The sequence below is a fragment of the Lutra lutra genome, chromosome 10, assembly GCF_902655055.1.
Source record: "Lutra lutra chromosome 10, mLutLut1.2, whole genome shotgun sequence".
Lineage (NCBI taxonomy): Eukaryota > Metazoa > Chordata > Mammalia > Carnivora > Mustelidae > Lutra > Lutra lutra.
The window spans coordinates 7,139,088-7,283,266 of NC_062287.1; the positions used below are offsets into that span (position 1 = coordinate 7,139,088).

General features: G+C 43.5%; 2 protein-coding genes across 4 annotated transcripts; both read left to right on the forward strand.

Moving 5' to 3' along the window:
* The first annotated feature begins 727 nt into the window (after window positions 1–727).
* Window positions 728–1,240, forward strand: LOC125079930 (60S ribosomal protein L23). Its single transcript, XM_047693668.1, has one exon. It carries the CDS (start codon window positions 764–766, stop codon window positions 1,184–1,186), a length of 423 nt encoding a protein of 140 aa, XP_047549624.1. The 5' UTR covers window positions 728–763; the 3' UTR covers window positions 1,187–1,240.
* Window positions 1,241–35,303: 34,063 nt separating this feature from the next.
* On the forward strand, window positions 35,304–114,219 carry ZC3H12C (zinc finger CCCH-type containing 12C). Of its 3 annotated transcripts, none has more exons than XM_047692242.1 (6): window positions 35,304–35,422; window positions 71,316–72,064; window positions 99,271–99,410; window positions 104,389–104,623; window positions 106,523–106,629; window positions 107,240–114,219. In XM_047692242.1, the coding sequence occupies exons 1-6, from the start codon at window positions 35,399–35,401 to the stop codon at window positions 108,634–108,636; spliced, it is 2,652 nt and encodes an 883-aa protein (XP_047548198.1). In that variant the 5' UTR covers window positions 35,304–35,398; the 3' UTR covers window positions 108,637–114,219. The 3 variants fall into 3 exon arrangements, with proteins under 3 accessions (XP_047548198.1, XP_047548199.1, XP_047548200.1); XM_047692243.1 differs by lacking the exon at window positions 35,304–35,422 and adding an exon at window positions 35,519–35,628; XM_047692244.1 differs by lacking the exon at window positions 35,304–35,422 and adding an exon at window positions 37,704–37,768.
* The last annotated feature ends 29,960 nt before the right edge of the window (window positions 114,220–144,179 follow it).

A 144,179-nucleotide genomic window follows, 5' to 3' on the forward strand; every position in this document is an offset into this window, starting at 1 on the left:
AGGATTCTGGGATCAACCCCTCTTCCCTCTCCCCTGAGTCAGGCTCCCTGCTCAGTGGAGAGTCTGCTTCTCCCTCTGCCCCTCCCTGCACTATTGTGTACTCACTCCTGCTTTCTCATTCCCTCTCAAATAAATAAATATTTAAAAATAATAATAATAATATTCCAAAAAAAGAAATCAGATGTACAAATTATGGAAAAGAAAAGACAAACTTCCCATTTGCAAATGATTGTCTAATGAAAAAACTAGAGAGAATCAGCTGAAAACCCATTAGAACTAACAGGAATTTTAGTAAGAGGGTCAGACATAAGATCAATACATAAAAAACCAATTTCATTTCTAATTCCTTAGTAATTTTAAACCATAATGAAAAACCATTCCATTCATAGTAGAATCAAAACTACAAAATAGCTACAAGGAAGCCTGTCAAGAAAAACAAACAAACAAACAAAAAAATAAAGAAATAGTAAGAAAGCAGGTTTGTTTTTTTTTTTTTTTTAATTAAAGACCAAGCTAAATACAAATATTGTTAAGTTTCTGGTTGGGAAAACTCAAAATCGAAAAAATATCCGCTTTTCCCAATTAATCCATAAATTAAGGTTAATGGATAAAGCTTCAACAAGAATTTCATGAATCTTAAGCTTAATGCTAAATTTAATATGATAGAGAAAATACATAATAGCCACGATTTTTTTAAAAAAAGAATTGTAATATCCCAGAATCCTTTGCACCTACTTCCTTTTTTCCTTTTCCGGCGTTCAAGATGTCGAAGCGAGGACGTGGTGGGTCCTCCGGTGCGAAATTCCGGATTTCCCTGGGTCTTCCGGTGGGCGCCGTGATCAACTGTGCTGACAACACAGGAGCCAAAAATCTGTATATCATCTCTGTGAAGGGGATCAAGGGACGATTGAACAGACTTCCCGCTGCGGGTGTGGGTGATATGGTGATGGCCACAGTGAAGAAAGGCAAACCAGAGCTCAGAAAGAAGGTACATCCAGCAGTGGTAATTCGACAACGAAAGTCATACCGGAGAAAAGATGGTGTGTTTCTCTATTTTGAAGATAATGCGGGGGTCATAGTAAACAATAAAGGTGAAATGAAAGGGTCTGCTATCACAGGACCAGTCGCAAAGGAGTGTGCAGACTTGTGGCCCAGGATTGCATCCAATGCTGGCAGCATTGCATGATTCTTTGGTGTAATTGTTTAAAAAAAAAATTAAAAATTATTTGCTCCCGAAAAAGAACATAAATAAATAAAAAATAAAAAAAGAATTGTAATTGGATAAGGCTGTTCCAGATATTCTCTGAAATACTTTGAAAAATCACAGCAAATGTAATAGCTAAAGGTAAAAAACAAATTCAAAACTTAGAATGAAAAAGAAAGTAAATCAGATTTGTAATCTTTTTATTTTTTTTTCAGATTTGTAATCTTAAAATTGAAAATGCCTTCTTAGGTTATAAAACACCAGAATTCAAAATGGGAAAGAATGATTGATTGAATTAAATAAAGCTTTAAAACTTCTTAACGATGAAATTAACTATAAAATAAGTAAAAAGATAACAGTGGTAGAAAAGAACATAAAACAAATAGGAAATTAATATCCAATCTACATACAAATCAAAGATTATAAAAGATAATTGGCAGAAGAACTATAAATGGCCAATGAAAACCCATCAAAAGTTGTCTGACCTCACTAGTAATCAAGGAAATAAATATTAATGTAATATATTTCTTCCATCGAGGTTAATAAGAATTTTAAAAATTCGTAATACCTCCTATAAGCAAGGAGGCAGGAAAGTAGGCACAGTTAGTAGATAAATTGGTAAACTCTTTAGAAGGTAACTGAACAGTACTTGATAAAGTTTTAAATGCATGTACCTTTTGTCCAGCTATTATATTTCTAAGAATTTAGTAATGGAGAAATTTTGTCCATGTGTACAAATAAATACGCATTAGAATCTTCATTCCAGACTACCCAAAACATTTAAAAATGGAACTACATATTAATAAGGGAATGGTTAAATAAACCACGCAACAGTCACATGGAAAACTCCTGCAACTATTACCAGAAAGAGGCAGACCAGATTTTCCGGCGTCCAAAATCTCACCCACGTAGTGCAGTTTGTAAAACAATGCATATAGAACGAGCCTATTTACACAGTAAAAAATATGTATGTTTATCATGTAAATGTTTAGAGGAACATGGGAGGATATGCTTCAAAATTTTATTTATTTTTTTAAGAGAAAGCATATTTTATTGAGTATATATATAGTGAGAGAGAGATACGGACAGAATATCTTGGAAGACTCAGAGGAAAAGAGCATGAGACTTGTCTTTACATGGGGACTCAGGGGTTTTATTGGTCTGGTGTCCTGTTAGGTATCCAGGAACTGGTCAGAACAAGGACAAGGCTTAGGTGTCCTTCATAAGTCATGCATTCCTTGAAGTCAATGGTCTTGGTGCCAGGGTGTTTGCAGCCAGTGGTCTTGGAGAACATTTATGATGCCCTCATTCCTTGGATGTTTATATTGTGCTGGAAGACTCCAAGGATATCATCCTCTCTTTGTCCCTTACAAGGAGGACACATGCTGTTTGCTTGACAAGGCATGTGTAGAGTGGGATGGGGGTGCAGACCCTCCCAAGAGTAGAAGCCACAGCAAGGAGAAAAAAAAAAAAAAAGGATTTTTTTAAAGGGTTCCTTCAGTTTCCCTGTCTTGTTCACTCCTATAGGATTTTTATCCTCCTTCTTCTTAAGGGGTGTTCGGAGGTTACTTCTGGGAAGGGTAACGGCAGCAAATAAGGATGGAGAGCTTTTATCATTTTGCTCTCTCTATTTTCTATTCTTGGAATCCGTGATGAAGTTATACCTCTTTTATTAGTTTGGATTGTTTGAAATGGCTGCTGTCCTTTCTGTTGTTTGTCCAACGGTTTTAGTTGTATAACCTCCGCACTGGAGACACAGGCCCTCCTGCCTTCTTCCTGACCCCGCAGTCCTGCCTACTGAGTGGGACAGTGATCTCCGCAATGTATTTCTATGTGGACACATCTTGACATTTTTGCACATGATTAATAAAAACTCCACATTTTACAGGCAGCTCTGAGAAGTGTGTTAGTCACTCTTTCTACACCTCCATTAGTAATTTTCTAAAATCACCCTGAGTTCTGTGGCAAATTACTGTAAAAACAATCACCCAGGCATCTTTTTTTTTTTTGCTTTTACCGAAACCCCATTAGCAATCTTATTTGAATAGACCGAGCCTTTTCCTGTAACCATTGCAAACAGTTTAAAATCAATCTACTTTTTTCTAAATAGAATATATAGTTGTCAAAAGCTTCATTTATTTTTCTTTAAAAAAACATGCTTTTTTATGAACCTTGCACTGATTTACTGAGAATATATAATCTTAGTTTTTAAAAGAAGGATCTCTTCCTAGTCTTTTCAAAGATGACAGGCATAATAATTCACTTTCTATAATTTTACCAGAATACATTTGAATAAGGTCTGTAGGTTAGATAATAGTACGAGATCAGTGTTGATTTCCTAATTTTGGTAATTGCTCTGTGGTTATGTGGTTGCAATGTTCTTGTTTTTAGGAAATATACACCAAAGTATTTAAAGGTAAAGGATCATTGTACCTTCAACTTACTCTAAAACGTGTCGGAGGGGAGAAATGATTCACGTGCACATAGAGAACTAAGTATGCAATAACTAACGAAGGCAGAGCGCTACCGTGTCAACAGGAAATTATATCAGGATGAAATTTTTTTTTTAAAAATCTATAGTTTTTCCCAGAGTGGTTCATGGACATAATGCTAATAGAGACTTTCCCGAGCCTCCATGTGCCCGGTGCTGGGGTGACCCTTTACAAGAACCGTTTCCACCCCCAGTCCCCATGAGGAGATCCATTATGCCCACGCACCCGTGCCCCACAGGGCCTCTGCCAACAGTTCAACATGCTTTCCTGTCTTCTGATCAGCCCCCGGTCCATGGCTTTAGGGGCTGTTCTCATCCTTCACCACCCTCTCCGGCGCCCCCCCAACACCGGCCACCACCCCCAGCGCATTAATTCATTCCTTTGTTCATTATGTAATGGTTCCCTCTCTCTTCTATGTATTTGGAATCACTTCCTCTTGTTAAAAACAAACAAACAAAAACCAGCTGCATGTCCAAAGTGATATCACTTAGGTTAAAACCCCAAGTCAGGAAATTAAGACTTAATACCTAACCTAACTGCAGGTTAAAAGCCCCCTCAACATACCTTTAACCAGTCAGCGCAGAATTTCCTGGGCAGCTCTAGGAAACTTACTGATAGACCCTCCCGCTCCCCTCAGGAGGGCAACCTTGCCTAAACAACACGTTCCTCGCCAATAAATTCCTTTCTTCTTCTCCTTCTCCTCCTTCTTCTTCTTCTTCTTCTTCTTCTTCTTCTTCTTCTTCTTCTTCTTCTTCTTCTTCTTCTTCTTCTTCTTCTTCTTCTTTCCTCCCCTTCTTCTTCTCTTCTTCTTCTTCTTCTTCTTCTTCTTCTTCTTCTTCTTCTTCTTCTTCTTCTTCTTCTTCTTCTTCTCCTTTCTTCTTCTCTTCTTCATCTTCTCCTCCTCCTCCTCCTCCTCCTCCTCCTCCTCCTCCTCCTCCTCCTCCTCCTCCTCCTCCTCCTCCTTCTTCTTCTTCTTCTTTTTCTTCTTCTTCTTTTTAAAGATTTTATTCATTTATTTGTTAGAGAGAGTTGTTAGAGAGAGAGAGCGAGCACAGGCAGAGTGGCAGGCAGAGGCAGAGGGAGAAGTAGGCTCCCTGCCAGGCAAGGAGCCCGATGTGGGACTCGATCGCAGGATGCTGGGATCATGACCTGAGCCGAAGGCAGCCGATTAACCAAAGGAGCCACCCAGGTGCCCTCTTCTTTTTTTTAATGCTTTCTCTCTGCCCTTAAAAACCATTCTCTTGTATAGCTCAGCAGACCTCCCCTCTACTTGCGGTGCGATCCTGCCCAGTTCATGAATCATTTAACAAAGCCAAGTAGAGCGTCAGGTCTATTCGATTGAATTTTATTTTGTGACACTCTCTAGTGACTCCCCTCAGGCCACGTGTGCTAGTAAAGTCCTTTCATCCTATTTTAAAGTCCGCTCTTGATTCAATGTCCTTCTTGGCTTTCACCTCAATCTCTGGTGTCCCTTCACACTCAGGCTTTGGGAAAAAATAAACCATGTCCTCCCCAACCCCCCACTTCCGGACCGAGTCTGCCTCCCACCGTGTGACTGATGTTTGCCAACCTTCCCGTAGAGGCTTCTAGGAAACAGAGGAAAGCTGAATTCAGACATGATAGGGATGGTGCCTGTGAGAAGGAGAAGACAGACTCCCTCCATGCTCCACAGAAACACACGATGAATGGAGTAAATGGCTCCTGGGCATCTGGGTGCAAAGTGCCCTTGTTAGGTGTGAGCTCCTGGGTGTTTGAGATTCTTGTTCATCATTGGCTTCCGGCTGTAAGTATAAATCTCACTACCAGAAACAGAATAAGTGCTAAAGTCAAGATTCTTGAGGTTGTAGCATGGTATCAAACAATCTTCCAAAAATAAAATAAAATAAAAAACAATCTTCCAGTTTCTTAGGTCAGATAAGATATGGCAACGAGGGATAAACAAGAAAAAACTGCAGGAGCCTTTGAGCTGTGATGCTCTTCTCATCCAAGGACAGTCTGACGTCCTCACGTAAAGAAGGCTTCACCCCCAGGACAGTTTGGGGCTTTGCTCATTCCTTTGGGCTCATGTAGGGTTCCCAGTGGACCCCAGTCCCGAGCTGAATGAGCCCCTCTTAGTTGTCTTCTCCTCTCAAGAGGGGGTTGTAAGTAGTCTCCTCCCCATCCCCTAGGGCCGTGTCTCCGCTCCCTGATGCCGGACACTTACCCCTAAGCAGAAACAGCTCGGAGCTGCGAGAACAGGGGGCAGCATTCAGCGCTGTTGAAGGAAAGCATGAATGAATGAATTGTATCTCTAGCAGCCCACGCATAGATGACATTCTATGAATATTTGTTGGATGAATTAATAAACTAAGTCCGACAAATAAAAAGCCAGGACAGAATTGCTGGCCTTTCGATGATAATCTCAAACTTTCCCCACTGCCCTCCCCAATCTACAACCCTCCCCCTCCCCGGACTCACCCCATCATTTGGAAATATGTGAGGGATCAGCTGAGACTGAAGACTGTAAAGTAACCACGTTTTCAACTAGGACCATTTCTGAGCCAAATGTACGTAAAAGCGGAGAACTGTCCCAGCCCCCGCAGAGTCTCTGGGGCAAGGCTGGTTGGGTGGCCCTGGACCACAAGATGGTACTATACACTTCTTAGTGTTTCATTTCATTTATCCATTCATTCAGCAAATAATTATTGAATAATCGTTGTGAGCTAGAGATTGCACTAGTCACTGGAGGCAGAGAATGGATGAGGCAACAGTGTCCCTGCTCTTATGGATTTACTTCTTCATTCATTGAAATGAAGTCAGTCAGAAAGGGAAGAGGTGGGTTGAGAGAAAACTAGATTGGGCCTTGTTGGCCATCTTGTAAGTTTTGCCCTTTCCTCTCTGACTGAGATGGAAATTCGTCAGGTGATTACTAACAAAGGTGACTCCCCCCGGCTGCTGAGCCAAGAACGGGCTGTGGGGCAGCAGGGAAAACGCACATACCTGTAGGATTTTGTAGGTGGTTGGGAACGCTCTAGTGGAAAGATAGGAGGGGATATTCAAAGGAAGAGAAGGGAACACTGCTAGAGAAATGTCCTTGAGTCGGCAAGAGGGGTGCCGTTCTCGTGCTCTAGTGAAGGGGCTGGGGGTGTCACTGGGGGTCATAAAAGAAGACGGAGCTTATGGGCATAGATCAACCCAAGGGAGTCGAACTGATGGCGGGAGCTTGTGTTCTCTTCCATTTGCCTCAGTTTCCCAACGAAGTCCAGGAAGTAAGACCACCAACTGAGAATGAAGGGGAAGGTATCACAAATGTGAGGAGAAAAGGATAATCCTGACATAAATGCATCTTTAAATAATCCCTTGAAAAACTCCTAAAACAATACACATCCTACTAAACTTTTGGCTATAGATGTGGTTCCAGGAAGAAAAAAAAAAAAAGACCAGAAAATATTTTTACACATACAGCATATGTAAAGCCATCTGAGTACAACAACATGGACAGACGAAGTGACATGATTTGGCACATTTCCATGAAGCAATGAAAACTGTAAGTCAATTCTCTAAATCCTATCGAGATTTGAATCAGGCAAACATCTCTTTATGACTGGAAGTCATTTAAATATAGGTCACTGCATTAAGAGTTAAGCACTGTGGGGTGAAACACGTGCCTGGAGTTGAGCAAGTGAGAAACACGGGCAAAGCGGCATCATTGTAGGGCTCTGTTTCCCGCCCCGCACTGAATTCCAACTGCCTTTCTCACTGGGGCCTGTGTTAGGCCTCCCCCAGAGACTGGGAACCTGGGATTCCCGGGATTTTTTCAACACTGTCTTCTCTGGTAATAGCTCAGCCCACAGTTCCACTCTAGAAGAAGAGCTGAGAATATACTCAGCATCACTACTAGAATTCACCAGCTGGGTGAGACAGCTTCCGGGAGCACCACACAAACCCTTAAGGTGAATTAAAAACCCCAATGCGACGTCTACTGGGTCTTTGCAAACCTGGAACATTTTAAAGCGTGATGCACTCTCCTGGTCTCTCGGGAGCCTGTCCTCCAGCTCAAGCTCAGACGACATCACTCACTTCCCAGGCTGGTTGTTGGTGCACCGGGCTGGGCGGCGTGCCGCTGCTGTCTGGAGTAGGTGAGCTCAGCTGCCCACAGCCCAGAGAGCATCTAACCAAGTGGAGAAGGGGCCGTGGGGGGAACCAGCAGGGCCAGGGGCCCGCAGGAGGCCAGACGTCTTTGTGCTTGGCCTTCAGCAGTCTGAGACTCACCTTGGATGTAAGTGACCTCATCTTGGAAACTTTGGAGGTGTGGAGATGTTAGCCCTAGCATTGGTATCTCTTATCCATTTTTACTTCCATTTTTAACTCTGGATTTTTCTTTTTATTTTTATAGTCTCTTGGCTTAACTGAATCCTTGTAACATGTTATGTTATTATATTTATCTTTGAAATATATTCTTGCCATTCATGGCTTTCTTTTACCTTAATCACATTTCGTCTCTTTTTCTTACTGTTTAATTTTCACATTTGAGTATTGTGAACAGTATTCAAAAGCCTATATTTTTCCTAGTTTTCTAGTCACTTTCAATTTTCTTACCCCTTTTTATAATAGCTGTATTTATTTATTTGTTCTTCTTCTTCTTTTTTTTTTTTTTTTTTGCTTTAACAATATTGCTGCTGATTACTTACCAATGTCCAGTGGCTCCCCTATTTCTTCCAATTTTAACAGCCCCTTCCCATCCCCCACCCCAGCCAGCTCCCAGCTAAAGCCTTTAAACCAGACAGTTCAGGAGATCCGACAGCCACAATCCCTTCCCTGGACCACAAGTTTCCTCTTCCAGCCATACACACTTGCACATTTCGAACGGGATATGTTTCTCAGGCTGTGTTGTAAGGTCATCTGTGATGTGGTCTCTGCTGCACAGATCAGTGGGCGGGAGCAGGAGAATCACGATGCAGAAAGAGGAGAGGGAGATGCCGGCTTTCTTTCAGAGACAAACCTGGACCCGCTGTCCCTGGACTTACTTTAACAAGGAGGTCTCGAAACTTGTAACATCTGTCCTAAGACGGAGCCACATACAGACCCACAAAACTCTCAACTGGCTATAACTAATGTAATTAATGTTTTCAAATTTTGATGTAAAAAAATTCCACTGGTGAGTAGGTCTTCTACCTCCGTATTGAAGTTTCCAGGAGTAATGAGCTCTGGCAGGAATTATCCCCATCAGGGTTTGGGTTTCGTTTTCGGTCTGGTGTTTCATAGGCATATAAATCTAGTTAGGTATGTATGTATATCAGATTCGGATGTTATTTTGCTTCAAATACAAATCACTTGGAGACCAGAATGTTACTAAGCAGCCTGGGGGTTCTATGCACCCCAGGGCCCCACAAGAATGCATGATCTGCTTCTTTCCTGGACTGAAAATGAGTCATTCTTTGACAAAGGAGGGTCTAAGGCAAGATGCTTACATGCCGGTGCTCAGTGCTCTCAAAGAAAGCAGGATGCCATCTCGATTAAATCCGACTTTCTAAACACAACCTGATTATCAGGGCCTAGACCATGTCCATGATTCCCCTAAACTAAGGGAAATTTCACCAATTAATTTTCCACTTACATGGCCTGGAGGATGTGTTGAATCAAGAGTCCCTCTCCCCCTACCCCTACACCATTAACGTTATCCATGTACTTCCTTTCCTTGTAAAACTTCATTTGGGACATAGAGCCTCAACCTTCTCATGGCAACAGGTAACTCCTGTCTCCTCGACTGCCTTGGTTTATACTGCTATGTTTCCTCTCCATTGGCTGGTTCAGGGTCAAGGGACCCCTGGATGCCTGCTCAATTTCCACTGGTCCCTGGTCTTCAGCTCAGTGGACTTTCCTTCATGCTCCGCCTTATGTTCCTCAGCAGTGATGAGCCAAGTCTCGCCAGGGCTGATTCCCATTCTTAGCCAGCCGTGAAAGATCTGTGCAGCCCTGAGCTTTGCGGCACTCAAGAGCATCTCCTGCAAGGTCAAGAGGTCCCCAGGAGCATTCCTACAAATGACGAGAGATTTCTCTCCTACAGTACGATAGGATGCTTTGTGTGTTTTAGAGTATTATGCCATTGACCAATCCAGATTCTAGGGGGAAAGAAATTCTCTCATTTGCAAGAACTGAAGCCTTCTTAATTCCTTCCTTACAGAGGAAAAGGTCAGAGAAAAGAGTCTATCTACTTTAAAGCCACGGTGAAGGGACAGTCATTCATCTCCCAGGATTGTATAGCAGCAACGGCTCATCCACACCTGGGTCTGCTCTCCCCTGAGATGAGCGTACGAGGCCTTAGTGTCTGTTCTGCAAAGATGCCCATGGATTGCTCCAGTCCTGGCCTCGACATGTGTGATGGTTATCTCTGAAGTCTGTCATGTCGATATTGGGTCCAGAGGATGGCCCGGGCCGGAAGGATTATTTTCACATGGCATGGGCTACTTCTCTACAGAGAGTTATTTTAACCTAAATGAAGAAATCCCCAGGTGCATAAATTTCACCAAAATATTGCAGAAGGGTAGTCTCCGGTAATGAGTTTAGTATAAATTTTTCACTTACTTCTCAAGTCTCTTGCATTTGGGAAGGTTGAAGGGAAAATGTCTAAAATATATGGCAGGTGAAATTTGAAATGTTACAGCCTTTTTTTTTTGGAAAACCATCTGGTAATATCTTTCCAAAAGGAAAATTAGGTATACTCTTCAGCTCATCGATTCCATTTCTAGGAGTCTACCCTTTGGAAATAAAAGTGCCAGTGTAAAAGGATGCCAAGAACTGAAAACAAAGTGGAAATCCACCAGTGAAGGCGAATGGCTGAATACAGTGTGGTGTGCTCGTGGAATACCACACAGCCACGAAAAAGCATGAAGGAGAGCCATACAGGATGATCTGGAAGGATCCCGTAAGAAATCTTGGAAGGAGAAAAGCCAGGAACACAAAAGACAAAAAACAGACAAAGAATGTATAGAATATAATTTGTCCCCATTAAAAAAAAAATACCCCCAAAATCCATATGTTATAGATACATAGATAGATAGGATATATCTATACAGAATTATATGAATGTTGATAAATATATAAATAGACATTCCCTAGGGATTAGCATGTGTCACTTGGAATGGTCAGTGATCAGAAATGGGATACTGAAGTCTAGATAGGGTGGGAGGATAAGTGTCCATGATAAAAGCAATATAGGATATGATACTGTTCATGTAAAATCATACATGTATTTTTAATTTTTATTTTATATATATAATCCTAAAATAACGCATAAAAACAATGATCACCAAAGATTAATGGTTATCTCAGAATAGTAGGATTTTAGATGAACTTGACTTCCCTTTTTTTTTTTTTTAATTTATTTGAGAGAGAGTATGTGTGTGACTGCGTACACATGCGCGTGCCTGCGGGGGGCAGAAGGAGAGGGAGAGAAGCAGACCCCCCACTGATAATGGAGCCAGGTGGGCTCAATCCCACAACCCTGAGATCCCAACAAGAGCTGAAACCAACTGACTGAGCCACCCGGGCACCCCTCCTTTTTTTTTTTTTTTTTTTTTTAAAGATCGAATTTTTAAGCAATCTCTACACCCCATGTGGGGCTTAAACTTACAAACTGAGATCAAGAATTTCATGGTCCCACCTGGTACCACCTGGTACCTCCCTTTTTTTTTGTTTTTATATGTTGCTTGAATTCTTTAGGGAGAGCGTGTGCTAGCTGCTTGTGTTTTATATAAATTTATTTATATATTATATCTGTGGAAGCAAAGACCCACCAAAGTAGAAAAGCAAAGCCTACTTATTCAGAGCTGGCTCCAGCAAGGGAGACAGCCACCATTACAAGCATTTTGGCAGAGCCCGAGGAGTGGAAAAGCTTTATGGTGGAAAGGAGGGAAGGCTTCAGGTGTGTCCTGATCGGAGGCTGTTGTTATGGGGGAAATGCAGGCTCAGCAGAGGGGGCCATCGTCCTGTGTGATTGGTTAAGAGTGAACATTTGGCTTTCTTTGGTTGGTGTTAAGTTGGAAAAAGGGGGAAAAAAAATCAAGGCAGCTGTTCGTTATTAATCAAGCTCCCCCCATTTTGGAGGGATAGGTCCAGAATTTATTGTTTCGTTTCGCGGATCATTTCTAGAGATAGCAGTCTGGCCTCCTGCGGGCCTGACTGACAGCAGGCTGGCCTCCAGGGCTGACTTGGTAGAGAAGCGGGTTGCTTCTTGGACAGGTTGCTGCAGGTTGTGGGTGAGTTCTATTTTTATACACGGTCTGGCCATTCATTGTCCATATATTCAGTCTCTCATATTTTATTTTATTTGTAAGTAAATATATTTTTACATCTTGACAAATATATTTTATAGTCTATAATTTGTATTTTATATAAAGTTGCCAATTTACATTTTACATAAAAATTAAGTTATTTAACTGAAAAACAGAACAAAGAAAAAAAATCTTTTTAAAGATTTTGTTTATTTCTTTGACAGAGAGAGAGATCACAAGTAGAGAGGAAAGCAGAGAGAGAGGGGGAAGCAGACTCCTGGTGAGCAGAGAGCCCGATGCGGGGCTCCATCCCAGGACCCTGGGATCATGACCCGAGCCGAAGGCAGAGGCTCAACCCACTGAGCCACCCAGACACCCCGAAAAAAATTTTTAATTAAGTAGGCTAATGAATTATGTAAAAGGAAACAAGTTCTGTCTTCTTAGCCCTTGCCATATGGGGTAATGGTTCCCAAACCTATTTGTGCACATTATTGCACCATTTAAAATAGGAGTTTAGGGGCTCCTGGATGGCTCAGTTGGTTAGGCATCTGGCTCTCGGTTTTGGCTCAGTTCATGATCTCAGGGTTGTGAGATGAAAGCCTGCTTCTGAGCAAGGAGCCTGCTTGGGATTCTCTCTCCCTTTCCCTCTGCCTCTTCTGTGCTCCCATCTGCACACACTGTCTCTCTGTCTCTTTTTCAATAATAATAATAATAGTGTATTATACTGAAATGGGAGAATGTTCCTATTTCTACAGGAATCTTGTTTTTAACTAGAAGACCTTCTATCTTTCAATAATAATAATAATAATAGTTTATTATACTGAAATGGGAGAATGTTCCTATTTCTACAGGAATCTTGTTTTTAACTAGAAGACCTTCTAAATCCCTGTTCCATTTGCCCTGCCTACCTCCTATTGCTGGACTGTTCACTGTGTCACCCTCTCTACGGGGTTTATGAAGACTGTCACAGAGAGAGAACCAGCCTGGCTTGGTTAGCAAGGTAAAAGGGAACACACCACGATGGGCTGAGCAGGCCTAGAAGCACCACGATCAACCCCCAGGGCCTTGCCCCAAGTCCTTTCACTGGGGAAGTTGAAGGTGAAAACCACCCATGATGTGGGGAGGCTGGGGCCAGGGAGCCAAAGGTTACTGCAGGGCTGCTGCGAGCTCCTTAGCAAACTTAGGGTCCCTGGAATGTGTCTTTTCTTTGCAACCTGAAGGAGTCAGCCTAACACAAATGGTCATTCAAGAACTACCTCATATTTAACTATATGTATAAAACTATATATATATATATACATATATGTATATATATATATGTATACACACACACACACACACATAAAATAAATATAATGAATCAAGATAGGAGACTCTATGCGTGGTTTGTATAACGAATTATACAGTCATATTACTGACAGTCTTCTACTGTATAGCTTTCAACAAAAGGAATTGGAAGCACAAAATTAAAGTCTGGAAGACCTATTTCTTACAGCTTTAGAAATCTGAAGTGACTTTGTAGGTTTCAAGTTCCGAAGGTTTCATATACGCTAAGCTCTTCTCACACTGAACCTGGTATTACAGTTCATCTGAACACGCCTCCTACATCGAGCTTTAGGGTGACTAGTCCTTGTCACAGAGCCATTTCGTTCCCGTGCCGCCACAGACAATGTTACACTCTCATCTCAAAAAAAAAAAAAAATCAGAGAGGAAACATTTAAGATTTGTGGACGGAATGCCTGCTGGAGCATAAGTTTGTATTGTTTCTCTTCTGGTTCTCCCTGAAGATCCCTCCTGAAGAAGGGGGAGGGGGGGCTTGAGATGTAGTGCAGCTGCCCTAGGACCAGGGTGGGTTGGCAGGGTTAGGTTAGGCCACCTTGAAAGGAAGATGTAAGGATGCAGGGGGGCCACACGTGCAGGGGAGACGTGGGTGGTTAGGGCGGCCAGCTGTAAAAGGGAGAGTAGAGCCCTGTTATCTGGAAAAGAGGGTGAGAGGAGGGAGGTGAGGTGACTGGAACTAAGAGAAGGGGAGGACAAAACTGTTGTGTCTGGGGATTGGATGCCTGGACCTCATTCCCGAGAAGGTCCTAATTCATCTGCATTACCCAGGAGAAACTCTGCGTGGGGCGTCTCGCATGAGCTGTAACGCGGTGGCAGGCTCTTCCCTGCAAAAAAAAAAAAAAAAAAAAAAGGAATATTAGATCCCCCAGGCATCACCAGGATGTGGCAGGAGAGGGCCCCCACTCGTGCACACCAAGATATTGGGTCCCATTCAGTCGACTCCACACCTCACTCTAGGGCCCAGAGAAACCACTGGATACCTGGCTGGCAAAGGTAAGGAGAGGTTGTCACGTCTGGATTTCAGAACCAGATAATGAATGGTTCACTAGAACACTCTATCCAGCGGGGAGAGCGCAGAGTGGGTACCTCCACTACTGCTGCTTACAACGTTCAGCGCCTCATCACTTCCCTCCTCTTGTGGAGTCAGGAAGTGGCTCTGGGCCAAATGCAGGAACTCTGGTCATGTGTGTTCACATGGTCGCACAAAATGAGGGTGGGCACAAGTGGTTTCCTGAAAAATCAGATGATAATCTCTAGTAGAATGCATTCTGGTCCCACGTTCCTAATTTGAAATTCCTTGAGATGATCTGGAGGTGTCCTGTCTTCTCTATAAGAAGAAGGCAAGTATCCTCCTTCATGCGATTAATGATGTTTTATTATGAACCAGAGGATGGATTCATGAACAGCTGGCCTTTGAGTTTATTGCCCGAAAGAGGGGCAAAAGCTAAAAACACGGACTTCAATAGTCTCCAAAATTAAACTCCAAAGTTTAACCTAAAATAATGACTTACCATTAATGTGATTTGTAATCTGGAGATACACTTTGCTGTTAATTTATCCTGGAAAACACCCCAGGAAAACAGCTGCCCATCTTCCTCTTCATCAACTGTGCCCCACTCTTGCTCTGTAGTGTGTCTTAACTGGACAAGTAGAACTGAGTTCCAACAAGTCTCCATGCTTCTGGTCTGTCTCATCCTGGCTACTTCCAGCGAACCCATTCTGCCCACAGAAATGTGTGAAAATATGTAGCTGTGCTTAAGAAATGTGTGAAAATATAAAAGTCCCACCACATAACAGTCCCACTGCAATACTGGCTTCCATTCTTGGAACTATGCGGGCTACCGCCTGTTCCCAGTATTCTAATCTGATACTCTTTACTCTTGTCTCTTCTGGGCCCCTGACCCCAGCCTTGATGACCTTCCATTCCAACTCAACCCCAGCATCTCTCCCAGACATACTCCTGGTTATTTGCCTTCCAGCATTCGCTACCTGGCACTTGGGTAAGAGATACTTCTAAACCCAACCCCTCCCCCCCAAACACACACCCGTCTTTAGGCAGCTATGCCAAGGGAAACTGGAAGGTTTCCAGTCTTATCTCCTTCTAAGCTATCCTCACTGAAGCCAGATTCATTTCTCTAAAATGAAATTTTTATAGTGTTTCTCCCCTGCTTAAAATTCTTCAATGGTTTGCCTGTGGCCTCCAGGATGAAGTCCAAACTCCCCGTGGCAAACATGGCAGACAAAATCCTTTTGGACATTGCTCTAACAACACTTTCCAGCCTCTTACTCTCACCAATTCTATACCCACTTTTCATCTTAACCATCATAACATATTTGCACTTGCCCCAGTGTACCATGATTTCCTGCCTCCCTCTATATCCCTCTTTCGAGAAAGTTCTTTCCTGCACTGTTTACCAAGTGACCTTGAATTTAGTCTTCAAATAGAAATGCTTCTTTTTCCCGAAGGCTTTTTATAATTTCTCAGAGCAGAGCTCACCATATCATTCTTGGAAGTCCTACAATGCTTTTTACTAACCTTAGTATATATCACCGTAATCATTTGCTTTTAATGTTTGTCTTCCCACTAAGTGGTCTTTGAAGTCTCTTGCATAGTATCTGACCTATATTAATTGCTGAGGGAAGGAACAAACAAACAAATGAATCAAGGAATGTTAGAATGCATCCAAAGCACATTCTTGGGAAAATTTTAGCGTTGCTTTTGGATGCCAAACTCTACAAGAGTTGGGCAATATGATTGATATTTTTTTTTTAATGGTGAAAGAGAAGAAGAAGGCTGTATTCTATAGTTTGAGCCTAGTGTTGTGAGAGTTTCTCCACGATCCTGGTGATTCCTGACCATTCTCCAGGAATTCTGATATGGAACAGGTTGCAGTGAAAAAGGAAGGAAGAAGAAAGAAATTTAAAGATAGCAGCTGATGGTTTTGCCAGGTTAAAAAATGGTCAGGAGGAGAGTGGGGTTAATTTTGCTTTGATAACATTTTCAAATGTGTGAGCTACCAGGTAAGAAACCATAACCAACCAATTTTGCACAAGTTGGGAGAGAAGGAAAATTTGCACCCAGTGATATGAGACTGTAAGTGATGCTGTAAGGAAACAGACAGGACTTCCGCTATGAAGAGCCGATGCCATGGGATTGTTACTAGTCGTTTAAAATTTTGTTAGCTGTTTTCTATCTGAATGGGTAAAAAATAAGATTTTAGGGGGCGTGGCATTAGAGAATAAATAGAGATTAAATAAATAAAACTGAGATCTGTCTTACAGCTGAGGTAGCTGATTAAATATACTTCTGATGGCTCTGCTGAATTTTTAACTTTTAAAAAAATTCTGAACAGTTGGATGGGGAGGAAGAACAAATTCTCCCCTATCTCATGTCTCACAGAGGTTGTACTCATGATTCTCTGACTCACTTCCATGTAGAGGAAGAAACGATCACCCAAGAGTGTACTAAACGAGCTCAGATATTAGTAATAGGATGACAGCCTGAACTCTGCTGCTTTTACTTGCAAAGCACGTATCGATCTCAGCCCGCCACAGAGACCACTGATGTATCAGGGCCTGGACGGAGAAGGCAATCTCAGCTCTGTCTACCTCCTAACTGGCTCCAGTCGAGAGCCCCTGGGGCAGTGGGATTATTTAGAAATGATCTAGGATGCACAGTCCTGCTGCTCTTCTGCGTGCTGTGTTAGATTGTGGAATCACAACAGACAAATGAGATGTTTATTAACAAAACCTGCAAGAAACAGTCATATTGAAGTCCCTATTTGATTTCCTATGGAAAAATCTCTGGGATCATTAATGATAATGATAACAGAATGTCTTGTGTGTAATATTTCTTTAAAATAAAGGAAAAAGAGGGGCACGTGGCTGGCTCAGCATGTGACTCCTGATCTCAGGGTAGTGAGTTCACCTTAGGTGGAGATTACTTTAAAAAATTACATTTTTAGGGGCCCCTGGGTGGCTCCGTTGGTTAAGTGTCCAACTTTTGATGTCATCTCAGGTCATGATCTCAGGGTTGTGAGATTGAGCCCTGCATTGGGCTCAACACCCGCCATGAAGCCCACCTAAGATGCTCTCTCTCTCTCCCCCTCTCTCTTCCCCTTCTCACCCACCCCTCTAAAAAAAAAGGTAAAAAAATTTATATCTTTAAAAATACATAAAATAAAGGAAAAATAAAAACAGGACTCAGACAATTTTAGCTACTCTGAGAGAGGTTGTGTAGGCTTCCTTCTTAACATCAAAATGGCAGCCCAGTGGCTGACTTCGTTGGGTCCTGTGCTCCCAGTTTATGATAAAAGCTCTATTGGGTCATTCCAAGTAATAACGTCCATTCTAGCCCTTGTGTGCTATCTCATGACTTGGAAGACACCTTCTCCATCTCTCCTGCTTTTCTGCTATTTTCTTTAAGCATAAGACTTCCCTAGTAGGAAATTCTCAATCCTATTCTTTTATTCCTTCATTCAACAAAATGTATAAAGATGTATTGAGAGCCCACTATGTGCCAAATATGTTATATATCAGAGATTGTGAATAAGACAGAAACAGTTGTGGAACTTACGAGCCAAGGTAGGAATCAAGTCAGACTAAGTTAACTTTAGCCCTTCGACAGCTCCACGGTTTCTCTGGCAAAAATTGCAAACTCTCTGGCCTTGCAGCAGTGGTCTCTCTGGGCTGAGGGACTCTACTGACATTACCAGACACGCAAACCCCAAGAAGCAGCAGGTGATGAGACGTTCCATTTGCAACCCCAGCTCCCCAGTTCATAAGGGCCTTTGAGGGAGATGCGGCTTAACGCGGGTGAAGGTTCTGCCAGAGGCTACTGACTTTTGAGAATGTTCTGATTCCCACACTACGATCCCCTCTTCTGTGCCCTGTGTTCCCTGCACACTCTGTTTAATTGACAGTAAACTACTCCAGTTCCCTGAACACACTATGTCAATTCTCCGACCTTTGCAAATGCTTCCGCTTACCCTTCCTCTGCCAACCTGTTCGTCTGCCATAGTCCTGTTATTCACACCATCCCTTAATGCTGCCTCCCTGATCCCTGCTGGCTTCCCTCCTTCCTTCCCCTTCCTTTCCTTTCCCAGAGCAATCCCTCCCTCTTCCGTCCTGGAGAGGTATTCGGCAATGGCTTACTAGTGAGTCTCTGAATTCTCATTAATCTGATTTATCTCTTGGCCCTACCACTTAGCAACTGCGATCTTGGACGATTTATTTAACCTTTCTGGGTCTCAGTTTCCTGATCTGTAAAAGGGGGCAATAATTGTCTCTATCTCATTGGGTCATTAAACAAGGTAAAGCAATCTAAGGACTTAGAACAGGTTCTGATGCACACGAGGCACGTCTGCCATGGATTAGGTCACATCGGGGAGCAGCTCTGTATTTCACGTTCACTTCACCCCCTCAAATGGCAGCATTTGAAGAGCAAGAACCATGTCTAATTTATCCCTGGGCCCAGCATACAGTGGATGCACAACACGTGGGGTTTCAGCTGCGCCTAATAGTGGTATATAACATATGAAAGTCACAATTCCTTGCAGTTCAGGGCAATTCAAAGGCAAGGGATTTTGAATGACTCACACAGTACTAACTGCAACTAGAGGGCCGCTTCCTCCTCTCCCTCCTCCCATGCTCTCTTTAAAATTGTCTTTCCCTTCGTGGCTTAACTTCAGTCATTCAGCAGTTGTCTACCAGGTGCCTACTCTGGGCAAAGCACCGTGCGAGGAGGAGACTTCTTAGTGAACACGAGGCAGTCCTAAGCCTCTGGGAAAGAGACCAGAGGACGAGCCCGTGCAGCCGAGTCCTGCAAAAGTGACTGTTAGAGAGCGTACACGTGCTAAGGGAAAACCTAAGGAAATGCAACTGTCTAATTTTTGAAGTCAGAGAAGTGAAATCTGGCTGAAGGTAGGAGAGTGGGGTCTTGGGGAGCTGTCCTCTGTACCCACTAAGTTAATAGCCGACCGGCAGCTGCCCCAGGCACGCTTCTCTTCTTATTACCGGCAGACTCTAGGGGGCTTTGGGGAGCTAAACGCTAGGGTCTGGAGGACCCCCAGCTTCCTCTGCAGTGTGACTTCCTAAAGACTCCACCCTTAGAAGTGAGTACGGTTGAAGGCAAGCACGAGCTGCCTGGGGCCGTCCTCCTCAAATTCACCCCAATAATTCCTGCTGTATTCAACTGCGTCTCTTCTCGGAAGGATCCAGATTTTTTTTTTTTTTTCAAAACACCTGCTAAAATTATACATGCATACATTTTTTGTTGTTGTTGTTATGGTCAGAAAGACTTTAATTCTCTTCGCATATCACCTGTGCTCTGCACCGCAAACATTCTGAGACAGTCTCTCCGTTTTCTCGTGAGTCAAACGTTTCATGGACACCTACTAGGGCGCCGACCGTGATTATTATGACTCCCCCCACCCGGGGTTGGCCTATCTTGACTTTTTAAATTTTTCGTTTCCTTTCTCGATTATTTTACACTCCATTTTCCCACACCTGTGGGTTTGTTTATGTAGTGAAGTGATTTGGGGGAAGTGTTAAATACACTGAAGAACGTGAAAGTCAACAGAATCCCTCATCAGAGCTCATCGCGGCTTCTGGCCATCGCTCCAGGGACTCCATTCTGGAACGTCCTGTCTGGTTAGCAAAGGGTGCTTTCTTCCCCTGAGTGTCACAGTAGGGCAGTTCTCTTTCATTCACACTTTTTCCTCCCTATGTGAACTACAGCACTCCCACCCACCCACCGTCTATTACCAACAGAATATAATTCTAGATGTTGAATTTGAGTTCATTGGTGAAGGTTATGAGTTCTGGAAGTGAGGCAGAACCGAGTTTGAATTTTCCAAACCATTAGCAGAGCTGTGTGACTTTGGAGAAGTTACTTAACATCTCTGGACCTAGTTTTCTCATCTGATTTGAGCTGTTGTCAAGATTAAGTGAGATTATGTGTGTGAATAGCTTAACTAAGCATTGTTCTAAGTGCTTTGTATGTAGCCACTTGTTCGCCTCCCTCGCAAGGTGCCCATCCCATAGGGATCTTAGGGGTAAATATCATGTCACCCTTTGATCGCAAGTTCTCCCAGCCCATGCCTCCCTTACATGCCACATTGTGTGCTCCCCAGGCAACAGAATAAAGGCAGCTTTCTTGCCGTGGCTGGCCTTGAGATGTTACAGCCGCGGACACCCAGCCCTCAAGCCCTTCTGAAGGGGCCTCCAACACGCTCAGCATGGCTGCTCGGCTGAAAGGGAGCCCGCCGCCCTCTGCACCAGCTGCAAACACATCGTGCATTCTAATCCAACAGAGCTGGCTTTGCTGACATTAAGGACGTGGTGCAATGCACAGCTCTTTAGTTTCCAAATGAATGAAAATGACACACTGAGAGCGAGGCTGCCCACAGCATCTCGCTGGAAAACAATAATGAGTCACAGGAAACACAGAGACTGAGTAAGCACCAACGAAAGGCCACTCAGCCCTTCATTAACATCACTTGGGAAAATATGGTCTCACTATGGAACAACCAAAAACATATGGACAGAAATCTCCCCGGCTTTTGAGGACAATCTAATTCCCATCTGGCTTATCAACCACCTTCCTTCCAAATTAGCTACTCTGAGCGTTGACAGAGGATGCACGGCAGCCACGGGTATAGAAATGTTAAGCTGTGGCATGCATCTGTGTCCGGATTGGCATTGCTAATCGATTGTGAAATAACTATTAGATACCATTAATAAGCGAGCTTATTGGGGCGCCTGGGTGGCTCAGTGGGTTGAGCCTCTGCCTTCGGCTCAGGTCATGATCTCATGGGATTGAGCTCTGCATTGGGCTCTCTGCTTGGCAGGGAGCCTGCCTCCCCCCCAACCCCCCTACCCCCGCCTGCCTCTCTGTCTACTTGTGATCTCTGCCTGTCAAATAAATAAATAAAATCTTTAAAAAAAAAAAAAAAAGAAGCGAGCTTATTATTTACAGCCTAGATGTTGGGCCACAAAAATACTCCACTGGTGATGGAGAGAGATTGAAGCTTCCTCCTGCATGTAAATACCATCAGAGGTCTGGGTAGAAATTAAAAATAAAAAATCTAAGCATATATCAAATATTTAACGTGCTACTCTTTTTTTGATTATTATTATTATTATTATTATTAGCAGCAGCAGCAGGTGGTGCACAAAAATATGACGCAAAAGCTTTCCTTCAACCTATTCACTATGTTTATGGGTGATCATTTATTCAGAATATTAACAATTATCTTTGCTCATCAAAAAAAAAAAAAACACATCTCATGGCAATGCTAGTAAATGTTCACAATTTTAAAGTAAAAAAGAATTCACTTGATATGCCACAGGGAAAAAAATTATATCAGCCCAAGGGATGAATCAGTATTACTTTCACTTTCTTGGGGGCTTCTTACAGGTTGCCAACCAGGAGATGTCTAGAAGATTGGGAGTTGTAAGCGAAAATATCTTGTATTAACTAAAATAGGGGTTTGGTCACCAAAATCAAGCATTCTCAGAAGACACACCTCATACACAGTTTTGATGTTTGTGGCCCACCAGCCTCTAAAGCTCTTTGCTGGGCTTGAAAAACCTTAAGAGCCAGAGCCCGGACTCTCACTGCTGAAGCCAAACATTCTAGGCACGGCCCCGCCCAGCCTCCTTTGCAGCTAGAGCACCAGCACGTGGTCTACACTTTGACTAGAGGTACTCATGTCAGATTGCAAACCAGCAGCTAGGGTCCAAGGAAAGAGAGACCTCATAGAGTTCATTCTGCCAAAAATAATAGAGCCAGAAGCTGCATTTTGTTTTCCAGAAGCACAGCCGTTCCAGTGGCCCTTTCTAGCGCCGAAATTGGGGTAGTGGGACAAGGTGTGGGGTCTGTACCCACAACAGAGACATCGCTACCTTCCTAGAATCCTTCCGCGGTGTGATGTTGGGCATGGCGCCTGGCTCTGCAGCCTCCACACCTGGTTTTTAAGCCCAACTAGAAATTATGTCAGATACCAAATGTTCTCTAATAAATTCTATCACAGAAGACCAAACTCCTGGCTATTTCATTTTACTTCCTTTTTAAAATATTGAACACATTCCTCCAGCTGTATCTCGTAGTTTGAGAAGACGCAGCAGCAACATTCTTCTAGATGAAGAGAGAAGAAAACACAGAAGCACAAGTACCCCTAGGCAGCTGGCAGCTTCGGGAACACATCTCCTGTCAGTCTGGGGCCTTCTCACTCTGCATTCCAGAAGGTACCTTCGAGGTGGCAATGACTGTGTGTTGTCATGTGACGAGTCAGCGTTTAACGGTTCCCTCTCTCCCATCCTAGGAGCCCTCACACCCACACTTGGGCTTCCAACCTGTTTCCCTCCTGCTTCCCTGAGTGGCCCATCTGAGAGTGCCTGACTGGGAGTCGTTCCCATCCACTGAGAAGAGCTTTGAAATCCGAGGTCAACTTTCTTGCTCCGTTGGGCTTTCCCTCCTTTTACCCATTCTCTTTCTCCTCCTCTGAGCTTGTTAGTCTGCTTCATTGAAGGGGAGTCTTGTCTAGCCCTTCCATACCATGTCCTCCTACATCTTAGCAGGTGAATGGCAGGAAACTGTGCTCATGTAGACTGTCCTTACTGGAGTTTGCCACACTATCCCTCGTTAGCGTCACGGAATTTCTTCTTCCTGTACCTTTGAAAGAAGAGAAAAATCTTTTGTAGGAATAATAGCTTTGTCCTACCCCCAGAGAGTTGTGCTACTGTAAGTGGTATCTTAACAAAGTTTTTAGCAAGGAACTTAACAGTTCAATTAAAACCATATCTCCTACCAGGGCACCTGGGTGGCTCAGTCAGTTAAGTGTCTGACTTCAGCTCAGGTCATGATTTCAGGGTCCTGAGATCAAGTCCTGTGTAGGGCCCTGTGCTCAGCGGGGAGTCTGCTTCTTCCTCTCCCTCTGCCCCTCCTCCTGCTCCTGCTGGCTTTGTCTCTCTCTCAAATAAATACATAAAATCTTTTAAAAAACAAAACAAAACCATGTCTCCTACTAAGCAAAAAGGTGAGTGGGGACCTGGGTGATCCGAGATGGTTACAGTTCACACAGAGCTTTCCAAAGCAAGCATCTCTGAAACTATAAGCACATCCACTTAACAAAGGAGAAGGTTAGCGTGAGAGAAATTGGCTGACTTGGCCAGAGCACAGAGCTGGTTCAAAGTGGGACTGGATTTCTGAGACTCTGAGACTCCAAACCTTGTTCTCTTTCTCAATATAGTTATATATCTCCACTGTCCGTGTCATCTGTGGTTCACGCCACATGTCTGGCCCAGAGCCACTTCCAAAGGAACTTGCTCCATCTTGACCCCTGCTGACAGGGCAAACCTGGGCCATCCCTCTCTGGCTTCTACTGACTGGACAGCAGCAGTCAGCTGACTGCAAAGGAAGCCAGTCCACAGGCTTGTCAGCAGCCCATAAGGTGGCCTGACATGAGAGTCTTGACTCAGCAGAGGTGACCTGAGTCAACCAGTTCCTAGCTCATTCTCATTCCCTCTAACCAGAAGATCCTAATTGACTCATCCCTTCTGTAGATAGTTGTGAATACTATTCATGAACTGATTGCCTGGAACAAACTTGTTCAACTTTCTATTTTACCACTTCCACGTAAACATGTTCTAATAGAACAGGGCATCACGTGTTTGGAAGTTCCCAATCTTAATCCCTGATAACTACTTTTGTTTTAGAAATTTTGTGCTGTGGATTCCTTGGCCCTTGACCAGTCTTGGTCCTCTCTCTCGTGTTTGGTCTCTTGCTGGGCCACATTTTGAGTTCTTCAGAGAAATTATCCTATTTAAGGCTCACAGCAGCCCCACAAGGGAAAAAGTATTCATATCTCCATTTTACAGTGGAATAATGCAAAGCACAGAGAGGTGGTGGTAGTTTGGAGCAGGGGGTGCTGGAGGAGAGAAGAGGGCAAAGTTACAGATATATTTTGAAAGTGGAACCAACCAGGCCTGACTGCTGAATTAGAGGTGGAAGTGAGGGAGGGGAAGGGTTAGGGGTGATGCCCAAGTAACAGTGAATTATGAAGCCATTTGTCCAGCCTAATGGTCCCCTCTGATTAGATGTTCCAGAAGCCCTTCCAGAAGAAAAGTTCACCATGTCTAACACTGAACTTTCTGACTTTTCTGCAAGACCTGCTCCCCTTTTAATATTTTCTTTTTCAAAGAGCGTCACCGTCATGATTATCGAGTGGGCGGAGGACCTTACAGAAAAGACTGCAAATGAGAGAAGCAGTTGAAACGACGGTCAGTGTCCTTCTCGGTATTCAAAGTGTCTTCAACTTATTCACACATTTGCTAGATTTCGAGCTGCATCGTTTGACCACAAGCCTCCCAGGGGCAGACACTGTGTCTGTATTTAGAGCTGACACTGCTTGAGTATTTGCCAAAGGCCAGGCTTTATGTTCATCCCATGCAGTTCTCCCAGCAGCCTTACGAGGCAGGGCCGAGGGCACCATGGCTGAGAGGCTGGGTTCAAATCCTGGTTCTGGCCCATCATTGGGGGGAAATTACTCAGCTTCTGTGTGCCTTGGTTATCACACGGGACTCTGGGAGAATAGAGAAAAGACAGGTCACCCAGGTAGACAAGAGCAAAGGAGGCTTTCTAGGATGAAATGAATTGCTGTGCGGAATCTTTGTTCACAAAGTATTAGGGGAAAGCTGTTGCCGGAGGAGAGAGCACTCTGCATGGAGGCCCAGGAACAAACCACAGCGCGGAACCTTCCGTAACTGCCAAGGCCATTTACCCAGAGCGAGGACGGGCGACAAACTCAAGTACCTACAAGAGCTAGGCAGGTGTGGCTGTAAGAGAAGCAGGCAGGGGGCGCGCCTGGGTGGCTCAGTGGGTTAAGCCGCTGCCTTCGGCTCAGGTCATGATCTCAGGGTCCTGGGATCGAGTCCCACATCGGGCTCTCTGCTCAGCAAGAAGCCTGCTTCCCTCTCTCTCTCTCTCTCTCTGCCTGCCTCTCCGTCTACTTGTGATCTCTCTCTGTCAAATAAATAAATAAAATCTTTAAAAAAAAAAAAAAAAAAAAAAGAGAAGCAGGCAGGGCTAAGATACAGGGAAGACATGCGGTCCGGGGCGACCTGGAGAGCAAGGGACTGTCTACCGGGGCCAGCCTCTGCTCCCGCTGCAAGGTCCTCACTCTCTCCCTCTACCCATGCAGCTCATCTCGCCTCAGGCCTCCTGTGCTTGCTATGGGCTCCATCTGGAATGTTCTCTGCACGGGCTGGCTCTCTGCATGAGCTGCATCTTTTCAGCTCAGATGCAGTTGAAAAGAAGGTTTCCCTTATCACAGCCCTCAGCCACCACAGACCTGCTTCTACTCCACTCTGATTTCTCCAGAGCACTGACTAGTATGTGAAATTATTTTGTTCGCTTATCTGTGCCTTTAATCTCCTTGTGTAGTTGTATGTTTTTAAATCTAAGCTCTGTTGGAGCAGGAAAATTTCCAGCACCTACAACCAGGGCTGACATAGGAAGATCCCCCAAAAGAGCCATTTATTCGTTTTTGAATCAACAAAGGTGCTTTTATTGTGCACCTACTCGGTGCCGGGTACGATGCGCTACAGAGACGGATTTGACCATCATCCGAACATGGGTAGTACTCAATGCCACAGGACCGGGTGAGAACACCCAGGGCATGTGTGTGGAGCCGAAATCTAGTGGGTCAGAGAGGAATTCTTGGTAGGAGTAGACAGAAAAGGTAGGAGGGAAGCAAGTATCACAGAAACCAAGGGAAAACAGAGCTCATGATATAAATTACACTCAATTAGATAATCGGCTTCTGCCTAATTATGATGTGCAACAGATACTTGGGATAGCTAAGGCTTCTTTCCTTCCTTTGTCTCATTTTTGTGCCTTTTGGAGACTTCTGAAGAAAGCCTCATCTACATATCTACCTTCTGTCTGGGTTTCTAGCGTCTATCTCTATAGTGAGATCATGTCTGTTCTCCTTCTACCTTATTCAAGTAAACTTTCCAGAGTTTTTGTCTTCAGATAAACAAATTTCCATTTAGACATGTATGTATGCAATCTAGAAATAGAGATCCATATCTATATGTAGAGATATCTCTGGTGTCTTATCGATCTATATCTGCATCTGCATCTGTATTCATATCTATCTCAGGTGATTATAAGTGCTAAAAAAAAAAAAAAAGCCGGGTCAGGGGATGGAGAGTGACCAGAGCATATATGCAGGGGGGCTCCGTGTGATGAGCCCCCGACAGTGTGCTGAGAGATAGCTTCTCCAATGAGGTGATATTTGAGCAGAAATCCAAAGGACATTAAGGAGCAAGACTTGTGGATATTTGGGGAAGAGTGTTCCGGCGGGGGGCGGGGGGCGGTGGTAACCAGAAGAGCCAGAAGGCCAGTGTGGCAGGTGGAGAATGGGCAGGGGAGAGTGGGAGGAGACAAGGGGTTGCAGGGTACAGAAGGGACTAAAGGAAGCGGCAGCAGCCTTCAGCTCAGGAATTTTTCAAGTCTGCTTTAGGAAGTAGGGGGACATCACAGCAGGGCCCAGAACACAACAGGTGCCCAAGAAGCACTTGCTCAATGAATAAATCCCTAAGGCGGACAGGGAATTATTTTGAGATCTGCGTCCTGGGGATCACAGCTCTTTGAATGAGTCCCTAATTCAGGCAAGTTTATCATTTGATTATATTTATCTAGTGTTTTATCTGGATTTCTTTTTTTCAAATGTGTGTCTTATATATCCTTTAAAATTTTGGTTTTTTAGGATATGGGCCATGTCTTTTCTTTTTTTTTTTAATGATCCAAAGTCCAGTGCTAGAACTCAACAAACAACATATTTGATTTAATTAAATCAAGAAAGGTAGTAGAATATAGATATAGAATAAAAAAATTTCAATTATAAGTGTTATCTCTGGGTGATAGGATAAGAGATTATTTGTATTTTTGAAACCTTACATTTTTACGTGTCCTAAGAACTTTCTACCATGAACACGTATTCTTGTGATTATTTAAAATAATACATTAGAATATTACAAGGGACTAGACGTTAAAGCCGGTGAAAACCACTTCCATTAACCCGTGTTCAAGATTCATGAAGCTGAAGTACTTTGACCCTCAATTTACCCATTGGCCAACTACATATATTATAAAGGAGCCCTGGAAGAAGCCAGCCCTCGCTTTTGTATATAAAGAACTGAAAACCAAGACAATACAAGTTATTGTATGGACCTGATCCTACAGAACTCTAAAATTTCTTACAAACATATTTTAGCAAAGTAAACACGGAAAGTGGTGACAATACATTTCATCAGGACAGTGTCTTCTAGTAAAAGACTTTATCCTTGCCAAAGTTTACTGAACGTTTTAAGTGCCTCGTGCAGCTATCCAAAATAAAATAATTCCTGAATTCCTCTAGCAAGTTCTCCATTAAAAAACAGAGACTGCCAAAGACAGATAATGCTCACTTTTTAAAACAGATGCTTACAAAGATGACCCAGAAGGCCTAGCCCTTCTCAGTAAACCAGGATTCTGTGAATAAAACTCAAAATCGAGAGAAACATTTCAGGGGAATAGTGATGTTGTTTCAAATAAGTTAATTTTTTTTTTTAAGATTTTACTTATTTATTTGAGAGAGAGCGTGCACGAGCAGGGGGAAGGAGCAGAAGGAGAGGGAGAAGCAGACTCCCCACTGAGCAGGGAACCCATTGGGACCCCGAGATCATGACCTGAGCTGAAGGCAGATGCTTAACCAACTGAGCCACCATAAGGTAAATATTTTGACCCAAATGAAGGGCCATGAGACACGGGAGTCAGTAAGTGGCCGATTTCTGTGCCAAGGTCTAGACTGACTCCACCTCTGCCTACACAGTTTAAATCTGTGTGCTCTGGACGGACCACAGGCTGGGTAAGACAGAAGACAGACAGTTTCTCTATGGTCAGAACTCACCTCCACCAAAGTGTTGATGGTGATCTGTGACCTACCAAAATCAGTAAAAGCCATCATATAGCTGCTTTATAGTTCTCTCTTAGCCTTGGTCCTAGCCCTGAGGCACTCTCTTAGGGGACCCGTGATGTGCTTAAGGTTCTCCGTGTAGCTGGACCCTTCATTTCTGGCTCCCGGGTGCTCTTGAACTGAAGATCCCTGGGATGTCTACATTCAGACAGAAGTAGCTGGCAGTGGAAATTTCCCCTGGACTTCCACTCTGAGGTTAGAAGTAAATACCTAGAACATGTGGGCTGGCCCTTTTCCCTGCATCCCTCTGCCCTTAGCCACGAGGCTCACTTACCTGTCCCCTCTCCTAGACTCTGAAGCCAGCCTAGACCCTAGATCAAGGTGCCTTTCCCACCCCAATCGCCCAGCTCCCACGGTACAGTGACTCAGCAGCAAACGTGCTGTGCTGAGAATCCTGTCCTTCTGGCAAGCTGCAGCCCTAATTACGGGGCTAGGCCTTCTCCTTTATTGTTATGCTCTTAGTTGTTTGTTTAGGGCAACTGTCTTGTTTTAATTTGTTTGTACATGGTTGTTTTTCTTTTTTCCTTCTTTTTCCCTTTATTATTTTTATTTTAAACCCAGCCCCTACCTTGTTCTGCTCCTTGCCTTGTCCTTCTAAGCATTTTTCTAACTCCCCACTTCTTCTGAGATCTGAACTCTGCTTGGCCCATGCTTTCAGAGACTAGAGGCCTGAACCTGGTTCCCCTGGCCAAGTGGTTACTGCCTTCTAACAGATCAGTGCGTTACAGGCAGCTATAGGCTGGAGAGTCATGGGCTGCCATGGTCCCCAGGATGTAGCCAACCCCAGGGCTTGCTACATGCTGGGCACGGAGCAACTGCCAGTGCCCCAGGGAACAGGGCAGAGCGCCTGCTTTCCTAGCGCTGACATTCTGATGTGGGAAAACACGATAAAACAAAGAAACCTAATTCTCAGTGATGGGTGTTATCAGCCCCGTGCCTCCTGCTGACTTTCTGTGAAGCCTACAGCCTACGCGAACCTGTCCTGTGTCTGCTCGTGAGAACTTCCCGGTACACTCCCTCCAGGTAAAGCAGTCCCATCAGAAATCCTCACAGAATCTGAGCTTGGAGACTTTGGCAACGAAGTTGTAAAAACACTGACTAATCCCTAGCTGCCGTTGGCTGGGAATCCTTTAGCAGTTTGGGGACTGCTCCTTCCACGTGACCGTAGGTATCTTTCCCTTGCCTGGGAAGCCCCAGAGTTGCACATGTGCAACTCACAGGACTCCCGCAACTTCCTCTTCCTTGTGGCCACGGTACCATTTCCAAAAATAGTATCTGCTTATGTATAATATCAAATAGGAAGGGGTGGATAGTCGTACACGTCACCAATAACCGTGGACTTTAAAAATGTGTTTTTGAATAAATAATTCAAGCACCCAATTTAAAAGTTGAAAAGCTGGGGTGCCTGGCTGGCTCAGGCAGTAGATCGTATGATTCTTGATCTCAGGGTTGTGGTTCAATCCCCACATCTGGTGTCGAACTTGCTTACAAAGAAAATCTAAAAATAAATAAATAAATAAAATTCAAAAGCTGTAAATGGCTATGGAACAAAAAGGGACCCTCTTTTGCACTCTTTCTTTCTGATAATCATCCAGTCCACCTTCCCAGGACAATGAGCATTACCAGTATCTTTTGTGTCCTTCCAGAGATAATACAGGGCACATTTAAGCCCATGCAGAGATCTTCTTTGTCTTTCACACAGCTGGTAGCATACTAGATTCACTGGTATTTACCTGACTTCTTCCAAAACAATTCCATAAACATAAAGCCACTTCACTCTCTTTAGTAGGTGAATTTGACATTCTAGTATAGAACTTGACATTCTAATATATGCAGATATTGCAATTTCTGTAGTTTCCTATTAAGAAATATTTAGCCTTATTCCTTCTTTTTTTTTTTTTTTGCCTTTGCAAATAACGCTGCAATTAATATTCTCCTGACAGTGCCTTTTCACATAGGATGCACTCTAACCTGAAAATTCCATAATTCCCTCTCCAGCTAGCTCAGTGATGTGCATTTGTAATTCTGTATACTGATTTCCTTTTAAAACAACAGATGCTCACAGAGGTGATGAGGATGTTTTTGGTGCATTTGAAATTCCATGTTAAAACAAAAAAAAAACTTTTACACTTCTGAGTGAGGTGAGCTGCTGGGAAACATATGGCCCTTGACAAAATAGCCAAGCAACACCTTAGGAACATTTTTAAAAATTCAACACTAAGTGTTCATCGTTCTCAAAATTCCTATGTTGACCCAATGTAGTAAATGAGGGCAGCCACGCTGTTTCAGGTAGAAAACCAAGCGCATGGCTGTATGACACAGCAGATTGAAAACCTTGCTGTTCTGCTCTCTGGTGGCCTCCGACAAATGCTAGGGGGAAAGAGAGTCGTGCTGCTAATATGGAATCTTGTGGTAACTCATCAAAAGGAAGCAGTCCTGGGATTGGCCAAGAGCACATATCTCGTGTCCCCTGGTTTCCTTTCCCTGTGAACTCAGCGTTAAAAAGCAGCTCTAAGCCGTGACTGAAGGACATGGGCAAGAATGTGTTGTATCCCTCCGTGTCTGTCTTACGCAGGTCATAGGCTTAGGAAATGGTTGTGTAGGGTCCTGCTCTTCAGAAAACTTGACATTTCCTAGATGGTTGGAATTAACCAAGACTCCTCTGGAAGACATAAAAGACACTGAATGAAAAATCACAGTAGTCATGTGGCTCCGGGCGTGAAGCTTGGCAACTGAAGAAAGTCCAGTGCTGGCCAAAGAGCTGGCGATGAAGCCCACAGAAGGGGCACTTGACTTTGTCTCAACTAAGGTAAGTGTTTTGGGAGAAATGGCCGAGGCAGGGGAAATAGTTCTCTCTCGTCCTTAAGTATGTCCTCTGGTACACACATTTTCAATGAGGAAACACACAAGGACGGCACTACAAGAGCTCTGGGTAGAATAGAAGCCGTTGCCACAGGGGTGTGCCGCTTTTGAATCTGAGGGTGACTTATGTGTCATCACTTTTGAGGTGTCCGGAGGTCTTCGAGAGGGTGGGTGGCCATTGGAAGGTGCCGGCTGAGGCAGCCAGGTGGGATGGGATGGCCGTCCGAAACTCTGGTCTTTTGAGGTTCAAATGTGAATGTAGGTGTGGAGCAGTCTACCTGGGAGCTATAGATTAAAAAGAAGTGCTGCTCTGGCACTCATTCTCTCCACTCTGCCCCCACCCCCGACCCCCTCCCCCCCCTCCCCTGCCCCCAGCCCCTAATCTGTTCTTTCCAAAGCATTTGCTTTGAACTAGTGAGGCTGTCCCAGGGCTTTGCCTACTATGAAGCCACAACCACTCAAATTCTTTAATTATGTGCAATTCAGAGTCACACTTCAAGGTCCAGCCTTGATTTTATAACTAAAATACAGATCAGCTGTCTCTCCAGAATGGTCACAGCCAACGTGCCGTATTTGCCCAATGCCTATTTTGAAGTTTTCTTGTCAGACATTCAGCCTTTGTTCCTCAGTTTCACCACCTGCAAAATGCAAAGTGGGAGCAGATGAAAATGATCTCAAAGTTTTCTCTCATCAGTCGTGCGTTCTCTGAACTCCTTGGAATTTCTTTCCTATTTATTCTCTTTTCCTTTTAAGTAAATATAACTTGGAGTCAAGAAAAGATGATTTCCCTACTGCTTGTTTGTCTCAGAGTCATAGAAGCATTTTATTTTTGTGAGATTTTCTTTCAATTCTGGTTTACTTAAGATGAACAACCACACTTGGTTATAATTATAATAGTGAGCATTTAAAGTTTTCGTACCCTCTCAATAACATAAAAGTCTCATTTACCCAACTCTTTGTCTTTTCTAGATAATACTATCAAACATTTCCACATGAATATCCCACTATTACCACAAAAACATGCCTAAAACCAAACTATTCTAAACATTTGTTCAAAAAAGTAGTTCCTCTCGCCCTAAACTTCCCCTTTTTTTCCAGTCAGCATTACTATAGGTTTCATATTCACACTTGCGAAGTTATTTTGGACTTTTCCCCTTTCTTAAGTCCATCTTCGTCAAGTGTATGCAATCACTCGGTGCTTTTCAGGTCATTATGTCTCACTAAACTGTCCCCTCCTCTCCTCCCTCGCTATTTACTTCAGTAGTTCACGCCTGTTCTGCCATATTGGACGTCAGACTCATTTCCCTGTTCCAGTCCTTCCCCTTGCAAAACCATCCAGTAACCATCACAATATTTATTTTCCTAAAGTAGGATGTTCTCCATGTCACTCTGCATTCAAAACCCTTCACAATTCCCCACTGTATACCTGCCACGCTGAGCTCACTCTCCCGTTCTCTCTCAGTCTCTCGGTCTCTGTCTCTCTCTCCCCATTTGCAGGTCTCTCTGTGATTTGGTCCTACTTGTCCCTGATCCCTATTTTCCACATTTTCCTGGCCCTCCGTCTTTATTTACGCTGTTCCATTGATAGGACCTTCCCCATCTTCTCTGTTAAAATACTACTCCTCTTCATTATCCAGCTTCATTTTTTTTGTTCTTTTTGAAGCCCACAGTCATCTGTGCCGTCTTCCCCACCACTTCAACTTAAGGCAACTCTTCTGTCCTCTGAAATTTCATTGCCTTTATCACCCATGGCACATATTTAACTCTCCTCAGTTCTCTTGTCTTCTTAGTTTTCTTTGAACTTTTGTATGTTTTTCTCTCCCCAACTACACAGTTAAGGTAACTAAGGGCAGTTATGGGACCGTGTTCACATAATGGGTCCTGATGCTAGAGCGAGACGATGTTCTCACCCTTGCACTGTTACTTACTGGCTGTAATCTTGGTCTGCATTTTCTCATCTGTGAAATGGAAATAGTGATAGTTATTCAATCCTTCGCAGGGGTTTTGTGGGCATCAGATGAAAGAGCACATGCCGAGTGCTTGGAATGGTAAGCATTCACAAAATGTTGGCAATTACAATAATTATCCATGTCTCCTAGCTCCAAAGTACCTAATCTAGTGGCTTGCTCTGTAACCACTCTTAATCAATACCGAATGGAATTCGTCTGAGTCAATGAGGGAACTAAGGTAGACTGTGTGGGTGATCTAGTGTGGACTAGGGGAACTCCTGGCATCACTAAAATCATGCCACAGATGCTGTCACTTATTGTCACCCAGCCAGACTCTTTTTAGGTTCCTGCCACTCCCTACTACTGCTCAAGAGACTTTCTGAGGGTTTGGCTCAGTGAACAAGGGATGATTTCCCAGAGCATCCCTCCCTTCCTGCCAATCGAAACTGACCTGGCTGCAGAGAGCAGGTTGCCAGACATACTAAAGGTCTTAAAGGTGATATGGGAAGAGTGGGCCAGAGAGCTCTCATGGCCCCCGAGGAAACCTACCAGGCTGCTAGTTCACTTAACAGGGCCCAAGACTGGCCTGCTGAAGTGGGAAGCAGGCTCAGCGAATGCACCCCTTCGTCTTGCAGCATGAGAATGCCCATGGGCACCAGCCAGCAGGACGCTCACCGTTGGGACCCTCTCATCAATAGCAAAAGGGCTGCAAATACTGGCCAAAGAAGTGGAGACATCTGTGCTGCTCAACTGAGCCATAAAGGCAGACTTTTTTTTTTTTTTAATTTTTTTAGACAGCTGGAAACTATAAAGCTTTAGCCCCAGTAAGCATTATGGATCTCACTACCATTAAGTAGCCCATGCAAATTCAACAGATCCAGGCTTGACCCATATATGTGCTATTGAAAACAATTCAGAGGTAAGAAATAATTGTATTAAAGGTGAAAAGTGCCATCGAAGGCATGAACTCTGGTGTAGTGAGACAAGTATTTTGGATGCACACAGACCTCTATTCTTCATATTCGAACTGTGTCATTTCAGCAAATTTTTCTAACCTCAATTTGCTGATGGATAAAGGGGATTATAACACCTAGCTCACATGGCTGTGGTGACACATACATGAGATAATGCATTTGAAACAGGCTACCTAGTCTGTGGCACATGCTAGGGGCACAAGCCACCTAAATTCCCTTCCCTTTCACTCCACGAGCAGATGCATCCCGCCCAAGACTAGGAGTGAGGCACCTGGTGAGAAGTCCACAGACAGGTGAATACGATTATTTGAGCATTACTGAGATGTTGACCTAAATGGTACCAGGTGTTGGACAATTGACAGAAGGAAGAAAAAAAAGGCTCTCCTCTTTCGGTGCTTTTCACACTTGCAACTCAGTGCAGAGGGCTGTCTCCTCCCAACCTCTGGAAAGAGATCTGGATTTATCCTGGGCTTAACCTCGATTTTGACATGTTGCCATTTCCAATAAGGCCAGTTTCCTTGCCGAAAGAAGTCCTTCCCCCGGGTGAAATCCCAACAGCTTCATTCGTGTAAGTTGCCTTATTGGTCTTCTAATGCGGGTGTGGTTTTTTCCTCACTACAGAATGTGGATAACAAGCAAACAGGCGCGGGAAACTCGCCCTAAGTAGGCACCTTCTCGGTTCCCTAGACTGGCGGGGGAATGGTCCGCCGTTCTTGCCGGGAGGACGAGGTGTTGCCGAGCGGAGAGGCGCCCTCCTGGACGGGGCTGGGGGAGCCGGGACCGGAGGCCGGGGACCCCCGCCCCCCGGGCCGGGCCGGGGAAGGGGTGCGAGGGGAGGAGGCGCGGGAGCCGCGGTGGAGCCCGACAGGTTCCAGCGGCTCCCCTCACCCCTCTCCACGCCTCCCGGGTTTTCCCCTTGGCTCGGGGTTTCCTGTTTCAGTTCTCGGTGATCTCCAGCAGCAGGTGCTGGTTTGCCAACCTCGGCTCCAGAGGAGGCGAAGGAGGAGAAGGGAAAGAGGGAAGGGGAGGAGGAAGCGGCGCAGCGGCTGCGGCTGCGGCTGCGGGCGGGCGGGCGGCCGAGGAGCGAGGCGGCAGGCGGGAGAGCCGGGTTCGCTGTCGCCCGCGGAGCAGCGGCGCGGGCGGCGGGCGAGCCGAGGCCGCGGCGGGCGGGCGGGCAGGCATGGGGGAGCCTCCCGCTCGCCCCGCGCCCTAGCGGCGGCCGCGGCGGCCCAGGGCGGAGGCGAGAGGCGGCCGCCCGCCGCAGGGCCCCGGGGCCGCCCCGGCTTCCAGGGCATGTTGTGATGGCCGCTCAGAGGAGACCGCAAGTAGGTTGAGCAACAATTCCGTGTGCGCGCGCGGCCGGGGCGCGAGTTGTGCAAGCCGGGGGAGGGGGCGCCGGGGCCGCGGCCCGCAGGGAGGGAGGGCGCGCGGGCGGGCGCGGCGCCGCGCGGGGAGGGCCGGGCCGGCCGCTGTCGCTGCGGCCGCTCGCCGCTTCCTCGCGGGGTCGGCCATGCCGGGTAGCGGCCCCCAGGTTTGTCCCTCGGGCGGCGGGGGCTGGGAGGGAGGCTGGCCGCGGCCGCGGAGCGGGGTGGGGGGGGGGCGCCCTGAGGGAGCCGCGGGAGGAGGGGGAGGGCGGCGGGGCCGGGAGGCCGCGCCCGAGCGCCGGGCGGAGAGGCCGGCGGACCGGAGCGGCGGCGCAGGGCGAGCTCCAGGCCCCGGGCGGGTCGGGGGGCCCCCCGCCCCCCGCCCCCGGAGGTCGAAGGAGGGGGGCCCGAGCGCCCGCGGCTCCCGGGGCTCGGGTGGGGCCGAGCGGAGAGCACGGCTCGCCGTGGCCGCGGGCAGAGCCGTCCTCGCCGGGCTCTCGGGCTGGGGGAGGCCGGCGACCCGGGCCCCGCGGCCTAGGGCAGCGGTCCACTCTCGCCCGCCCCGGGGCACGGCCGCCGAAGATGGAGGCGAACCCGGGCGCTCCGCACGGAAACGGACCCACAGCGCTGCTCCTGCGGCTCCGGACGCCGCGCGCTCGCGGGTGAGGCGTCCTCCCGCACCTGGGATCCGGCCCCAGCCATTAGCCTTTCATTCCGACCCCCGCGGAAAGCCCTCCGGCGTCCCGGTCCCTCCCGCGCCCCTCACCCCGCAGCCTCGCGCGCACTCCCGGTTCCACCTCGCGTTCGTGGTAGATGGGCTGCTGCTTCCCATGTTCAACCCCCCGCACGGACGTGTTCGGGATCGAACTTGGAGGAGCGACCCCCGCTCTCCTTCCCCAAACTGTCTGCCCCCTCACCCCTTAAAGCCCTTCAGAAACAGCCTTCGCTTCCAAGTGCTGATTACTCTGACTGGGAGGCTTGCCATTTGGGTAACCGTTAACAATACTGGTCTGTGCTCTGTGTTTGGTGATAAAGAGATGAAATACGAATCCAGATTTAGGGAAAGTTTTCCTATTGGTTGCAAGACTGTGTTGGAGTATCCCCAGGCCGGTGAGGCGCTTATTGATTCAGATTTTTTTTTTTTTTTTTAAACCATCTTCGAATAGTGACAGAGACGCTTGGAGCTGGTATATTTAGAAAATTGGTAAAGTTCATCAATTCTTTACTCGTTTCCTTGTTTAGTTTTTCTAGAGCGTATCATAAACGGAGAGCAGTGGCTAGGTCTCAAAACACTTTTGGGGCTTTTCCAGGAACCACAAGAAGTCAGCAATAGAGCGTACTACATATATGTATATAATTTGTGTGTGTGTGTGTGTGTGTGTGTGTATTTAATCTGTGTATGACTCCCATTTATTTAATCATAGATAAATGAATTTTAATAGCAGTTTCTTTAATTGGTGTCATCAAGTGTTCAGCTATAAACATAGCTTCACCAAATGTTTTTAAAATTATTTTACCATCTTACCTCCATTCACGTGTTTTCTTCCGATTTGGCATTCTTATTTTAAGTTACCCAAACCTGTCTATTTGAAGGTACCCTTAAATATCAGAATGATCTAGTAACCCTGTATCTATAATTCAAGATGGTTGAGTATTTCTAGTTTAAGGATGGGTTTTACTTTCAAAGTACGTTTAAATTCTACCTCAAGCGTCTATTTGGTCATCACTGAAGTACTCAAACGTTACAAGCAAAGTAAAATGAACTTTTTAACAAAACAAAAAGGCCATTATTTTTTAAAAGGCATTTGATAATGAACGTCTAATGAAACTAGTTTTATTATAAAGGAAAATATTGGAGAATAGGAAACAGAAACTTGGAATGTTTGTATGCAGATGGGAGTTTTTATTAGTCACTTCCTTTTACTACATACTTGTTTTAATTACAAGACTAATAAAAACATCCTATTTTCTGTCACTGGCTTCCCTAGAGCTATCTTCATGGATCACATTTGCCAAATTGGACCTTAGGTGCTTCATGGAAATTCTGTTTTTAAATTATCTTCCTCATTCTACAACTGGATTGCCTTGTTTTCATTCTAGCAGACTGGATGGTTTTTTACATTAATTTTAATTACTGTAACAGATATGAAAGTGTTACCATCATTTTATAACTCTTAGTACCATTTCTGTGCCCTTTTATATCTTCTTATACTCTTTTTGGGCTTTTTCATTGTTTTTGTAGATAAATTTGGAAGAATTTTCTCATGCTGATTTGATAGCAGTTTTAAAGAAACGAATATAAGATAAGTAGGAGACCTTTTTTATCTTTTTAGTTAGAATGGGGGATTGTAAAGTAATCTGTTGCTGCTCACTTGACACTGGTACACTTTTATTCCCTCAGCAGATAATTAATTTAGTATTGATCTAGGTGCTGCATAGGGCTCCTGACCTCTAAAAGAAGAGAGGTTATGAACAGATAGAACATAACGCTAGATGAAATATACTAAGTGGGACAAGCAAAGAATAAGAAATGCGGGGACTGTAGTAGGGAAGGCTGCATGCCAGGTCTGAAAGGTAAGATGCAAGTGGGTAGAGCTGAAGAGGAGTCATTTCCAAGTGAATAATGCTGTGAGTCAAGGAAAGCAGGGAGTGGGTGGGCCAGTGTGTCTGGAACATTAAGTAGGTGATAGAAGTAGTGAGGTATTGAAGTGGCAAAGATGGTTTCAGGTTATAGCTTTTATTGGAAGGAGACATATTAAGTGAGAAGGTCAGGGCATCACCAACATGGATTAAATCAGGTTTCCAAATCCAAACTGAAGTAAAATCACGTTAAAAATACTGAGATTCTGGGGTCTGATCTCAAATCTGCCAAACGCTGAGAAAACAAAAACAGATACTTGTGTTTTTAAGCACTAACAGTCCCTATGGACCTACAACCTAGAAAATCTCATGACTTCACAAAGCTAGGATTTTAAGATTCACCAAAAAACATGTTACAATTATTGCTGCTGTTTCACTAGTGGCAGTTCAGAGAAGTGAATTGAGAATATGATTTTGTACACTGTTTCATCCCAGAATATGTCTCCAGGAGCTCGAAAAAGAAAACTTTATAGGATACTTGAGCTATTTAAATGAGATAGCATGTGAAAAGTACACCCTGTCTGGCACATAGTAATTTTGATACTTGATGGCGTAAAGATGATTTTCAAATCTGTAATGTGGAGGTTATCAGTTCCCTGTCTTTGCTTCAGGTTTTTTAGTTGACACAATGATAGCTATTCTGTGCTGGACACCGAGATCCCAGGCACCATGCTTATGCACTGCTTTTGTTACCCTCGTTCTATAGATGAGGAAGCCCAGACACAAGAGTTTAATTTTAAGTTCCACATCTAGAAAATTGCAGAAGGGAGTTTGAACCTATGCTGTCTGACTTTAAAAACCATGCTCTTACCCCTTGGGCAGGTCTGCTGCCCTGTGATTCAGTTTTTACTCTGTTCCTTGAAAGTGTGTCCTTGTGTGTACCCATGTTGACACACATTGTTTGAAAATTAAGAGACGGGGGCATCTGGGTGGCTCAGTGGGTTAAAGCCTCTGCCTTCGGCTCAGGTCATGATCCCAGGGTCCTGGGATCGAGCCCCGCCTCGGGCTCTCTGCTCAGCAGGAAGCCTGCTTCCCTTCCTCTCTCTGCCTGCCTCTCTGTCTACTTGTAATATCTGTCTGTCAAATAAATAAAATCTTTAAAAAAAAAAATTAAGAGACGCATGATAATTAGCATGATGGGTCTGGAAGATAAGAGATATGTTAACCTTTTCTCTATAAAGTACTCCAGTGACAGGACAACATGAAATCCTGTCTGGCCAAATTGTTTGAAGGCAAGAACCTTGTCTTTCCAGCAGGTTGCTTAGGTCCTTAAAAGATAAGCCCAAAGGCAGTTTTGGTCTGGTATGGCATATGTTAAACAGCAGTGTAGTTCCACCAAAGAGAGCATTTTTTGGGGGGGGGGGGGGTGGATGGAAACCTCAAAGGTTTTTTATGAGTAGTGGGTTTTTAGTGATTTTTCCAGCACTTATCTCTGATTGTAGTAATGTAATGTACTTAATTGTGGAGAACTTAGAAAACGAAGAGAAATGTGAACAATTTTAAAATCCCCGTAACCCCAAGATAACTAGCAACATTTTGATGGGTTTCCCTCTTTGATTTTTCTATACATTGGCAAAGGATTGTTTCACTTGGCTTGCAATAGAAGATAATCCCCCATAAAGGATAGTTTACATGGTTCTATGTCACAACACAATAGTAATTCTTAATGCTCCATGAACTAGCCCACAAGCACATGTCTGAAAATAAAAAGTGTTCTGCCTTTAAGGTAATTATCAAATCCCTGAGGGTGGGTAGGGGAAAAGTAGAAAATCCCAGGTTGTCCTGTTTGCTTGGAACATTTTCTCCTATTCCGCTTTACCTTTTGCCTAGCCCACATCCCATAGTGGAGGCCTCAGCTCAGGCCTCACTTAGTTTACTCTTATACTTTTAAGATTTGTAACAGTAGATAACATTTTTTTTTTTAAAGATTTTATTTATTTATTTGACAGAGAGAGATCACAAGCAGGCAGAGAGGCAGGCAGAGAGAGAGGAGGAAGCAGGCTCCCTGCTGAGCAGAGAGCCCAATGCGGGGCTCGATCCCAGGACCTTGAGATCATGACCTGAGCCGAAGGCAGCGGCTTAACCCACTGAGCCACCCAGGCGCCCCAGTAGATAACATTTAATTGTGCCAGTCATTGTTCTGGGTGCCACACATGAATTAATGCATGTAATGCCTACCACTGCTTCCTTCATGGGAGTGTGTGCATAAAAAGATCTTTTTCTTGTATAATTAGAATGTTACTGTTTATAGAGCTTTGTATCCCCTCTTTCTATCCCCAATTAGCTTACACTAAGGATTTTCTCATGATATTAAAAATATTTCAGGGTGTGACACCTGGGTGGCTTAGTTGGTGGAGTGTCTAATTTTTTATTTCAGTTCAGATCATGATCTCATGGTCCTGAGATCAAGCTCTGGGTCCAGGTCTGCGATCAACGGGGAGCCTGCTTGAGGAGTCTCTCCCTCTGCCCCTCCCCCTGCTCGTATCCTCTCGCTCTCAAATCTTTGAAATGTTTTTTTCTTTAATTTTTTTTAACATTTTCTTCCTGAGAACATGTCACTTTATTTAATCATTATTCTATTTCAGTTAGACATCTGGGTCCCCCCCCCAATATTTTAATATCATAATACATTAGTTGAATATCCCAGTAAGAAAAAAAAGTTTTCTGCATATGTGTTCTTAGGATTCACGGACATCACCATCAAAGAGAATAAGCTTTAAGGCTTTTGATGGCCAAACAGCCTTCCAGAAAAGCCGTATAGATATGTACACTTATTAGCAAAGAGCAGGAGCTAATTTCATCCCACTTTGAATGTACTGTTGACTTTTTAAATTTCTGACAGTTTGTTAGATGAAGATTAATACCTAATTTTAATGCTCACTTCTTTTTTTCTACTTATAATTTAAATTGTTAAAGTAGTACAGGTGGATTTGATTAAGAAAAAGCAAACAGAGAATGAAAGCCGCCTGCAGCCTTACCCAGAAGTAACTAATGTAAATACTTGGACACACACTCTCCTATTTTTATTCCCATAGGTGTACTTCACAGAATTTTTACTTGGGTTTTTAAGTAAAATCACAAGTGTTTCATAGTCTCCCAGCTTCAGGCAAAATTATTTGCTTACTCCCTTCTGTTTTCAAAATACAATATATTTCCTCCCTAAGCCTTGACTATATGGTGGTGGTGAACTGTTTTCTTCTTTATTTTCTACCTTCTGTGTCTCCGCTCTCCATCTGTAAAACAGAAGATACTGCCTAGAGCATAGATTTGTCATAACAATTTACTGATAATACAAAATGTTGGTAAGAGTACCTTTACTATGCCTAGGATTTTTTTTTTTTTTTTTTAATCTTGTCTTAGGCTTTCTGAAGGCAGGGACTTGATGGTCTATATTGTTGTATCCCAAATCTTATACAACACTTGGCACATAGTAGACACTTCATGAATGTGTTTTTATTACTTAAAATGAACCTGCTGATATGGGTAGCATGAACAAAGCCTGTAGATGGCTAAGAGATGGTCACAGTAATTAATTCTGAGCAAATAACACAATTGGTACCCAAACTTTAAAAAGATTACCTAGAATGTATGATGTGATTTCTTTTTTTTTTTTTTTAAGATTTTATTTATTTATTTTGACAGAGTGAGAGGGAGAGAGAGCACAAGCAGGGGGAATGGGAGTGGGAGAAGGAGAAACAGGCTCCCTGCTGAGCCAGGAGCCCAATGCAGGGCTCGATCCAAGACCCCAGGATCATGACCTGAGCTGAAAGCCCACGCTTAATGGACTGAGCCACCCAGGCGCGCTAGAATGTATGAGGTGATTTCTAGAGGGGCCATACACATTTGCCTCCTAAGAATATAATTAACCTTGCCTACCCCACTTAGAAGGGAAAGGATATTATAGAAGTTAATTTTCTAGAACATTTATTTTTAAAATCTTTTTTTTTTAATTTAATTTTATTTTTTCAGTGTTCTGAGATTCATTGTTTATGCACTATACCCAGTGCTCCATTCAGTACGTGCCCTCCACAATACCCGCTACCAGGCTCACCTAACACCCCCCCCAAACCCCTCAGTTTTTCTCAGAGTCCACAGTCTTTCATGCTTCGTCTCCCTCTCTAATGTCCCCCAATTCACTTTTCCTTTACTTCTGCCAGTGTCTTCCATGTTACTCCTTATGCTCTACAAGTGAAACCATTTAATTGACTCTCTGCTTGATTTATTTCACTCAGCATCATCTCCTCCAGTCCCGTCCATGTTGATACAAAAGTTGGGTATTCATCCTTTCTGATGGCTGTGTAATATTCCATTGTGTATATGGACCAAATCTTCCTCATCCATTCGTCTGTTGAAGGGCATCTAGGCTCCTTCCACAGTTTGGCGGTTGTGGCCATTGCTGCTATGAAGACCGGGGTACATATGGCCCTTTAAAGTCTTTCAAGAGCAAAACACTGAGACTATTTTTTTTTCTTTGTTTCTCTTTTTGCTTTAAGTAGGCTCCATGCCTGACACAGGGCTTGAGCTCACAACTCTGACATTAAGAGTCACAGGCTCTACCTACTGATCCAGCCAGGCACCCCATTTTAACTATTTTAAATGGAAAATTTTGTATGTGAATTTTTAAATTTTTCTACCATTGAATAATATGCAGCTTATAATTTCAACTGATTGTGAAATACAATAATAGCTAACATTTATTGGGCACTAACTATGTCAGACACAGTATTAAGCACTTTATTTACAGTATCTGGTTTTGCAACAATTCTATATGATTTATACTGTTGTTTTGCTGTTTTCCATGTGATAGAACTGATGCCTAGAGATATTAACTAATTTGGCCAAGGTTATCAATTTCTGGTTTATCTTAAACTAAATGACAATACTTTTTTTTTTTTTTTAATAGATGACAAGGGGCAGCAGGACCTGATGACTTCTGTTGATTTAGATCAGTGACTTTTTTGGTCTTTTCTCCTTGGTGTTAGCTGTTCCTTGCTGATGTTGTCATTCCCTTCCAAGCTGCTGTGCCCTGCGAAACTGAAAGACAACAGCTCATATTATGCCTAAAATAAAAGTGTCTAGGCAGTGACTGATGGCCTATAGGATGCTCAGATGGTCTCATTTGGGGAACAGAGAGATGAGGCTGCACAGGGAGGGCGGGCAGGAGCTCTGCAAGCAGGTAGACGTGGATTCGCACCTCCGCTCTGCCCTTGCCTGTCTGTGACCTTAGGCAAGTCTCAGCTTCTCTTTGACTTCTCATCCGTCAAACACTGTGTACTTTGCAGAGTTGTTTTTACAGAATTGAGATAATGAGCATAGAAGTGCCTGGCACGTGGGAGGCACTGGGTGTTATTATAAAATGATTTAGCAGTATCCACTGATTTGATTGGACAGAGACTTTGTCTGTTTCGTTTTTCTGTCCACTTATTCAGATGCTCTAGATCGTGTCCTGAGTAACTGGGATTACCAGATCTAAAAATCCTATGAGATCAAGTTTACTGTTACTGCTTTTAATATGTCCATTTATATTTTAGATTTTTTCCAAAGGGCTTTCAAATCTATTACTTCATGTTTTTTAGGGTGAAGCTAAAATTAGTTTTTGTTCTTTGTTCTTAGTCATCTGTACTCATTTACTATTCAAAATTATGTGGGCTTATTTTTATCCTTATTCTGTGACTTAGTCTGTTTCAGATCTTGGCTTTTACTTTACAGCTCATTTTTATTGTGTACTTACAGGGAGCTGGTTTCCCGTGTAGCTGAGGCTTTCTCCTTGTTGTCGACTTAGACATTTTTTCGTCTTACCTTTGAGTTGTCATTTTTTTTTTTTTTAAAGATTTTATTTATTTATTTGACAGAGAGAGATCACAAGTAGACAGAGAGGCAGGCAGAGAGAGAGAGAGAGGGAAGCAGGCTCCCCGCTGAGCAGAGAGCCCGATGCGGGACTCGATCCCAGGACCCTGAGATCATGACCTGAGCCGAAGGCAGCGGCTTAACCCACTGAGCCACCCAGGCGCCCCTGAGTTGTCATTTTTGTTAATTGCCTCACTGGGATGGTGATCTTATGTATTAGATACTTTCTGGAATTTTGCTGTAATTTTAAATGACTAGTATAGATTTAAAAGGCTTAAAATGTGCAGTAAATTATCTATTTTGATAAAGTAGGTATCATTTCTGCTGTTGCTAAGATAGAAAAGTACCTTAAGCAACATAAAAGTCAGGGGCATAAAAGTATGTTAAAATTGGCAGGATCATGCATAGGAAAAAAACAGATTTTAAATAGGGGAAATGTTTTCTAAACTACATTTCTATTATTTTGACTACTTCATTTTATCTTTTAAAATTAAATTTTGAGTTTACTTACACATACTTTATCTCATTCTTAGAATCTGAAAAATATCTAAAATGATACTGAAAATCATCTATAATTCTCACCTAGAGATAGTTTTGGTATCAGTGTTTTTATTTTTAAAATCTTCTAGTCAATACAAACACATCCTTTAAAAAAATGTGTGTGCGTATGTAGTTTTGGTTATTTCTCTTCATTCAATATGTTTTCCTGTGTCATTAACTATCCTTTTAAATGCTTATTTTTAATTGGCCGCATGGTATTCTTCGTATTTAACCACTGCAGTTTAATGAAGTTCATATCGTTGACTAGAGTATAATGAGTGTTCTTTGTTGTTAAAAACAACAGTGTGATAAATGTCCACGTATATTCATGATTTTACACATTGATTCTATTTTTAACAAGTTCCTAGATATGATCTTGAAAAATGCTTGCTAGAAAAGCTATACCAATTTATATATTTTTTTAAAGATTTTATTTATTTATTTGACAGAGAGAGATCACAAATAGGCAAAGAGGCAGGTAGAGAGAGGGGGAGGAAGCAGGCTCCCCGCTGAGCAGGGAGCCCGATGTGGGGCTCAATCCCAGCACCCTGGGATCATGACCTGAGCCAAAGGCAGAGGCTTTAACCCACTGAGCCACCCAGATGCCCCCCAATTTATATTCTTATTGACACTGCAGGAATGAGTCCATTCTTTGAATCAGTCACTGTTTCCCCACGCAGCCTCGCTTTGTTAATTTGATAGACAAGAATGGGCTTAATAGTGCTAAGAAGCTCATTCTGTAGAATCAGACTAAGTCCGAGTTCCTTTTCTGACATTTACTGGCTACATCATCTTGGACAGTTTTCTTAAAATTCCCCTAAGCCTCAGTTTCTTTTTCTGTAAGATTGCGATAGTAGTGCCTGTAATCATGGTGCTATCATCTAATATGGTGTGGATATTAGCAGGTGATGTGTATTGACGCATAAAGTCCTTGAGAGATGCAAACTACCATTATTTATGATGAACGAGATTTCTCCATGTTATATTTTGTAATCTGGTGTAGCCAAATTTTACAGCTGGTATAAGGAAAAGTCACTCACTTTTAAGTAACCATCTACTACCTTCCTCTTTTATGCTCTGTTGAATGTAGGACTTAGTTCCAACACTTTTCAGCTGAGCCTTTGATCTTTAAAATGTATGATGGTGATGTAATAATGCATTTTCTTTTCAATATTTCAGTTTACTTTTTTTTCTTATTGCATTGGTTGAAGCTAGAGAACAGTGTTGATTAATAGTAGGCATTTGGGCTTATGTCTGATTTTAATGGAACTTCCTCTCTGGTATTTCACTCTTTGAATGTCATTAGCTATTGTTTTCATATATAGCTGCCCCATATGCGCGCACACACACATCCACACACACACATACACACATTTCTGAAAATATCTACAAAGTTAAATGTGAGAAACTTGAAAATAGATTTATATCTTACGGGAGGATTCCCTTAAAATTTTAAATCCCAAGTATCTTTTAGGCACATCTTCAAAAATATTTTTTTCAGTTTTTAATTTATATTCTCTTCCTTTTTAATTGAACACATAATCAGTTTAAACAAATCTTAAATTTCAGCAAGGCTAAACTATTACTGCTTTCAGTGTACTTAATGATTCTGTCCTTGTCTCAGTGATAGTTCAAGACCTACTCTTTTCACTATAGTCCACTGTTACATCATATTTGTAAAATATTAATAGAAGTAGGGCGCCTGGGTGGCTCAGCAGGTTAAGCCTCTGCCTTCAGCTCAGGTCATAATCTCAGGGTCCTGGGATCAAGTCCCGCATCAGACTCTCTGCTTGGCAGGGAGCCTGCTTCCTCCTCTCTCTCTCTCTGCCTGCCTCTCTGCCTACTTGTGATATCTCTCTCTTAAATAAATAAATAAAATCTTTTAAAAAATATTAATAAAAGTAAATGAAACAGTTTTTACCCCTGGAATAGAACCTTTTATTCAAATGAGATCTTGGGATTAGGGTCCCAGTGTCCTCCACATTCAGCCTCTTAGGCATTTTTTAGAGCAGTGTTTGAAAACTACTTCCCCTCAAAAAAGATTCAAATAATTTGTAAATCCCCCCAAAACAGTGCTACTATACCTGAAGTTTTCAGTGGTTAGCAGGAAAACCACCTTCTGAGGTCATGAGGTTTTTATTAAATAGATTTCGCACTGAAGTTCTAATTTAGCATGTCTAAAAAGATGACCAAGTATGGTAATATGTGCTAGGTGAAAATATGGTATTCACAGATTTAGGTAGACTCTTCTATCATTGGGTTACTGAAATTTTGGTCCTGGAGTCTCTCCTTTTTTTTACAGTCTTCCATCCATCCATTATTGTATTTTAAATGCCTTCATCTTGCCAATGATTACCACTGGCGCATGGTTCTCTTTCTCTTTTATGCAGCTGTCTTGGGACAGCTCCATTTGTATAGCTATTGGTATCTGAAATGAATGTTTTAGATAAAACAATTTTTATCCTTCCAAATCTTTCTTTCCAAGACTTCTTCACTTCATTAAGTGTTACTACTTACTACCTTCTTCTCAGCTGTCCAAACCAAAAATCTAGAAGTTCTTGACTACTCAGGTCCCTCTTTGCTCTTCCACAAGCAATCCAGTGCATGAGCCTTTCATCGATACATGCTATGAATGAACAAGGTTGTTCAGAGGCACCTGGGTGGCTCAGTTGGTTAATTGTCTGCCTTCAGCTCAGGTCACAATCTCAGGGTCTAGGATCGAGCCCCACATCGGGCTCCCTGCTCAGTAGGGAGTCTGCTTCTCCCTCTCCCTTTCCTCCTCCTGCGCCCCCACTCATTGGCTGTCTCTCTCTCTCAAATAAATCTTAAAAAAAAAAAAAAAGTTCAATATTAGAAATATCTATTATCATGGAATAAAACCACCTGTTAATGTGTATCATTACAATGTAAATATGCTGTGTAATTTACCTTTCTTATTTGTAGAGCTTCTGTGGATAGTATAAGTAGGATTAGGCATATATTTGGTTAGTTTTTGTGCCATCTTTGTTAGGTTTCATCAAACAATTATGCTGGCCTCTTAAACCACTGACATGTGTCCCATGTTTTCCAGTGCCCTAAAATAATCGAAGTGAAGCTGGATGCTTTGAGGTTTTGCTCGAATGCACCCATAGAAACTAGAGGTAGAGCATCCTTTCTCAGGAATGGAATAGAGGATATAAATCACCAAGTGTTCTTTCTTCCACAGTGTTAACACTTGTAACATTTTCTTAGGTCAGCTTTCATTATAGATTCCTAATTTATTCGCATGAAGATTTATGAGGAGAATCCTTTCCATTTCATTGAACTTTACTTTTGTCTTGTGAGGTAGATGCAGAACTCCCCACCTCTTGGTCACAGTTTTAGGACACTCGTCTTTCATTCGTGCATTCAGAACCAGCTCCATTTTATTAACTGGCTCTGCTTTTTCTTTGTTGCTTCCTCGTTTATTTATGTCTGCTTTAAATTTTATTCCTTTGTTCACCTTTTTTTGGTTTGCCTGCTCATTTTAACCTTTCCAATTTAAATCTTTAATTCCTTGATTTCTTGTTTTCTATTAAATACAGTTGTACGATTAATTTTTCCTTGCGTATCAGTTTGGCCACATCTCCTAGCTTACAATTTTACTTCTTATTTTTCTTTATACAGTTCTTTGGAAGAGAAGTTTAATTTAGATCATTGGTTTTTAAAATTTGTTTTTGGCTATCTGCTGCTATCTCCTCTCTGTTTATCATGGCCAGAGTATATTTCCATTCTCTAGGTTTCGGTTTTTACTAAAGGCCTCAAAAGCGGTGTTCTAATGCAATTGTCTGCCTGTATCTCAACTTTGAAGTCAGGCTGCCTGTGGTGAATTACTCTGAGTACTTGAGATAAGGGTCATTTTTATTATCATTGTTGTTGCTTAAATGCGTGTAAACCCCAGAGTCTGATGCCATCAGCATCTTACAAGCCAGTGAATGAGAGAAGTAAATCTAACGCTTTGGATTGTCAGGGCTTTCTGTCATCTTTGTGTGAAGATAGGATGGTGTTAACTTTCAGAATAAGCTGATCTCGCAGTTTGTTGCAGAAGTATTCGAATTCCTTCAATGGGTCCCCTCAGCTCCTGGATCTGCAGACCTCGGGCCAGGTGTGTCCCCCTCCTCTGAGAGTGTCAGGACGCCCTGGGGTTGGGGTCGGGCCAGTGGCCCTGGTTTCCCCGTGGTCCTCGCCGTGCTCTTCACCAGCAGAAGACGTGACAGGGAGCATCTTCTGAGTCCTCCCTACCGTCCCCCTCAAGATCGTGAAGCTTTGGAAATAAAAATCGACTGTTCTTTGCCGACCTATTTATGGGTGGGATGAATAAACTGGCCAAGAGGAAGAGTAGACTCATAGACATTACTCCACACTCTTGAACATGCGGGACAGTGGCACTTCGAGTGATTCCTGTGAGAAATTAACAAATGACCCTTGTTTGTGACGGAGAACAAAGTGCTTCAGATGACTGCTTTTGTAATTCCCGGGTGAGCTCCCGACTGCTCCGTGTTCTCGGGGGTCTTCCGGTGGCATTGAAGAGCGAGCCGCCCGTCGGGCCCCACGTCCACACGCCCTCCCCTTCGGAAAGAGGATGTCTGCAGGAAGCAAAGGACCGCTAACATCTGAAGCCACACCCTGTCCCCAGATCACCAAGATTTTCTGTCCTTAGAGACTAGATTCAGAGCACAGGGAGCATGTTTAAGGTATGATTTTGAAGAAACACTAGGAATCCGCTCCTAAGAGGTGATGTCACAGGCTGTGGCTCGGGTCGAGGTAGGATGTTTTGGAGCTGGCCTGGGTGGCTGGGCGGCAGGTGCCAGGCTGGCAGTGGCCGCTTAGCCTCGAGACAAGCCCGAGCCACGAGAGCACCTGAGTGAAGCCGTGGCAGGTGGAAGAGGTGCTCTGGAGCGCTGGGGTGACAGCCAGAATGCAGGCTGGGCAAGTGTGTTGCGGGGGGCTGCATCTCGGGCCTCCGCATTCCTCAGAACAACGGGCAGATCGGAAGTGAGTGAAGTTTCTGTGCATTTCGGTAGGTGTGAGCGCGAATTTGTTGATCGACACCTCAGCTAAGCAGGACGGTTCCGCGTGGATTTCCATTTGACCAAAATCCTGAGCTGGTTTCCTTCCACTGTGTGATAGCCGCTTCTCAGCTTTTTGTATGATCGCTGAAAAAATAATCAGTCCTGGAAATCAAATAAGATTAGTGATTTATCTTAGAAAGACTGGTTCCAAAGTCACCATAGCTTCGCTTTCCAGTAAGGTAGCTCTCTGTTTACCAAAGCAAGTGGGTTAGGAAACTCTCCTAAGAGTGAGAAACAGAGTAAGCTGATTCCATCCTCCGTGTACCCCCTTTTCTCCATGCATGTGCGCCTGCACGCACACACATGTGCGCACACACACACACACACACACCCATCCATCTCAGAGGAGGAAAGGTGCAGGGACAAAGGAGGACGACCACGGTGCAGCTAACACTCTTACATTGAATAGTCTTTCATCAGTTTCTTTATCTAGGTAGTCATTTGGTTTAACAAGCTGTCATTATAATAGTCATGCACCTTTACCCCTTCCCCAAGAATCCTTCACACTTAGATGTTTCATAATTATTTTAATCATGTAAGCATCCCAGTCCCCTCACTGATCTTTCTTTGGTCGTTTTGACTTTGGGTGGAGGGAGTCTGGAAGAAGCTACGAGGGGCGTCTTTACAGGAGATTACCGAATGGCAGCATTAAGCCTATAGGTGTCTCCAGGGCTGGGACCAAAGGTGGTAGATGGATCCAGAGAGGAGGTAGGAGAGCAAAGAAAACCAGTCTCCCCCCACTCCAGCCCTTCACCCCACCCAAGTCAGTTTCCTGACTTCTGGTCCTGACTCCTGGCAGTCTTGGCCTCTTGGGTCGCACAGAGGGAAAGCCTGCAGAGTTGGGGTGATTTCCGCAGACTTACCCTCAGTTCATCCATATACAGATGTGCACACCTTTTTCTCCCTGGCCCCACTGAATCCATTCTCCTGGCTCACATTTTGTAAAGAAAAAAACCTTATCCTTCCCTAACAACCCCCCCCCCAAATATCTTTATCTTATGCCTATCCTGCCTAACTTACTAAAAGAAGTCGTGTGCTGTCCTTTCCTCTTCCCCACACTGAGGTGGAAGTTGTCACCTGCCTTCTCTGGTTCCCCCAAGGACCCATGGGCCTTTTGTGATGTTGGCTGGGAAAAATGTACATCTTTATATTCCTGTCCTCTCATCGAAGTCTAGCATGTCCCTCTGTTATGAATGTGAGTAAGAAATCCAGTGTCAATAATAGCACATAGGACTTTCTCACCTGCAGAAACCAAAAATGTTTCCCTGTCGTGTCACAGTTGAAGTGAATTCTCCAAAATACCGTTTTCGCTTCTAGCTACTTCAAAATCACGGTAGTTACGAGAACGGCTTCTTCATCTTGTTCTTTCCATGTGTTCATAAAAAAAATATATATGTCACTAAAATCACAGTTTTTACATATCTTGATGACTGTATTTTACTCTGTTTGGCTTCTTTGTAGTGCCCCCCATGTTTCTGGTTTACATGTTTAGCAGCCTGTCTTTAGAGTGAGGTCTGTGAACTTCAGGAGTCAAGAAGGGCCATGCGGTCTGGAAAGTTGGTGAAGACCGTCTGCTGTCCACCCCGCTCCTCAACTCACTGAAGTAGTTCCGTCCCGGGCCGCTGAACGCCTTTATCCAGCATTGTCTTCTCAGTCATGATGCAATATATTTGTGTCATTTGATGCCATCGATTTTTTAATACTTTTTTCATATTTTTATTTTACCTCTTCCTCTTTTTTAAGATTTTATTTACTTATTTGACAGATCATAAGTAGGCAGAGACGGGGGGGAAGCAGGCTCCCTGCTGAGCAGAGAGCCCGATGCGGGGCTCGATCTCAGTACCCTGGGATCATGACCTGAGCCGAAGGCAGAGGTTTAACCCACTGAGCCACCCAGGCGCCCCCTTCTTCCTCTTTTGTATAAATCCATTGGCTCTATCTTGGGTAATATATCTTGTTTCTTTTTTTTTTTTTTCCCTGCATAACTTTTTTTTAAAGATTTTATTTATTTGACAGAAAGGGAACACAAGCAGGAGGAGAGGCAGGCAGAGGCAGAGGGAGAAGCAGGTTTCCCACTGAACAGGGAGCCCAATGCGGGGCTTGATCTTGGGATCCTGGGATCATGACTTGAGCTAACGGTAGACGCTTAACCGACTGAGCTACCCAGCTACTTCTACATAACTTTAGATACCAAGTCACCTTTTGTTTGAACTATTGTAATACCTTCCTAATGCATCTTCCTTTAGTTTATTGCCCCCCCCCCCCACATACAAACAACGCAGCTGGACTTATCATCCTAAAATACAGTTAGAAACACATCAGGGTCGCCTGGGTGGCTCAGAGGGTTAAGCCTCTGCCTTTAGCTCAGGTCATGGTCTCAAGGTCCTGGGATCGAGCCCCACATTGGGCTCTCTACTCAGCGGGGAGCCTGCTTCCTCCCTCTCTCTCTGCCTGCCTCTCGGCCTACTTGTGATCTCTTTCTCTGCATCAAATAAACAAAATCTTTAAAACACACACACACACACACATCATTCACATTGCCAGAACTCTCAGGGGTTTCCCATTACCTTTCTAAAATGTGGGTAGAGATGCCATTCCCTTCTGAAATTTTAATTCCAGTATAGTTAACATAGAGTGTAATTTTAGTTTCAGGTATACAATTGAGTGACGCGACACTTCCATACACCACCCAGTGCTCATCATGGCAGGTGCCCTCCTTCATCCCCATCACCTCATTCACCCGTCCTCCACCCATCTCCCCTCTGGTGACCAGCAGTGTTTTCATTAGAGTTAAGAGTCTTTCTTGGTTTGTCTCTCTTTTTCCTTTGTTTTGCTTCTTAGATTCCATGTAAGAGAAATCATAAAGTATTTGTCTTCTTCTGACTGCCTTATTTCACTTATCATTATACCCTCTAGCTCCATCCATGCTGTTGCAAATGGCAAGATTTCATTACTTTTTATGGCTGAGTACTATTCCATTATTTATAGACCCCACATCATCCTGATCCATTTATCTGTGGATGGACATGTGGGCTGCTGTCATAATTTGGCTATTGCAAATAACGCTGCCGTAAACATCAGGTGCATGTATCCCTTTGAATTGGTGTTTTTGTATTCTTTGGGTAAATACCCAGTAGTGCAATTTCTAGATTGTGGGGTAGCCCTATTTTTAACTTTTTTGAGGAGCCTCCATACTGTGTTGCACAGCGGCTGCACGAGTTTGCATTCCTGCCCCACAGCATGGGGATGCCTTTCTCTCCACATCCTCGCCAACATTGGTTGTTCCTTGTGTTTTTTATTTTAGCCGTTCTGACAGGGATGAGGTGATCCCTCACTGTGGTTTTCATTTGCATTTCCCTGATGATGTGACGTTGAGCATCTTTTCGTGTGTCTGTTGGTCATCTGGATGTCTTTGGAGAAATGTCTGTTTATGTCTTCTGCCCATTTTTTAGTTGGCTAATTTGGTTTTGGGGTGTTGAGTTATGTAAGTTCTTTATAGATTTTGGATACTAGCCCTTTATCATACATGTCATTTGCACATACCTTCTCCTGTTCACTAGGTTGTCTTTTAGTTTTGTTGATTGTTTCCTTTGCTGTGCAGAAGCTTTTCATATCGATGTAGTACTGATAGTTTATTTTTGCTTTTGCTTCCTTTGCCTCAGGAGACATTATCTAGAGCAATACTCCTATGACCAATGTCAGAGACAGTACTACCTGTGCTCTCTACTATTCCCTTTTTTATTTTTTTTTTTAATATTTTATTTATTTATTTGACAGAGAGAGATCACAAGCAGGCAGAGAGCCAGGCAGAGAGAGAGGAAGAAGCAGGCTCCCCGCTGAGCAGAGAGCCCGATTCGGGGCTTGATCCCAGGACCCTGGGATCATGACCTGAGCCGAAGGCAGAGGCTTTAACCCACTGAGCCACCCAGGCGCCCCTACTATTCCCTTTTTTAAAAAACCTTCAGTGGTTTCCCAGTACCAAAGTTGAAACTGTGGTATGGCTGGTGTTCAGAACTTTTCATGAACTAGCTGCAGCCTGACTTTCTAGCCTCTTCAACAGCAGTATTAATCACACAGTGTTCTGCATATTTTATTATCTCTCACATCTCTGGGCCTTTGATCCTGTTGTTCTCGGGACAACAGAAGATGTTCCCCGTCTTCCCCTGAGCACAGATGCGTACACCATAGTCCGGCTGGGACTGTATTGTTGCCAGCCATCTCCACTCAGCTTACATGTCACCTCTCCAAACCTCAAACCATAGCCAATGTCCTTGTCTCCTGTACGGACTGATATTGCTGTTAGTGGCATTAATTTTTATATACCCTCTAGTTTCTAGATGTTCATTTATCTGGTTTCCCTAGTACAGTTTTATATTCCTTAGGGTAGCACCTGTCTGCGTGTTTATACCATCTCTCACACTCAGCATTATGCCTTTGACTTTCAAATACCGACTTTCAAATACATGGTTCTTCAGTGAGCACATCCGTTCATGGCGAACTGGCTGAACCCCTCATTCAGTTTGGTTGGGTCATCATGGAACATGCTATTTTCGTGCCTGACACCACAGTATCACTGCTTAAATGTACACAGTCTTAAAATGAAATGTGATCAACTAGCTAACATTTATATATAAAAATGCCCTAAGAACTGAGGTACTCCATAATTAATGATAGTACTCTCGATAAAATCCCTCAGTCATAAGAATCTCTTTATTTCAAAGAAGATTTTGTTAAATAGCAATTATTTAAGGGGAAAAATCATCATGGCTTTAATTTCTCAGTAGTTAATAACTCCTAGATCTTGGGAGAAAACTAACTCAGGAAAGTGTAGCAATTTATTACTTGAGGAGAGAGTTCTGTGGCTGGAAATTAAAATGGTAATGAAATTATGTTATGAGAGAGGTGGGAGGGGATGGCTGCTCCTTGTCAAGAGCCATTTATTTTAAAATAATTTGTCACAGCCCACCATCTCCATTGTTAAACTGGAAGAAATGTCTCATTTTCTATAAGAAAAATCCTTGCTTCCTTTCAGGTGTCTCTCACTGTTTCTTTTTTTTTTTTTCTTTTTTCTAATTATATTTACATTTTCTCCCTCACCCCTTTACTCTTGCCCACTGTCAGACCAGTGTTTTTCTTCTGAATCCCTGGCTCCCAACCACTTTGATGCCCATGTTCCTTCTCAGCTTTCCATCAGCATTTCCTGCTGTTCTTCACTGGCCGAGGTATTCATGACCTTTACACCTTCAGTATGTTTGGCTTTTCCAAACTAAATGTTACCCCCCTTTCCCTCTGAGAAGCATTGCCCTGAATTATTGATTTAACAAGATTCGTGTGACAAGATCCTGAACAAAGGCATAGCCTGAGGCAGTTGAACTCCCAAGTGGCTTGAGTCCTTGGTTGTGTAAATATGAGGTGAGAGCTCATGGGACACCAACGTAGCCTTTGCCTCCATATTCTTTCTTGTCATTAGTACAGAGAGAACTTTTAGAATTACATCAGGGAGAACATAAAATAATGAAAATCAGGTTTTCTGGGGATTTTTGTTGTACAATTTCACTTTTCCTGTAAACTTTAAGATAATACTCAGCATTTACTATGTGCCAGACACTGTTCTAAGTTACCAAGTATATTAACTCATTCGATCTTTATAACAACCCTATGCCATTGGTGTATTGTCCCCATTTTCTAGTGGATAAAACTGAGACACAGCAATTAAATAACTTGTCCAGTTTACTGAGTTGTTGGAAGAGGGTATGGTATGGTGTTGGGTTTTATATCCATAAACTGTACCATCTTCCTCTTGGTCATCCTTTTTTCTTTGGGCCCCGTGCTGGAGTAGACGCTTCCCTGGGATTTATAGTAAGGTTCAGGGGCTAAATCAGATCTCTAGACCTCATGGTGCCTTTGCAGGAAAACGTGGCCCAGTCTAGTCAAGTTCCGTTTGGTGCACGGAGCAACTGTTTTGTCACTGAGAAAAAGTCGGGGTGAAATACCATATCCCATTTCTAACCTCACAATAGGGGTGTGCAACTATGGCAAAGAAAATACATTAAGGAGAGTGATAAGCCAGTCTTATGATTATTGATATAAAAATTCTTGGGAAATAGGAGCATATATAACCCTCTCAAAGTATAATTGTGTTTCTCTATTAGTCTATTAATATAATTCACAATGTTCACAATTCACAATAATTCTCAAAAAAATATCATATTCTTACTGCTATCCACATTCCTAATTTTTTTCCTAAATCTTTCATGTAGGAGGAAAACGTATTTCTATAAATGACCTTTTCGAAGGCTCTATACAATGTGGTGTGTATATGTATAGATATATATGTAAACATAAAGTTACATATAGCTAACACTTCCTGAGTGCTTACTATGTGTCTGACTTCATTCCAACTGTTTTTTTTAATTTATTAGCTCATTTGGTTTCCAAACAACCATATCCTGTCTTTTTTTTTCTTCTTCTTCTTCTTCTTTTACAATTGAGAAAAGTGAGGTCTGGGGAGGTAAACTGGCCCAAGGTGATGTATGTGTATGTTATTTATCTATGTGTGTGTGTACAGCCTAACGGACAAGCCATATAATGCTTAATAATAAAACCCTAGAGGCATTCCCATCGACACTGGGAACAACACAAAATAGCCATTAATACAGTGTAATTAGACAAAAGGATTGAGTAAAAGACATAAAAATTGGTAGGGAGGAGGCCATCTGATGATTTATGTTGTTCGAGATACCCGGAGATCCCCAGAACCTGTGTGAAGCTCTGATAGAGACACAGAGACTTCATGAAAATACCGGCTTCACTGACGCTGTATGTGAATAAAATAATAACCTTTTGGACATATGTAGTAACTAGTTAGTAAATATAATGTGAGAAGGAAAAAGAAACCTTCATTCACAGCAGCAAGAACAAAAGAAAATATTTTAAGACAAACTTAGTAAGAAACTTAGGTCTCTTGTGAAGAAATCTAGAGAACGGTACTGAAAGATAGAAAAAATGTCAGTAAGTTCTTTTTTACTAAGGAATAATTTACAATCACATCCTATGAATTTTCAGGTGTACATCATAGTGCTACGATATGTTTCAACGTCACAGAATGACCCCCGCGGAAAGTCCAGCTACCGTCTGCAGCATACGCAGTTGGTGCCGTGTCCCTGACCACCTTCCCCGTCTGTACACGACATCTCTGGGCCTATTCATCTTGTAGGTGCAAGTTTGCACCTTTCAATCCCCTTTATCTATTTGCCCGCCAACCCCGAACCCTTCTGCGTCTGGTAACTACCAGTTTGTTTCCTGTTTGTGAGTCTGTTTCTATTTCTTTTTTTTTTTTTTTAACATTTTATTTATTTATTTGAGAGAGAGACAGTGAGAGAGAGCATGAGCGAGGAGAAGGTCAGAGGGAGAAGCAGACTCCCCATGGAGCTGGGAGCCTGATGTGGGACTCGATCCCGGGACTCCAGGATCATGACCTGAGCCGAAGGCAGTCGCTTAACCAACTGAGCCACCCAGGCGCCCTGTTTCTATTTCATTTTATTCATTTGTCTTGCCGTTTAGATTCTGCACGAGTGAAATCATATGGTATGTGTCTTTCTTTGAGTTACTTCACTTAGCATCATACCCTCCAGGTCCATCCACGTTGTTGCAAATGGCAAGATCTCCTCCCCTTCTATGGCTGAGTAGTATTTGTGTGTGTACCACGCTGTTCTTGGAGAAACAGTTGAGCAACTCAGAGCGCTTTTTAAGAAGTATTAGGGCAGCATGGTCTCCATCAAACCCCCAACAGCTTTTTAGTTAAAATCCATCAAAACAATTCTAAAGTATCTGGAAGCATGTATGTGTAAAAATAGCCAGGATGGGGCTGCCTGGGTGGCTCAGTGGGTTAAAAGCCTCTGCCTTCAGCTCAAGTCATGATCTCAGGGTCCTGGGATCGAGTCCCACATCGGGCTCTCTGCTAGGCAGGGAGCCTGCTTCCTCCTCTCTCTCTCTCTCTCTCTACTTGTGATCTCTCTCTCTGTCAAATAAATAAAATCTTAAAAAAAAAAAAAAGCCAGGATGAAGATATGAAAACGAGGAGAAAACACGTAGTGAAAGAAGACTTGCACACGCAGGGTTCCCAATATGCCCTAAGTCTGCAGTCTTAATATCTGGTACGCGCACCGAACTGGGAGAGCGATGGGACCCAGCCGGAAGTGTGGAAGTGAGCCCAGGCTTACAAGACGTTCGTATAAAGGAGGGTCCTATCCCTCACTCTGCTCAAACTCTGCGAAGGTTTTCCATCGCCGAATACAAGCCAGAGCCTTAGTGTGACCTTCGATCTTGCTTCTCCGTGTGGGGTCCGTGGGCCAAGGGCAAGGGCATCAGCCGTGGGCTTGTTGGGATGCAGCATCTCGGACCCTAACCCAGAGTCCCTGAATCAGGATCTGCAAGATCTTCAGGATGCACACGCTGTAAAGTCCAGGATGCACACGCTGTAAAGTCCGGGAAGCACGGCCCTCCAGAGGGCCACGCGACCCGCTTCTCCTGAGCGCATCTTCCTGCCCTCTGTCTCCTCCCCCTGCTTGCTTGTGTCCAGTACGACTGGCCACCTTGCTGGTCCACAAACTCACTCTCCCATCAGGGCTTCACGCTTTATCCTCCCTCTTCCTGGGCACATTTCCTTTGCTTCCTTTAGGTCTCGGCACACATCTCACCTGATCACACAAGCCTTCCGTGACTCAGCTGCTTTGCAGCCTTCGCCATCACCTGACTCGTGTGTGTTGCTCATACTGTCCCCCCCACCCCACCCCGCCATTGCACTGTGAGCTTGGTGACAGAAAGACTTGCTTCCTTCCTGCTGTGTCCCCAGCACAGGTGCCCGACTGCTGAGTGAAACTGGTATTAAAAATTACAGAGGAGGGGCACCTGGGTGGCTCAGTGGGTTAAAGCCTCTGCCTTCGGCTCAGGTCATGGTCCCAGGGTCCTAGGATCGAGCCCTACATCGGGCTCTCTGCTCGGCAGGGAGCCCGCTTCTTCCTCTCTCTCAGCCTGCCTCTCTGCCTACTTGTAATCTCTGTCTGGCAAATAAATAAATAAACAAAATCTTTAAAAAAAAAAAAATTACAGGGGAAGGACACCTGGGTGGCTCAGTGGGTTAAAGCCTCTGCCTTCAGCTCAGATCATGATCTCAGGGTCCTGGGATCGAGCCACGCATCGGGCTCTCTGCTCCGCGGGGAGCCTGCTTACCCCTCCCCTCTCTCTCTGCCTGCCTCTCTGCCTACTTGTGATCTCTGTCAAATAAATAAATAAAATCTTTAAAAAAAAAAAATTACAGGGGAGCTCTCGAAGAGTTCTGAAGACAGGGTGGGGGGCGATGATGAGCGCTGGCCAAGGAGGAGAAGCCTTGCTTCCCGCAGCGTGGGCTGGACGGTGTCCTCCAGCAGCCCTGATGTTCGGCCTCTGCACACATCCGACGGTCGAGTCAGGCACCGGGTATTGGTTTGCAGGTTTCACATCTGCAAATACAGAATCTGCAAATAATGAGGACCAGCCACGCACCATTCGCTCAATAAATACTGCGTTTCTGTGCACTCTGCTCCCAGAATTCTCCATCACTCAGACGTTTGTCAAGGCCTGGCCGTGTGCCAGGCCCTGCCTGAAACTCCAATAATCCGAAGACAAATTTAACCATGTTCCAGGGAGGGCTTCCTGGCAGAGTTGGGTCTTGGCTGAATGTTCAGGAGTAACGGGTGGGATTTTAATACGTGATGCTGTGGAGAAAGATATTTTAGAAGAACGGTCACTGGTCTTCTTAAACTTGGGTACACCTCAGACTCACCTGGCCAGTCCAAAAATACACCTCTAGGTATGAGACGCTGGCATCAGTGTATTTTAAATCTCCCCAGATAACTCAAGTGTGCAACCCAATTGCACAAATCGTGTTTGGGTGGAATAAGGGTTACGTGAAGGAAAGAGCGAATAAGGGATTTTGACCGAGGTATGGGAATGCCATCAATTTTTTGCACGTACCTGTTCGATGCCTGTTGTGTGTCAGATACTTTGCAGGGTCCTGGAGACACATCCGAAAACAGGAGCTGGGAATCCCTGCGTTGTTCAAGTTTACAGTCGAATGGGGCTGGCGGCTGTTCAGGAGGATTCAGGTTCTAAATGTAACTGATGATAGTATATGATGATTCGTATTTGGGAGGAATCTTGTCCTTAATGCTCAGAAATCTAAATTTAATATCAAAGTTATTACATTGCCCTCTGATATGAATAGAAGGCTATAAAGAGAAATTCTGTTATAAACCTCTAGGCTGATTTCGCTCAGCATTGTCTAACACAACCATATGTTGTGTTAGCCTCTCCGTGGTTTTCCGTTTCTTGCACACCAGGACAGTCATCTGAAACCAGTCGTGTGCAGGAATTTAAAATCACTGGTGTGAGGGCCACTGGAAGTACTAACCCAAGCAATTCATTGCACCCTCTCATAAAGAATTAATAGGTAAGGCACTATTTCTGTCTTGATTATCAGGGAGAATTTCGATGGAACTCCTAATTAACAGAGAACGTTCCTTGGGTCATAGTTGGTTTGTAGTTGCTTTTGTATCTTTTATTGCATGCCATGCTTTTCTTTCCCGAGTTCCTGTACACGGTACATGCTTACACACTCTTCTAGACCATTAGTAAGAAGAGATGGACCTCATGCTAGAGCTTTCTTGTAACCTATCTGATAGTTCCTCTTTATAGAATGACTCTGCCAGTCTGTCTTTTCACAGCGCTCCTGGCCAAGCAGTGTTTGAATTGGTTTGCTAAGTAGAATAATTTAACGCTTAAAGAACATGCCCCGTGCCCATCCTCAGCTGGGCTGCACAGCCCAGAGAGAGCCTGATGTATGCAAATGAGTACACGGGGGTGGGGGATTGAGGGATGGCGCGTAGACTGTGGGACATAAGGTCTGCGATATCAGGAGAGAAGTTCTTCCTAGGCTTCGATGATGGGGTTGCGAATGTTATCGTTACTGTAAGAGGCAAAGCGTCATTAAGTTGTTAGAATGCAGAGAATGTCTCGTCTATATTTTATATAAGATGACGAGCTTTTGGTCAGCTTTTCCTCAGTTTCAGTACACTTAATATTACTGTGTTGTATTAATATGGATGATGTGCTTTCCATCCCTCTTTTTAAAAATCATTTATGGCCTCTTTCCCTCATGAATTTTCTCTCCCTTCCTCCCTTACACACGAGCTCCTTTAGTAGCCTGTTTCATTGGCATTTCAGATGGCCTTTGTATTCCCTGAGCTTTCCTAAAATTCTTTCATTATTTACACGTTTAATGAGAATTGAAGATCATCTTTCTAAAGACTTAGTTCAATGAATTTTTTAAAATACTGAATGAGAAGTTAATACGGGGAAATAATTGAAGTCTTATGCTGTGGCTTAGCACTTAAAGTGACTGCAGAAAAGTTTTTCTTTTTGGACCCCTGGGAAGAAATAACTTTTTGTGGATTTATTTAGTATTTGTCTCTGAACCCTAAAAAGAATTGGGGTGTATTTGCTTTTATTGATGTGGCATTGAGAGATTGTCAGACCCCTAGAATTTTTATTTGGAGGAACATCATCTTCCCTCTCTGTTACAGGATTTTTAAATTTTTTTTAACCTTTCCCTTCATATGTGTTTTAAAAGGGGTCTGGTCAGAGTTAATTTATGTAAGTCTTTTTATCACTTTTGTTCTGTAATAGTCCTTTATAGCAAAACTTTTGTTCAGTGTTGTTCAAGGGGGTGTTTTTCCTGCCTTAGTTCTGAGCCAATTGAGAAATAGACAAAGGAGCCAGGCAGATGGACATCAAAATAGCTCGTTTTTGGTGGAACTATTGCAGGACATGACAGCCTAAAGGGCTTAGAGACACTGAATTTTCCAAGTTAGAAAGCTTTAACCGCCCAACCTCAGGCAGTGGTGGGGAGCAAGGCAGACTAGCAGATCCCAAGGAGAAAAGTGCCCAGGAGTGGGGCCGGGCTTTGCTTACAAAACTCCTCATCCCAGGCTCACCCACCCAGTAAGTCCTCCTCCGGGGAGGAGACTAAGGCCCCGGGGGCGAGTTGCACCAGCAGAGGCTGATCTGGCTGGGAGGCTGAAGCCAGAGTTGCACCAGCAGAGGCTGATCTGGCTGGGAGGCTGAAGCCAGAGCTGGGAGACCCTCAGGGAGGAGCCCTCCCATCCCCACGATGCTGGAGCGCCCTCAGCCTGCAGCTGCCCTGAGTGGAGGGCGTTACAGGAAGAGTGCAGATAGCTGAGGGCTCTTGGAGAAGCTCACCCTGTCTTAGAAATAAAACCTGCCCAGGAGCACTTTTGTTCCCATGTTACTCCCTGATTGATTTTGCTCCATTCTCTTACACTGTTGTGTATAAATTAGGGGTTTTGTTGGTGTTTTGTTGTGTTATGTTTTTAATTCTCAAAAGTAATAGGTTTTGCTGAAATTGTAACCTTTCGACCTTCGGGGGACAGCTGGGGAAATTTGATAGAACGATTTTGCTTCTATGGTGTTACTGTTCGGATCCGGAGAGACTGTATATTAATGGGGGGAGCAAAGCCATATTAAGAGAAAGGTACCAGGAATTGGGCTTGGGTCACAGTGATGAAGAGAATGGACCAGCGGCAGCAAAGCCCACGTGTTCACATTCAGACTTCAGGGAACAGACAAGGTCCTCTCACGTGGTCGAAGCTCTTGACATTAGACACGGCGTTGGCGCTGACAGATGTCTGCGTGCCCCTAGAACCCCACACCGTCCTCGGTGTCCCACTCCTGTCCTTGGGAGCACAACGTGCTCAGCCCTCTCCTGCGGCGCCCCAAACAGCCCAGGGTATTTGCTTGTATTTGCTTTGGGGTGGGAAGTGGACCAGGGCTTGTGACTAGGGAAGCCAGACGGGCTTTTCACCTACAGATGTTTTAATGTGCTTAACATTATCCAATACCAGCAACCAAGATAGTCTAAATACCACAGCAGGATCTGATTAGCTTTTTCAGATCACTGCCTTTATTTGTTGTTTGCAAAAAAGCTTAATCCCGTGCTAGCGATCAGGCCTCCTGCTGAGCCCTAGGGTAGTTTTCTTTGCTTTGTGTTCACCAGTGGTAGGAATTAGTGAGAAGATTCCTCCTCCTCCTCCTCTCGAATTAAAGCTATAAAGTAGTAACTATAGTAGCAAGGGATAAAGAGAAGAAAGAAAAGCCAGGGCAAAAGAGGAGACTTTCTATTCATACTAAAGAGTTTACTTTTTATATGCAAGCAAGTTTGAATATGAATTCATAAATATGGACCTCACTGTCTCTCTCGTCCCTGCGTGGCTTAAGCTTTATTAGGTTTTAGTTATTGTAATCACTTTGCAATTAATGTATATTTTTAATCTTTATCTTACTAAATCAAACTCAGTTTTACCAAAAGGAGTATATTTACTCACTATCTGACTGGTCTGGATTTATATTTCTTACTCCTTTTACTCATGAAATTTCAAAAAGAAATACCACCACACCACTTTAAGAAAAAATTGGGGACGGGGTGCCTGGGTGGCTCAGTGGGTTAAGCCTCTGCCTTCGGCTCAGGTCATGATCTTAGGGTCCTAGGATCGAGCCCCACATTGGGCTCTCTGCCCAGCAGGGAGCCTGCTTCTACCTGCAGCTCTGCCTGCTTGCGATCTCTGTCAAATAAATAAAATCATTTAAAAAAAAATTTTTTTTTAAACTCTCTTCGTTTCTGTGTTCACTTGCTACCCAAGACGTAACACTTGAATTCTGGGTAGTTCACCTTCTAATTTGCAATAAACTGTAATGTTCAAGATGCTTTATCTTTAATGGGTTCCTGACATCAGACCATAGGCTTAACCAATGCAGAAACCTTCCTGCAACTCTTGGCAGAATAAGAAGAGTTTTGCTTTAGAAATTAGTGTGCCGTGCAGACCTAATAATAATGACATTCAGTTAAGTATTTTCACAGGTTTTGAAATTTTCCAACATTTGGGGAATGATATACTTTCATAAAATATTAAGCTCTTTTGAGGAAAACTGCAGACAAATGGTGATCTAAAGCACACTTTGTATTTTCATTTTATTTCTGGTAACTGATTTTTTTTAGGCTTTTAGTACTCATAAGGGATGTTTTCTTCCGGGAAATAACTGAAAAATTTAAACTGTGTACGGTAGGCCTTCTTCCTCTTGTGTTGTAAACAGAATCTCATTTACACTTGAGTGGGCACAGTTGAGTCCCAACAACTACTCCTGCTCCCCAAGTATTCACAAGTCACCCTAACCGTAGGTAGCCTCGGTGTTTGTGTACGGGTAAAGAGAGATGGCTTTCGATGGTTCGGGGTGCTTTACCCCAATCCTGTAGCTTGGAAAAGCCACATCGTTCAGCCCGTGTCAGAAAGTTGTAAAAACAACTCTTGCTTCGCCTTTCTCTTTGCACGGCCGTGGATCGTGCGGGCGCGCCGGTGCGGGCCGCTTGGGGGCGCTCTCTCCCCGAAGTAGGTCGCAGAACAGCTGTAGACGTTTTTTCCCTTTCCCTTGAGCAGAAGATACTTTGGCAACATCTAATGGTGTTTAAATTTTGATTGAACTTTTGTAATAATCGGAGGCCGCTCGACCTGCAACTTATGCCACCCTCAAAAGCAAGTAGTGCTTAGCCTCCTAAATACTGCAGTCGGGAACTTTGGCCACGGGGCGGGGGGCGGGGGGCGCAGGGAGGGACAAGCTTCCTCCGCGAGGAGACTGGCTTTTGCTTATTAATAAAAAAAAAAAATACCACCTTACTTCTTCATAAAGTTAACTTGTCCCTGAGCTGAAATTTGAATATTACATCTGAACAAATTTTATGAAAAATCCAATGCTTTTAACAGGTATAATGTGTTGTATATTAGAACATAACCTAAGCCTTTGTCTAGTGACACGAGTAACTAGAATCCCTAATAAAATAATTTTACATTGCTATTGGACATACATAAGGTGGCTGTAGGTAGGTTTAGGTTGAAGTTAAATGGTTTTATCTAAAGGTACAGTCAGAGTACACATTGGGCACACAGTTGGACCACACTTAAGTTTTATCTTCTTATGCTATGCTCTGCTTTTAATGAACATTCTTAACTTCTGTTTGTAAGCTCTTAAACCTTTGTCTTTTGTAATCTTTCGTTCTCTCTCTCTTTTTTTTTTTTCATTTTATTGCCTTGCAACAAATTAACCATTCTCTAAAAATATTTTGGATTTCCTGGTGTTTTCCAGGGAAATAGTTGTACTACAACCTTCTGTCCCATTTCACTACTGTCTCATTTATTACAAGGGATTACTGCAGGAGCAAATTGCTACTCTGACACACCTCATGTTCTTTATTTCTCAAAACCCCCAAGCTAATAGACTGGGAGGATAGCCTCAACTTTCTGGAAACATGCAACTTTTACGACTTGAAAATATAATTGGTTTCTTTGTTCAACCCATGAAAAACAAGCAGGAGAAGCCGAAGGCTGCCCAAGCCAGGTGTTTCTTGTTGGCAGCCCGCTGCCTAATGACGGGGCTCCCAGAGAGCAGCTGCCTGCGAGTCGGCTTTGTCTGGCCTATTGTTGGAGCACACCCCTCGTGAATACACACGCTGCCCCGGGCAGACCCCGGGAATGACATCAACTTGCTTATCTTAGAAACCTGCGAACCTGACCCAGGGTGCTGAGGTTGGCTTGCATCTGCCCGGCCAACTAATTGTGAGCTCTCTGGCCCCCGATTGGCTGTTCCTCCACTCGGTAATAGGTTAAGCAAAGACACTGCCATTCCATCTGTTCAGCTATTCATTGTTCTTCCTGCCTGCCTGCAAGTCTGCAGCTAAAACTGTGTTAAGGAGCCACTTACTGCTGAAGCTGCTACAGAAACCAATGTCTTTGTATTTTCCTGCGAACGTGAGTATCTGTGCTACTTCATGCCTCGCCCGCTAAACTTTGCTAAACCTTGAGAGTATTAATTTGAACTCTGAAGGACAGGAAGCACCTGAAATGGACGGCTACCCATTGTTACGTGGTGCCAAGATACAGGGAAATTCTCTCTGTAGACCTAGGTCTGGAGTCACATCAATAGTTACAGCCTCGGGAACATTTGCACGGCGTTAGGCATGGCATGTGATCCTCTGGTCCTTAAGGATGAGTTCTGACACGTTCTGATGTTTTGATAATGAATTTGGGTTTTATCTTGTCACGTTGTTGTGTTTCTTCAAGTGGGCGCTGTGAACTGGTAGTAAGATGTGATAGATGTTTCCATTGTCTTAAAAATCTGGCTTGGGGGAGATGGACTGATGTGCAGGTAGAGGTTATGGACAGCCTGTTGTAAACAGGATGATCGAGCAGTCACCTGCATTGTCAGCAGTTTCGACAGTCACGTATAGTTTCTAATTTCTCCCATCTTTTAATTGTTTTCCCTCTGCCTTCGTTTCAAAAATCAGGCTGAAGGTGTCATTCCAAGAACTACTGCTTGCAGGAGTCCGGTGATGGGGAAAGGAGGAGGAGACAAAGACTTTCATCTGTCAGTTGGGAGGGAAAGAACGAGCATAAAGGGTTAAAAAGAGGTTTTCATTTCTACCACATGCCCTATTGTGTGAACATATGCATGAGTCTATTGAAAGTTTTCAGAAGACGGGCAGGCCACCAGTTGCTGGTCTCCTGCAGTTCCAGGAGGACATCTGTTGCCCCAGAGCATTAACCAATCTGTTCAAAGGGCCATCCTTCCTTTGTTAGCCAGAGGGATGCAGACAACAGCACTCCCTGAAATACAATGGTAATTAAATACACGGAGACTACAGCAGTAGTATTTATTACATATTCATTATTTTATTTTCATTGTTCTCCTAGTATTGCCATTTGGATAACAACCAGAACCCACTTTATGGCATTGTAACTTTACCGTACAAACAAACAAATGGATTTAACAACATCGTGTTCTCATATTCCTAATGAATTGATATGAGGCTCTTTAGAAATAAAAAAAAAATTTTTTTCCCATTGGATTTGAGGTGAAGGATTATCCAAGTCATCTAATGAGAACTTTCAGAGATCTCACCGAATGGGGGAATTTGTGTGTCTACAACAAATTTCTATTAAATGACCATATTGCTTTCAGCAAATACAAAGTTTCTTTTGACAATTAAAATAATTGGTTACACTTCATCATCTGCAAGATTAGCATGAAAATTTGGGTCTTTTTCAAGAACTGTTATTTGATTTTTAACTTATTACGCCTTTAGCAAGAAAAATTATTTTCGCTTCCAGTACAGTATCTGGAGGGAATCTTTAGCTTTGTAAGTGTAGAAATCTGCATTCAGACCATTTATATTTTTGCCCAGTGCCTCCTGTGTTCATGAATATAGTGTGTAAAGGCCAATTGCAATGGATTCCTGATATAAAACTTCAGTTAAGCCATTTTTTTTTTGCAGTTTTCTAAGGTTTTTTTTTAACAACTATGGGAATATAAACACTGACCTGTTTTGTGTGTGACATTTTGTCTGTGCTGCTGCTTCATGAAATGAGAATTATCCTTATCAGTTAATAGTTGATTAATTTAAAGATGACTTGCATACATTTGCATTTGAGTAAATGCAAAACTTAAAAGTCTAATAAATGATTTAGAAATTAAGGAGAAAATATTTCCTACCTTATAATAATAAATTTGGTGATGCTGTTGGAGTCTTTGCTATCTTTTTCAACATTATATTGATCATTTTTAAGGCACTGAACAAAAATAGATTCTCTACTATTCTTTGTCTTGAGATTTCTTATAATAATACCTCATAAGTTTTATACATGACGATACTTTGACAAGTACTGCAGCCTATGAAAATATTCTTTTCAGCTTTTAAATCTTAAGACTAGTGTTTAATTTTTTTTTATTGAGTGATTTCAAGATATTGTGGGGGAAAATTTAAGTCTCATGTGAAGTCAGGGCAATCTTTCACTGATCTCAAGTGGGTGAAGAAGGATTTCAGAACAAAGTTTTAAAAAAACAAATGTTCATGATCTCAGGGTCCTGGGATCGAGTCCCGCATCGGGCTCTCTGCTCAGCAGGGAGCCTGCTTCCCTCTCTCTCTCTCTGCCTGCCTCTCCGTCTACTTGTGATCTCTCTCTGTCAAATAAATAAATAAAATCTTTAGGGACACCTGGGTGGCTCAGTTGGTTAAGCAGCTGCCTTCGGCTCAGGTCATGATTCCAGCGTCCTGGGATCGAGTCCCGCATCGGGCTCCTTGCTCAGCAGGAGCCTGCTTCTCCCTCTGCCTCTGCCTGCCATTCTGTCTGCCTGTGCTTGCTCTCTCTCCCTCTCTCTCTAACAAATAAATAAAATCTTTAAAAAAAAAATAAAATTAAAAAAAAAAATAAAAAACCAAATGTTTCCCATCCGGTCACAACAAGTAAGGTTATTTCAGATTTGGATTATGTAGCGGAGATGATCTAGGCCTGGTAATTGAACTCCTTTGCCCATATTTGTACTATTTCATATTTAGTCTATTGATTGATTGGAACTAAAAATAACTATTTAACTGCTTTGTTGACATTGGGTAACTTTCTCTCACGTAACCAGTGAAGTACGGAACATGAAGAGAGTCCTGTCAGTGTGGGGAAGAAGTTTAACTAGAGTATCTTAAAAAATATGGTGCCTGACCAGATTAGATGTTGATTTTTTTAAGTAGGGTAGGTCAGTATTAACAATCATGTTAGCCCAGTGACTGTAAGCTTTTTACTTCCATAGTTTCTATAGTTAGATGAGTTGTAAATTACAAGTTAAAAGTGTGTGGTATTCACTAAATACATTTGTGTATACAAATGAGTTTTCTCTGGTTTAATATTATAAAAAGCAAATTGTTGGTAATCTCATAGTTTCCCTCCCTATATTATAACCATATAAGAAAGTGATACAGTAGAGCAGATTTACACACTATCATGAACACTTCTTTTTATATTAGACTGAAGTGACAGAGAAAGATTTAAATCCTTAGCGTGGATAATTTTTCGTTTAAAAACTTTGTAGTATTTGGTTTTGTTTCTTGAATGCTGTGAAAATGAAGAATAATTTCGCTTATTCTGTAAAGATTTCATGTCCATGTTCCCCAGTGGCTGTGTTTTTCATGCAGTATTCATCTTGTTTGAAACTGTCCAAAAGGAAAACACTTGAGCCCAATATTAAAATAATATTTCCTAGTTCAAGTCCGGGATTTGGTCAGTGAGTCATTATCTTGAAGAATTATCTCACAGCAGCACTTCTGCAAAACCCAAACTTTTCCGGGGAGATCAGAAATGCTGCCCATTAAATACACTTCCTGCGGTCGGAGCAGACTGTGGGGTTGACAGAACAATGATGTCGGAGCTTCCAGATTGGTTTGGCAGCTGCATTGTTCTCGGAGGGTAAACCAGACGCACTTAAGTCCCAGTCTCTTTTATAGGCTTTTGTTCATACCAAATTCTTGTTTCACTGGGCTGGCGTTCACGGTGGCGTGTTAAAGGAGTGCAGCTTAGCAACCGGCCTCTGGTTGCCAGGCAGCCCGGCTTCCAATAGGTTTTCCTTGTTCGAGATACTTTTGGTGGGGAGCTCTGCGCAGGCCACAGTGCAGATTTTCCTTTTAACTGTATCCCTTCATTAGGATTCTGTTGTGATTTGTTACTTGCATTATGGTGTCAGTATATTACAGTAGTTAATAAATCACGGAGTGTAAAGATTTGCTTTCAAAATCCCTTCCTCAAATTCTAGATTATTGGGCTCATGCATATCCATATTAATAGGAGAAAAAAATGTTTGAAATGGATACAGCTCCGTCACAGAGCAGATGTATGGAGAGCTCTCCTAAGGAGTATTTCTTTTTATCGGCTGTGCTGTCTGGAGTCAGGAGAGCTCGATGTTGCTTTAAAACTCAGCAGTGCTGTATTACGAGGACAATGTTATCTGTCTTCTCAAGGGTTACAACCTGAAGAAACTCCTGTAGAATGTGGAGTTCTACGCTGAGGAGATCTTAAAAGCGGCGTTATCAAGCTAAAGATCCCATGTTCTATTCTCGGGTGTTTATCGCACTTAGTATAATTTATTTCATTATGTAGCCATATTTCCCTCCCTAATAAGTTCACCAAGGATGCATTCAGATATGTGACTCCTTAGAAAAACACTTAGCATTTTCTCTTAACATTTATTTAATAGCTCCTTTCTAGTGTAAATAAGAGCTCTAGAATAGAATGTTTTTGCAATTTGCTTCTTTAGATTATTTAAATAGGTGTCATATGACCGTCTGAAGTCCAGCCACCATCGCCAGACTGGCGTTATCCCTGGATGGAACCCCGGAGTTGCCCTAGGAAGTAAACTGCTCATGTGACTATGTCCTCACGCTGAAACACAAGGGCAGAAATAATTTTATTTTGCTAACCTATTCCCGGTCAAGAAATAGCAGTGATTCCCAAGAGACTTTAAGGAACATTGACAGAATAGCAGAAGTGTTTTAAACCGTAAAAGCATTCCTGTGGGAGGGAGGGGGGGGAGGAGAGAAGATGACTTTTTAACCAAATGCGGATAGTGGGTAATTAATTATCGATATAGTACAGAAGTATTTTCTTTCTTTTTTTTTTTAAGCTTTTCTTTTTTTTTTTAAGATTGTATTTATTTATTCAACAGACAAAGATCACGAGTAGGCAGAGAGGCAGGCAGAGAGAGGAGGAAGCAGGCTCCCTGCGGAGCAGAGAGCCTGATAAGGGGCCGGATCCCAGGACTCTGGGATCATGACCTGAGCCGAAGGCAGAGGCTTTAACCCACTGAGCCACCCAGGCGCCCCCAGAAGTATTTTCTTACATTAGATTCAGAAATCAAGATAACATGTATTCAGTGTACTTTAACTCATTGCTGTTAATTTCATGTGACCTGTACCATTTCTCTGCTTTCTGTAAATGTGCAGAGAATAAAGGAGTTTTTCCCCCTGGAATGAAATAGATGGCACTGTCCCTGACCCTTAGTAAGGGTAACATACCATTAAAGTTTGTATTCTGATACTATGCTCTGTATCCACAAAATAAGGATTGTTAGGGCAAAACTATTCGTCTCCTAACTGGAGTATAATTCACTCGGTGATTATTTAGTTCTTTGTTGACTGTTCGAATTTGTTGACTGTTGTCACCTGTGCTCTTTTAGCACTCCACCTAAATTCTATCTGGAATGTCTTCAGATTATTGTTAAGCTTGATCCAAATTAATGTCAGTTTTTCAAGTATAGTAAGTTAATGTTTTCCTTTCTTTGCATATGGCTTTCCCTTCAGATAATCTTTACAAATGTTTCTGAATTCTTTTAGAGAAAATGTACGTAACCTATCACAGTTCATCTAGAACCTGCCTTTCGGCGATATTGTAGGTGTCGCTCTGAAACACTGGCCTTTCTGACAGTGGAGAGATCTCTTCCACGAAAGGTCGAGAAGTGCACGATAGAATGGGAAAAGTCACGCAAAACTAGGTTCAAAAAAAAAAAACAAACTCCAGTTCCACTAGTTATTTTCTTTGTTGCCTTAGAGGGATTGTGTGGCATTCTACTTCCTAGCTTCTTTATCTGGAAAACAGGGCATGGTACTATCTGGGGCAAAGGTGTTGCGAGGGCTGAGGAGATGGAGAGAAACCACCGCGCTGGATATTCCGTAGTCTGGCAATGTTCTTTCACGTTCTTTATGGGAACAGAAATGAAACCGTCCAAAACTCTAAGTATCTTACATGTTTTTTCTCTAGGAATACGGGGTGCTTTGCATTCAGGAATACAGAAAAAATAGCAAAGTGGAGTCAAGTACCCGTAACAGCTTCATGGGCTTGAAGGATCATCTGGGGCATGACCTCGGCCACCTTTATGCGGAGAGCACTGACCCACACTCAAGTGCACCTGTGCCGTGGTCGATGGTAGAGAAGCCGACAATGGATCAAGGGCACTCCGGGAAGGAGGAGAAAGACGTGTCGGGAGGGAACGCGAGCTCCGGCGACTCGGACGGAAGCGCACATTCTGACAACGAGGCCGAACGACTGAGCGTTTCGGTGGAGCCGTGCTTGTTGACCAAGACTCACAGACAGCTGTGCCGGTCGCCCTGCTTGGAGCCCCGCGTGCTCACACGCAGCGACCTGCTGCGAGACTTTCCGCCCGCGGAGGCGCCGGCGGCCTGCAGGGAGGCGGCGCAGCCCCCCGACGCGGTGCGGGAGTACCAGACCAAGCTGGAGTTCGCGCTGAAGCTGGGCTACTCGGAGGAGCAGGTGCAGCTCGTGCTCCACAAACTCGGGACCGATGCTTTGATCAACGACATCCTGGGAGAGCTGGTCAAGCTGGGAAACAAGAGCGACGCCGAGCCGGCCGTGAGCGCGATGCCCAGCGCGCCGCGGGACTCGTCCTCCCTGGAGTCCCAGCGCTCGGACTCGCCGATGCAGGAGCCGCTCGCGGACGACGGCGAGAACCTGAGGCCGGTGGTCATCGACGGCAGCAACGTGGCCATGAGGTGAGGGGGGCCGTCTGCGCCCCTTCTTCCCCTCCTGGGGGCGGGGGGCTTGCTCGCTTCGGGGCCGGTTCTCTCCTGGCAGTCGGTGAAGTCGAGATGGTCCCGCATCCCAGCGCTGGCCTACGTGTGTCCTAGTTGTGTCACCTCTGGTTTTCTGCCATTCTGCTTCGGGGAGGGGGTCAGCATTCTCACCGCACTTGTCCTTAAAGACAGACCCTCTTCCCCCCTGTAAGTCTCTCTTTCCTTTCCCTCATCCGGCTACATTACTGTGGCATTAAAATTAGCGCCATGTCCCTGGCCGAGTGTTAACCGCCGGTTGTAAGAGAAGGTCTCGAGTTCGGTGATATTTGGCAGCTTTGAAATCTAGTTGGAGAAATAGTCTGTTTCTATGCGAGTCAAATAACCATAGGGAAAAAAGGCCAGTTCTTTTCGAAAATTATTTTTATTGATTTGGGAACAAATCGAAGTTAGAGTTTCAAATTTCTTTTGTTTCACTTAAGAAATGTAAATTCAGGGGGGCCTGGGTGGCTCAGTTGGTGAAGTGTCTGCCTTTGGCTCTGGTCGTGATCCCAAGCGTCCTGGGATCAAGTCCCACATTGGGCTCCCTGCTTGGTGGGAAGCCTGCTTCTCCCTCTCCCTCTGCCTGCCACTCTGTCTCTCTCTCTGTCAAATAAATAAATCTTTTTTAAAAATGTAAATCCAAAAATAATTCCTTAGGAATGGGATTTTTAAAAAAGCAAAAACTTCTAATGACATTCTTTTTACAAATTGTGATAACATAACATTTTAAGTGCCTCTAAATTCAATTAGTATGAAGTTAATTACCCACAATGTTCTGAACACTGGTGCGGATCTAAAAATAGGGAAAGGTGTCCACTCTTTTCAGAGAGCTTAGAATTTCCTGTATTATTTCTTAGGAAGTGCTCTGATGTTCTCTACCACAGGTATCGTCTGGAGAAGCGTCTAGACCAGTGCTGTTCCATAGAAATATAATGTTGGCACATACCTGTTTAAATTTTCTGGTACCTACATTAAAAAATGAAACAGGTAAAGTTGATAGGAAAGGACATATTTTATTTAGACGCATACAGCCAAAATATTATTTCAACATGTGATCACTAATGAGATATTTTGCATTATTCTTCTGGTAGTAAGAGTTAAAACTGGCCTTGTTACATTTAGAGCATGTCTCAGTTCAGACAAGCTAGACTCCAGCGCTCGGTAGCACCCCTAGCCAGTGGCCGCCGTACTGGATGGTCACTTCTAGAGACCTAGGTCACTTCTAGACACCATCCCACACACAAACTCACCAAGTGCAGGTCCAGAGGTAGTTCATGCATCGCCTTTTGTAACCATTCCCCCAGCTAATAAGAATGTGTACTGAAATCTGGGAGCCACTGGTTTTTAGCAGGTGAGAGTAAGGGCTTGCACCCAGGGTGTGAGAAGGATCAACTCACGATCCTCAGTATAACCTTTTCAGGTGGAAGCAGTGTTATCTTCCTTTCATTTACAAGCAGATGAGACTTGCAGGGTATTAATTGTTTATCCAAGGAAAAGCATAATTCAAACCCAAATATGTCTGACTTCTAAGTCTGTGTACTTTTTATCTGATAATGAGAGATAGAAACAAGTTGAAAAGGTTCAAGCCAGACCTTTTAAGGTCTTGAGTGACAAGCCAGAGAATTTAAACTTGACCCTAATCCAAAGGTACCTGAACGTTTTTGAGGAGAAGATGTAGGAAGAGAGTTATTCCTTAAGCTCATAACCCGGCAGTGATGCTTAAAGTGGATGCTGGAGGTAGGAGATCAATTTGGATCTCCCCACAACCCTTTCTGATGGACTAAAGAGGGCCTCGAGTGTCCTAGAGTTATGAAGCGTAGGTACGGCCTTGAGAAGACTTTCAGTAAAATAATCTCTGTTGTTTAATCTTTCCCAAACTTAGCCACAAGAATGATTTTTTTTTTCCTTGTAATCCAGAACTAGGAAATGGTTACCTAAGCAGAGTGGTAACTTGTAAAGCCAAAACATCAGGAAATCTCCAGAAGAAAGAGTAGTGAGGGAAGGTGATAGGATCTGGAGGAACCACCTAGAACTGTAGCCAGAAGTCAGAATCCCCAGGGGAGTCCTAAAACAAAATACACCTTCTAGGACTCTACTCTTGGAGAATCTGAATCAATGGGGCTATAATAGAGCCCAAATAATAATGTATTTCTTGAGTGCCCAGGTATTTCTGGTACATAGCCAGTGTCACAGGTCATTCTGCATGAAATGTGAGTATTTACAGGTCAGGAGGGGAGAAGAGTAGCGTGAAAAATACGAGTGTTAGAAAAACCAAGGAGCCACGGATGCCATCAGGACTGGAAGGAGAGCAGGCTTTAAGGATAGACTATCCTGTGCGTAGTACTGAAAAACGATCAAAGGACATGACAGCCAGGAAGTCACTATTTTCAGGAATTCCATTTGGCATTGAAGATAGAAGCCTAGTTACAAGGATGTCAAGAAATTAAGGATCAAGAAATTAAGATCAGGGCCTCTGACTGGCTCAGTCGGAGGAGCGTGTGACTCTTGATCTCAGGGTTGGGAGTTCGAGCCCCACACTGGGCATGGAGCCTCCTTAAAAATTAAAATTTTAAAAAAAAAGAATAAATAAATAGAGCTAGATTGGTGTTCGAGAAAGTTGACGGAGGAAGGGAAGAAAGAGGAGGAAGAAGTGTTGGAGGAGGATTTTGTTTAGTTTGGGGTTTAAGAATGAGCCTAGGTAAGCAGAGGAGACAGGGAAAGCATGTCCATAGGAGAGGAAGGCGGTAACCACGGGACAGTAACCGGGACAGCTGAGCTTTGGAAGCCGAGTGCTGAAGGGGGAGAACAAGACGGGCACCAGGGAAGTATCTGGCAATGGAGGTAAATGCACCGTGAAATGTACAGACACAGACAGACAGGAGGGGGAGAAGGGCAGGAGATTTCTAGACATGGAGCCCACAGAAATGAATTCGTAAGATGGATGTCATCTAGATAAACAGTGTCACAGTTGGAACAGCCTCATGTCCACTCCCACGACCAACACTTAGTTCCCAGTGGAAATTAAAATTTCCACATGGTGGAAATCCTCCCCAGGAGAACTGTGGTTCAGAACTAGGCGGCATCCTGAAGGCGTGTGAACACGGTCTGTCCTTCTGTAAGTAGGAAGACGGACGTCTGCCCCCACACTCGTGCGGCCCCATCAGCTCCCCCTGCTGGACGGGCGGGACGGTGCAGAGTCTGCTCTTCTCACCATCTTGTATTTTAATCTGACGCTGGGACTGAAGTGCTCCAGGCATTTCAGGACAGAACAAGTTGACAGGAAATTTTTAGTATAGCAGCATTATCCTGTCAGTCACAATACAATGTTGTAGCACGTCCGTAACTCTGGAAGTGCCAGAGCTCGTGAAAATTCATAGTAAACTATATTCAGCCACTTGTAAGATCCTCATAAAGTAAGAGAAAAAAAATCATTTAAAAATACCTATCTACTTCAGATTCAAACTCTTATTTTAACAAAAAACGCGGACAGATTTCACCCATTTCATGTCTCATAAACTAGAACATGCTTTTACTTTTAAAATTAATTGCCCACTCACGCTAAGTTAGGCAAACCTATTACATAATTTGTACACATGATGTTAAAATAATAAGTAAATGTGGGGATGAGTTAAGACTAGAATACTATTTAATTTTCTTTCTGATCTCTCAGGCAGAAGTAGTGCATATATAAGATGAATATATTTTTAGTTTCATTTAAACGCCTGCTATAAAACTGATGGAAAATGATTCTTTAGATAGAAATTAGAAGTAGGAAAGCAAGGGTATTTTTATTAAAATTACCAAAGTAGGCTTTAAAAAAAAAAATGAGTTCTCTCTGTAGCACTTTTGTGATTCTAAGTATGTTGTTAAAACTTTCCAACCTTCCTTTTCAGAATTGTAAAAAGCAGAATTCTTATCTTACAGGCCTGTTATGAGAACTAAAGATAATTAATACCAAGTGCCTGGCATGTCATAGGTGCTCAGTAAATTATAGTTACTGCATTAGAGCTAGATTTAGTATTTCAACCTGGAATATAGTAACTAATGAATACTTTGTTATCCCAGGGTTTTGTTTTTGGGTTTGTTTGTATCTAATAAGCATAGCAATTTCACAGTCCATTTTATTTGTACGATTTATAGGAGTATTTTAATTCGTGCTTCAAGTTTATATTATCAGTGGTTTTCAGTGATGATTTCCCCAGTTTCATAAAGAAGACTTGGGCTCAGGGCACCTGGATGGCTCAGTGGGTTAAGCCTCTGCCTTCGGCTCAGGTCATGATCTCAGGGTCCTGGGATCGAGCCCCGCATCGGGCTCTCTGCTCAGCGGGGAGCCTGCTTCCCCCTCTCTCTCTGCCTGCCTCTCTGCCTACTTGTGCTCTCTCCCTCTCTGTCAAATAAATAAAATCTTTAAAAAAAAAAAAAAAAAAGACAACGACGACTTGGGCTCCTAGATCTGGGCGCCATCCAAGTCACACAGGGAGAAGCCACGTAAGCGAGATAGACACCAGAGCTCCCAGGAGAGCAGGGACCCTCCTAGGGGACCATGGAGGGGAGCGTGTTTCTACTTCCCCATGATTAATATGCTTTTTAAAATGTGCCACACTGATAGAGGTTCTGGGCAAGTTTGTTGAATAAGCAACTGACAATGACCCAGAACTTAGTGCAGCACAATTTGTGACACCTTTTCACTGCTGAGAGTGGAGGGCATAGCGTGTTAAAACAGAAAGGTAAACTATATTTGGGGAAAGCCCTAAACATTTACATATACAGTATTAGGCATTCACAATGTGTTTGGTTTCTGAAATGTGAAACAATGAAATTTACATTTAGTGGAGCTGGACTAACAAATCTTGACAAAAAGTGCAGTTGATTTGAAGTCCTTTAAAAAAAAAAACAAAGAGGGGGCACCTGGGTGGCTCAGTGGGTTAAAGCCTCTGCCTTCAGCTCAGGTCATGATCCCAGGGTCCTGGGATCGAGCCCCCTCATCGGACTCTCTGCTCGGTGGGGAGACTGCTTCCTCCTCTCTCTCTGCCTGCCTCTCTGCCTACTTGTGATTTCTGTCTGTCAAATAAATTTAAAAAAATAATACCTAGAGAAAAAAAAAAAAAGAAAGGGGGGCGCCTGGGTGGCTCAGTGGGTTAAAGCCTCTGCCTTCAGCTCAGGGCTCCTGGGGTCCTGGGATCGAGCCCCATTTCGGGCTCTCTGCTCAGTGGGGAGCCTGCTTCCTCCTCTCTCTGTGTCTGCTTCTCTGCCCACTTGTTAACTCTGTATTGTCAAATAAATAAATAAAATCTTTTTTAAAAAAAAGAAAGAAAGAAAAAGCCTGCAGATTGGTCACTGAGCCTCTTTCCTTCAAGGGGACACACCCGGGTAATGTGGATGTTCGGGGAGGCGTGTGCCCCAAGTGCAGACGCGGAAGGAAAGCATGAGTAGCGTGTACCCTGTTTCTGGAATGAAATTCTGAGGCTGTTGTGGTGTTCATTCCCTCCAAGCAGCTTTACAACTTTTCAGGCCCAGTGATTCCATCCAACTGAAGGTAGTTCAGTGGTGGGTATTGAATTCATCTCTGTCCAAAGATATCCAGTAATTTGTTCATATTTTTCCTTAAATCCACTGCTCTTCTCATCCTCATGTGGTTTAAGTGTCTGATGACGAGTCACTTCGCTAACCGTGCGGTCCTGAGTGCCACAGGGATGGGCACCTGGTAAGCTGGCCTGAGTGCCCGAGCACTTCGATTACCCAAAGTCCTCGGTGACTGTTCTGTTTGTAATCGAAGCGCGGTTCACGGACACGTGCTGTATGGGCTTCAGACGTCCACCGCGTGGATCTGACAGCGCCATCCATCATTCGGGGCTTGCCACGATAAGTGTAGTGACCGTACGTTACTGTGGTAATACCATATGCCCTACGGTGTATCTTTCATCTCAATGACTTACTGACTTTTTTGTCTGGAAGTTTGTACTTCTGAAGCCCTGTATCTATTTCACCCATCCCCACCAGCTCTCCCACTGGCAACCCCCCGTTTGTTCTCTGTATTGGAGTGTGGTTGTTCTTTTGTTCTTTGTTCATGTTTTTTTTTCTTAGATCCCCCATTTACGGGAAACCATAGGGCATTTGTCTTTCTCTGCCTGACTTACCTCACTTAGCCTAGTATTTTCTAGGCCCATCCACACTGTTGCAGATGGCACGATCTCATTCTTTTCTGTGACTAATATTCTCTGTGTGTGTGTGTGTGTTATGGGCACGTGCATGTGTGTGTCTTCATCCATTTAACTGGGGATGAACACTGAGGTTGCTTCCATGTCTTGGCTGTTGTCCGTAAAGCTGCAGGAGACATAGGAGGTCACACGTCTTTCTGAACTAGTGTTTTCCTTTTCTTTGGGTAAATACCCAGGAGTGGAATTACTTCATCCTGTAGTATTACTATTTTTAACTTCTTGAGGAGCCTCCACACCCTTTTCCAGAGCGGCTGCACCAGCTTGCTCTCCCACCAACAGTGCATGAGGGTTCGCGTTTCTCAACATCCTTGCAAGTTTGGTTTTTTCTATTAAGTTGTATGAATTCTATTTTTTGGATACTAACCCCTTAGCAGATAGAGGATTCGTAAATACCTTTTCGCATTCAGTAGGTTGCTTTTTCGTTCTGTCAGTTTCCTTTATGCAAAAACTTACTTTGGTGTACTCACAGTAGCTTATTCGTGCTTTTGGGAAACTGTCGGGTCCTGCACTTTTGTTTGGCAGTTTTTTGATTACTGATTCAATTTCATTAATAGTAATCAGTCTGTTCAATGTTTCTATTTCCTCCTGATTCAGTCTTCGAAGATTGTATGTGTTTGTGAATTTATCTATTTCTTCTAGGTTATCCAATTAGTTGGTGTAGTTTTTCATGATATTCTCATAATCCATACTATTTCTGTGGTTGTTACTTCTTTTTGTTTTTTATTGTATTTATTCGTGTCCTCTTCTTTTCATGATCAGCATCCTTTAAGGTTTATCAGTTTTATTTATCTTTTAAAACAAGTAGCTCTTAGTTTCATACATTCTTTTTTCCTTTTTTTTTTTTTTTTTGCTATTTTATTTATATCTGCTATAATCTTTATTCTTCCTTCTAGCCTTGGGTTTTGTTTGTTCTTTTTCTAGTACCTTTAGGTGTAAAGTTAGGTTGTATATTTGAGATTTTTTCCTTTTCTTGACATAGACTTGTATCACAATAAACTTGCCTCTTCCCGCTGCTATTTCTGTGTCCCAGAGATTTTGGACCATTTGTTTTCATTTCTGTCTCCATGTATTTTTTTAAATTTCCTCCTTAATATTTCAGTTAACCCATTCATTGTTTAGTAGCACATTTTTAAGTCTCTGTGCATTCTTGTTCTTTTCAGACTTTTCCTTATAATTGATTTCCAATTTTATATAGTTGTGGTCAGAAAAGACACTTGATATGATTTCAGTCTTCTTAAATTTATTGGGACTTGTTTTGTGGCCTGTCCTGTAATCTGTTCTGGAGAACATTCCTTGTGCACTTTAAAAATTGTGTATTCTGGGGCACCTGGGCAGTTCAGTTTGTGAAAGCCTCTGCCTTCGGCTCAGGTCATGATCCCAGGGTCCTGGGATCGAGCCCCACATCAGGCTCTCTGCTCTGCGGGGAGCTTGCTTTCTCCTCTCTCTCTGCCTGCTTGTGATCCTGTCTGTCAAATAGGTAAAATCTTTAAAAAAAAAAAAAAATCATGTATTCTGCCCTTTTTGGAGGCAATGTTTTCTCTGTCTCTTTTAGGTCCATCTGGTCTCATGTGTCATTCAAAGCCACTCTTTCCCTTTGGTTTTCTATCTGGGTGATAGCCCACTGATGTAAGGGAGTGTTACAGTCTCCTGTTACTGTATTGTTGTCCCTTTATGTCCTCCCTTAATATTTGTACTGTGGATTAGGTCCTCCTGTGTTGGGAACATAGGTGGTTACAGTTGTTATACTCTCTTACAGGTTGGTCCCGTCATCATTATGTAGTGCCCTTTGTCTCTTGCTCTAGTCACTGTTTTAAAGTCCTATTTCATCTGACATGAGTGTCGCCGCCCCCGCTTCTTTTTCGCTTCCATTTACACGGTGCACGTCCTTCTGCCCCTTCGTTTTCAGTCCGTGTGTGTCCTTACCAGCTGGAGACTGGTCTTGCTTTTTATCATTCACTCACCCTATGTCTTTGGATTGGAGCATTTGGTCTATTTATATTTGAAATAATTATTGACAGCTATGCACTTATTGCCGTTTTCCTCATTGTTTTGTTTGTTTTTTGGTTTTTTTCCCAGTTCTCTGTTCCTTTCTCCTTTTTCTCTTTCCTTGTGGTTTTATAACTCTCTTTAGTGTTGTGCTTGGATTCCTTCCTCTTTATTTTTTGTGTTATCTATTATAGGTTTGGTTTGTAGTTCTCACTGGTTGCCATTTAATATCTTGTGTGTATTAGTGTATTAACAGACTATATTAAGCTGATAGTCACTTAAGTTCAGACATATTCTCAAAGCACTAAATCTTTATCCCCCCCACCATATTTTATATATAGATGTCATATTCTACCTTTTATTTTTTATTTTGTGTGTCCCTTGACTAATTTTTGTAAATATAATTGATTTTGCTACTTTTGTGTTCAAGCCTCCGGACTGGCTTCATTAGTTATTAATCTACTACCTGTACCACATATTTGCTTTTACCTGCGAAGTTGTTTTCTTCCATAATTTTCTTGTAATTGTGGCCTTTTCACTTAAAGGACTCCTTCTAATGTTTTTTTGTAAGGCGTGTAGAGTGGTGATGGAACTTTCATTTCTGTTTATCTGGGAAACTCTCCTTCTATTCGGATTGATAATCTTGCTAGGTAGAGTATTCTTGGTTGTAGAGATTTTTTTCCTTCCTTTCAGCACAATTGCCACTCCTGCAAATGTTTATCCAAAACTTTATCTTTCCTGCAGAGTTTCTGCTTAAAAAAATCAGCTGATAGCCTTACGGGGTATCCCTTGTATGTAACTGTTTTCTTTTGCTGCTTTTTAAATGGTCTCTTGATCACCACTTTTTGGCATTTAATTATTATGTGTCTTAGTTTGGACCAGTGTGGGTTCATCTTCTTGGGGTCTCTCTGTGCTGCCTGAATCTAGATATCTTTTTCCTTCCCCAGATTAGGGAAATTTTCAGTTATTTTCTTATAAGTTTTCTGCCTCCTGCTCTCTCTTTCTTCTCTTTCCAGGACTCCTGTAATGTGAATGTTATTACACTCAGTGATGTTGCTCAATTCCCTTAAATTACTCTCACTTTTTAATTATTTTTTTTCTTTTCGCTCTTTGGCTTGGTTGCTTTCCAAACCTTGTCTTTCAGATCACTGATCTGGTCTACAGTGTCTTCTCATTGGCTGTTTATTCCTTCTGGTGTATTGTTTATTTCCATTACTAAATTCTTCAGCTCTGGCAGGCTCTTTTTTATATTTTCTACCTGTTTCTATAAGTTCTGAGATCATCCACTCTTCACCAGCTAGTGGGTATCTTTTAGGATCATTATTTTGAATTCTTTATTAGGCATATTGCTTATCTCCATTTCCTTTAGCTCTTTGATTTGATTTGATTCTTTTAGCTCTGTGATTTTGTCTTATTCTTTCATTTAGGACATACTCCTCTGTCTCCCCATTTTGTCTAACTCTGTGTCTATTTTTGTGTGTTGGGTAGGTTAGCTGTGTCTTCTGGTCTCATAGTGGTCTTGTGTAGAAGAGATGCTGTGTTCCCTGCTGTTGTGGCTGATTTGTGATAGCTTTCAGCCCAGCAAACTACAGTGACCCACTTTGCGTGATGTGGGCATACTAGGCAGGTTTGGTCTCCAGGCTATTGAGAAGCCTGAGGCCACTGCCATGGTTGGCTTATGGGTAGGCCGGCAGTCCGACTAGTTGTCTGCAGTTGGCTTCTCTGCCACAACTGCAGGCACCCACTATGGCCGTGCTCCCCATGTGTCAGAGAGGCGTTTGGTGGTGAGTGGGGCCAGCAGTCAGACTCGGTATGTGCCCTTAGCCTCTCTGCCACATCTGCAGGTGCACTGAAGGGCAGAGCTTTCTCCAGATGCAGCCAGCTTAGAGGTGGGGCTGCTGGAACTGTGGGCATGCTGGTGTGTGGGGACGTCTCTCCCTCCCCAGGCAGGAGTCACTTTGCAGCGGTTCTGGTCCCGCTGGGATCACCTGCAGGGTGTGCTGGGGGCAAGAGCTGCTCTGGAGGTTTGCCCACCAGGATGGGTGGATTAGATGGGACAGGGCTGCAGGGGAATGTCAGGGCAGGGTTTGTGTGCTGGCGAGGTAGGTGGAGAGTTGATAGGACTCTTACAAGCATCTGGCTCTCTGGGCTGTGGAGGGTGGGGATGAGAAATGGCACCCACTAGCACTTTCATTCTTAGAGAAATCTCTTGCGGTTCTCTGCCCCTCCCTCCATCACACATTTTAAGATCAGTCAGTAAACCCCTTGCCTGTATACCCAGGCACTTTCCAAACCACTGTTACTGTGCTGTGTCTCAGCGGAGTTATGTATTACTCTGGCTCTCTGGGGGACAGAGCTCCGTTTCCTGTTGCCTCTGGCCCTCCTGAAGTTCAGCCCTCCTGGTTCTCAAAGCTGGGAGGGCTTTCCGGATGTTCTGTGGACTCACCTTCCCAGGGCAGGTCTCTGGTTGCTGTGGGTGCCTGGCTTGCGGTCTGATCCTCTTGCCGCTCCCGTTTACGGTGATTCCCACCCGAGCTTTGGCTCCCAAGCAGGGCCCCACCCCTCCTTTCCTTTGCTGTAAGTCTTCCAAATTCTGATTAACTGTAGCAGGTCTGCTCTGTCAGTCTTCAGGTCATTTTCAGAATTTGTTATGTGGATGTAGCTGTTAGTGAGCCCGTGGGGTCCTGTCGAGGGGAGCCCAGCGTCCTGTTCTGCCATCTTCCCGACTCGAGTTCTTGATTTCTTCACTGTGTGTCCATGACCTGGTCACCTGACTTCATTAAAAGTAACTGTATCTCTATCTTTAGCTTCTACCCTTTCAGTGAGTAGTAAACAAGAAAACACCCAGAGCCTCATCACTCCCCTGCACGCTGATGTGCCACAGATTCTCCCGTGGAGCAGAATGAAGACGAGGCGCACCACTCTTCTCTTTCCGACGCGAACGAGTTACTGAAACGCACCCCCTACCCCTCCCCGCAATCACGGCAAGTCCTCTGTCTTGGTCAGGGAACCAGGCTTTCTGGATTTAGATCAAACCTCCTGACTAGTAGGTGGTCTTTATTGTTGAGAGAATTCGGATAGATATTTTCTTTGCTAATAATTTCGGGTGGACCACGTTTGGCCAATAGGATCCATCCTTATATTGTGTCTCTGGTAAGGATCAGGAGCCACTGAAAGAACTGAAGCAAGGGGGGGGGGAGGGTCGCATCAGATGAGCCTTTAAAAAGTTCGCTGTGGGGCGCCTGGGTGGCTCAGTGGGTTAAGCATCTGCCTTCCGCTCGGGTCATGATCTCAGGGTCCTGGGATCGAGTTCCACTGCAGGCTCCCTGCTCAGTGGGGAGTCTGCTTCTCCCTCTACCTCTGCCCCTTCCCTCACCTCCCCTGCTTGTGCTCGCTCTTTCTCTTTCAAATAAATCAATAAAATCTTGAAAAGCAAAAAAAAGTTCACTGTGCAGATAAGTTTAGAAAAGGATTTCAGCCCTAAGATTGCAGACGAGGAGACCTACTTAGATTTGAAAATATATGCAAAGGTTACGTTGTGGACAACTGGGGAAAAAAAAGATGAACTAGGAATATTCACTGCTTTCGTGTAGCAGTCACACAGCAGAGAACGGGGAAAGTAACCATTTCTACCTCTACCCCGCAAAAAGCTCAGGATAGGAACTGGTTATTAGTACACATCTCAGTGTTAACAGGGATGTACTCAAACACCCCAGGTGAATCGCTGAAAGTTTGAACAGAAATCAGATACAGATTTTAGAGTATGAGCAGAGAAAAATGTGTAAGTTGTGATAACTTTTCTTTATATCAAGACTAGTGGGGTAAACCAGATATTTATGAAAAACAAGCAGAGTTTAGCAATCTGTGTAACGGTACTTAGCTTCTGATCTTTAAAACGCAGAAAGGCTTTCATGTATCTAATCTGGTTTGTGAAGTTCTGTGAACTTGAGAACTCCTTTCAATGTAAATTTGAATATTGAAGGTCATCGCAGCCGGACTCTGAAATTTGCTGTCCATTATTTGGTGGATTTGCTGTCCTGTTGCCTGATCAGCATGTAAGTACAGGCCCAGTATCTAGTTAATAAAGTCCTCCCAGAGCCTACTCCCCACGTGTATGGTTTACACGAGGAGAGTTCATTCAGATTTGATTTGGTTCTCTCAACAAAAATAAATCGAAATTCGGTGCAGCAGACCTGTGTGTGTGTGACCACTGGCCACAAGTGGCTTTCAGCTCTTGTAATGCATCTGGACCAAACTGAGATATTCTGTAAATGTAAAATACATACCACATTGTGAAAAAGTATGTGAAATATAGCAATCACTTTTGTTATGTCTTAAAGTGATAATCGTTGATAAATTAAGTGAACTGAAATATTACTAAAATTAATTTCAACTGCTTTTTACTTGTTTTTTGCTTTTAAAAATGCACTATACTAGATCATTTAAAATTATGTATGTGGTTCACATTATATTTCTATTAGATCGCTTCTCAGTGGAATGCTTTTTATGCCCCAGCTTAATTGGGGCTTACCATTAACTAAAGGACAGCTTACTTTCCCCCTAGGTGAGCACTCTAGGTATTACTTACAGGTTAGTTGGCAATGTCCCATTTCTCTTACTGTTGTGAAGAAAGTCCTTAGAGACTACAAAAAGAAACAAGCATGACTAGTTTTTTCTGGTTTTAATTAGATCGGTACGGAGGACCACGAAGACAAATACTGGTAATATTCCACTGCGTCTCTCTATAACCCTGAATTCTCGGTTCTGGTTGTCATTAACCAGGAATTTTTTAACAGGCCGGTGTCAGAAAACTTTCATGTTATCTCAGATGTGTTTAAACCTAACCTAGGACTCAGCAACAGTAGCAATCCCATTACATACAAATGAAGCTAATTACAGATCCCCTAAGCAGTGTTACCAATTACAAGAAATAGGAAATGTTACCCAGTTATAAAAATAGGAAAATGTGACTAGGGTCTCTGTTTTCTACTTTTGCTGAAATTGAAGACATTTTTATACCTGCTTAACAGATATGTTCTCTTCAACATCTTTAGACTAATGACCCTCTTGGGTCAGGATCAGCTAGATATGCTTATTATTAATTTTGGCTTCAAATTATGGACCTTATAAGGTCAACACAGTCTTTCCCCTTTCCTTCTTCCTTCTGTTTTTCTTTTCTCAAAGCTCTCCTGACTCTACTGCTGTTACATCCATAATCAAGTGGAGGGTGATAGCAAACTAGTTTATATTTCGTATATTTTCATTATTGAACATCAGCGATTTTTCACTTTTTTTTAAGCGGTCTAATCCTGCAAATCTTGGCAGCATATATTTAAAACAGACAAAATCAGAATTCTGTTGGAGTCCTAGAGGTGGGCTTTTTTCCACTTAAAAATTCCCTTCCCTGCTACCTAGAGGTGTCTCTGAGCCACAGTGTGGAAATGGTGAACACAACTTGATGAACACTGACTAATGACTTCCAGTAAGGGAGCGTAGACTTGGTTTCTGGTGGTACATGCAGTGGTTAGCATCCTAACCAGTTGGTTTAGCTTCAGAGTGCTCTTGGTATATTGGAAAAAAGATCAGAGATGACAAATCTGAGGAGCTATTAGTGTGACAAAAGAGACATCAATCATTCGGTCGTATGTGTCTTCAGCGTAAAAGAAAATTTTGGATTTCCATAAGACAGTGCATGGAATTCATTATACATTATCAGACAATATGAAATTTAGACTGCAATGACAGAAAGTAGGATTTTATCTTATTTCCGTATTCAAGATTCCATCCAGCTGCACTCCTTTCTCCCTATTTAAGGAACATAGGAGAGATGTGAGAATTTCTTTTAAATCAGTGAAGAAGGTCTTAAAGCCACTTTTCAAAGAGTTCTTTGAAGTTAAAATACATTCACATGTCCAACATGGTTTATGTATGATCAGGCCTCTAAAAAATATTTCAAGCAATGAAATATTTGAAGAGCACCTGGGTCTCTTAGTAATTCAGTGTTCACTGTCTTTATTGTGAGTGTTTCCATGTTCCGGTAACTCTGTGATTAGCATCTAGTGCACCCGACTTCCTGTAATGTGACAGAGTTAAATCTGAACTTGAAGGGCTTGGCGCAGAAGATTCAAACCTGGTTCTCGAGTCTAAAGGGGTACCTCTGGCTCTTCAGTTTTTCATTGTAACGACTTGACAACCTTGCGAACGTGTGTTCTTATGGGTGGCTTCATGTGACAATGGCCCATTAAAGCCCTGGGGTTTACAGTCATCCTTGGACTATCCAGTGCAGAACAGAGTGTACTTATAAGTCACATTCTTGATTAAATAAAAAATGACCTATACAAGGTTATAAAAAAGGCCGTTCTCCTTGCAGCCCTCTGATAACCTTGATTACTTTTTGGTTTCTGTTGAAAACCGAAACAGTGTAGTGATCTCCAGACCTCAAATGTACTGTTCTCAAAATCACAATTTACTATCAGTGGTGAGATTAAAGCTAATGAAGATTTTGTTGGGTTCATTTTCACTCCAAAGCAAGTTTTCTCCATCTTCCACAAATTAGGATTACAGGGTCAAGAGAGTGTAAAGGCGCTAAAAGTTGTTTCTGCCCACTGTGTGTGCAGGACACCTTACGGACACTGCCTTGTTCGTCTCTCACCTGCAAGGTTCCTGGGTTTATCTCCGTTTTAAAGATGAGAAAACTAAGAGCAAGTAACTCCCACCGTCACACAGAAAACTGGTAAAGAATATACCCAAAGGTCATGTCATTTTCACCATACTGGGCAACTCGCTAAGCCATCCCCATGTAGTAGTACTAGTGTTGGAACTACTACAATAACTAGCTGTGCTAATGTATTACAGTATGACATTCTATTATTTTTATAATTAGATTTTAGATCAGTTATGGGAAAATCATTTTAAGAATAGCTTTCCTTGGATCATATAAGTAGTATACTTGCTACACAAATGTCAAAACGAGAATAAAAGTCACCTGTGATTTCCAAGTTTTTTGTTTTTTTTTTTTTTTTCATGAGTTCACCACTTTATTGAAGCACGGTTGACATACATGGTATTAGTTTCGGGTGTTCAACATAGTGATTCAGCAATTATGTGAGGAAATGCTCAGCGCAGTAAACCCAGTTACCATGTGTCACTACAAAGTCATTAAAATGTTGACTGTTTTCCCTCAGGTGTACTCTCTACCGCTGTGACTTACAACGAAGTTTGTACCGCTCAGTCCACGTCACGTGTTTCACTGTTCCCCTATACCCTTCCCCTCTGGCAGCCACCAGTTTGTCCTCTGTATTTATGGTTCTTATCATTTGTATGTTTGTTTTGGTATGTTGTTAGTTTTCTCCTTTAGATTCCTCATATGAAACCATGTGGCATGGTCTTTGTCAGACTTATTTCACTTAGCATAATACCCTCTAGGTCCATCCATGTCTTCATGAATGGCAAGATTTTACGGCTAAGTAATATTCCATTGCATTATCTGTACCACATCTTCTTTATCCATTCTTTTACTGGTAGGTGGTTAGGTTGCTTCCCTGTTGTAAATAATGCAGTAAGCATAGGGGCGCATACATCTTTACAAATCCATGTTTTCTTTTTCTTTGACTAAATACCCAGAAGTGGAATTACTGGACTGTATAGTATTTCTAATTTTGGGGGGGACATATATACTGTTTTCCATAGTGGCTGAATCAATTTATAATCCTACCAATCATGCTCGAAGGTTGTCTTCTTTCTCTACTTCCTCACTAATGTTTGTTATTTCTTGCATTTTTGTTACTAACCATTCTGACTTGCTGGAAGTGATATCTGATTGTGGTTTTGACTTGCATTTCCCTGATGATTAGGCATGTTAGGCATCTTTTCCTGTATCTCTTGGCCATCTATTTCTTCTTTAGAAAAATGTCTGTTTAGAGCCTCTGCCACTTTAATTGGATTGTTTGTGGAGTGTTGTGTTTTTGTTTTGCTTGCTGTGTGAGTTCCTTATATATTTTGGATAGTAACTCTTTATCAGATATATTAATTTTGCAAATGTCTTCTCCCAGTTAGGTAAGTTGCTTTTTTATTTTGGTTTTGTTTCCCTTGCCTCGGAGACAGACCCAGAAAAATAGTGCTAACGTCAGTGGCCAGGAGATCACGGCCTAAGTTTTCTTCTAGTAGTTTTATGATTTCAGGACCTACAGGTTTTTAATCCATGTTGAGGTTTGGGGTAAGAAAGGGACCAGTTTCCCCAGCATCATTTCTTGAAGAGATGTCTTTCCCTCATTGTAGAGTCCTGCCTCCTTCATCATGGATTAAAGGATTAAATAGAACGTGGGCTTGTTTCCGGCCTCTCAGGTTGGTTCCGTTATCTCTGCGCCTGTTTAGGGGAGCATTACCCTGCTGTTTCTGATTACTACAGCTTTGTAGTCAGTCGGTCTTGAAATACGGCTGTGGGACACCCGCACCTGTGTTCTTGCTCCGCATTGCTTTCGTTAATTTGGGTCATGTGCAGTTCCATGCAAACTGTGGAATTGCTTGTCCTCGCTCTGTAAAAAATACAGTGGGTGTTTTGATAGGGATTGCATTGAATCTGAAGATTGCTTTGGGTAGTATGGACATTTGAGTAACATTTATTCAATACCTTTATCCATGTGAGAGTACAGGTTTTCCACCTCTTTCATTGCATTTCTTCCAAGGTATTTTATTCTTTTTGATGCAGTTGTAAATGGGATTATTTTAATTTCTCTTTCTGCTGGTTCATTATTAAGGTATAGAAATGCAGCAGAATTTCATTTCCTGTGTTTCTTCCAATTTTTTTCATACCTCGGTTCTCAAAAAAGATGCTTGATTTGTATCTTAAATTTGTTGAGACATGTTTTGTGGCCCGTGTGTAATCTATGCTAGAGAATGTTCCATGTGTGCTCAAAAAAGATACGTGGATTCTCCTCTTTCTGGAGGGAATGTTCGGGTTGTGTGTCAGGGCTGTCTTGTCTAAGTGTCCCCTCAGAGCCACTGTTCGTTGGTCTTCTGTCCGGGGTATCTATTCACCGATCAGGCAGGCCGCCAAATCCTCCTGCTTTATGTTAATATTTATGTATTTAGGTGCTCCTAGACTGAGAATGTGGGTGTTCACCAGTGTTATCGCCTCTGGTTGGGTTGATTTATCATCATTTGTTTTAAAGTCAGTTGTGATATAAATATTGTTATCCCCACATTTTTCACCTCCGTGTGCACAGCGCATGTGTGTCTGCTGCATCGCCTCAGGTCCAGGTGCATCTTCGGGGCTGAATGAGTTGCCTGCAGGATCATAGGCAAGTTCGTCATCGGGTCAGTTTACCCTTCCGTGGCCCGGTGCCTTCTGACTGCAGCACGGGGTCCACCTAAGTAGTGACAGGTGGGCATGTACTTCCTGCCAGTGGCCCTTCCGGTCCTTGTGTCCGGCTCGTTTCTGCAACACTTTCTCTGTTGCTTTCTTCTCTTGCTCTTTCCTCAGGAATGACGACTTGCTTTAGGGTGATGCTGGACTTTCTGTTCGTGTGTATTTATTACAGGTTTTAGGTTGGGATTGTCAGGACAGCCTCAATCTGCAGCAGTCTATATGAACTCATGATCACTTAAACTTGAACACATTCTAAAACATAACATTTTTACTCCTCCCCGCCCCCGCCCCTTTGAGCCAATTGTCTAATTTTTGTAGATACAATTAATTTTACTACTTTTGTCTTTTAACCTTTGTAAGTGATGGATCTGCTACCATTATGTTTGCTTTTACCGTGAAGTTTTTTATTTTTCTTCTAGTTAGGGCCTTTTCTTTTCACTTAAGGAAGTCCCTTTAGTATTTCTTGTAAGACAGATTTAGTGGTGGTGAACTTAACTTTCGTTTGTGTACAAAAACTTTTTCCTTCAGTTGTGGAGGACAGTCTCTCCAGCCAGAGCACTCTTGGTTGGAGGTTGTCCCCCTTTCTCCACTTTGCATAGTCCCTGCCACTCTCTCACAGCCTGCAAACTTCCTGCTGAGAAAACAACGGATAGACTTAGGGGCTCTTCCTTGAATGTAACGGTTTTCCTCTCTCTTGCGGCTCTGAATATGATCTTTAATTTTTGCCATTTTGATTAGTGTCTGGTATGGACCCCCTTGGGTTCATCTTGTTTAGGGCTCTCGTTGCTTCCTGGACCTGGAGGTCTTTTTCCTTTCCCAGGTTAGGGAAGTTTTCAGCTCTTCTTTCTTGTAAGTTTTCTACCCCATCTCATCCGGGACCCTTGTAATGCAAACATTAGGACACTTGATATCCCAGAGATGCCTTAATTTTTTTTTTTTGCTATTTAGCTTGGTGCTTTTTATTACCCGTCTTCCAGCGCACTGATGGTTCGCATCTTCTAATCCACTGTTGATTCCCTCTGGTGTGTTTTTCATTAAGTCATTGTATTCCTCAGCTCTGACCAGTTCCTTTTTCATTCATTGAAGATGTCACCGTAGTTCACATACTCTGGAGACTCAGTGAGCATCTGTGTGATCATTACTTTGAGCCCTGTATCAGGCAGACTGGTTCTTTCCATTTTTTGTTTAGCTCCTTATCTGAGCTTTTGTCATTTTCTTTCTTTTGGATATTTCTCTCTGTCTTCATTTTGCCAGACTACGCATTACTGCATCTGAGTTCAGCTACATCTCCTGGTCTCGCAGGTAGGGGCCTGACGTAGAAGGTGCTCTGTGGTGCCCAGTAGCACCGGGCACCCTCCTGTCGTGGCTGTCCTCAACTCATACACGTGCTCTGGTGGGCAGACCTGGCCCTCAGCCCGGCTGCCTGCAGAGACCACCTGTGCTACTGCTGTGGCCCGTGATTGGCAGGACTTGCCTCTGACTGACTGGTCTGTCTACAGCCACTGGAGGTGCGCTGGCGCGGGATGCTAACTGCCCCATCCCCGGGGGAAAAGTTACCACGAGGGGGTGCCGGTCCTCAGGGGAATGTCAGGATTGGTTCCAGCAAGCACTGAGCCGGCTAGAATGAAGGAGGGCAGGAAGCAGCACCTTCACCTCCTGTCTGCTCTGCACATGTCCAAGATGAGTAAATCCTCACATGTGCCCCAGATGCTTTTTCCAAACTGCTGCTACACTGCTGGGTCTCGGGCTACGAGATGCAATGTGGTGACCTTTTAAGAGAAAGAGGCAAGATTTATTACATCCCTCAGCTCTCCCAGGGTGAAGTCCCACCAATTTTCAAAGCCAGACATCATGGGACCCTGACTTCTTAGGGCAGGGTCCTAGGGTCAGGGGTACCCTGCTTGGTCCCTCCCTTCCCAGGCACACACTCAGCCTGTGATGCCCCTCCCACTTGTGGGTGGCTGCCCCACAGTGGCCACCAGGAGGGGAGACCTCCTCACTGCCTACCCTCCTCCATGTGGTGATCCCCTCTCAGGTCTCAGTTCAGTCTCAGAGGGAGTGCCGGTACCTGGAGGCGTTGCTGCTGCGTGCCCAGGGGATGGGGTGCACCCGGGATCCTCTTACCGCACCAGCTTCCTCCCTGTCCGCCCCCCCCCCCCCGCGTTCTTTACAAGCTGGTAGCTAGTGTGTTAATCCAAACCAAACACTCAAACCAAAGGTAATTTAAAAGAGACTCCTTTGTTTTCCTTTTTCAGTGCCCTTAAAAGAATTGAAAAGAGACTAGAAGCCTTGTTCCGTTTTTATATTTCTCCCTGTTTTGGGGTACTCCTCATGTCCACCACTGGACAAGTTATCATTTTAAAGTAACCCTTCCAACATCCTTTGGTTAGCCCAGTTAGTGATATATATAGAGAAAGAGAGCGAGAGAGAGATTGAGAGAGAGATATCTCTGTCTAGCTAGCTAGCTTAAGGGAAGTGTTATCTAAGAAATTCTCTTTCCTAGATATGGCTGATGGAATGGCTGGCCCATTGTCCCCCTCTTCTAAGTCCTGTTTTGAAGCCAACTACATGAAAATATGTGCTTACCTGAATTTTTCTCTGCAGAATATGCCTTTATACCCATTAACCATCACAGCTGGTTTTCCATAGTTCTCCACTGGGAGGCGTATATTGTATTGTAAATCATGTAATTTTGAGTGCTAATGGAATTGACAAAAAAGGAGGATTCATGTACTTTTCAAATTTAGTACGGAAGTATATATGAATACATTAAAGATAGTTCTGTTAGACATGGCAACCGTGCATGTACAGAAAAGTTGGAATAGCGAAAGTCTTAACCAGGAATATGTTTGTCAAGATGCCCTGTGTTTATTTGGGTTCCCCTTGGTTTCCAGTTTCTAGTTCACAGGGAGTTGCTCCCTCCATAGACCCCAGCCAACTTAGTAGCCCTTTCTGTAGCTCGGTCTGCAAATTAATTCCATCCCACTGTCTGGAAGCAGCTGTGTAATGAATTACAGACTCTGCCGGGGAAGTTGTGATGATTAATAAATCCTCAATTAGTTTCTCTTGTGGTTTATTAGTCGCCACTGATGGTCTAAAGTCTCTCTTCTTCCAACTTTGGCCCAGAACCCGGCGGCTCCCCAGCACACATTAACTAGCTCAGATGCCCTGTCTCCCAGAAGTTTCAGAAACACTCTACCTGGAGCAGAGAATAGGGTAGCCTTTCCTAGCAGATTAACCCTCACTGGGAGACAAGAGGGGATCTCTGATCTGCTTGGGAGCCTCCCAGGGGAAAGGCTGTCTGGACATAACCACAACTGGAGTGTGTGTCTGGACCTGGGTGAAACATGAGAAAACAACAGAAATTGCAGAACACATTGCTCTAGGAGCCACAGGAAACGACAGGAAAGGACTAAGGTGAGAGGGAAAAGACAGCTTCATAAGGTTTGGTAACACTGCAGTCTCGGGCAAACTTTTTCCCAAAATGTTGGGGAAACATCTTGCCCAAAGCCAGTCTCTGAGGACCTGTGTATGCTTACCAGCAAGTAGCCCATCTCTTCCTCGCGCCTGAATCGAACAGCGAGGCTGCCACAGCAGCGAGAGGAGGCAGGGTCTCTTCTCATCTGCCCCCCGCATTGGTGTAGAAAGTGTTTCCATGAACCCTGACGGACCCCTCCGGCAGCAGCCCTGCAGCTTTGCCCACATCCCCTTTTGCAGGAGTTCAAGGACTGCCACCAGCGGCCGCATGAGGCCATGGCTCCGCACTGTGAGGGCTCAGCCTTGGCCCCCATCGTACCTCTGCCATGCGGGGTCGCCACTCCAGGCAGGCAGCCAGTATCTGTCCTCAGGCGTTGGGCTATAGGACTGAACACATGCTGCTGAGGACCTTGGTGCGTCTTTGCAGATCTCTCCAGAGTACTGGAAAGTAACCCTTAGGACAGCGCATATCAGCTCGGAAAGGGGCGCGTGTACTCTTTCCCAGAGCTGATGCACCCAACAGTCCTGGCTAACGTCTCAGAGGCAAGGGGGTCCTTGCAGCCCTAAAGGCAGTCGGATTTTGCTCACCCTCTGCCAAAAAGTCGGTCTGTCTGGTTCCATACATTGCTTACCGGGCTGACTCCTCTAGTTCCCCTTTCTTCCAAATTATCAGGGCAACGGTTTGTTAGCCACATACTTTCATCGAGGACTTCTCTTATCCAAATTCTCAAGACTCCTTTTTCCTTCTTCTTCATCATTTCTGCTTCCCTAGCTGTGTTCTGCCTGTTGAATGTAGGGGATCTTGGAGGCGGAGCTCACATGACAACAGTTAAGTGAGTCTGGCGAGTCTCTTCCGCAGGGAAGTTATTCTCAGACCCCAAAGCCTTGGGAAGTAGCCATTCAAAAAGTCACCGTCTCTTTCTTCTCAGTCCTAGACAAAGAAGGTGAAGGGGAGTTAGGGGAGGAAGAAGCAACAGCAAGAAGGCTTGAGAACCAGGAGGAAGGAGCCTAGTGTTTCTTAATGCATTCTTTATGGCTGTCGCAGTTCATTCTTTTTTTCCTGATATTCAAAGATATCCGTAATCCTTTTTTAAGTAGTTTTTTTTTTGTTTTGGGTTTTTTTTTTTTTTTTTAAGATTTTATTCATTTGTCAGAGAGCATAAGCAGGGGAGGGAGCCTGATGTGGGGCTCGATCCCAGGACTCTGGGATCATGACCTGAGCTGAAGGTAGACCCTTAATGACCCTTAAAGCCACCCAGGCCCCCCTAAGTAGGGTTTTCCTAAAAATCCCTACTCCAGATGAGCCTTTCTCTGGTCATCGCAAAGCAGGATTTTTATAAGCATGCTTATATTCCAAGCATGACAGTAAAATAAGCCTTTTAAAGAAAGGTTCCTGCTGGTAGACTTCTTGTATTCTTCTACCATTTTAGCCGGTGGAGAATCCCATGGAAACTTTGAGTTTGCATTATACAAGAACTCAGAATTTGCCATGAGAGTTTAGAATTATCCCCAGGAAGCCAGTCCCACTGAGTCAACAGGACCGGTTTTATCAAACATTCAGGGTCTCTGACCTAATCAAAGGTGGGCACAAATCTTGCAGCCAGTTCAGCATCAGAAGGACTCACATGAGGTATACCATCTTTATTGCCAAATTGTTGAACTAAAAAAGAAACCACGGCCCAAAGGAACATGCCAACTCATAAATATAGAATTAGCTATTTTTACTACTGAGAAAATGCATGCAGACAGAGCCCACAAGTGACTACAGAATTATAATGAATTTTCTTCTCTATTTATATGGAATTAAAACTTCAGTTCTTAAACATCATCCTACTTATTTTAGTAAATACTCAACAGACAGTTCATTTGCACCAGGAGCTACAGCATGCTTGCTCTGACGTCCTGTTTGTATAATTCTTTGTCAGAACCTCCTACAAGTATCCTGTCCAGCACATGTGGTGACGCATGTCCTTGAACACGCCTCAGGAAGGGGAGATAAGTTCAGTCTCCTAAGCTCTCCTAGTCTGTACAAGTCCCATCTCCAGTTTGGAACCACCTGTCAGTTATCTGCTTGGGCTTTCAGTATTTTAGGGGATGATTCTGGGCCTTGGTAGCAAGGCAACAGCAACCATTCCAAGGATTTCGTGGTTAGCACTCATTTCCTTGGTCTGATCGGGAGAAGATGGGCTGGAAAAGTGTCATGGACTCAGGAGACCCGCTGTGCACATCCACACTCGCCTGCCTCTCCTCGGCCCACGTGAGCTCCTAGTCTGGGTCAAGCATGACAGCCAGTTGCTAATTGCGTTAAATCTGGTTTCATACTCGTGTGGGGTGTTACTGTACCTGGCTATGGATTACTGTCTCAGAGAAAGCACGCCGTCAACTTGACAAAGCCCCGCCAAACTGTTCTCCCGGGTAGTTATACCAGTTTACACTCCCACCTGTAGTGTCTGAGTGTGTCTGAGTTCCTCCTTTCACACATCCTTGGCAACATCGGGTGTTTGCAGACTTTATTTTTTCCAATCTGACGGGTGTGAAGTGGCGTCTCATTTTTGGTTTTAATTTGCATGTCTTCACTATTGAGCATCTTTTCATACGTTCGTTGGTCATTTGGGTTTCTTCTTCTGTGAATTCACTGTTCTTATCTTTTGCCTTAAAAAAAAAAATGGTTACCCTTCTCAGTGGGTAGGAATACTTTATTTATATAGTCTTAGCACCAGCCTCGTCTTTGGTCCTACACGTTGCAAATACCTTGTCCCAATCTTTGGCTTTTTTTGTTTATTCTTTTGCGTAAAGCTTCATGTACTCAGATCTGTCCATCTTTACCTTGACAGCACATGGCTGTGTGTCTTCTGAGTATTTCCCCGGCTGGGCGCCTGGGTGGCTCAGTCAGTCAAACCTCTGACTCTGGGTTCCAACTTGTCCTGCTCTCAGGTTACGGGCTCGAGCCCCATTTGGGGCTCTGCTCAGCACAGTCTGCTGAAGATCCTCTCTTCCTCTCCCTCTACACCTTCCTTCCCCCACTGCTTGCACATGTGCACATGCTCTAAAATGAAATGTTTAAAAAAAAAAAAGTGTTTCCCCATCCTAATGTGTGTGTCCTGTAATTTCTTTTTAAAGCTTTACAGTATTTTTCATGTTTAAATCTTTGTTCTAATTCATTTTTGTGTATGGTAGGAGATAAAAATACAGTTGTTTTCCATGTAAATAATAGTTGCCCTAGGACTATGGTAAATGGTCCAGCTTCATTAATTTCTAATGTCACTTATACACGTGTATTACCTTCAGCTCACTCTTCTGTTATTTTTTTTTTTTTTAATTTTTGCCTGTATCAATATAACCTTGATTGGATTTCTGTATTTTTATACTACGTTTTGACAGCTAATGGGACAGTTCCTCCTCTTTTCTTCAGCCATTCTTTGCCTATTGTTTTCCCATTCTAATTTTATGATGAGCCTCCCAGGTTCCCTAAAAATCCCTTTTAAGGACTCTTATTGGAATTGCAGTGGACTTACAGATTAATCTAAGAATTGCTGGCTTCATAAATAGAGTCTCGCCATCCATGAAAATAATATGTTTTTGTTCCTTTCATTCGAGTCCTCACTTATGCCCTTCAATACAGGCTTTCCATTTTGGTTTGCTACATAAAACTCTTGTCTATTTTTCCCTCTTTAGATTTTAGTTTTTGTTACTTTAACAAATGGGATTTTTTTTTTTTTTAAGATTTATTTATTAGAGAGAGAGAGAGCACGCGTGAGGAGGGGAGACAGAGGGAGAAAGAGAATCCTGATGCAGTCTCCCTGCTGAGCACAAATCCCAACACGGGGCTTGATCCTAGGACCCTACTATCATCACCTGGACTAAAATCAAGAGTGCGGCTTAACTGACTGACCACCCAGGTACCCCTACAAATGGGACTTTTTAGTTCAAATTTTTAGTTGGTTTGCTAGTGTAGAGCAATACAAATTTTTGAACTAGAACCTTGTATCTTCAGGGTAATAACATTGTCCAAGAATATTGTCCATATGATACAGTTTCTTGCTGTCTAGGGAAATCTGTTCCATAGCCAATTTCCTAAATCTTCCACATGTATTTGAAATGATTTCTCGTCTTGTGCAGGGCTTTGTCTATGTCCCATTAGGTCAATCTTGTAATTGATCTGTATTATTACTACATTTTCTGCTTCATCATTCAATTAATGATTTCTTTCTACTCATTGAATCATCTTTTGCATTACTCATTTGGAGACTCAGTTCTCAATTATTAAAGCATCCTTGTGAGTTCTCTTTTTACTATGACTTGATAGCTTTTTTGTCCTTCTAATGTTTTTCCATTTTTAAAATATATCCATAGAGCTTTCCAAGTTTACTTTAGTGTAGCTATAAATGATAGAAAACTTGACTACAGCTTCTTAAATCGAAGTAGGTATTTTTTTCTCAAAGCACAAGGTCAGAGGTAGGCATGGGCCCAACCGCTTGCTCTTTGTCTGTGTATCACTCACACCGTTTCACCCCTCATCTCTTGTGAGCTTTCTCCCTGTGAGGTATTGTTGGATGGGGGAGGGTTGGGGGGCAAGGAGCGGGCAGTAACGGCCCTCACCGTCAGCATCACACGGATAATACCTGTTTCAGCCTCCAGAGAATCTCTGTCCCATGCTTGTAAACGATTTGCTATTGCCACACATTTTGTGAACATTCTTTGCAGAAATAGAAGATCTTATCTTGTGGTGAGTCAGATGTGACCATTTGCCTTCCCAAGCGAAGTCACAGGGAGAAAGTGCGGATGCAGTGCTCTCTTTAGAGCCAGAAGCAGTTAAATGCTCAAGCCTCAGGAAACCACATGTCATTAACAACGAGCAAGGCACAATACACTTAGATTTCAGAGCATTAATACAGAATAAAAATATGGTCCATTGCAGGGAATGTTTGTAGTTAGGAATAATAAATTTATTCTCTCAAGAGCTGATATACCAGTGTTTTCTAGAGTTTTTCAGAAGGCCGGTTTCAATATTTGCTATTAAACTCTGCATCACTGTGTGTTGTCTGCTGGGGCAATTGCAGGGCATCCAGTAGACGGACTTGACCTAGGAGCTCAGACCTCAAACTTGCCCTGCCCTGGTTCTTCCCTCTGAAACTTCCCCAGCATCTGAGTCCACCTGTCCCCTTGCCCCGGACCATCCCATGGAACACAAACCATCTCGTGGTTCGCATTTGCAGGCCTCAGGATGTACAAAGCAAGTTGGTCTATCTCTGTTTTGTCCTTAAAATGATTATTTAGATGGTTCTAGTACTTCCCAGGGTTTAGTAGAATGTGTTAATATACCTAATATTTGATTTGTGCTAAACACTAACAGAGCATTTACTTACCTTACTCAGCCCTCCTCGGCCCAGAGAAGTAAAGAAGATCTGTCTCCATTATGGAACTCCAGCTGAAAAAAAATATAAAAACAGTTGTTACCTTCAGAGGAGGAGACTATTTCTTTTAAAACCATTAGAATCGGTGTTAATTTTGTAATTATTAGGTTCAAGTGCACAGGCAGAGCCTGGTGCTAGATAATTGAGTGACCGCACTTTCATCTGAGCGTTTTCTCATAGGCACTAAGACTGCGTAATCCAATTTTGAGTGCCCTTTTGAAATCATTAATCCTCGTCCAACACGATACTGTTAAAACCAGGTGTCTTTTCATTAAAGGACATGGGAAGCGTTTCTTACAGGCAATGTAAGCATTGTGAACATAAATTTCCATTCGCAGGGCTTTTCCTAGGTGACTTCTTTTCACATCTGACAGTTCTGGCTGTGGTGGAGACCCCTTCCTTTTCTCCCCATCCTGATTAAACAGAGCTTGTATCTTCATACCAGTTAGCCTTTACAACTTGATATTGAAAAACTCACTCTATTCTCCCCACAATGATGATCCCAGTTTTCCTCACCGAGTCTCACCTTTCCAGGATCTCTCAGTGTTTCTCTGAGCTGTACAATTCCATCTTAAATTTGAAGTCCATTACTTTTGCAATTAAGTGGCCATTTCTGCTTACAGATTTGAATTGAGTTGAATTTAGACTTTGTGGTGTCTTACGTGTTCTAAAATCACCTTTCAGCCATGGAAACAAAGAAGTATTTTCCTGCCGGGGAATCAAATTGGCAGTGGACTGGTTTTTGGAAAGAGGCCACAAAGATGTTACAGTGTTTGTTCCGGCTTGGAGAAAAGAGCAGTCTCGACCCGATGCTCTCATTACAGGTAAGCCCTGTGAGCGGTCTGGTCGCAGCTTCGGACCTTCCCCGGGCGGGCCATCCGACACGGTCAAGTGTTGCGCTGACGAAGATGTCCCTCTGCTCACTTGGTCTGTGTGACCGCCCCGTTCCCCGCGGCGAGACCTCGGCATTGCTGGTCTTTACAAACTCACTGCTGATGATAAGAAAGCAGTAATATCCTTGCTCCGTAAACCAGTGGTTTGGGGTTTTTGGTTTTCCTTTTGTGATTTGGAAGCTTTTTACTTCAGATTTTGTAAAGTTGTGACTTTGGGACATGCCTAGGAGTCAGGAGACCTTGATTAAAATTCTGAGCCACATTTGGACCTCTGCTCCTCATCTGCAGTATAAAATCAGTAACATAGTTCAAAACACACTGGCAGGCCCCTTGGGGGACCGCTCTCTGGGGTCAAGTAGAAGGAAGGGACTCCATCTCAATAAAGTGTCTCTATTTTGCGTTATTTTGTCATTTTTAAATGTATGCGTTTTAGGCAGAAACTGCTCATGATTATTGCTGAACATTTTGATGAAGTTAACCGTTCCCTCCCCCTCTATCCACCTCCAACATTAACAGAAACGGAGGAACCTGCATGAGGAAAACTATACTTTTCAAATCAAAAACAGAGAGCACAGGCCACATACCTGAAGGGAAGATTAATCATTAAGTCATTACTTGAGCTGGCATAAGGACATGCTCGAGTCAGAACTGTGCAATCAGACTCTAGTCCGTGTTAACTGTCAAGGGAGGAAGGTGCCAGAATTCAACCAAGAGCACCAAGACCCTGGGTAACGCTCTGAAAAAAACAGACACATTTAGATCCTCATCTTCCTCCATGTAACGGCGCATTCTGCATGGTTGAAGAATCATCAGAAACAGTAGTCTTTGCATGGCTGGGGAAAACTTTACTAAAGTTAATATTTTTGGAAGAAATGACAAAGGAAAAGATAAGTCTCATTGCATGAAAATGTATACTTCTGTGTTTTGAAAAGTTTTCTTTAAAATGAGAACTTTCGGGGCACCTGGGTGGCTCAGTGGGTTAAAGCCTCTGCCTTCCGCTCAGGTCATGGTCCCAGGGTCCTGGGATCGAGCCCCACATCGGGCTCTCTGCTCAGTGGGGAGCCTGCTTCTTCCTCTCTCTCTGCCTGCTTGTGATCTCTGTCAAATAAATGAATAAAATCTTTAAAAAAAAAATGAGAACTTTCATTTGCCTAAGGGAGAAAAGAAACAAAGAATCCACATCCTTAACATCTAAAGAGCTCATAGACACTGGGAAAGCAGACTCTGGGCTCTCCCCAGTATATAAATGGTAACATGGTAGGAACAGGCAGCACAGAATGCAGGACCCAATAAGAGAAGCAATTCACAAAATGACAAACTAAACAACTCTTACTTTTCACCCACCAAATCAGCAGAGATTGGAGAACTGGTAAGCCTCCGGGAGCTCCTCCTTCACTACTGTGGAAACAGATTTTTACAACCTATCTAAAAAACAGTTGAGTCTTAAAATAGTCTTAGATTTGCTGGTTCCCCTTCTAGGCATAATTCCTCAGAAAATAAGCAGAGTTACAGGCAAAGATTTAGGACCATAAAGACATTCAGTGCATTATTACTTGAAATAGAACAACAACAAAAAAAAAACAGAAATGAACCATATATTCACTATAATGGTTTGAGTATTTAGAATATTTAGTCAGAATTTCTAATGAGCTGAGGAAGTGCTCTTTTCCATAAAAGTTTTATTGTGTTGCACGTACATGTACACACATACACACATGCATATTTAGGCAGAAGCAAGAACAGAAACAGAGAATGACTAGAAGGAAATATGCCAAGGTAGTCACAGTAATTGACTCTGTCGATTACTGACAGTGACTCTGTCACTCTTTATGAGGTTTTATGTTTCCCTCCTTCTGAGTATTTCCCCTTACTTTCCTAATTTTGCTCAAGGAACTTAGAGTAAAGTCAGGGGGAAAAATAAATCGAAAAGGAGAAAATATTTGAACATGTAAATGACTGGAAAGAAGGCAAAATGATCACAGGCATGACAGGTGTGTCTCAGTTTTTTGTTTTTTTAAGATTTTATTTATTTATTTGACAGAGATCACAAGTAGACAGAGAGGCAGGCAGAGAGAGAGGGAAGCAGGCTCCCCGCTGAGCAGAGTGCCTGATGCGGGACTCGATCCCAGGACCCTGAGATCATGACCTGAGCCGAAGGCAGAGGCTTTAACCCACTGAGCCACCCAGGTGCCCCTCTTAGTTTAATTTTTTTTTTTTTTGAAAAGATTTTATTTATTTATTTGACACAGAGAGAGAGAGAGATCACAAGTAGGCAGAGAGAAGGTGAAGCAGGCTCCCGGCTGAGCAGAGAGCCCGATGTGGGGCTCGATCCCAGGACCCTGAGATCATGACCTGAGCTGAATGAAGGCAGAGGCTTAACCCACTGAGCCACCCAGGTGCCCCTCTTAGTTTAATTTTTAACATAGCCACGCACCAGGGCTCTGGACCACACCACTCGACCTGACCCCTTGAACAACAGAGAAATGGACTTTTTACCGTACAGTACTATAAACATATTTTTGCTTACAATTTTCTTTGTAACATTCTCTCTCTAGTGGACTTTAAGATGTAAAGATATAAAATACACATAACATAGAAGGTGTGGCTTCTACACGGTGGTTAAGTTCTGGGGGGAGGCCCAAAATTAAGGGGGTCAGCACCCTAACCCCTGCCTTGTTTAAGGGCTGCTCAAAGGTCTGGAGGTGTTTTCTCCCCCTGGGTAATACTTCCAACTAAAACCTTCAACCAGCCAAAACCTGGTAAATAGAGTAGTCCATTATTTTTCACTGTACATAAAAGGAAACTTGACCATATTTTCAGGCTCTCCCCTGGAGATTCTGAATAGCGCTTTTCTCCAGCAAGATAACACCTATCTTACAAGCACGGAGCTCCAGTGCTGTGCTGGGAAGGAGATTCGGTTCCACTTAGTAGCCCTACTGAACCCGGATCTAGGCCAGTTAGGATTACTGACCCTGACTGGTGTCCTTTTTACCTCATTAGCTATCCTAGAAAAAGCAGATTAAGCAAGGTGATGTTGACCATTTTTCTCTGATCACTTCGTGGCCTATCATGTACTCCCGCAAATAAAGTAGTGTGGCAGCTTCCTGAACGCAGTGGCTAACCCAGAAGACCTCAGAAGCGCCGTCTCTAAGTGCCCCACGTGTTCATTCTCCAGACACGACTCGCTCCTGCTCTGCTCCTGGGCAGAGCGCTAGTGGAAACAAACACTTTGAGGGCAGGTACCATGTCTCCTTGATCAGGGCAACACACAAAAAATACTTATGACAAATCCTGTAGTGAGACAGAGCTTTAGGGTGTGTCCTGGTCTTCTGTAACGAAGAGATCAACAATTCCATCTGTTAAAGTGCAGCTGAACAGTGTTGAGAGCTTGGGAGACACTGTGCTCTGTGCTTGTCCCTGTCACAGCTTCCTGACTGCATCGGAGGCTCAATACAGTAGGACCGCCAGATAGAGAAAATGCCAGAACCTGAGATTTACCTATGATTTGCTGCTTCTAACAGCCACATGTCCTCCAGTTCTACTCTGCTGCTTTTCTAAACCAAAGTTCTGGCCTTGATGAAGTCATGTCGGGAACATCAGGAAATCTCCATGCCAGCTTGGGAGCCAGCCGACCCCTAATCCCGCTTCTGTTCCCTCCCCGCGACCCTGGCTCACCCCAGCCACCCTGCGGGGAGATTACAACCCTTGCTTACCTAGTCTGCGGCCTGTCCCGTGATGGACACTTCCTGAGAAGAGGCTATTCTTAATGTTGGCGGCCATTGATATGTGACCCACTGTAGCACAGGCCAGCCACATCCAGTCCCTGAAGACAGAGGTGTTTTTTTTTTAAAGTTAGCAATTCCAGGTAACAAACATGGAGAAGTAGCCTTTAAAAAAAAAAAAAAAAAAGTCATGAGGCGCCTGGGTGGCTCAGTGGGTTAAAGCCTCTGCCTGTGGCTCGAGTCATGATCCCAGGGTCCTGGGATCGAGCCCCGCATCGGGCTCTCTGCTCAGCGGGGAGCCTGCTTCCCTCTCTCTCTCTGCCTACTTGTGATCTCTTGTCTGTCAAATAAATAAAGAAAATCTTAAAAAAAAAAAAAAATCACATGATCCTGGGCAAGAACGCATGATAGAGAGACAGGAAGTAGAAGAGCCAAAGCAGGAAAAAGGCAAGGTAGAGAGAACATTTTTATCATTAATCAAAGTAGAAACCCCAGCCCCTTGGGGGGGAAAAAAAGCCACTAAACAAGTCAGTTTGTCCCAGGTGCTGTGATCATTGCCGCAGAAGACCGCAGGCTCGTCCCTCTAGCTCTCCTCACTCCGCCGGGGCCGCCTTCCCGGCTAATCACTTCTAAGCTCTTCCCGCAGCCCAGCCTCGGGGAGGACGCCGCACTTGTCGCCACATGTGTCCCGGGAAAGGACACAAAACATGCACCGGTCACGTCTGTAACAGTTGGGACTTCCCTGCCTCCGTGACCCTTCCGCAACCTCAGACTCTTCCCTGCCACCTCAGCGACTTCTGCTCCCGCTTCTCGAACTCTTCCCCATCCCCTCCCCTCGTCAGAAAACAGGACAGAAGCAGCGGGGTTTGGCAGGGGGAGGGGAGTGCACCCCTGAGACCCACAGGGCTGTGTTGTCAGAACGGCTGGAAAACATCACTGAGCAAGCTGATGTTTATTCTGTTAAAGTTTGAAACCCTGTTTAGTCACCTTGGGGGCTATTTTTAAAGGCTTTATTACCGTAGTCCTCAAGGAAAAATACTGGGAGTTAAAAATGTGCTGTAAATCATATCCCTGGTGAAATGATGGCATCAATCCAGTCCGTCTCATAAAAGTCACGTTGTACACGCGTCGCCCTCTGTGTTAGGGATGTACTCACTCCTGACAGTCAGCCCCACTTGTCCTTGCAGATCAGGAAATCCTGCGGAAGTTAGAGAAGGAGAAAATCCTGGTGTTCACGCCGTCCCGACGCGTGCAGGGCCGACGCGTGGTGTGCTACGATGACCGGTTCATCGTGAAGCTGGCTTTTGAGTCGGACGGAATCATCGTGTCCAACGACAACTACAGGGACCTGGCCAACGAGAAACCCGAGTGGAAGAAGTTCATAGATGAGCGACTGTTGATGTACTCCTTCGTCAACGACAAGTAAGTGAACCCGCTCATGGACCCCCGGGGGTCCCGCCGCCCTGCACACGGAGCCATCCGGGCCAGCTGCGGCAGGAGCACTCGCTCTGCCAGCCACGGACCAGACCCAAGACACGTCTCTTCCCATGGCTGACTTGCCCTCTGCTCCTCCGTGGGAGGAAGGAAGCCATGTAGGAGGGACAGGGCCCGCGCAGCAGAGCGCACACATGGCCCGTCTGTCAGAACGGAGAGGGATGGTTCTGGAACAGATCAACCCCCAAGATAGTGCCTTTCCAAAGCTACCCAGAGCCTTAAATCTATTTTTAAATTATGTGATTTTTTTAAATCCTATGCCAGTGGTAAGACTCCAGCCACCATTAAGTTGGTAAATGGGCAGAGGACCATAAAAAAGCCGTCTCCTGAGAGATAAGTGTATTCACAGATGAGGGGGCAGGTTCACCTGTTGGTAATCAAAAATGCAAACTAAATCTACAAAGAACCTCTCTTTCACCCATTTAATTCACAGAAATATTTTTGCATGTGCTTTGTGCTGTTAAAGATGGAATGAAACTGTTCACACGGTTTGCCGTGGGTCAGCAGAAGCCTTGGAAATACGCGTACCCTCTCCGGCCCATCATCTCCTTTCTGGGAGTGGATCTGAGGGGAGACCAGATAGGGTCATTTCTGTGTGTTTTAGAATGGCAACTGTTCAGAGGCAGCTAAAGCTACAGCAGAGAAGTTGGTTAAGCCACTCTGCACCCAGTAGAATATTCTCCGGCTCTTCGAGTAGGAGCATGAAGGCTCTTGAGGAACAGGGACATTTATGTGTTAAAAAGACAAAACACAAAATTATATTTGTGTTTGGGAAATGTGTATGCATACAGAAACGACTAAAATGCAACACATAAATGAAAAACAATTGTATTCAGGTCACAGGATTGAGTGACTCTTCTGTTCTTAATAATGCTGCCACGTTGACGCTCCCATAAGAGTTGGTCTGACGTCCACATTTTCTGGGTAACTGCTTGGCCCATTTCAGGTTCTACCACTGACCTCACAAGTAGCACAACTCTTCAGCTGTAACTCCCTCCTGTCGTGCTGTGCAGGCTGGGAACTCCTGTGTCCGGGAGATTTTATCCATCTCTGCCGAGGCACAAAGAGAATGGGCTGGGGGGTTCGACGTGCAGTCTCAACTGTGCCATGTGAGCTCAGATCAAAGTCCGCTAATTAGGAAAGTGTATTAATCTGCAAAAATTAATACCTGAAGGGCCCACTGTCCGGAAGACAGGCGAGGGGGTACGCACGGCCTCGGGCCTGGACCGGGGCTGGGCCGGTGTCGATCCTCCCGTCTGCTGCTCCTTGCTCACCCGGCCTCTGTCCTGGACAGGACCGAGGCTCACAGCGCCCTCCTAAAATGGCCTGGTGCTGTTTTTTGAAGTCCTTACAGAATCCCGAGACTGGCAGGAAGAAAGAATTCATGAGAATGTGCAAGGCTCAAAACTTAGTTAAAACCAATACAAGTTCGGCTTGACACGTTTCACTTTTGTGCTCATTAAGGAAATTCTGTGTGCTGAGATTCTTTACCCCATAGACACTGAATCAAAATACTTGATGGAAAATGTTTTAGGGGCGCCTGGGTGGCTCGGTGGGTTAAATCCTCTGCCTTCAGCTGAGGTCATGATCTCAGGATCCTGGGATCAAGCCCTGCATCGGGCTCTCTGCTCAGCAGGGAGCCTGCTTCCCTTCATCTCTCTCTCTCTGCCTGCCTCTCTGCCTGCTTGTGATCTCTGTCAAATAAATAAATAAAATCTTTAAAAAAAGTTTTGAAGTCCTTAGAGTGAATCAATCTCTACCTTCTGTCTTCAGAATTAAATTATCAACCTCCTACTCAGGGATCACTTTTCATTCTATCCCTGACAGGTTCATGCCCCCTGATGACCCTCTTGGCAGACACGGCCCCAGCCTGGATAATTTTCTGAGGAAGAAACCTATCGTTCCTGAACACAAAAAGCAGCCTTGTCCATACGGTAACTTTCCTTAGAACTATTTAATATACGCCTTCAGAGCACAGTCTGTTGTTAAACTTTTGTTACTAAAAATAAACGTGTTATGTTTTGGATGGCATAGTATGTGGTTCTTTGGATTGTGATTAAATTTAAGAAAACATCTTAGCTGTGAAAAAAAGTTATTATTTTTACCTAGTCAAGTTCAATGCAGATGCATTTCCCGAAGTTAAAACGTGGTTCCAAAAATTACGCTAGTCCAGGCAGGTCAAAATGTGGAGTTCTGACCTCGAGCCACACCTCATACGGGCAGGGGCGAGCGCGTCACTGCGGTGCGCGTGGCTCTCCAGAACAGAAGGTCCCACTTTCGAAGCCAGACGGGAAGAGGATGGGCAGGGAGGAGATGAGGGCGCAGGGCATTAACCCAACCCTCGGGAGGTGACTCAGTCACCCGGCCAGTGTGTCGGTCGCTCTAGAGAGGACCGAAGCGGGGACGACGGAGAGGGGGCAGGTCTCCCGAGGAAGGGACAGAGGAGCAACTTAGTGTCCCTTCCATTTCCACCTTCGTCTCCCGAGTTACAGCAGTTGTGCCAGACTGGGCGCTCCTTTGCCTAATCGATGTTCCTCTCCGTAGGGAAGAAGTGCACCTACGGCCACAAGTGCAAATACTACCATCCCGAGCGGGGCAGCCAGCCGCAGCGGTCGGTGGCCGACGAGCTTCGGGCCATGTCTAGAAACACCACGGCCAAAACGGCCAACGAGGGAGGGCTGGTGAAGAGCAACAGTGTGCCCTGCAGCACGAAAGCGGACAGCACTGCCGACGTCAAGCGGGGTGCTCCAAAGAGGCAGTCGGACCCCAGCATAAGGACCCAAGTCTACCAAGACCTCGAGGAAAAGCTTCCCACCAAAAACAAATTGGAAACCAGGTCTGTACCTTCTTTAGTCAGTATCCCGGCTACTTCCACCGCAAAACCCCAAAGCGCTCCGTCTCTAAGCAATGGCCTTCCATCTGGAGTTCACTTCCCACCTCAGGATCAAAGACCACAGGGACAATATCCTCCGCTGATGATGGCAACCAAAAATCACGGAACGCCGATGCCTTACGAACAGTATCCCAAGTGCGACTCGCCCGTCGACATCGGATACTACTCCATGTTGAACGCGTACTCCAACCTGAGCATCTCAGGCCCACGCAGTCCCGAAAGGCGTTTCTCCCTGGACACAGATTACAGGATCAGCTCCGTCGCCTCTGACTGCAGTAGCGAAGGGAGCATGAGCTGTGGGAGCAGTGACTCTTACGTGGGGTACAACGACCGGTCCTACGTCAGCTCTCCCGACCCTCAGCTGGAAGAGAGTCTCAAGTGTCAACACATGCACCCGCACAGCCGCCTTAACTCCCAGCCCTTCCTGCAGACTTTCCACGACCCCCTAGCTAGAGTGCAAAGTTACAGTCACGAAGAACCAAAGTACCATCACAAGCCTCCTCTGCCCCACCTGGCCGTGCACCTGCAGCACCCCGCCGCGGGCGCGCGCTCCAGCTGCCCCGGCGACTACCCCTCCCCGCCCGGCTCCGCGCACTCCAAGGCGCCGCACCTGGGCCGCTCGCTGGTGGCCACGCGGCTGGACAGCATCTCGGACTCGCGGCTGTACGACAGCTCTCCGTCCCGACCCAGGAAGCCTTACTCCCACCAGGACGGGCTGGCGAGCTGGGAGCGGCAGAGCTACGGCCTGGACGCCTACGGCTACCGGCAGACCTACTCCCTGCCCGACAACCCCACGCAGCCGGGCTACGAGCAGTTCCCCTTCCAGAGCCTCCCCGAGCCCCCGGAGCCCGCGTGGCGCGTCCCCTACTGCGCGGTGCCGCCGGACCCCCCGCGGTACCAGGACAACCGAGAGAAGATCTACATCAACCTGTGCAACATCTTCCCCCCGGACCTCGTGCGGACGGTCATGAAGCGGAACCCGCACGTGACAGACGCCCAGCAGCTGGCCGCCGCCATCCTCGTGGAGAAGTCGCAGCTGGGCTACTGAGAGACGATGCATCTTCGTGGTGTTTAGTAGTTTTTTGTTCAGCTCAAATGCTGAGGGAGGTTTGCTACAATAGCACACGTGATCTCCTTGGCGCAAGGAGGTTATATAGTATCCATTTATGTGAACTACTGTATCATGGAATCTGGACGTAGAGCCCCCCCAGAGCGCAAGTAGCACGGGATCGCTTTACATCCAAACTTTTTTTTAAAACCTTTCCTTTTTAAAAGCTCTCTCCTCGGCTGGAAGTTGTTCCAGTTTGATTTATTAGATGTCTCTGTGATCTTTGATATTAATCTTTGGTGCATCAGGGGTTTATATGCAGCACTTTTTATCCTTGTTTCGTGTTTTATTACCTTGGTGTTTGTCTATCAATTGCAAGCAATTACAATACTTTCCGAATGTCGGACCTTTGACTAGACCCTAGCCAACTATTTTTGCAAGCCAAGCTTAATTGGAATCTTTTACAGCTTTTTAAGTTATTTTTATTTGGGGAAGGTGGGCTTCTTTGTGCTATAATCATTATTTATAGAAACAAAGATATACTACAGCACTGACTTTATATTTTAAACAAAATGTAAGTTACCAGTTTATATGGAAATGGGTAAACAGTCTATATTAGAATGATTTACAGTACGGCACTTTTCATTGTTTTGTTTTTGTTTGGATTTTTTTTTTCCTCCCCGTTAGGTAATTAGTTAATTTAATATGGATGACTTAAAGGAAAGCAGATGCAATCAATGGAAAAAGCTGTTTCCATTTTTTTTTTTTTTTTTTTTTTAAGAAGGCAAAAGCCGTAACTGTGCCAGTTTAGAGCTTTGTGACCCAGCGCTGATGTGCTTCTAGGCGGTAGAAAATGGAACTGAATTCCCAGATTCTCATTAACCTGTATTTTTAATGTGTTCGTCCTTTTTGTTTCGGGGCACAACAAGACTGGATAAAAGAACCCTTTCACAGTACTTGCCTGTTTTTAATGAATCTAATTATTCTCAATGCAACTTTTATATTTAATATACTCTTCGCTTTCCTGCTATTTATCAAGGCTGGCCTGAGGTGGGTGTACGTGTTGAGGATATGCAAAATTTATTGATACTGCACTATAGGAAGGGCGGTGGAGGCATTTTAAGTGGTAACTTAAAAATGTTTGTAAGATACTGTATATTTTCCATTTTCCTGAAGGTAGTTTTTGGGGGGCTGTTATATTATTAAGGCCAGATTCTTGCCACAAATCGTGTAGTTTTAGCTACAGACTAAAGTCTGTTCTAGTATTAGTAAGGGATATTTCTGGTTTCAAAGTGGGTTTTGCTAGGTGCGAATTCCTTTTTGTTCTCAGCAGACAGACCTTTGCATTGAGGGTAGAGGGTCGTGTACCTCACGCGACTCCACTGTCGCCTCCAGGCTCCGAATTTCACTTTGCGCGACAGACTCCTAGTCTGCGTCTGTCATCTGCCTCGATGGCCTGGGTATTCTGACCATTCTCCATGCTACAGTTGGAAGTAAAGCCCTGAAAAAGCCAGAAAGTACCTTTTACTGTTGATACAAATTGTATCTTTTTAACTATAAGAACTATTTTGATTTGTAGATCTAGTGAAAACACAAATGTGTAACTATGATTAGACTTTTGGGCAACATTTTATCCCTTATTTAAGTACAAAATTTTAAAGTAAAATTGAGGTCTAGGGTAGGGTAGAAACATAAAAGCAACAATTTAGGTAAATAAAAGTGTCTGTCTTAGTTTTGTAGACTATATTAAAATATATTCACTACAGTTATTGGCTTTTTCTTTCTCCTAAAACTTACCTAGTGAGAACTTAAAAATAAAGGTAAAATGCTGCCTGAAAATAACGTCCAGCGCCTTTGACTAGGATAACATTTTCACTACTTGTGTGACACTGTGTGTTGCATGAAGTAGGATTTGGGTATACAGTAAATGCTTCTAAAAGGCATTGTGCATATTGACATATCCAATAATCTGAACCGTGTTCAGCAAACTTAATTCAGGAAAGTGGTGTTCTACACAATTACTGGTGGTGTTGAGCAGAGTGTGGCCCTCCTCTGGACCCGGAAACAATGCGGACGTTGCCACACACACCATCTGAGCGAGGTCTGGGGGCGACCCTGCTCGCTTTGTCAAGCTCTTCTCCCTGATTCCGTCAGTCACTCTCCGTAGAACAAGTTTAAGTGTAGGAGTAAACGAGTGCCAAAAATAGGGTTACAGATGTGGAGTACCTTCTTAGTCCTGTTCTAAGCCTTTTCTTTTTTTTTTTTTTTTTCAGTATGAAATCCTTTTTAAATTGTAGGTTTCGCTCCCATTTTCGTCATGTTAGCATTTCCACTCTCTGAAGACTCTGCCAAACTTCACTAAACCTGTTTCAGGGAGATCGCCCATGACATGTGGATCTTACTTTTAGTCTGAGCTCCTCGTGGTGTCAGCTCACTGTCTGTCGTCACTCCGTGCATTCTGGACTATGGGAAGAGAGTGTAGCTCGCCACTACTGTCCCGAAGTGAATAGCTCTCAACTGCTCACGCTGAAATCCTTCAGTATAGTGACCTGTGAGGGAAGAAAGAGCAGTTTTCTTAGGTCAAGCAGACAATGTGTCCCCCTCCCTTTTTTTTTTTTTTAAATACCCGTGTTGCTTTCAGAGCTTAAGAATGAGATATTTGGCAGAGTTTTGATACAGCAAATTCTTAATTCTCTAAAGCAATAAGTAAAAGGATCCATCACTAAATTAAATCCATAGCTGACTCCGAACCTTCATTGTAGCCAAAACTTTAACCTTAATCCTATCTTCTACCAGATGTGCTAGTAGATAACTGGAGAGGGAGAGGTTAGCAGAGAAACTGCCCAGAGTGGTCAACTGATAGAAAAGAAAGAATTCGGATTGGAATATTCTGCCCCTGAACGCTGGACAGTTGACTGTCCTTTCCCCAGTAATTAGCCGGTTCACTGTCTCTGTGTCTCCGTACAGAGGGAGTAGCATGCAGCTGGCCAAATCCTGGCCCTCACGGTTTCCTCCCTGCGCACGATACGTCCGTTTTTCCGTCCGTTTATGACCTCTGTATCCTGATAGAGTTTGTCACTGACCTCAACATTTGAAAGAAACGCACGCCAGTATCCAGTGTGTGATGATACTGGTAGAAACTTGAACTTTGTGCTTTTATGAAATTTCCTTTATGAGAATATGTAATATAACTTTAAAAAGAGCATTTTTATATGTATATATACATACATGCCTACATACTTGTCCTGAAGTATTACAAACAGGAGAGGGTGTCATGCCGTTGGTGGCTCACTTTCGTTCCCTCCGTTGGACTCTGTCTGACTTTTGGAGGACCAAGCCTGGAGTCTGGAGGACCAACCATAAGATTCTAGAACCACTTGAATGGAAAGCAACTCTTCAGTGGTTTTATTCCTGGTATTTTTAAAGAGTTATTTTGATAATTTTAATAGAATGTGTAATTTTAAAACACACAAAAAACTTAAAGTAGTATTGATTATACAGATAATTATTTAACATGTCTTTTACGGTTGTATCTATGTATATGGACAGTAATATATTTATAAAACAAATATACTTTACGTTGTAGCTCTTAGTTTGTGATAGGTTAGATAGGGCTCGAGATACGTATGTGTGTGTGCTTTGAAAACTCTCAAGCTGTCCCCTCTCCTCCCCGCCCCCCCTCCCCCGCCATTTAATGGCACTGGCCCTAAGGTAGATTTGTTTCTGTTCTCATTTTTGCTCTCCAACTGACTTACTCAAGACAAGCTTCCTAGGTCTACACCCGCAAATAAAATGAAGTGTCAAATCCAGGAACTACACACGTGCATTAGCGTCAGAGAAAGCAGAGCTGATCAAAGTTAGAGAAGCACACGGTGTTCCCGATGGGCCTGGCCAGCTCCCTAGGGCAGGGACTGACCAACTCTTCTCAGTCACGGATCAGGCAGGAACTAAGCCAGGCCTGGGGAATCCTCTGGTTTCTCCAACCTGCTCACCGCTGCTCGCACGGCACAGAAGCCGCCACAGACCAGTGTCAGTGAACAGGGTAGCTGTGCGGGCTGGGCTGGTGGGCGGGAGTTCGAGCGTCCCTGTCCCAGGGGGAGGAAACCCAGCATGGCTCAGCCGGAAGTCCTGACCCATGTTAATACAAGAAATGAGAAGTGTTTCAGTTGACATTCAAACACAGTGTTATTACTGATGGCCTTCAAAAGAGGATTTCGAGATGGCCCTATTAAAGCATCTTAATTTCCTTGTTTCTTCTGTCCTGTCCATTACTTATTAGAGATACTTCTCAGTGTTAAACCGCACACAAAAAAAGCATTCTGTCAACAGATGTTTTAATAAGTATTGAAGTTTTTTCATGAACTTTGTATTTCTATTGATAAATGGGAATACCTTACCTACATTTCATTTTTTAAGGGCCTCACGGACCAAAAATTCTGTTGTACTTTGACAATTAGCATGTAATTAGCCACAAAATATTTTAAAGACTCTGTTTGTCAGTTACGTCTTTCTGCTGGTTTTTTGACTTCTGAAAAATGACAGATGTACCCTTCTTTAAAACTGGTTTTAAAGAAAAATCTATTGTAATTTCACATACTATACCTTTATTCTGTAAGATTAAAAATGGTGACTAGTGTAATTGTAGCTAAAATGTGCATTTGCTGTATTGTGACTCTTAAGAAACCAAGCATATCCCTGCTTTCTCTGTCCAGACCTTTAGTATAGATCTTTTTAGACACCTTAGGACTGTCCTTGGTGAACGATATTGTTGACATGATCATGTGTGATTTTAAACTCATTGAAACTACACACTGCTGAGCGCGTTCATTCTCAGTGCTTTATAAATTGTGTTAACATTATAACATTTCCATAAGATCATTAAATAGTTTTGAATGTTACCACCCACTTCAGTTATACTTTCTTTTAAAATTGGAATACAACGCTAGCTTTTTAAGTGTTTACGGTTCAAAATGGTTATTTTTTTCTTTAAATGCCATCTGTTAACCTGCTCTTTATTTTGTCACAGTAACACTGTTATGTATTAGGAGTAGCTTTTTCCCTATGGTCCCTAGTCTGAAGATTTAAAAACAAATGGTTTTTGGCAGTTAAATTTTTTTTGAAAAGTCTGTCCATCTTTTAATCCAGTTTGATAAAATTTGTAAAACTTCACTTTTAAAACATGTACCAAGTTGGCCAACTGTCTATAATAGATATTTCAGATGAATAACTGTTGTCCATTAAAGCTTTCAATCCCTCTCTTACTTAAAGCATCATGTCTCAAGGGAAGGAAAAAAAAAAAAAAACACTGAAAAGCAATGGCTTGTTTTTATACAGTGTATGTTTTAGATCTTCTGTTTTTTGAAATTATATGTTTCCTACCTAACACAAAATACCCACAAACACACAGACATCCTCAGAGACATAAACCCATTGCTGCTAGCAAACCAGATGACTGATTTCATTGTTTCCTGTTAGATTGTCTCCCCCCTTCCCCGCCCCCAACCCTAATCCTATGCTGATGGAATTTCCAATTCAGTCCCTCCAACTTTTCTTATAGGAAAATAAGGTAAAGAATGTTTAGAACAACCATCCAACAAACCGATGCAATTCTATTTATCCTCTGTTTGTTCTCTGTGTCTCTGTCATGGAATTTTTACAACTCCAAAAAGCAGTATTTTAGACTTACTGGAAATCCGTATCAGAACAGCGATGTGAATCTGCCACTGAGAAAAAAAAAAAAAAATTAAAAATGTCTTTTTTTTTTAATGGTGGTTTGTTTTTGTGTCATGACAACACTGACCTCCTGCAGCAGCACAGATTCTAGGTAATCAGGAACCCCTTTCTCTAGTCCCACTGTTTGCATAGAGGCCGTGGTTAGGAACACAGGATACACACATGTTCACTACCAATGGGTCAGAGCCATCTTTAACTCATGGGAAAATTGGAATTAAAGGCCAAAGATATCTAGTCATTCCTCACTATTCTAATAATTTCCCACCAGTCATTAACATAAGCTTCTTAGGGCCTTCTGCATCATCTCGTGACCTGAGGAGGTCTCTGTTCTATGTGTCTTTTTTGCGGCTCCTTCCCTGGCATGAATCAAGCTTAGGACCCCACTAATGCCTACTCTAAGTAGCGTCACTTCTCTTATTTGATACCCACTGGGAACTGAAAATAGTCTGTCATCTGTAGTCACAAATCCAAAATGGTCTCCTGATCTTCAGGATCTAGCATATTCATGTTCTAGGTCTATGTCAAAGAAACTTCTATTTCTAGATCAGGATTTTTTTCCTCCATTGTTTTTCAGTTTTTCATTTTGCTTCTTGGTTTTTTGGTTTTGGTTTCGGTTTTTTTACTACAATCACCATTTGTCAGGTGTTTTCTTTCCCCCTCCCTCTTCCCCGTAAGCTCTTTACCTGGGATCCAGAGTGAGGGGATTCCTCTCCTCGCCGGCACCAGATCTAACTGTGGTGCCCCGCTGTAGCCGGCAGAGAAGGCAGCGTGTTCCAAGTCTGTGTGAGGCCAGAGGAGCGGGACAGGCTCCAGGGAGGCGTCCAAGGAGGCAGCCCCATGGGGCTAGTGCCCGTCGCTTAATCCTCCCCCGTGTAGTTCCTCCGTCTACAGAGCGAGGATTCACATCCTGATGAATCAAGTCATGCCGGGAAAAGGGAGAGTTGAGACGGCAACTCAAAGGTTGAGTTTATTTACAACAAAATACCTATCACAGGGTCTCTCACCAGTTCAACACCTATGAACATTTGTGCCTCAGCCGCAGATGTTGTTTTAAAAATTTGTTTTAGAGAAAGCAAGCAAGCAGGGGGAGAGGCAGAGGGTGAGGGAGAGAACCTTAAGCAGGCCCCACACCAGCACGGAGCCCAAGGCAGGGCTCAGTCCCACGACCCTGAGATCATGACCTAAGCTGAAATGGAGAATCAGATGCTTAACTGAGCCACCCAGGCACTACTTGGCCTTAAGATTTTTTTTTTCTTTTATTTATTTGACAGATCACAAGTAGGCAGAGAGGCAGGCAGAGAGAGGAGGAGGAGGCAGGCTCCCTACTGAGCAGAGAGCCCGATGTGAGGCTCGATCCCAGGACCCCGGGATCATGACCCGAGCCGAAGGCAGAGGCTTTAACCACTGAGCCACCCAGGCACCCCGGCCTTAAGATTTTTTTAAAGCAACTTTTTAAAAACTGCATTCCTCTCTGTGCAACCCTCAGAACTGGCACTGGCGTCCACCCGCTGTATGCAGAGATGGGCAGGTTAGTGACCAGAGAGAACCACCACCTCATCTGCGGCCAGTTAGGACCAAGTCAGACCCTCTGCACTCGCACATGCATGTGAGAGTTGACCTAGTCCTGGTTCTGCAAATGCGAAGCACATAAACAGTAGAAGGCAGTGCATTCTTTTCTAATGTTTCCAATCATGCCAGAGCCCTTCTTAGGCATCCTTTAAGAAGCCCCCTTTAGCGCGAGGGCGCTCACAATGCCCACCGCAAACACGACACCTTTCACATGAAGGGGCTGCCATTGGCAGTTCCCAGGCCTTCTATTTGCACAAATCCAGCATGAGATTAGAGCCAGACAAGTTTAATTAGGTGGCCCAGCAGATTCCCTTCGGTTCCCCGGGAGAGCTCAGTGAGGGGGAGAATTCTCCAAACGCAGGAAGTACGAGACTGAAATGCACTTTTCACCACCCAATGCCCTGCCCTTCTCGCTCTTGCTCAGAAGCCTCTGTGGGCCAGCGTCCCAGCTGGGCCACCCCCTGGCACCGTGAGCCCCGCCAGCACCCCACACTGGGCGCCAGGACATGGGCTTCTCCACCCCCAAGCTTCATGACTCCTCTCTCCCCACTACACTTTCCAAACCTGTAATTATCATTCATTCGGGCAACGCTCGAGTGTGCACATGGGAAGACTCAACGGAGATGGCAGACACAATCGTAACCACCCGAAGAGCTCTTCAGTCCAGCCCGGGAGGAGACCTGCAGGGTTGCTGTGTAGGACACCGGATGAACACGGCGAGCACCAAGCACGCAGCAAGGCACGGATGCAAGGCGCCTTGAGAGGCTGGGAATTCTGAATCCGTCAAGGGAGATGCAGAGCACATGCACGTTCTTCTAGCTCAAGCTCAACTTCATGGCCTCTGTGCACTCAGGGAGGCGTACAGCCATGGGCGGGGCCCACAGCCATGGGTGGGACCCTAGGGGCAGCACAGCGAGGCTCCACCAGTCCCAGGTTCCTAAAAACATCAGCACCTCCATCCCTGCCTTCACAGGCCGCTCTCCCCAGCTCCCCCTGGCTCCCAGTCATCCAGAAAGATCAGGATTCTCCACTCTGCTGCTTCTCTACCCCCACAACCCCACCCCTCCAGAGGCTGCCTGGTGACACTGAGCTCACCAGGTGACGGTGGCCATGGGGCTGGGGAAAGAGGACCCTGGCAACCGGCCTAGGAAGACCCTGATCCCTCCAAGATGAATTTAATATACAGACTTCCGAGGCCACCTTCCAGATGGAAGCAGAAAATGCCCCGTGGCTAAGAGGGTGATGCAGGGAACATGGGAATCCAGCCACAAGCTCCAGTCATGGTGCAAAGCTCGACGCGCACCAAGGATGGAGCAGCCAGGCAGCAGCGTCCCAGCTCGCGTCCTTGGCCCTCAGGGAGCCGGGGGCAGGTGTCCCGGACTGGCCATCTCGTGGGGCGCTGTTTGTCCCGATCGACAGGCGGCACTGCCACCAGGGTGCCTTCCAAACCCCTCTCTGCTAACCTGGAGGGGGAGGCAACCCCCCCACCGGGACTCAGCCTTGGGTCACAGCACAGCACCACCCGCTAAGCTCTGCCCACACGACCCTCGGGGACACTGCGTTTCTGAGGCAGGCGGTGCTCCCAGAGGAAAAGAGCACGTTCTGAGAGACACTGGCTCTCTCCGGTAGTAAAGCAGATAATGGCAGCTCACAGCAAAACGTGGGCCTCCCTGGAGTTACGCTTCTCCTGATGCGCTTCCTGGAAGCCCTTCACCTCCACCTCCAGCTCCTCCCCACCACAGACACTGCCTGGATGATGAAGGCAGGACGCCTTATCACCATCGTCACCAGCCCTGCCCAGTCCCAGTGACCAACAGATTGCACTGTCCCACCCCACAGCCATCGCAGACTCGGACCCCGACCCTTCCCAACCAGCAGCAGGAAGGCCCCGAGCCCTCCAGGTGGCACCTACAGGTATCCCTTCTTCACCAGCCTACACAGAATGCCCGGCTCCACATAAAACCCTACCCGTCCCTACAGCTTTCCCCGGCCTTTCTAACAGAGGGGAGGCCTCTGTGGGGTTGGGCTGTAGGATTTCGAGAAGTTGGCTGGTTGACCCATGGCCTTTCTCCCTTGGGCCAAGTCAGTGTGCCTCAAGAACAGTGGCTGTGTTGGGTTCAGTTTTGCCGTATGACTGACTCATTCATTCATTCATCAGTTGCTAAGTTAGCTCTTGTTGAGGCAGGAGCTGAAGACGAAAATACCTGGAGAGAACGGACAATTACCACCACCTACTTCACGTTCAGGGTTACAAGTTAGCTATTATGTCTCTTGGCTTCTGCCCAGGAAAGATCATAGTCCAGGGAAAAGGGAACAAGGGAAGCAGTCCAGGAGGCTTACGACCAGGGACGCTGCTTCGGGCAATCAGGCGATGGCTTTAGGGAGCCAGAGAACATACTAGTCAGAAGAACATGCACAGAGGGCAGGGGTGTTTCAGAGCACCTTCCAAGGACAGAGGGTTTCGAGTGGCTGAATTGTTTTGTTTTTGTTTTAAAAATGTTTTAAAAGTTTGTTGTTTAAATTGCCCCACTGGGTATGGAGCCCAATGCAGGGCTTGAACTCACGGACACTGAGATCAAGACCTGAGCTGAGGTCAAGAGTGGGATGCTTAACCAACTGAGCCACCCAGGCGCATCTGGACTGGCTGAGTTACTGAGCTCATGGGGAGCAAGCTCGGAGATACACAGAGGCCAGACAGCAGACGCCCCTGTGTGAGCAGCTCTGGACTGAAGCCCTCACCATCCTTCCATTTGTCACGCCTGCCTCAAGAATTAGAGTGCTATATGACAGGATGGCACTGGCACAAAAACAGATACACAGATCAATGGACAGAATAGAGAGCCCAGAAATGGACCCTCAACTCTATGGTCAATTCATCTTCAACAAAGAAGGAAAGAATGTCCAATGGAGAAAAGACAGCCTCTTCAACAAATGGTGCTGGAAAAATTGGACAGCCACATGCAGAGAATGAAACTGGACCATTTCTTTACACCACACACAAAAATAGACTCAAAAATGGCTGAAATATGAGACAGGAATCCATCAAAATCCTGAGGACAACAAAGGCAGCAACCATTTCGACCTCAGCCCCAGCAACTTCTTCCTAGGAACATCGCCAAAAGCAAAGGAAGCAAGGGCAAAAATGAACTATCGGACTTCATCAAGATCAAAAGCTTCTGCACAGCAAAGGAAACAGTCAACAAAACCAAAAGACAATTGACAGAATGGGAGAAGAATATTCACAAAGGACATATCAGATAAAGGGCTAGTATCCAAAATCTAGAAAGAACTTATCAAACCCAACACCAAAGAACAAATAATCTAATCAAGAAATGGGCAGAAGACATGAACAGGACATTTCTGCAAAGAGGACATCCAGATGGCCAACAGACACATGGAAAGGTGCTCAACATCACTCGCCATCAGGGAAAGACAAATCAAAACCACAGTGAGATACCACCTCACACCAGTCGGTATGGCTAAAATTAACAAGTCAGGAAATGACAGATGCTGGCGAGGATGTGGAGAAAGGGGAACCCTCCTACACTGTTGGTGGGAATGCAAGCTGGTGCAGCTACTCTGGAAAACAGCATGGAGGTTCCTCAAAAAGTTGAAAATAGAGCTATCCTATGACCCAGCAATAGCACTACTGGGTATTTACCCTAAAATACAAATGTAGGTGGCACCAGGGTGGCTCAGTTGTTAAGCATCTGCCTTCGCTCAGGTCATGATCCCAGGGTCCTGGGATCAAGCCCCACATCGGGCTCCCTGCTCAGCAGGAAACCTGCTTTCCCTCTCCCACTCCCCTGCTTGTGTTCCTGCTTTCATTGTCTGTCAAATAAATAAAATCTTAAAAAACCCCACAAATATAGTGATTCAAAGGGGCATGTGCAATGTTTATAGCAGCAATGTCCACAATAGCCTAACTATGGAAAGAGCCTAGATGCCCAACAACAGATGAATGGATAAAGAAGATGTGGTGTATATATATATATATACAATGGAATACTATGCAACCATCAAAAAACCCCCCAAATCCTGCCCTTTGCCATGACATGGATGGAACTAGAGGGTATTATGCTGAGCAAAATAAGTCAACCAGAGAGACATTATCATATGATCTCCCTGATATGAGGAATTTGAGAGGCAGGGCAGAGTCGTGGAGGGTAGGGAGGGATAAAATGAGACAAGACAGGACCAGGGAGGAGAAAAACCATAAGAGACTCTTAATCTCAGGAAACAAACTGAGTATTGCTGGGGGGGTCAGGGGGAGGGATAAGGTGGCTGAGGAACAGACATTGGGGAGGTTATGGTGACTGCTGTGAATGGTGTAAGACTGATGAATCCCAGACCTGATCCCTGAAACAAACAATGCATTATGTGTTAGTTAATAAATAATAAAATACCTGATGCTGTGGAAAAAAAAAAAAGAATTGGGGTGTGAAGTCCCTGCAAACAAGTAATACTGGGCCAGTAAAATACTGGAGTTTGTAAACAGAAAGCAAATGGTGGATCACAATTTTTGAGGAAGACAAATCTAGAAGACGGTCGTCAATGGGGTCCTGCTACGGTTGCCCCTCCCTTGAGAGGTTCAACAAGATGAACTCAGTGTGTGGAACAGGAGCCCATGCAGGGACTTGCCTCTGAAGCCGACTCAAGTCAGACTTTTAATTTGGGTGGTGGTGGATGAGGGTTTGGCCACATGCCCATCCAGGCCATGTAAGGTCCTATGTGCTCACCAAGAGTGCCACTTAAGGCCACTGTCCTGAGCACTGTGCGGGTCCAGGGCAGCCTGCCCAATGTCAATATCTGGCCTGCCAGGTCTCTAAAGAACTTCTAGATGTGAACCCCTTCTTCCAATTCTTCTCTCCCCCACCCCCTCCGCATAGCAACCAGAATATTCTCACCGCTGTGAATAAGGTCGGTCACTCTTGCACTGGGAACCCCGGGGTGGGTTTTGCAGACTCATCCTTCAGGCCTCACCCCACTGCTCTGGGTGAGAGCCATCTGGTCGCAAAACATCAGGCCAGATGTCTAGATCGGGCGGCCCATCAGTGCTCTACAAGGTGAGCGCTGGCCATGGCCCAGGGTATCCGGATCCACTCCCACCCCAGGCTGGTCTGGGTCCTCCCCACAGTCGCCTGTGGAGCCTTCCCCACCCCAGGCGCAGAGCTGAGTCTCCCATGCTGGGAGCATCCCCCGTGGAGACGTCTTCCGTCGCCTCTCTCAGGACAGGTCCCACCCCACACGGTCACCTGGCTCCCCCGCTGCTCCATGGGCAGTCGACAGCAGCACCGTCACCCCCCGGGAAGCAGGGTCTCTCGGGACGCCACTCCAGGGAAACCCGGCCCCTTCCCAGCCTCCTGGCAGCTTCCCAATCTGCCATCCATGCGCCCCGTGGGGCATTTCTGCCGGCTGCCCTCCCCACCCTGCGTTTGTCCCCACATCCCTACACGTTTCCCACCCCGCACTTCTGCAGTCTGTCCTCAAGTGTCCCCTTCTTAGTGAAGCCTTCCTGACCACCAGCCCTGAAGTATTGTTGCAAAGTGCAGGGTCCAAGATGGCAACTCAGAAGACCGTGAATTTCCCTCCTTGTGGACTCACCATACCTTCACAAGTCACCCCGAATCTACATCTGCACATAGGCAGTTCCTCCTGAACAAGAACGGACGGCTGACAGGACAGCTTCTGCTCGCCCAAGGACAAGGGGACACAGAGAGAACAGTGGGAGAGACATAGCCCACCCAGTGTCACCAATGCAGCAGGGAGGGGCAGGACTCAGGACCCAGAGCTGATCTGTCTGTCCTGGGGCACTACCAAAAAAGTTGCAGTTGAAAAGGACAACCAGAATATAAAGCAACCAGCCCTAGAGCATCTGCTGAACTGCCAGCTCCAACGCTCTCCAGGGTCAAGGTGCTCGTGAGTACAACAGCTGGCACCCCCCCTGCACGCCCAATGGCACAGACAGGAGCAGGGTTCTAGTGCGCCCCTCTGCCTGCCACCACCAGCCCCAGACTCCCCAAGACAGACCCCAAGCCCCAGTGAACACCACTGTGTATGTCCCCCTCCACTTTGATAGTGCAGATGGGAATGGGTCCTGGCACCCTGCCACCCCACCACACCAGCAAGCCCTAGCCCTGACCCCAGATCCCCTGAGGCACAGGAAAAAGATGAAGTTAAAAAAAAATAGAATAGAAGAATCCAGCTCTAGAACTCTTGAGCCTTCTGAGGTTCAGAGGCACTGGCAAGCACCACTGTTTATATTACCCCTTCACCTCAACAGCATGAGCTGGAACAGGGTCTGGGCACCACAGCTGACCCCCCAGCTCAGTGAGACCCAGGCCTTGACGCATACCAGCTCTAGCCATCCCACCAAGCCAGCCCCAGAGTGATCCACAGTGGGACGTCCCTGGACTACAGCTCCCACCATCTCACCCAAGTGACACAGGCACAAAGCCACCAGGAACACCCAGGCCCACACTAGCTCAGCTCCAGAGGACTCACAGAGCATTCCAGAACCCCCCAAGCATGCACCCACTTCAGTTTCAGCAGTCTGGCCAGGACTGTTCCAGGATCCCCTCACCCACACCTACCTTGCCTACCTCACATTGCCAGGGCACCCCCTTTATATAGCATGCCATGACACCCCAGCCTGTACCACATCAAGTCCAGCCACCCCACAAGGGTTCTCCTGCACAGAGTACCTCAGGATACCCAGGGCATCCTCAGCACAGAGGGCGCCAGGACCTCCCTGGCCTGCACCTGCTTTAGCTTCATGTATCCTTAAGAGGTGCCTCTGGGAGATAGTCCTGGGGCTACCCAGGTTACACCTGCTCAGGCTTCAGATTTCCTGCCAGGACACGTGCACACAGAGTCATGGGACTGCCCCAAACATGCTCCAACTGGCTTCTGCTGTCCAACCAGGAACTCTCTGTGTGGAGAGCCCAGAGACCACCCCAGCCCACTTCCAGGTCATCTCCGGCCAACACACCATGCAGACCCTAGCACAGAGTGCCCCGGACCCCCATCTGATGCCAGCCACAGCTCCAGCCAGCCAGTCTATATCACCAAACACACAAAATCTCCAAATGGGACACCCACACACAAATCATTCCTACAAGTTTAGCAGTAATAGCTGTTCCACATATTTCACAGGAACAAAGTCAAGCAAGTAAGGAGAACGAGAACTATGCTTCAAATAAAACATGATAAAAACCTCAGAAAAAAGTAAATGAAACAGAGAAAAGCAACCTACCCAATAAAGAGTTCAAAGACATGGACATAAAGATGCTTACCCAACTGGAGACAAGAGTGAATGAGCTCCATGACAGCTTCAACAAAGAGATAGCAAATGGGAACAAGAAACAACCAGAATCAAAAGAATAACTCAAATGAAAAATACACAAGAGGGAATCACAAACAGATTAGAGACTGTGGAAGAAAGAATCCATGATCTGGAAGACAGGGTAATGGAAAGCACCCAGGCTATACAGCAAAAAGAAGAAAGAAAGAATGTTTTTAAATGAGGATAATGAATGCATCTTGTGGATAATATCAAGAGAATATGCATGTTTTGGGGGTCCCAGAAGGAAGAGAAAAAGAGGAAGAAGTGGATAGGAAATCTATTTGAAGAAATAAGAGCTGAAAGCTTCCCTAATGCGGAGAAGAAAACAGAAGTCTAGGTTCAGGAAGCATAGAGGGACTTGACAATACGAATGCTAAGAGGTTTAGGCCACAGTGTATAATAATGAAAATGTCAAAGATTAAAAATGGAAAGAGATTTTAAAAGCAGCAAGAGAAAAACAACTAGTTATGTATAAGGAAACCCTATCAACAGCTATACTATCAACTGATTTCCAGCAGAAAATGCACAACCAGAAAGGAATGACATGATATAGCCAAAGTAAAGGAAAAACCTACAACCAAAAACACAATCCAAGCAAAGTTATTATTCAGAATTGAAGGAAAGAGAGAGAGTTTCCCCAGACAAACATAAAATTAAAAGAGTTTATCCCCCACTAAACCAGACTTACACAGCTCTTTCTGCCCACGGGTCTTACCCATGCATTAATAAAAACCACCTTTTAAAAAAATATATTTTATATATTTATTTGACAGACAGAGATCACAAGTAGGTAGAGAGAGAAGGGAGGAAGCAGGCTCCCTGCTGAGCAGAGAGCCCAATGCAGGGCTTGATCCCAGACCCCAAGATCATGACCTGAGCTGAAGGCAGAGGCTTTAACCACCCAGGCACCCCAAAACCACCTTTTAAAAAAGATTTTATTTTTAATTTGACAGACAGAGATCACAAGCAGGCAGAGAGGCAGGCAGAGAGAGAGGGGGAAGCCGGCTCCCTGCTGAGCAGAGAGCCCAATGCAGGGCTCAATCCCAGGACCACAAGATCATGACCTGAGCCGAAGGCAGAGCTTAACCCACTGAGCCACTCAGGTGCCCCATAAAACCAACCTTTTTACACCAAAAAATAAATTAACAAGCAAACAAACCAGTGTTACAAAAACTGTTAAAGGATTTCTTTAAGTGGAAAGAAAAGGCCATAATTAGGACAAAATTACAAAAGAAAAAAATTTTATGAGTAAAAACAAACATATGGTGAAGGTAGTAGGTCAGTAATTTATGAAGGTAGTATGAAGGCTGAAAAACAAAGTGGTAAAATTATATTCAAAAAATTAGTTAAGGGACTTGTAAAATATGACAACATACACATTAAATATGAGAGGGGATAAGGGGGGATAGAGGGGGATAAAGATGGAGTTGCTTAGAATGTGTTTTAACTTAGTAATTACCAATTTCATATAGATTACTACAGACTTAGGAGGTTGTATATGAACCTCATGGTGACCTCAAACCAAAGTCTATAAAAGATATACAAAATACAAAAAGAAACTCAAGCAAACATGAAAGAAATTCATAAATCACAAGCAAGCAAGAAACAGAAACAGAGAAGAGTAACAAACAAAAAACACAGAAAACAATTAACAAAATGGCGATAAGTAAATACCTATCAGCAATTTTTAAATTTTTACTTATTTAAATTCAATTAACATATGATGTATCATTAGTTTCAGAGGTAGAGTTCAATCAGTTGTTTACAACATCCAGTGCTCATTACATCACATGCCCTCCTTAAACACCCATCACAGTTACCCCATTCCCTCACCCACCTCCTCTCTAGCAACCCTCAGAGCAATATCTTTTAATTTAAGTGGTTTAAATATTCCAATCAAAAGTGTGACGGAATGGATTTTTAAAAGACCCATCTATACATTGCCTGTGAGAGACTCACTTCAGACCTAAAGAAACATACAGATTAAAAATAAGCAGATGAAATAAGATTGTCCATGTAAAGGAAAGAAAAAAAAAAGATCGGGGTAGGAATACTTACATCAGACAAAACAGACTTTAAAACAGAAAGTATACAAGAGACAGGAAGAGCATTATACAGTAATAAATCCAACAATAGTATGTAACAATTATAGGTTCACTCAAGCAAATGCATGCATAAGGAAATAGTTGCAGACAAAAAGGGAGAAACTGCCAGATACAATGAAAGTAGGAGACCTTATAGCCCACTTGCATTAATAGATATAACATTCAGGAAGAAAATCAATTAGCAAATAAGATCTGTGCTAAAAGGGAAAAATCTGGAGCCAACAATTCAAACCAGCAAGACTGTCATTCAGAATAGAAGGAGAGATAGAGAGTTTCCTAGACAACAACTCTTAACCACTAAACCAGCCCTGCAAGTGGAAAGGAAAGACCATAAGTGACAGTATGAAAACAGGAAACACAAAAGCAATAAAATTAAGAATTTTTGTAAAATATTCATCAAGGGATTCACAAAATAAAAAGATAAAAAATACGATACTTGATACCTAAAATGTTGGGAGAGGGGAAGAGTGGGAGTAGAGAATGGGTTCAAAGTTAAGTGACTATCACCTCTTAGAGATTGTTCTATGCAGATGATATATACAAACCTAATGGTAACCACATCACAAACTACTAATAGATATGCAAGAATAAATATAACAGATATGCAAAGAATAAAGAGAAAGAAATCATCACTATAGTAAACATCATTAAAGAAAACTAGAAAACCATGAAAGAGAGCAAGGGAAGGATCAGAGTAAAACTACAAAAACAGCACCAAACAAGTAACAAGAGGACAATAAATACATATCAATAATTATTTTGAATGTAAGTGGCCTACATGCTCCAATCAAAAGACACAGGATGGAGGGGGGAGGAGTCAAGATGGCGGAGAAGTAGCAGCTGAGACTACTTCAGGTAGTGGGAGATCAGCTAGATAGCTTATCTAAAGATTGCAAACACCTACAAATCCAATGGGAGATCGAAGAGAAGAAGAACAGCAATTCTAGAAACAGAAAATCACCCACTTTCTGAAAGGTAGGACTGGCGGAGAAGTGAATCCAAAGCGACGGGAAGATAGACCGCGGGGGGAGGGGCCGGCTCCCAGCGAGCGGCGGAACAACGGAGGACAAAATCGGGACTTTTAAAAGTCTGTTCCGCTGAGGGACATGGCTCCAGAGGCTTAAAGGGGTGAAGCCCATGCGGATTCAGCGCGGCCTCGGGTCCTGCAGGGTCACAGAAGGATCGGGGGTGTCTGAGTGTCGCAGAGCTTACCGGTATTAGAACGGGGAAGCCGGCTACAGAGACAGAGCCGAGGAGTGAGCTCTAAGCTCGGGGTTACCTTGAACGGGTCGCAGGCGCGGTTGGCTCGGAGCGCGGCCGGAGGCCAGGGTGACGGGAATCATTGGGCGCTGTTCTCTGAGGGCGCACTGAGGAGTGGGGCCCCGGGCTCTCGGCTCCTCTGGGCTGAGACCGGGGGGCCGCCGTCTTCATCCCCGCCCTCCGGTACTCTACGGAAAGCGCTCAGGGAACAAAAGCTCCCGAAAGCAAACCCAGCAAACCCAAGCGGATTACTCAGCCCGGCCCCGGTAAGGGCGGTGCAACTCCACCTGGGGCAAAGACGCTTGAGAATCACCACAACAGGCCCCTCCCCCAGAAGATCAACAAGAAATCCAGCCTGGACCAAGTTCACCAACTGAGGAGTGCAGTTTCAATACCAAGGAGAGCAGCGGAATTCCAGAGGAGGAGAAAGCAAAGCACGGAATTCATGGCTTCTCCCCATGATTCTTTAGCCTTGCAGTTACTTTATTTTTCTTTTTCATTTTTTTTTCTCTTCTTCTGCTAAATTTTTTTAACCTTACCCTTTTCTTTATTAACGTTTTTTAACTAGTTTATCTAATATATATATATTTTTTCCTTTTTATATATTTTCTTTATTGGTTTTCTTTTTTTAATTGTTTCTTTTTTTTTTTTCTGAACCTCTTTATATCCCCTTTCTCACCCCTCACGATTTGGGATCTCCTCTGATTTGGCTAAAGCATATTTTCCTGGGGTTTTTGCCACCCTTTTAGTATTTTACTTGCTCCTTCATATACTCTTATCTGGACAAAATGACAAGGTGGAAAAATTCACCACAAAAAAAAGAACAAGAAGCAGTACCAAAGGGTAGGGACCTAATCAATACAGACATTGGTAATATGTCAGATCTAGAGTTCAGAATGATGATTCTCAGGGTTCTAGCCGGGCTCGAAAAAGGCATGGAAGATATTAGAGAAACCCTCTCGGGAGATATAAAAGCCGTTTCTGGAGAAATAAAAGAACTAAAATCTAACCAAGTTGAAATAAAAAAAGCTATTAATGAGGAACAATCAAAAATGGAGGCTCTCACTGCTAGGATAAATGAGGCAGAAGAAAGAATTAGCGATATAGAAGACCAAATGACAGAGAATAAAGAAGCTGCGCAAAAAAGGGACAAACAGCTACTGGACCACAAGGGGAGAATTCGAGAGATAAGTGACACCATAAGACGAAACAACATTAGAATAATTGGGATTCCAGAAGAAGAAGAAAGAGAGAGGGGAGCAGAAGGTATATTGGAGAGAATTTCCCCAATATGGCAAAGGGAACAAGCATCAAAATCCAGGAGGTTCAGAGAACCCCCCCCTCAAAATCAATAAGAATAGGTCCACACCCCATCACCTAATAGTAAAATTTAAAAGTCTTAGTGACAAAGAGAACGTCCTGAAAGCAGCCCGGGAAAAGAAGTCTGTAACATACAATGGTAAAAATATTAGATTGACAGCAGACTTATCCACAGAGACCTGGCAGGCCAGAAAGAGCTGCATGATATATTCAGAGCACTAAACGAGAAAAACATGCAGCCAAGAATACTATATCCAGCTAGGCTATCATTGAAAATAGAAGGAGAGATTAAAAGCTTCCAGGACAAACAAAAACTGAAAGAATTTGCAAACACAAAACCAGCTCTACAGGAAATATTGAAAGGGGTCCTCTAAGCAAAGAGAGACCCTAAAAGTAGTAGATCAGAAAGGAGCAGAAACAATATACAATAACAGTCACCTTACAGGCAATACAATGGCACTAAATTCATATCTCTCAATAGTTACCCTGAATGTTAATGCTCTAAATGCCCCAATCAAAAGACACAGGGTATCAGAATGGATTAAAAAAAACAAAACCCATCTATATGTTGCCTACAAGAAATTCATTTTAAACCCGAAGACACCTCCAGATTTAAAGTGAGGGGGTGGAAAAGAATTTACCATGCTAATGGACATCAGAAGAAAGCAGGAGTGGCAATCCTTATATCAGATCAATTAGGTTTTAAGCCAAAGACTATAATAAGAGATGAGGAAGGACACTATATCATACTCAAAGGATCTGTCCAACAAGAAGATCTAACAACTTAAATATCTATGCCCCTAACGTGGGAGCAGCCAACTATATAAACCAATTAATAACAAAATCAAAGAAACACATCAACAATAATACAATAATAGTAGGGGACTTTAACACTCCCCTCACTGAAATGGACAGATCATCCAACAAAAGATCAACAAGGAAATCAAGCCTTAAATGACACCACTGGACCAGATGGACATGACAGATATATTCAGAACATTTCATCCCACAGCAACAGAATACACATTCTTCTCTAGTGCACATGGAACATTCTCCAGAATAGATCACATGCTCGGTCCTAAACCAGGTCTCAACCAGTATCAAAAGATTGGATCATTCCCTGCATATTTTCAGACCACAATGCTCTGAAGCTAGAACTCAATCACAAGAGGAAATTTGGAAAGAACCCAAATACATGGAGACCTAAACAGCATCCTTCTAAAGAATGAATGGGTCAACCAGGAAATTAAAGAAGAATTGAAAAAATTCATGGAAAACAAATGATAATGAAAACACAACGGTTCAAAATCTGTGGGACGCAACAAAGGCAGTCCTGAGAGGAAAATATATAGCGGTACAAGCCTTTCTCAAGAAACAAGAAAGGTCTCAGGTACACAACCTAACCCTACACCTAAAGGAGCTGGAGAAAGAACAAGAAAGAAACCCTACCTAGTTGGAGAAGAAGAAATCATAAAGATTCAGAGAACAAATCAATGAAATAGAAACCAAAAAACAATAGAACAAATCAACGAAACTAGAAGCTGGTTCTTTGCAAGAATTAATAAGCTTGATAAACCCCTGGCCAGACTTATCAAAAAGAAAAGAGAAAGGACCAAATAAATAAAATCATGAATGAAAGAGGAGAGATCACAATGAACACCAAAGAAATACAGACAATTATAAGAACATACTATGAGCAACTCTACGCCAACAAATTTGACAATCTGGAAGAATGGATGCATTCCTAGAGACATATAAACTACCACAACTGAACCAGGAAGAAATGGAAAGCCTGAACAGACCCATAACCAGGAAGGAGATTAAAACAGTCATCAAAAATCTCCAAACAAACAAAAGCCCCAGGGCCAGATGGCTTCCCGGGGGAATTCTACCAAACATTATAGAAGAACTAATTCCTATTCTCCTGAAACTGTTCCAAAAATAGAAATGGAAGGAAAACTTCCAGACTCATTTTATGAGGCCAGCATCACCTTGATCCCAAAACCAGACAAGGATTCCATCAAAAAAGAGAACTACAGACCAATATCCTTGATGAACACAGATGCAAAAATTCTCGCCAAAATACTAGCCAATAGGATTCGACAGTACATTAAAAGGATTATTCACCACGACCAAGTGGGATTTATTCCAGGGCTGCAAGGTTGGTTCAACATCTGCAAATCCAATGTGATACAAACACATTAATAAAAGAAAGAACAAGAACCATATGATACTCTCCATAGATGCTGAAAAAGCATTTGACAAAGTATAGCATCCCTTCCTGATCAAAACTCTTCAAGTGTAGGGATAGAGGGCACATACCTCAATATTATCAAAGCCATCTATGAAAAACCCACTGCAAATATCATTCTCAATGGAGAAAACTGAAAACTTTTCCGCTAAGATCAGGAACACGGCAGGGATGTCCGTTATCACCACTGCTATCAACATAGTACTAGAAGTCCTAGCCTCAGCAATCAGACAACAAAAAGAAATTAAAGGCATCCAAATCGGCTAAGAAGTCGTCAAACTATCCACTCTTCACAGATGATATGATACTATATTGTGGAAAACCCAAAAGACTCCACTCCAAAACTGCTAGAACTTGTACAGGAATTCAGTAAAGTGTCAGGATATAAAATCAATGCACAGAAATCAGTTGCATTTCTCTACACCAACAAAAGACAGAAGAAAGAGAAATTAATGAGTCCATCCCATTTACAATTGCCACCCAAAACTATAAGATACCTAGGAATAAACCTAACCAAAGAGACTAAGAATCTATACACAGAAAACTATAAGTACTCATGAAAGAAATTGAGGAAGACACAAGAAATGGAAAATGTTCCATTCTCCTGGATTGGAAGAATAAATATTGTGAAAATGTCTATGCTACCCTAAAGCAATCTATACCATTTAATGCAATTCCTATCAAAGTACCATCCATTTTTTTCAAAGAAATGGAACAAATAATCCTAAAATTTATATGGAACCAGGAAAGACCTCAAATAGCCAAAGGAATATTGAAAAAGAAAGCCAAAGTTGGTGGCATCACAATTCCGGACTTCAAGCTCTATTACAAAGCTGTCATCATCAAGACAGCATGGTACTGGCACAAAAACAGACACATAGATCAATGGAACAGAATAGAGAGCCCAGAAATAGGCCCTCAACTCTATGGTCAAGTAATCTTCGACAAAGCAGGAAAGAATGTCCAATGGAAAAAAGACAGCCTCTTCAATAAATAGTTTTGGGAAAATTGGACAGCCACATGCAGAAAAATGAAATTGGATCATTTCCTTACACCACACACGAAAATAAACTCAAAATGGATGAAGGACCTCAAGTGAGAAAGGAATCCATCAAAATCCTTGAGGAGAAACACAGGCAGCAACTTCTTCGACCTCAGCCGCAGCAACATCTTCCTAGGAACATCGCCAAAGGCAAGGGAAGCAAGGGCAAAAATGAACTTTTGGGATTTATCAAGATCAAAACTTTTGCACAGCAAAGGAAACAGTTAACACAACCAAAAGACAACTGACAGAATGGGAGAAGATATTTTGCAAATGACATATCAGATAAAGGGCTAGTGTCCAAAACCTATAAAGAACTTAGCAAACTCAACACCCAAAGAACAAATAATCCAATCAAGAAATGGGCAGAGGACATGAACAGACATTTCTGCAAGAAGACATCCAGATGGCCAACAGACACATGAAAAGTGCTCCATATCACTCGGCATCAGGGAAATACAAATCAAAACCACCATGAGATATCACCTCACACCAGTCAGAATGGCTAAAATTAACAAGTCAGGAAATGACAGATGCTGGCGAGGATGCGGAGAAAGGGGAACCCTCCTACACTGTTGGTGGGAATGCAAGCTGGTGCAACCACTCTGGAAAACAGCATGGAGGTTCCTCAAAATGTTGAAAATAGAGCTACCCTATGACCCAGCAATTGCACTGCTGGGTATTTACCCTAAAGATACAAACGTAGTGATCCGAAGGGGCACGTGCACCCGAATGTTTATAGCAGCAATGTCTACAATAGCCAAACTATGGAAAGAACCTAGATGTCCATCAACAGACAAATGGATAAAGAAGATGTGGTATATATACACAATGGAATACTATGCAACCATCAAAAGAAATGAAATCTTGCCATTTGCGATGACGTGGATGGAACTAGAGGGTATCATGCTTAGCGAAATAAGTCAATCGGAGAAAGACAACTATCATATGATCTCCCTGATATGAGGGAGAGGAGATGCAACATGGGGGGTTAAGGGGGTAGGAGAAGAGTAAATGAAACAAGATAGGATTGGGAGGGAGACAAACCATAAGTGACTCTTAATCTCACAAAACAAACTGAGGGTTGGTGGGGGGAGGGGGATTGGGAGAGGGGGGTGGGGTTTGGACATTGGGGAGGGTATGTGCTATGGTGAGTGCTGTGAAGTGTGTAAACCTGGCAATTCACAGACCTGTACCCCTGGGGATAAAAATATATGTTTATAAAAAATAAAATTTAAAAAAAAAAGACACAGGATGACAGAATGGATAAAAAAACAAGACCCATCTATATGCTGCCTACAAGAGACTCACCCCAGACCTAAAGACATCTGCAGATCGAAAGTGAGGGGATGGAGAAACATCTGTCATGCAAATGGATGTCAAGAGAAACCCAGAGTAGCAACACTTATACCAGACAAAACAGACTATAACCAGAGAAATGGACATGATGTAATAATAAAGGAGATAATCCAACAAGAAGACACAACAATTATAAACATTTATGCATACACCATGGGAACATCCAAATACATAAGACAATTAATAGCAAACATAAAGGAACTAATCTATAGTCATTCAGTAATAGTAAAGGACTTTAACCCCCCACTTACATCCATGGGCAGATCATCCAAACAGAAAATCAACAAGGAAACAATGGCCTTGAATGACACATTGGACCAGATGACTTAACAGATCTATTCAGAACATTCTATCCTCAACAGGGGAATCCACATTATTTTCAAGTGCACATGGAACATTCTCCAGAATAGATCACATATTGGGCCATAAAACAAGTTTCACCAAATTCAAAAAGATCAAACTCATATCATACATCTTTTCTGACTGCAATGCTATGAAACTAGAAATCAACCACAAGGAAAAAATCTAGAAAGACTGTACATACATGGCAGTTAAATAACATGCTACTTAATAATGAATAGGTCAACTAAGAAATCAAAGAAGAAATTAAAAAGTACATGGAAAGAACAAAAATGAAAACATAATAGTCCAAAACCTTTGGGATAGAGCAAAAACAGTTCTAAGAGGGAAGTTTATAGCAATACAGACCTACCTCAAAAAAACAGGGAAATCTCAAACTTAACTTACACTTAAAAGAGCTAGAAAAGAATGACAAACAAAACCTAAAACTAGCAGAAGGAAGGAAATGATAAGGACTAGAGCAGAAATAAATGACATGGAAACTAAAAACAATAGAACAGGTCAATGAAACCAGGAGCTGATTCTTGGAAAAGATCAATAAAATTGATACACTACTAGCCAGACTCATCAAAAAGAGGAAAAAGGACTCAAATTCACAAATGAGAGAATAAATAACACCACAGAAATACAATTTTCAGAGAATATTATGAAAAACTAGATGCCAACAAATTAGACAACCAAGAAGAAATGGATAAACTCCTAGAACCATGTAACCTTCCAAAACTGTACCAGGATGAATAGAGAATTTGAAGAGATTATCACCAAGGAGATTGAATAAGTAATCAATAACTCCCAGTGAATACCAGTCCAGGACCACAAAGCTTCATAGGTGAATTCTACCAAACATTCAAAGAAGAGTTAATACCTCGTCTTCTCAAACTATTCTGAAATATAGAAGGAAAAATTCCAAATCCATTCTAAAACTGCATCACGCTGATACCAAAACCAAATAAAAACACCACAAAAAGAGAGAAGAGAGTGAGAGCGAGAGAGAGAAGACAAACTACAGGCCAATATCTCCAATGAATGTAGATGCAAATTCTTCAATAAATACTAGCAAAATGAACCCAGCAATGCATTTAAAGAAATCATTCACTAAGATTGAGTGGAATTTATTCCTGGGATGCAAGGGTGTTTCAATATTTGCAAAGCAATCAATGTGATACATCACACCAGTAAGACAAAGGATAAAACCGTATGATCACATTAATAAATGCAGAAAAATCATTTGACAAAGTACAACATCCATTCATGACAAAATGCCCTCAACAAAGCAGGTTTACAGGGAATATACTTCAATATAATAAAGTCCATGTAGGAAAAACCCACAGCTAACATACTCAATGGGGAAAAACAGAGCTTTCTCCAAAGGTCAGGAACAAGACAAGGATGTCCACTCTCACCACTTTTGTTCAACCTAGTACTGGGAGTTCTAGATACAAAAATCACACAAGAAAAAGAACTTGAAAGCATCTAAATTGGTAAGGAAGAAGTAAAACTGTCACTCTTTGCATAGGATAGGATGCAAATATAGAAAAGCTCTAAAGACTACACCAAAAACTTACTAGAACTGATAAATGAATTCAGTGAAGTCACAGGATACAAAATCAATGTGCAAAAATCTGTTGCAGATCTATATGCTACAAATGAAGCAACAGAAAGAGAAATTAAGAACATAATGCCATTTATAATTACACCAAAGATAACAAAATAACTGGGAATCTATTTAACCAAGGAGGTGAAAGACCTATAATCTGAAAACTATAAACACTGATGAAGGAGATTGAAGAGGACACAAATGGAAAGACATTCCATGCTCATGCTTCATGGAACAAATATTGTTAAAATATTTGCTCTATTTTATGTACAAATATTCTTAAAATGTCTATACTACCCCAAGTAATCTACACAAAATACCAACAGCATTTTTCATAGAACTAGAACTCACAATCCTAAAATTTATACGGAACCACAAGAGACTCCAAATGGACAAAGCAATTTTGAAAAGCATTAGCAAAGCTGGAAGTATCACAATTCCATACTTTGAGTTATATTACAAAGCTGTAATAATCAAAAGAGTAGGATACTGGCATCCAAAAAGACCCATTAGGTCAATGGATCAGAGGAGAAAACCCAGAAATAAACCCACAATTATATGGTCAATTAATCTTCAACAAAGGAGAAAGAATGGCCAATGGGGGGGAAAAAGGACATTTTTTTAAAAAAATAAATGGTGCTGGGAAAACTGGACAGCCACCTGCAAAAGAATGAACCTGGACCACTTTATTATGCCATACACAAAAATAAACTCAAAATTAATTAAAGTTCTAAATATGAGAACTGAGACCATAAAAACCCTAAAATAGAGCTCAGGCAGTAATGTCTCTGACACTGGCCTAGCAACATTTTCCCAGCTATGGCTCCTGAAGCAAGGAAAACAAAAGCAAAAATAAACTTTTGAGACTACATCAAAATAAAAAGCTTCTGCACAGCAAAGGATACAACCAACAAAACTAAAAGACAACCTACTGAATGGAGAAGATATTTGCAAATGACATATCTGATAAAGTATTAGTATCCAAATATAGAAAGTACTTACATAACTCAACACCCCCCAAAAAAATGTTGTAAACCTGAAACTAACAAATGCTGTATGTTAACTACCATAATTTAAAAAACACCAAAAATTCAGGATTGACATATAGGATACGAAACTTCAATCTGTATCAAGGAGGGTCACAATGGGGTTTAAACATACATGCAACCACACTGCCAACATTTCTCTCAAATTTAATGCACAAGAGAAACGATCCAATAGTTTTGGAATTTAACTTTGTTTTTTCACATTAACCTTTCCTTGGAATGTTTGATAATTAAAAAGTCACTACCTCACTTCAAGATAAAATACCACACTCATGATACTGTTGAGAGAGTCCCCACATAGATTCATGGAATAGGGTTAGAAAGTTCAAAAATCGACTCAAATAGAATAGGAGACATTTTTTAAATCGACACATTTGCCTTGATTGCACAATGACATGACATAATATTTGGGCCACTGAATTAAATATTAAAATTTTAAAAAGAAAACAGTATCTTTGAATGACACATTACAATAAGATGAATTAACAAATATGTGCAGAATAGTCATCAAAACACCAAACAGAGGGGCGCCTGGGTGGCTCAGTGGGTTAAGCCTCTGCTTTCAGCTCAGGTCATGATCTCAGGGTCCTGGGATTGAGCCCCGAATGGGGCTTTCTGCTCAGCAGGGAGCCTGCTTCCCCCTCTCTCTCTGCCTACTTGTGATCTCTGTCAAATAAAATCTTTAAAAAAAAGAAAAACACTAAACAGAATACACATTCTTTTCAAGTACCTATGGAATATTTTCCAAGACAGATCACATGTGAGGCCATAAAACAAGCATCAATAAATGTAAGAAAGGGTAGGAGGAGCAGGAGACCTAAATTTCATCAGGTCCCAGGAGTTCAGCATGATAGTTATCACACCATTCTGAACATCTACAAACTCAACAGGAGATCAAAGAGAAGAGCAGCAATTCTAGGAACACAAAAGCGACCACTTTCTGGAAGGCAGGACGTGCGGAGAAATGAATCCGTAGCAACGGTAAGAGAGACCGTGGGGGGAGGCGCCGGCTCCCGGCTAGCAGTGGAGCAGCGGTGCACAAAATCAGAACTTTTAGAAGTCTGCTCCACTGATGGACATCACTGCAGAGGCTAAATGAAGGGTGGAACACTCGTGGGGACAGTGTGGTCTCAGGTCCCATGGGGTCACAGAAAGACCAGGGGTGTCTGAGTGTGGCAGAGCTGCCAAGGATCAGAGCTGGGAAGCCGCTGCAGAGTTGGAGCTGAGGGGGACTGTCATCTCGGGGTTACCTTAAACCATGATCTGAGGCACAGTCGGGCCACTGATCTTCAAGCAGGGACCCCACAAGTGGCAGATCTGGGGAGCTACTCCTCCTTCCTCCTCCGGGAGAACGGGCACAAGAGCGAGCAGCAGGAATCTGCTGGGTTTGGAGACTCCAAACGGGGCCATGTGTCAGAGACAGAAATGCTCGGTCACAGGCCAGGGGAGCACAAGTGCTGCTGGAGACCAGGGAGACGGGAGGGACTGATGGCTTTCTCTGAGGGCACACTGAGGAGTGTGGCCTGAGCTCTCAGCGCCTCCAGGCTGGAGACTGGGCAGCCACCATCTTCATTCCTGTCCTCCAAAGCGGTATGGAAAGTGATCAGGGAACAAAAGCTTCCGAGACCAAAACTGTGCAGATTACTCAGCCCGGCCCCTGGCAAGGGCGGTGCAATTCCACCTCAGGCAAAGACATTTAAGAATCACTGCAACAGGCCCTTGACCCAGAAGATCAACAAGAACATCCAGCCAAGACCAAGTTCACCAGTCAATGAGAATGGCAAAACTTCAGAGATCAGAGAATACTGCACTTAGAATTCATGGCATTTTCCCATGATTCTTTAGTCTTTCCAAGTTAAATTTTTTCAATTTTTTTATTCTATTCTTTTTAATTTTTCCCGTTTCCTATTTTAACCTCTTTAACTATTTTATCAATACCTTTTTTAAAATCTTTTAAATTTTCATTGATAGTCACATATTATTTCTTCATTGTATTTAACCTTATTTTTTGTATACAGAAAAATTTTTCTTTAAAATTTTGGGATACAGTTTCTTCTAACAGAACAAAATATACCCTAAATCTAGCATATGGCTTTGTTCTAGTCTCCAGCCTGATCACATTTTTTTTTCAACCAACTTATCAATTCCTTTTCATAAAATCTTTTTTAATTTTCATCTTTACAGTCATATTCCATCCCTTCATCATGTTCACCCATATTTTTGTATATATGTAAGTTTTTCTTTCTTTAAAGGCATTTTCTTCTAACAGACTAAACTACACCCAAAATCAAGTGTGTGGCTCTGCTCTATTCATCAGTCTAATCATAATACATATGTACATTTTATATATATGTATGTGTGTATATACATATACATATATGCACACATACATATATTTTTTTCTCCTTTTCCCCCCAGTTTCAGGTCTCTTCTGATTTGGTTAGTGCATATTTTTCTGGGGTTGTTGCTACCCTTTTGGTATTTTGTTCCCTCATTCATCTATTCTTCTCTGGATAAAATGACAAGATGGAAAAACTCACCTCAGAAAAAAGAACAACACACAGTACCAATGGCTAGGGATGTAATCAGTATGGACCAATGGCTAGGGATGTAATCAATATGGAATGGACATTAGTCAGATGTCAAAACTAGAGCTCAGAATAATGATTATAAAGATGCTAGCTTGGCTTAAAAAAAGCATAAAAGATACTAGAGAATCCCTTTCTGGAGAAATAAAAGAATTAAAATCTAACCAAGTTGAAATAAAAAAATGCTACTAATGAGGTGCAATAAAAAAAATGGAGGCTCTTACTGCTAGGATGAATGGGGCAGAAGAAAGCATCAATGATATAGAACACCAAATGATGGAGAATAAAGAAGGTGAGAAAAAGAGACACAACTAGTGGACCACGAGGAGAGAATCTGAGAGATAAGTGATACCATAAGACGAAACAAGATTAGAATAATCGGGATCCCAGAAGAAGGAACAAAAAAAAAAAAAAAAAAAGAGAGAGGGGCAGAAGGTATATTGGAGCAAATTATGGTAGAGAAATTTCCTAATTTGGAGAAGGGAACAAGCAACAAAATACAGGAGACACAGAGAACCCCCTCAAAAATCAATAATAATAGGTCAACAACCTGTCATCTACTAGTAAAGCTTACAAGTCTCAGTGATAAGAGAAAATCCTGAAAGCAGCCTGGGACAAGAGGTCTGTAACATAAAACAGTAGAGATATATGTTGGCAGCAGACCAATCCACAGAGACCTGGCAGGCCAGAAAGGACTGACTGGCATGATATATTCAGTGCACTAGATGAGAAAAATATGCAACCAAGAATACTATATCCAGCTAAGCTGTCATTGAAAATAGAAGGAGAGCTAAAAAGCTTCCAGGACAAACAAAAACTAAAAGAATTTGTAAACACCAAACCAGCCGTACAGGAAATATTGAAAGGGGTCCTCTAAGCAAATAGAGAGCTTAAGAAGTAACAGACCAGAAAAGAGCAGAGACAATATACAGTAACAGTCACCTTACAGGTGATACAATGGTACTAAATTCATATCTTTCAATAGTTACCCTAAATGTAAATGGGCTAAATGCCCCAATCAAAAGACACCAAAAGGTATCAGAATGGATAAAAAAAACAAGACCCATCAATATGCTGTCTGCAAGAAACTCATTTTAAGATTCTTTTTTTAAAATTTATTTGACAGAGATCACAATCAGGCAGAGAGGCAGGCAGAGAGAGAGAGAGGAGGAAGCAGGCTCCCCAAGGAGCAGAGAGCCCGATGTAGGGCTCGATCCCAGGACCCTGGGATCATGACCTGAGCTGAAGGCAGAGGCTTTAACCCACTGAGCCACCCAGGCACCCCAAGAAACTCATTTTAGATCCAAAGACACCTCCAGATTTAAAGTGAGGAGGTGGAAAACCAGTTACCATGCTAATGAACATCAAAACAAAGCTGGGGTGGCAATCTTTACATCAGAAAAATTAAGATTTTAAGCCAAAGACTATAATAAGAGATGAGGAAGGACACTATATCATACCTAAAGGACCTATCCAACAAGAACAATTTTAAATATCTATGCCCCTAACATGGGAGCAGCCAACTATATAAACCAATTAATAACATAATCAAAGAAACACATCGACAATAACAGAATAATAGTAGGGGACTTTAACATCCCCTCACTGAAATGAACAGATCATCCAAGGAAAAGATCAACAAGGAAATAAAGGCCTTAAATGACACACTGGACCAAATGGACATCACAGATATATTCAGAACATCCCATCCCAAACAACAGAATACACATTCTTCTCTAGTGCACATGGAACATCCTCCAGAATAGATCAAATTCTGGTTCACAGATCAGGTCTCAACCAGTACCAAAAGATTGGGGTCATTCCCTGCATATTTTCAGACCACAGTGCTCTGAAACTAGAACTCAATCACAAAATACATTATATGTTAATAAAAAAAATTAGCCAAAAAAAGAAAAATGGCAAGAAATAATATTACAACTAAATGAACTAGAAGAACAAATGAATCACATTAGTAGAAAAACTAAAATAATCAAAATCAGAGTTGAAATAATGAAAGAAGAAACTAAAGGAAAAGAAATCAATGAAACCAAAGCTGGATATTTGAAATTTAAGTAAATTGATAAACTTTAAGCTAGATTCATGAAGAAAAAAAAAAGGAAAAAAATCAGAAGTGAAAGCACAAAAAGTAATACTTGACACCATAGAAATTAGAAACCATTAGAGGAGACAACTTTGATATATATATACATATGTATATGTATATGTATATATACCAAAATATCTAGTAACAAAAAGGAAACAAAGGATTACAACAATATCTCCCCAAAAATAGATGGAAAATCTGAATAGAAAAATTAAGAATGAAATTGAAGAGGTAATTAAAAAAAAAAACCCTCAACAAATCCAAGTCCAGGGATACGTGGGTTAAAACACGAATGCAATGAGAAATTCAAGAAGCATTATTTTCTATTCTCAAGCTATTCAAAAAAAAAAAAAAAATATTCCAAACACATCCTTAAAAAGAAAAATTACCCAAGGCCAAAACCAGTTATTATAATAAAAGGCACTACAGGCAAATAAACCAGATAAACACACATAAAGTACCTCCATAAAATAGTAATGAACGACACTCAGAAATATATTAAAATAATCACTTAACATGAACAATTCTTTATTCCAAGAAATACAAGGATGATATTAAAAAATAAATAATATACCACATTAACAAAATGAAAGATAACAGTAAGGCAAATATCTCCATAGATACAAAAGTAGCAATGTCAACACTCCACATGAGTTGATCACAAAAACAAAAAAAGTGGTTTTCAAGGGAACATACCTCAGCATAATAAAAGCCATGTGTGACAAAGACACTGGCATCATGACCAGTGGTGAAAAATTGAGAACAGAAGGACAATGTTCACTTCCAGCACTTTGATGCAAGGTAGTATCACAAGTCCTAGCCACAGCAACCCCACAAGGAGAAGAAATAAAGGCATCCAGATTGCTGAGGAAGAAAACCATCACTTTTTGCAGATGACATGATACTATACCTAGAAAACCCTAAGGACTCCTCCGAAAGAACATTAGAAGATGTGAATTCAAGAAAGTGGCAGGGCGCAAGATTCATACAGAGAAATCTCTTGCATTTCTACATACTAATCACCAAGTAGCAGATAGACTAATGAAGGAAATGATTTCAGATCCAATGCATCAAAGAGAATACCTAGGCATCAACTCAGCCAAGAAGGTTAAAGACCTGTACTCTGAAATCTACGAAACACACACAAAGGAAACTGAAGAGAACACAAACGAATGGAAAGATATTCCATGCTCGTGGAATGGAAGAATTTTGTTCCAAGGTCCATCCTCCCAAAAGCAACCTACAGATTCCAAGTCATCTGTATCAAAACACCAATAGCATTCCTTAAAGGATAAGTAATCCTAAATTGTCCATGGAACCACAAGAGACTCCAAAGAGCCAAAGCAACCAGGAGGAAGAACAAAGAGGCTGGAGATGTCATAGTCCCAGATTCAAGGTTTACTGCAAAACTAACATAGTCAAAACAGTATTCTACTGGCACAAAAAGAGAAACATATGTCAATGGAACAGAACCAGAGCCCAGAATTAAACTCACACTCATGGTCAATTAACCTAAGACAAAGGAGGTGAGAACATACAACGGGGAAAAGACAGGCTCTACAGTAAATGGCATTGGAGAAACTGGCCAGCCACCTGCAAAAGAAGGAAGCACTCTTACACCATCCACAACAATAAACCCACCATGGATTAAAGACCTAAATGTCAGACCTGAGACCATAAAACTCCTACAAGACATAGGCAGTGATCTCTTAGACATCGGCCCAGCAACATTTTCCGAGACATGTCTCCTCAGGCAAAATAAAAATTAAACACTAAAGCAAAAATAAATGCTAGGGATACACCAAAATAAAAAGCTTTTGTACAGCGAAGGAAACCATCAACTCAATGAAAGCCAAGTACTGACTGGGGCATGTTTGCCAATGATATAACCCGTGAGGACTTAATATCCAAAATATCAATCAAGAACTGATACAATTCAATACCAACCAACCAACCAATAAATGATCTGATGGAAAACCAGGCAGAGGGCCCAAACAGACATTTTCTAAAGAAGACATGCAGATGGCCAACAGACACATGAAGAGACACTCAACATCACTCATCAGGGAAATGCAGTTGAGAAGTACAAGGAGATATCACCTTCCGCCCTGTCAGAATGGCTGATATCAAAAGCGTGAAATTAACAAGTGTTGGCCAGAATGTGGAGAAAAGGGAATCATTGTGTACAGTGGGTGGGAAAGTCAATTCTTATAGACGCCATGGAAGACCGTATGGAGGTCCCTCCAAAAATCCCATAGAAGGAGAAGAATCATCCCATAAAAGGAGATATCCCATACCATCCGGTATTTTGCTACTGTGTACTTATCAAACATAACAAAAATACTAATTCAAAACCATGTACCTCCAAACATGTTTATTGCATCAGTATTTACATTAGCCAATTAGGGAAGAAACCTGTGACCATCGATAAATGGTTAAAAAGCATTGGTATATGTATCGTGGAACATTACTCAGCCATAAAGAAGGTTAAATTCTTGCTTTTCTTGGCAACATGCACACACCTCCAGGGAACTAGGCTGAAGTGGAATTTGTCATCCAGAAATAGATAAATGCCAGAGGATATCACGGATATGTGCAATCTGAGTAACAAACCAACACAGACGGACTTCCAAACACCGAGAACAAACCAGGACTGCCAGGCTGGGGGTGTGATGGTGGGATCAGCAAACTAGGTGAAGGGGGTTAAGAGGTATTTACTTCCAGTTCTAGAATAAGTCCCAGTGATATAAAGTATTGCCTAGGAATACAGTCAATGATATCATAACCATGTTTTAGAGGGACAGAAGGCAACTAAACTTCTGCTGCTGACCACTGCATAGTGTCTTGAATTGTGGAGTCTACTGGGCCCCCGAAATGAATAGAGCATTGTAGGTCAGCCCTACCTCAATAACAGGTGTTCTAAAAATCACATTGCCAGTATTTGCTGGGACATGCCCCATTCTCTGGAGCAATTACCACCCTCTGACTTAACATGTGGTTGATTTACTGCTCATCTCCCCAGGTTAGAACATAGACTCCATTAAGGCAAGGATGGGATCTACTTGAATCTCAGTACATAGACGATGAACCAATGGACAAATTTCCTCTGTGGCCGCATTCCAGGCGTCACCTTCAAATGTGTCTAGGTCTGGCTGAGGGAGCACAGCTTAGGCGGGGGCCGGGATCCAGGCTCCACACACATGCACACACTCTAGGTCTCAGGGCAGTGGGTCCTAACTCTAAGGCCATGAGCCGCTTGGGTACCCAGTTCTTCCCCAGGACCCCTCCTCGGGGGGCAGGAAGCAGAAAGAGCAGAGGAGATTGGTGGGAGAGCATCGGGGCCTGGTTAGGAAAGGGGTCATGGCCCCGTACCCTAGTGTCAGATGTAGGAATTAGAAGGGTATCCCCAGAGAGGACAAGGGGCACAATCAGGACCTGGAATGTGCCATCTGGAGTGGAGCAACCTCTCCCAACAGAGTGCAGACAAGCCGGCATCGGGGCCTGCTTACCACATAGCCAAGGTTGTCCAGAGGACACCCCGCCCCCACAGCAGCCGCCTAGAGAAACAGGCAGATTCTACTCCCAGACGTGGTTAGTCACCTCACACTCAGGCTCAGGACACTGGGACCCCAGAGTCAACGTTCCATGATCCGAGTATAAGTCATGTGTCTCGGGACCATCCCCACACTCCAGGCGCCTCCTTGTCCCTCCCAGAGCTCGCCCTCACCCTGCTGGCTGACTTCAGGACTAGGCCAGAGCCCGAGAGAAAGCAGACGATGGGAGGGGACACAGCAGCGAGGCCGGCTGTGGGGGTAGCTTCCCTGGAGGACAGGGGGCAATTCCCAGTTCTACCGTGAGGGCGTG

Excerpts from the sequence above, each read along its gene's own strand:
- LOC125079930 (XM_047693668.1), top strand. The coding sequence starts at position 764 with ATGTCGAAGCGAGGACGTGGTGGGTCCTCCGGTGCGAAATTCCGGATT.
- ZC3H12C (XM_047692242.1), top strand. The coding sequence starts at position 35,399 with ATGGCCGCTCAGAGGAGACCGCAA. Across the intron at positions 35,423-71,315 it reads CCGCTCAGAGGAGACCGCAA|GAATACGGGGTGCTTTGCAT; the intron begins GTAGGTTGAGCA and ends TTTTTTCTCTAG. Across the intron at positions 72,065-99,270 it reads GGCAGCAACGTGGCCATGAG|CCATGGAAACAAAGAAGTAT; the intron begins GTGAGGGGGGCC and ends ATCACCTTTCAG.